General features: G+C 45.7%; 39 protein-coding genes across 39 annotated transcripts; 21 read left to right on the plus strand and 18 right to left on the minus strand.

Moving 5' to 3' along the window:
• Window positions 1–898: 898 nt before the first annotated feature.
• On the plus strand, window positions 899–1,949 carry thiA (thiamine thiazole synthase; the record flags this gene model as incomplete). Its single annotated transcript, XM_057061287.1, has 2 exons — window positions 899–1,241; window positions 1,300–1,949. 2 exons carry the CDS (start codon window positions 899–901, stop codon window positions 1,947–1,949), a joined length of 993 nt encoding a protein of 330 aa, XP_056925249.1.
• Window positions 1,950–2,258: 309 nt separating this feature from the next.
• Window positions 2,259–3,728, minus strand: N7503_001741 (inositol phosphosphingolipid phospholipase; the record flags this gene model as incomplete). Its single annotated transcript, XM_057061288.1, has 1 exon — window positions 2,259–3,728. The coding sequence occupies one exon, from the start codon at window positions 3,726–3,728 to the stop codon at window positions 2,259–2,261; it is 1,470 nt and encodes a 489-aa protein (XP_056925250.1).
• Window positions 3,729–3,913: 185 nt separating this feature from the next.
• Window positions 3,914–5,536, plus strand: N7503_001742 (WD40 repeat domain-containing protein; the record flags this gene model as incomplete). The annotated part of the gene is made up of 3 exons (XM_057061289.1): window positions 3,914–4,427; window positions 4,483–4,646; window positions 4,700–5,536. The coding sequence occupies 3 exons, from the start codon at window positions 3,914–3,916 to the stop codon at window positions 5,534–5,536; spliced, it is 1,515 nt and encodes a 504-aa protein (XP_056925251.1).
• A 1,886-nt stretch (window positions 5,537–7,422) lies between these two features.
• On the plus strand, window positions 7,423–8,688 carry N7503_001743 (uncharacterized protein; the record flags this gene model as incomplete). The annotated part of the gene is made up of 1 exon (XM_057061290.1): window positions 7,423–8,688. One exon carries the CDS (start codon window positions 7,423–7,425, stop codon window positions 8,686–8,688), a length of 1,266 nt encoding a protein of 421 aa, XP_056925252.1.
• A 942-nt stretch (window positions 8,689–9,630) lies between these two features.
• On the minus strand, window positions 9,631–11,157 carry N7503_001744 (uncharacterized protein; the record flags this gene model as incomplete). The annotated part of the gene is made up of 5 exons (XM_057061291.1): window positions 9,631–9,861; window positions 9,938–9,974; window positions 10,090–10,630; window positions 10,711–10,796; window positions 10,850–11,157. 5 exons carry the CDS (start codon window positions 11,155–11,157, stop codon window positions 9,631–9,633), a joined length of 1,203 nt encoding a protein of 400 aa, XP_056925253.1.
• Window positions 11,158–12,173: 1,016 nt separating this feature from the next.
• Window positions 12,174–12,970, plus strand: N7503_001745 (uncharacterized protein; the record flags this gene model as incomplete). Its single annotated transcript, XM_057061292.1, has 2 exons — window positions 12,174–12,393; window positions 12,471–12,970. The coding sequence occupies 2 exons, from the start codon at window positions 12,174–12,176 to the stop codon at window positions 12,968–12,970; spliced, it is 720 nt and encodes a 239-aa protein (XP_056925254.1).
• Window positions 12,971–14,486: 1,516 nt separating this feature from the next.
• N7503_001746 (uncharacterized protein) lies at window positions 14,487–15,541 on the minus strand (the record flags this gene model as incomplete). The annotated part of the gene is made up of 2 exons (XM_057061293.1): window positions 14,487–15,259; window positions 15,310–15,541. The coding sequence occupies 2 exons, from the start codon at window positions 15,539–15,541 to the stop codon at window positions 14,487–14,489; spliced, it is 1,005 nt and encodes a 334-aa protein (XP_056925255.1).
• Window positions 15,542–17,880: 2,339 nt separating this feature from the next.
• Window positions 17,881–18,837, minus strand: N7503_001747 (uncharacterized protein; the record flags this gene model as incomplete). Its single annotated transcript, XM_057061294.1, has 2 exons — window positions 17,881–18,271; window positions 18,335–18,837. The coding sequence occupies 2 exons, from the start codon at window positions 18,835–18,837 to the stop codon at window positions 17,881–17,883; spliced, it is 894 nt and encodes a 297-aa protein (XP_056925256.1).
• A 1,499-nt stretch (window positions 18,838–20,336) lies between these two features.
• Window positions 20,337–21,149, plus strand: N7503_001748 (short chain dehydrogenase; the record flags this gene model as incomplete). The annotated part of the gene is made up of 1 exon (XM_057061295.1): window positions 20,337–21,149. One exon carries the CDS (start codon window positions 20,337–20,339, stop codon window positions 21,147–21,149), a length of 813 nt encoding a protein of 270 aa, XP_056925257.1.
• A 950-nt stretch (window positions 21,150–22,099) lies between these two features.
• On the plus strand, window positions 22,100–24,205 carry N7503_001749 (uncharacterized protein; the record flags this gene model as incomplete). Its single annotated transcript, XM_057061296.1, has 1 exon — window positions 22,100–24,205. One exon carries the CDS (start codon window positions 22,100–22,102, stop codon window positions 24,203–24,205), a length of 2,106 nt encoding a protein of 701 aa, XP_056925258.1.
• Window positions 24,206–24,963: 758 nt separating this feature from the next.
• N7503_001750 (RTA1 domain-containing protein) lies at window positions 24,964–25,980 on the plus strand (the record flags this gene model as incomplete). Its single annotated transcript, XM_057061297.1, has 4 exons — window positions 24,964–25,322; window positions 25,371–25,611; window positions 25,659–25,892; window positions 25,954–25,980. The coding sequence occupies 4 exons, from the start codon at window positions 24,964–24,966 to the stop codon at window positions 25,978–25,980; spliced, it is 861 nt and encodes a 286-aa protein (XP_056925259.1).
• Window positions 25,981–26,349: 369 nt separating this feature from the next.
• Window positions 26,350–28,180, plus strand: N7503_001751 (Zn(II)2Cys6 transcription factor domain-containing protein; the record flags this gene model as incomplete). Its single annotated transcript, XM_057061298.1, has 4 exons — window positions 26,350–26,423; window positions 26,470–27,004; window positions 27,098–27,277; window positions 27,347–28,180. 4 exons carry the CDS (start codon window positions 26,350–26,352, stop codon window positions 28,178–28,180), a joined length of 1,623 nt encoding a protein of 540 aa, XP_056925260.1.
• A 146-nt stretch (window positions 28,181–28,326) lies between these two features.
• N7503_001752 (uncharacterized protein) lies at window positions 28,327–30,468 on the minus strand (the record flags this gene model as incomplete). Its single annotated transcript, XM_057061299.1, has 3 exons — window positions 28,327–28,673; window positions 28,803–30,054; window positions 30,367–30,468. 3 exons carry the CDS (start codon window positions 30,466–30,468, stop codon window positions 28,327–28,329), a joined length of 1,701 nt encoding a protein of 566 aa, XP_056925261.1.
• Window positions 30,469–30,857: 389 nt separating this feature from the next.
• N7503_001753 (uncharacterized protein) lies at window positions 30,858–32,033 on the plus strand (the record flags this gene model as incomplete). The annotated part of the gene is made up of 1 exon (XM_057061300.1): window positions 30,858–32,033. The coding sequence occupies one exon, from the start codon at window positions 30,858–30,860 to the stop codon at window positions 32,031–32,033; it is 1,176 nt and encodes a 391-aa protein (XP_056925262.1).
• Window positions 32,034–33,643: 1,610 nt separating this feature from the next.
• N7503_001754 (acyl--CoA ligase) lies at window positions 33,644–35,684 on the minus strand (the record flags this gene model as incomplete). Its single annotated transcript, XM_057061301.1, has 6 exons — window positions 33,644–33,973; window positions 34,036–34,358; window positions 34,418–34,580; window positions 34,631–34,903; window positions 34,973–35,353; window positions 35,418–35,684. The coding sequence occupies 6 exons, from the start codon at window positions 35,682–35,684 to the stop codon at window positions 33,644–33,646; spliced, it is 1,737 nt and encodes a 578-aa protein (XP_056925263.1).
• A 2,358-nt stretch (window positions 35,685–38,042) lies between these two features.
• On the plus strand, window positions 38,043–39,292 carry N7503_001755 (uncharacterized protein; the record flags this gene model as incomplete). Its single annotated transcript, XM_057061302.1, has 2 exons — window positions 38,043–38,374; window positions 38,494–39,292. 2 exons carry the CDS (start codon window positions 38,043–38,045, stop codon window positions 39,290–39,292), a joined length of 1,131 nt encoding a protein of 376 aa, XP_056925264.1.
• A 74-nt stretch (window positions 39,293–39,366) lies between these two features.
• N7503_001756 (alpha/beta fold hydrolase) lies at window positions 39,367–40,904 on the minus strand (the record flags this gene model as incomplete). The annotated part of the gene is made up of 3 exons (XM_057061303.1): window positions 39,367–40,152; window positions 40,207–40,652; window positions 40,703–40,904. The coding sequence occupies 3 exons, from the start codon at window positions 40,902–40,904 to the stop codon at window positions 39,367–39,369; spliced, it is 1,434 nt and encodes a 477-aa protein (XP_056925265.1).
• A 252-nt stretch (window positions 40,905–41,156) lies between these two features.
• Window positions 41,157–42,746, minus strand: N7503_001757 (cytochrome P450 52A12; the record flags this gene model as incomplete). The annotated part of the gene is made up of 1 exon (XM_057061304.1): window positions 41,157–42,746. The coding sequence occupies one exon, from the start codon at window positions 42,744–42,746 to the stop codon at window positions 41,157–41,159; it is 1,590 nt and encodes a 529-aa protein (XP_056925266.1).
• Window positions 42,747–44,077: 1,331 nt separating this feature from the next.
• N7503_001758 (toxin biosynthesis protein) lies at window positions 44,078–45,573 on the minus strand (the record flags this gene model as incomplete). The annotated part of the gene is made up of 4 exons (XM_057061305.1): window positions 44,078–44,948; window positions 45,007–45,115; window positions 45,182–45,320; window positions 45,382–45,573. The coding sequence occupies 4 exons, from the start codon at window positions 45,571–45,573 to the stop codon at window positions 44,078–44,080; spliced, it is 1,311 nt and encodes a 436-aa protein (XP_056925267.1).
• Window positions 45,574–46,815: 1,242 nt separating this feature from the next.
• On the minus strand, window positions 46,816–49,598 carry N7503_001759 (uncharacterized protein; the record flags this gene model as incomplete). Its single annotated transcript, XM_057061306.1, has 2 exons — window positions 46,816–47,358; window positions 47,415–49,598. Coding segments are annotated over 2 exons (2,727 nt in total), but the record flags the coding sequence as incomplete, so codon positions are not given.
• Window positions 49,599–52,838: 3,240 nt separating this feature from the next.
• On the plus strand, window positions 52,839–53,488 carry N7503_001760 (uncharacterized protein; the record flags this gene model as incomplete). Its single annotated transcript, XM_057061307.1, has 2 exons — window positions 52,839–53,381; window positions 53,435–53,488. The coding sequence occupies 2 exons, from the start codon at window positions 52,839–52,841 to the stop codon at window positions 53,486–53,488; spliced, it is 597 nt and encodes a 198-aa protein (XP_056925269.1).
• A 313-nt stretch (window positions 53,489–53,801) lies between these two features.
• Window positions 53,802–54,671, minus strand: N7503_001761 (sulfotransferase family protein; the record flags this gene model as incomplete). The annotated part of the gene is made up of 1 exon (XM_057061308.1): window positions 53,802–54,671. One exon carries the CDS (start codon window positions 54,669–54,671, stop codon window positions 53,802–53,804), a length of 870 nt encoding a protein of 289 aa, XP_056925270.1.
• A 1,531-nt stretch (window positions 54,672–56,202) lies between these two features.
• Window positions 56,203–60,135, minus strand: N7503_001762 (CheY-like superfamily; the record flags this gene model as incomplete). The annotated part of the gene is made up of 2 exons (XM_057061309.1): window positions 56,203–56,508; window positions 56,563–60,135. The coding sequence occupies 2 exons, from the start codon at window positions 60,133–60,135 to the stop codon at window positions 56,203–56,205; spliced, it is 3,879 nt and encodes a 1,292-aa protein (XP_056925271.1).
• Window positions 60,136–61,582: 1,447 nt separating this feature from the next.
• Window positions 61,583–62,543, minus strand: N7503_001763 (uncharacterized protein; the record flags this gene model as incomplete). Its single annotated transcript, XM_057061310.1, has 3 exons — window positions 61,583–62,147; window positions 62,209–62,463; window positions 62,512–62,543. The coding sequence occupies 3 exons, from the start codon at window positions 62,541–62,543 to the stop codon at window positions 61,583–61,585; spliced, it is 852 nt and encodes a 283-aa protein (XP_056925272.1).
• Window positions 62,544–67,065: 4,522 nt separating this feature from the next.
• Window positions 67,066–67,896, plus strand: N7503_001764 (glycoside hydrolase family 128 protein; the record flags this gene model as incomplete). Its single annotated transcript, XM_057061311.1, has 1 exon — window positions 67,066–67,896. The coding sequence occupies one exon, from the start codon at window positions 67,066–67,068 to the stop codon at window positions 67,894–67,896; it is 831 nt and encodes a 276-aa protein (XP_056925273.1).
• Window positions 67,897–69,093: 1,197 nt separating this feature from the next.
• On the plus strand, window positions 69,094–69,513 carry N7503_001765 (uncharacterized protein; the record flags this gene model as incomplete). Its single annotated transcript, XM_057061312.1, has 2 exons — window positions 69,094–69,283; window positions 69,356–69,513. 2 exons carry the CDS (start codon window positions 69,094–69,096, stop codon window positions 69,511–69,513), a joined length of 348 nt encoding a protein of 115 aa, XP_056925274.1.
• Window positions 69,514–70,144: 631 nt separating this feature from the next.
• N7503_001766 (uncharacterized protein) lies at window positions 70,145–72,209 on the minus strand (the record flags this gene model as incomplete). The annotated part of the gene is made up of 5 exons (XM_057061313.1): window positions 70,145–70,715; window positions 70,774–71,094; window positions 71,156–71,280; window positions 71,334–72,136; window positions 72,185–72,209. The coding sequence occupies 5 exons, from the start codon at window positions 72,207–72,209 to the stop codon at window positions 70,145–70,147; spliced, it is 1,845 nt and encodes a 614-aa protein (XP_056925275.1).
• Window positions 72,210–73,366: 1,157 nt separating this feature from the next.
• On the minus strand, window positions 73,367–74,389 carry N7503_001767 (transcription factor domain-containing protein; the record flags this gene model as incomplete). Its single annotated transcript, XM_057061314.1, has 1 exon — window positions 73,367–74,389. One exon carries the CDS (start codon window positions 74,387–74,389, stop codon window positions 73,367–73,369), a length of 1,023 nt encoding a protein of 340 aa, XP_056925276.1.
• Window positions 74,390–75,463: 1,074 nt separating this feature from the next.
• N7503_001768 (MCT family MFS transporter) lies at window positions 75,464–76,954 on the plus strand (the record flags this gene model as incomplete). The annotated part of the gene is made up of 4 exons (XM_057061315.1): window positions 75,464–76,223; window positions 76,288–76,393; window positions 76,454–76,729; window positions 76,786–76,954. Coding segments are annotated over 4 exons (1,305 nt in total), but the record flags the coding sequence as incomplete, so codon positions are not given.
• Window positions 76,955–77,160: 206 nt separating this feature from the next.
• N7503_001769 (aminotransferase-like domain-containing protein) lies at window positions 77,161–78,589 on the minus strand (the record flags this gene model as incomplete). Its single annotated transcript, XM_057061316.1, has 2 exons — window positions 77,161–77,626; window positions 77,715–78,589. 2 exons carry the CDS (start codon window positions 78,587–78,589, stop codon window positions 77,161–77,163), a joined length of 1,341 nt encoding a protein of 446 aa, XP_056925278.1.
• A 259-nt stretch (window positions 78,590–78,848) lies between these two features.
• Window positions 78,849–80,163, plus strand: N7503_001770 (putative aminotransferase; the record flags this gene model as incomplete). The annotated part of the gene is made up of 3 exons (XM_057061317.1): window positions 78,849–78,881; window positions 78,933–79,396; window positions 79,449–80,163. 3 exons carry the CDS (start codon window positions 78,849–78,851, stop codon window positions 80,161–80,163), a joined length of 1,212 nt encoding a protein of 403 aa, XP_056925279.1.
• Window positions 80,164–87,044: 6,881 nt separating this feature from the next.
• N7503_001771 (uncharacterized protein) lies at window positions 87,045–88,070 on the plus strand (the record flags this gene model as incomplete). The annotated part of the gene is made up of 2 exons (XM_057061318.1): window positions 87,045–87,481; window positions 87,566–88,070. 2 exons carry the CDS (start codon window positions 87,045–87,047, stop codon window positions 88,068–88,070), a joined length of 942 nt encoding a protein of 313 aa, XP_056925280.1.
• A 2,063-nt stretch (window positions 88,071–90,133) lies between these two features.
• Window positions 90,134–91,159, plus strand: N7503_001772 (class I SAM-dependent methyltransferase; the record flags this gene model as incomplete). Its single annotated transcript, XM_057061319.1, has 4 exons — window positions 90,134–90,203; window positions 90,266–90,373; window positions 90,445–90,876; window positions 90,987–91,159. 4 exons carry the CDS (start codon window positions 90,134–90,136, stop codon window positions 91,157–91,159), a joined length of 783 nt encoding a protein of 260 aa, XP_056925281.1.
• A 1,908-nt stretch (window positions 91,160–93,067) lies between these two features.
• Window positions 93,068–94,018, plus strand: N7503_001773 (DUF3716 domain-containing protein; the record flags this gene model as incomplete). The annotated part of the gene is made up of 3 exons (XM_057061320.1): window positions 93,068–93,072; window positions 93,125–93,160; window positions 93,211–94,018. 3 exons carry the CDS (start codon window positions 93,068–93,070, stop codon window positions 94,016–94,018), a joined length of 849 nt encoding a protein of 282 aa, XP_056925282.1.
• Window positions 94,019–95,315: 1,297 nt separating this feature from the next.
• Window positions 95,316–96,851, minus strand: N7503_001774 (uncharacterized protein; the record flags this gene model as incomplete). The annotated part of the gene is made up of 1 exon (XM_057061321.1): window positions 95,316–96,851. One exon carries the CDS (start codon window positions 96,849–96,851, stop codon window positions 95,316–95,318), a length of 1,536 nt encoding a protein of 511 aa, XP_056925283.1.
• Window positions 96,852–98,784: 1,933 nt separating this feature from the next.
• N7503_001775 (uncharacterized protein) lies at window positions 98,785–103,264 on the minus strand (the record flags this gene model as incomplete). Its single annotated transcript, XM_057061322.1, has 4 exons — window positions 98,785–99,695; window positions 99,783–100,099; window positions 100,155–100,263; window positions 100,321–103,264. The coding sequence occupies 4 exons, from the start codon at window positions 103,262–103,264 to the stop codon at window positions 98,785–98,787; spliced, it is 4,281 nt and encodes a 1,426-aa protein (XP_056925284.1).
• A 769-nt stretch (window positions 103,265–104,033) lies between these two features.
• N7503_001776 (uncharacterized protein) lies at window positions 104,034–105,442 on the plus strand (the record flags this gene model as incomplete). The annotated part of the gene is made up of 3 exons (XM_057061323.1): window positions 104,034–104,361; window positions 104,432–105,049; window positions 105,114–105,442. 3 exons carry the CDS (start codon window positions 104,034–104,036, stop codon window positions 105,440–105,442), a joined length of 1,275 nt encoding a protein of 424 aa, XP_056925285.1.
• A 2,516-nt stretch (window positions 105,443–107,958) lies between these two features.
• Window positions 107,959–108,663, plus strand: N7503_001777 (LysM peptidoglycan-binding domain-containing protein; the record flags this gene model as incomplete). The annotated part of the gene is made up of 1 exon (XM_057061324.1): window positions 107,959–108,663. The coding sequence occupies one exon, from the start codon at window positions 107,959–107,961 to the stop codon at window positions 108,661–108,663; it is 705 nt and encodes a 234-aa protein (XP_056925286.1).
• Window positions 108,664–120,986: 12,323 nt separating this feature from the next.
• N7503_001778 (uncharacterized protein) lies at window positions 120,987–121,518 on the plus strand (the record flags this gene model as incomplete). The annotated part of the gene is made up of 2 exons (XM_057061325.1): window positions 120,987–121,332; window positions 121,415–121,518. 2 exons carry the CDS (start codon window positions 120,987–120,989, stop codon window positions 121,516–121,518), a joined length of 450 nt encoding a protein of 149 aa, XP_056925287.1.
• Between the last annotated feature and the right edge of the window lie 705 nt (window positions 121,519–122,223).

The raw sequence follows: 122,223 nt of genomic DNA on the forward strand, positions 1-122,223 counted from the left end.
CGAGGCATTCGGACCAGAGTCTCCCGATCTCCACTTAATTGCGTCTAGAAGGAAGTTTGATTATCGTGAAAGGTTATTTAGTATTTCCAAATTTTCAGTGCAACTCAAAGCTCAAAGTGAAAATAGCAACTGTCTCTCAGTTCCTTCATTTCGACTGATTTATTGCCTTGTAAAGTAAGCTTTAATGACTATTGTTCTTGATCGACAAAAGCTATGATAGTGTATGAACATTATAATAAAGCTCTGAAGCCCAGATCAAAAACGTCATAATGCGATCAAGATCAGCATACCCCTCCCGAAGTCGCAGCTCACCGGCCACTAAAATCGCCAAAGAACGGATAGAATCGGAGAATATGACAACATCGTTGTTTCAAGCAGTTGGTGGGATGGCGGGGTGAATCACATATAAAGTTCGCTGCCCCTCACCTTTTCTTGCTCGTTCTTCTTCTTTTTTCATCAACTGAATCGATTCCGCCAATTCAAAGCAATTGAACAAGACCAACTCAGTAACTATGAGACCTAAATCATGGTCCGCCCGAGCTAACCCTTAGTGCAGATCTTTTCCAGTACATACTGCCCCACAATCTCGTGGGAAGCCATGGCTCCGCTTTGGCTGTGCATATTGTCCCTTAGGGATCAAGGTATCTCAGGTAACTTCTGGGCGTTGTGCCGGTGTTCGTTCCTATGTCGTTGGCATTTCTTCTCAACTCGCCCAAGATAAACTATCTACGAGCAGATGAGAAGCAATGGCAATGGCGTGGGTTCGTTCTGAGAATATACGGTCAAAACTTGATCTGGATAATACCAGCGAAAGGATCATGCCTTCCCCTTCTTTCCCCTTTTTGTATAGAAAACTAACAAAGGCCCCAAGTCATCCCGACTTGATCCCTAACCCACAATGTCTCCCCCCGCTGCTATCTTTGAGCCTACTGTCGCCCCTGTTGGCATCAAGGGCAAGGTTGTCGTCCCTGAGACGACTACTACCACCCTGACCGGCGAGGGACAGACACAGCTTCTAGACCAGTTCGGCGGCAAGTGGGATGAGTTCAAGTTCGCCCCTATCCGCGAGAGTCAGGTCTCTCGTGCCATGACTCGTCGCTACTTCCAGGATCTGGACAACTACGCCGAGAGCGATGTTGTCATCGTTGGCGCGGGTTCCTGTGGTTTGAGCTCCGCTTATGTGCTCGCCAAGGCCCGTCCGGACCTGAAGATTGCTATCGTTGAGGCCTCCGTGTCTCCTGGTGAGCCAGCCTCTCGACGATGAGATCAGCATTGAATACTTTACTAACCCAGTACTAGGTGGTGGTGCCTGGCTCGGTGGCCAGCTCTTCTCCGCCATGGTCCTCCGTCGTCCTGCCGATGCTTTCCTCACTGAGCTCGGTGTCCCCTTCGAGGAGGAGCCCAACAACCCGAACTTCGTGGTCGTCAAGCACGCCGCCCTGTTTACCTCGACCCTTCTGTCCCGCGTTCTGGCTTTCCCGAACGTGAAGCTCTTCAACGCCACCTGTGTTGAGGACCTGATTACCCGCCCCGATGGCACTGACAAGATCCGTCTGGCCGGTGTGGTCGTCAACTGGACCCTGGTCACCCTTCACCACGATGACCACTCCTGCATGGACCCTAACACCATCAACGCTCCTATCATCATCAGTACCACTGGTCACGACGGCCCATTCGGTGCCTTCTGTGCTAAGCGTCTTGTCTCCATGAACTCCATCGACAAGCTCGGTGGTATGCGTGGTCTCGACATGAACCTTGCTGAGGATGCCATTGTTAAGAACACCCGTGAGGTCACCAAGGGTCTTATTATCGGTGGTATGGAGCTGTCGGAAATCGATGGTTTCAACCGCATGGGCCCGACTTTCGGTGCCATGGCCATGTCTGGTGTTAAGGCTGCCGAGGAGGCGCTGCGTGTCTTCGACGACCGTAAGCGCGAGTGTGCTGAGTAAATTCGGCATCTCCGGTATATGTTCCTGGTGGAGGTTTAGCTATGCTACTGGGTAGCTTTGCTTGCAGTCGTTTTGATAATGCGCTCCACACTCGTTTTATGTGATAATGCAATGATACTTGTTTCCAACGATCAAATTTTTATCGATTTTTATCGAGTGTGAGAATCTCTTTTAGAATGTAGATCGTATGTAGTAGGTATTATGTATTATATTTAGTCAATAAGATCAGCATACCATATGTTACAAAGTGTGTTGTCGTAAATCAATAGATATTATGTGCACCAGTGTTCCACCTCAAGAAGCAAAATATCATATTTTGTTCCGTCCCTCGGCAGCCAACACCAAATCCTTTGCCGTCTGGACCTCCCACTCGAATTCTTTCAGAGCACGAAGCTCGCTTGAGACAAAAAGTCCACCAATTAGGCCATCCAGAATACCAGCTCCAAAGTTCAATGTGCTGACCAGGATTAGGATGAAGCCGATATAGGTGCGATTACCCACCCACCATACGCCGACCATGCAACCAATAGAGACCACAATCGAAAGAATGAAATGCGCGAGACGCCAGCGGCGCTGTGACCGTTCTCGCTGCACATAAGTGTGGATCATATCGATGATGTGGTCATAGGTATCTGGGGAGAGGGCGGCATTGGGGGAGACTTGTTTGGAGGTTGTTGTGTGGAGAGAAGGAGTGCTCGGCGAGTGAGGTAGGTCTACTTGGGCTTGAGTTTGAGCTTTTGATTTGATAGAAGCAACATCGGAAGATCGAGTAATGACCGCCTCGACGGCAAAATGGTCACTTAGAGAGCAGCGGAGGGTGGGGTGGCGTTCAGTCATGCTGACCTTCGCCGATTCAACGGACCAGCGAGGGGCAGGGAACTCGGGGGCATATCCTCCATCGCCAACAAAGATGTAGTCTAGACGCTTTGCGCGTGGGTCGGCTTCATCCTTGTCAATGGTGATCTCTTCGCCCTTGTCAAGTCGCTTCTGTAGAGCTTTGGACCAGCGCCAGGTATTGAAAGCCCCGTCACATGTAGCACCATTCTCAAGCAGATTGAACTCCGCAGATGGAATTGGTCGTTTTCGAGCTTGCTCAACAGGATTGATTGCTGCGCCGAGGGACGAGTCGGGGTGCAGTTCGCGCCAAACGTCACGGACGGGGCTCTGGGCGCTAATCAACCGGTGGGCGAAGGAAGAAGGCAGCATGTTAAAGTCGCCCAGTCCGATTACCAGGTGCCCTCGCTCTGCAGCACCACGCATGAGCTTGGAGGTCTCCCATGCTTGCGCCGTGCGATGACACAGGTACGAGTCATTGGGTTCTCGCTCATAGGGGGCGTGCAGATGCGTGCAGAATACCTCAGCGACGTCGGCTGCACCTGGTCCAAAGCGCACCCTGGCACAAGCCACACCTTTACCCACAAACCAATCGCCACGAAAGAAGGCTGTTGGCCGTCCGTTGAGCGGGTATGCGTACATGCTGCTCTCCTCAATTGGCCACTTGGACAGAATCGCCAAGCCCGCTCCGAATATGCCTCCGAAATAGAACTTTCCATATGGTAGGATGTGCCGGGTTTGGTCTCGGATGCTCTCGTAGTCTTGTTGTGTCCAGCATTCCTGCAGTCCGACTATCTCGGGGGGCGGACTGGCTTGAGCCAGCTGTCGACCGATCTCTGAAAGACGTTCATGGCGGTAGGTGGCAAGGTACTTGAGACCCCAGCAATTTAGGGTCAGTAACCGAATGCGGGTAGGTGGCTCACTCGGAATAATTGAGGAAGCCATTTTTTTAATTGACAACACTGGCCTTTTGGTGCTGATGAAGATAGCTTAAAGTGGAGTGTCGATCGGTGATGTAAATCAAAGACTCACCTCACCGCCTTCGAAACGCGCCTTTCAATTTCCGCGGCTTGTCGCATCCCAACCGCGTTTGTGACGTTTGCCAATGTCCTAAATTGGGCTCAATTTACATGGACCATTCGCACTCCTCCAGATCTCGTCGGCGGGAGACCCGTGTGTCTCCCGTCGAATCATCATCAGATGAATTGGCAGCAGCTTCAGATCATGAACAAGCTGATCGCCGACGAACAAGCTGGGGCGTGCATAAGAATTTCACCCCGCAGCGTCCAAATCACGACCGTCACCCGAGGGAATCGGACAGTCCAGATGAATTGGCTGTCGATGCTGACGAATACTGGCGCACTTCACGCAACCGTCGCAGCCCCTCACCCATCAACCGCCCCGCCGATTTGAGCAGCGGTGGTGAACACCTTTCAGAAGATCGATTGAGCACCGCAGACGATAATAACACTCCCATTCGCGACAACATGGCAGACCGCGACTCCACCCCTATTCCTCCTGTTCCGGCTCTGCCTCCTAAACCTGATCATCTTAATTACCGCGAAAAGTTCGTCCTTCAAGGTCATCTGCGAGGAGTGTCTGCTGTTCAATTCTCCCCAGACTGTTCCATGATCGCAAGTGCTGGTAGGTTATGACGATGTTCGATTCCGAGGAAGTCATTGACCTGTGTTTATTGTAGGTGCCGACGCAGCCATCAAAGTTTGGGATACACTAACTGGAAGACTCATTTACACCTTTGAGGGTCACCTGGCGGGCATTTCCACCCTTGCCTGGAGCCCTGATGGTCAATGGATCGCATCTGGGTCCGATGATAAGACAATTCGGTTTTGGAACGTGAATACCGTATGAGACACACCCAACTTATCGCAATCTTCAACGCTGACTTGTTACTACAGGGCAGGGCTCACACCAAGACCTTCGTCGGCCATCACAACTACGTTTATCAAATCGCATTCGCACCCAAGGGCAACATTCTCGTGAGCGGTTCATATGATGAAGCTGTCTTCATGTGGGATGTGCGCCGAGCACGCGTCATGAGATCTCTCCCTGCCCACTCTGATCCCGTCGCCGGCATTGATGTCGTCCACGACGGTACACTTATTGTCTCCTGCGCACTTGACGGTCTTGTTCGTATCTGGGATACACACAGTGGCCAGTGTCTCCGAACCCTGGTGTTTGAGGACCAGCCACCTGCCACGTGCGTCAAATTCTCGCCAAATGGCAAGTACGTTCTTGCGTGGACTCTAGATGGCTGCGTGCGTCTGTGGAACTACGTTGAGAGCCGCGTCGTGAAGACATTCCAGGGTCATGTCAACGAGAAGCACAGTCTGTCTGGTTGTTTTGGTCTGTACGGTCCCCCGGATCTCCGGTACACCCCGCCGTTGTGCTTTGTCGTGAGCGGCAGCGAAGACGGTGCCATTCTGTGCTGGGATCTAGTCAGCAAGAAAGTTCTCCAGCGCATTGAGGGACACACCGATGCTGTCCTTTGCGTTCACTCTGGCGAATTGAAGGGCAAGCGTCTTCTCGTCAGCTGTGGACTGGACAAGACAGTCCGGGTGTGGGAGGAACTGCCTGGAGATGAAAAAACCAACGGAGTCGCTGATAGTGCCTCTGTGAACACGGATCTGCCAAACGGAGTTATTGCCAGTGATGAGGATGGCGATAACGAGATGACTGATCTTCCGGACCCCTCCACTGCGACCACCCCTGCAGAGGACGTGATGATGACATGATCGAAATTCTTGTTCTCGTATTTGACTTTCCATTGCATTGTGGCTTGCATGAGCGGTTGGATTTTGTTTTAGGATTGAGGAAATACCCGGTGTCTGGAGTAGGGAAAATATGGCATGCATACGTGCATACGCCTCGCAGAATCTTTGATAAGTTAACGCTATGCATAAAATGGAGTACTTGGCCATTACTGATTGAAACAAATATACTTTAAATATTTACCTCTCTGGAACACCTGCAGTAATTGTATGAAAATACCTGAGAATTCGCACACTCGTCTAGATTATCCCTGGATGCACCTTTTATGAAAACTTAGGTTGAGAAGCCGAAAACATCAACACACGCCCCACCACCCTTGTCTTGACCTGCTTATAATCTTTACACAGCGCGTCATGAATCTCCCTTTCACCGTCACCCCAATTACTAAAGATTCCCCGCCAGTTATAAATACACATCAAAACCCAGCCAAAGAAATTATGCGATACATCTTTCCCAAGAACTGTCGTCCCATAGATCGTACCATTCTCAGCAAGAAACGGCTTAAGATTCGTAAAAAGCACCATCTTCCGCTCCAATGGGCCGGGCAGACAATGAATCAGAAAAAAAGTCGAAATAGAATCATACACAGCCTTCAACGGAAGCGGCTGCAGGACATCTGCCTGAACAGTCTGTGTATCGGGTCTACCAAGGCGTCTTTTGGTATAGTGAAGAGAATTGGGATTCAAATCCATCAGAGTCATTCGGGTTTTCTCCGGAATACTGGCGTGTGCAGGATAGTAGCCCGTCCCGATGCCGATATCTAGATGTCGGTGACCCATGAACTTTCTGAAGAAGGGTAGTTGGATGTTTGTTGTACCGCAGCACCAGGCGAATGAGTTGCAGATAGCTAGGACCCAGAGGTCGTAGAATGATAAGATGAGAGGGCTATACACGGCTGCGCCGGCGGCGCTGGTGGGTGCTGAGTTGGTATGCATCTTCGTGTTGTAGTGAAGTTTAGATGGCAAAAAAAGCGATGTAAGACCGATATACTTCATCGTTATATATGTGCCTTTAGAATGGCCCCCTTGTTAGTATGATGGGGGCCAAGTCCTTTTTTACCAGATACAGTAATCGCATGATTCAACTATTTGAGGCCATAGCAACAGAACATATGGGAGGGCGATTACACAGTACAAGTTGAAACGGCGGAGAATTACTTTATAGACTACGCTGTATCCTCGGGTAGCCTAAGCACAGTAAAGTATAGGAGGACCTTGATCTCGTATATAGCAAAGCCGCAGTAGGCCTAGCCCCCACTAAGATCTATGGAAGGGCAAAGTCCGAGCTCCGGGGCTCTTAATTCAAGCAAAGATTCAAGTCCAAAGATATCTCTCAACGCGGAACTACTTACCTCAACTCTAAATACCTCTGTAGAAATTTCGTCACAATTACTCCGTTTGGTTGGCTGGACCCGCTATTCCCAAGGCACTCCCGTCGGGTAGCCATCCAAAAGATAACAAGTGTTGTGGGTCACACGATTCTCTTCGGGACCTTGATGGTTGATGCAAAAACGTAATAAAAACCAGCATGCTACTAAGCTTGGGCACATGTCGCCAAAAAGCGACTGCCGACATGTCTAAAATAAGCATAAGATAGCCTCCACATCAATCTAGAATGCTCGACATCGAGCACATGATTGATCTATTGGGGGCAAGCTTGTCTGCGGCCCCACTGAAAACTCAATTTGCGCACCTTGGCTTCCTAATTGGGTTTAATGCTGGAGCTGCATACAATCCCATGATATCTCGCAATTTTTTCGCATTGTGGGTTGATTGTTCTGGCGATGAGCATTAAGTCTCTGCTTGTTCTCGATTTTCTGATCGTCAACAATCAATTCAATCAGTCCACCATGGCGTCCTTGGGTTTGCAGCTGGTCTGTCCTTCTGAGCATGACATTTACTTTAATCTCAATGGAGATGGTTATTCAGAGCCCCTCGTTGGCGCCGTGGTGCTTCAGCGCCATGCTATCAATTCCGATTTTACTCAACTGCAAGTACATCTCATGCAGACTGTGCTAGGAGAGAGCAATCTTCCTGCTATCAACCCTGAGAAGAACTTCCTGAAGCGAATCCGCACTCCGCTTGGAAAGGTCCCACGACCAGAGACTTCAGCTACCAAGTCATCCTCCATTATTGAACAAGTGACTCTTCCTGCATTGTCGATTGTTCAACTTGAAGCCTCATCCAGTGGACGGGATGCCATCCCGGTTCCATTTTCCGTGCCCATTCCTGTTAATACGCCCGGAACGACACGTACATCTGTGGGGAAAATCTCATACACCCTTATCGTCACTATGACCACATCACAAAGTGAAACAATTATTATCGACAAAACAATTAATATTACACGCCAACTTATTCCAGATCGGCATTGCATTCAGCATGTACGGTCATTCAGCAAGTCACCCGCCATCACCAACATTGCTTTGTCCCAGACCATAGCAACGGACGCAAAGTCCGGAATTTCCGTCTCCGCCAAATTGAATCTACGGAGAGGATTGAAAGCACGCGAGTCCGAATTTAGATGTGCTGCCATTCGAGGAATCCACTGGCGTGTGGAGGAAGTGACCAGATTGATCGATCAATCCCAGAACAACTTTCAAGATGCCCCGGAGGAGTTCCTCTGCATACGTGAATCCATCCGTGAAATCTGTAGCGGGAAACAAAAGGGTTATTGGGCTACACGCGACAATCCATTGTCGAAGCAGCCGAAATCAGAAGATCAAGATTCAGCCGTTGACATTACGATTGATATCTCCATCCCTAAGAATGCAAAGCTCGCTCCTATGATTGACGGGTCTTGCTATGCTTCCGCTACGACTGATTCCATCCCAATGCCACTTGAGCTCCAGGGCCGGTGTCCTGCGAGCCATGAGAGCCTGGCGATCTTGATCGAGCACCGACTCAAGCTTGAATTCGTTACTGGAGAAGACACTTTCGATGTCCGTTCTAAGAATTTGGTTGATCGTAAGCCTTTGAGGCCTACACTGTCTGCACACTTTCCTCTTCTTGTTGGGGAGACATTTAAGTGTGATTTTGAGGCTATCGCGTTTAGCAACCCACCGAGGTATGAGGAAATTCCGTTGTCGCCTCCGGAATATACGCAATTTGTGTGAGAGGGTTCCTCTCTAATGACTTATGATACCATGATAATTAATAATACTACTTATCTTCACGAATTTACGCTTTTGGTATTTAATTTGTCACATGCCGGATACCACATAAAATAATTTTATTCAATTTATGACATTAACAGGTGTGTCATGAGTTGTGTCATACACGCCATGTATGACAGGGCTGTTCATAGTATCGGCGAGGTTCCACTCGCATTGCTCATATGCCAAGAGATCTTGATTACGGTGAGGAAGGGAGGGAGGTATTAAAAAAATAATTATAGACTTTATTTACCCTGCTGAAAAGCAAATATGGATGGCAAAAAAGTATCAAGACAAACAAGGTAATGAAATGGGGCGAGCCGGGATTGAACCGGCGACCTCACGATGACAATGTCAGACTGTAGTGAACTTCAGTCGTGCGCTCTCCCAACTGAGCTATCACCCCAGATTATATAATAGAGCCTCACACTTTGCAATATGTACGGCAAATAGAGTCCGCGGTTGGATTCGACTATAATCTTTGGCTGCTCATCTTTAACTGGTGCAGAGAGTACATGTAAATAGTAACTAACTAACAATTTCTTTGGGCCGGTCTGTGTACGCGAAGCCCACAGGTCTCAGCTTGGGAACATTCAATGTTGTCTTGTTAATTCCAATCGTCCATTCCAAGGTTGTTCACGCACCGAGTACGATGGATCGAGTATGTATATATATACGGTAGCAGGGAACGACTTCTGTTCAATTCCAGGCTTTCTTCAAAGGTTATCTACATCCCACGTACCAGCTCAATATTTCCTACTAGCCCTGGAGATGGACATCCATAATTGTAGATGTACATCCAGAGATAGGTCAATGCCAGGGCCCCGAGATCAATTAATAGGTATTCTTATACATCTTGTACGCTATGCTAACTGATACTAAAAATATTGCAACCTCGCAGAATCACTCTGGGGTAATAAACTCCCAACTCGACAATCCACTACCGGCCTCACAAATTGGTAGTACCCAATCGCCCGTCGGCATGTTATCCGAAAATCCACTTTTTAGTGTTGTAGGGGGTGTCTGGGTCAATTCGGCTTCGGTAGAAGTAGCCTTGCGTGCTGTTGGCTCTGTGCCCTCGATGGTGATCGCGGTACCCTTCATTGCGAACCTGAACTTAGTCAAGAACATGGACTAGAATATATGTCATGTCAGGTAATCAACCAAAGCAGAGAACATCACCGATCGCCTAGATAATGGGGCTCCTTACGTGGTTAGCTTTATCCACCTCGGTCGGCTGAAATTTCCTGTATAGAAAGCGTATCAGCCACAACGACCACACCAATCGTGCCATAGCTGACGACGACAACACTGATAAAAGGCTAAAAAGTCAAAAGGAGGCCTTGGGAAATTTGATCTCACATTTGCCCATCATGTAGGATGCCTCGATAAGCCATCGTCAAAAGTGGTGGATTCCTAGTCCCTTTTGACAGTCCGATCCAGTAGTCTATTAACATCCAAGTCTCCTGTTTATTCTGCACAATGATGCTCATGGCGCGCACGAGGTAGGCTGTCTTTGTCCTTTGATACTCGTCGCCCATCATGCATTTTAAGAAGGTCTTCACAGCCATTGTGCTTCGCTTTCGGAGATCCCCGACAGTATCATCGGTCGGGGCCAGCAAGAAGACGCGAATCGGGCGCTCCAAAAGACGAATGGGGAGATCTGAAAGTGGTATGTGGCTGACAGGGGTGTCATGAATTGCCGGCTCGGGCTGGATCGCTGCCTCGCGGCCGGGATCCGTGCCCGCAATGTTTAGGCGCAGTTTGGCTTCGATCGCCATTTCTAATCGCTGAAGCGACTGGCCCCCTTGGCCACCTTTGCGCCTGGCATCGCGCTCGAGCTGGCTCGTCGCGAGCAATTCGTTTGATTTGCGGGTCACAGCGTTGATCGGTTGCTGAATAACTGTGAGATTGCTCAGTTAAGACTAAGCTCGGCAGCGAGAAAATAGTAGACAGCGAAAGAAGGAAAATAGCAGGACTTACATATCTGTGCTTTCCAGGGGATTCTGTCTGTCTCTGAACGTATTCTTTCAACAATAAAAGATGAAGCTTTCGCCTTCTCGAAGGATCTGGAGAGATATTAATTTCACAAGCAAAGCCTCGGTGCACACAGGAGACTCACAAGCCCCCATTCTTTTGAGAGACAATGTAAATCGCGAGAGGAATAGATTCAGAAGCAGAGCCAGCTGGAATTTTGCCAGTACAGGCATCAACAATCACCCGGCTCCCGAAGATATCCCCAGTGACTGGCAAATGAACATGGGTGCATTCACAATTCAACTTTTGTGGCTTCGTCTGGTCAAAGAAAGCTTTTACAACTGTGTGGATGCTGGCTCGAAGCTTGCTCTCAGAGCCTTTTTGTATGTCAGGCTGGAATTGTAGAATGATCCGAACGGGAGGTTCCATCTTGCAGTCCTCGAGGGCTGACATTTCGATAAATGCCTTGTCCAGGGGCACACAATACAAGGAAGAGCAGCGATAGAAGCAAAAAGGTGGACCTTGGTGTAATCGTTGCAGATGGAAGAGGGGCCAGGCGCGTATCCCAGCTGTTTATTTGTTAGTATTTAGTCACTCAGTCGTGAAAGACTGTCAGCCGGGCCGATCCGCTTGCATACAGCGATGCTTGATATTTTCTTTAATTTGAGACTTACACCACGCAATTCCAAGTGAACATGTACACTTCAGCTTGTGCGTAATGAAATGCTAAAGCAGGGGAACACGCGACTCCTTCCGGCCTTTGTGTACCTACTAGATTCCCGTGCACTTGCATATACTCAAGACTTGACCCCACAATGATTCCTAAGGTGCTTACCATTATTGAGCACAAGACAGCCAATGAAAAGTTGACTCGAAATTTGCGAATGAGAAATGACGAATTCACATGATTATGGAGACGCTATCTCGATGGCGGTGGCATGCTGCTGCCAAACCCAGAAATAAAATATTTTTAATTGGAAGATTGGCTGAAACCTGGATTTATTGTCAGCCCAAGCTGGCAAACAATGAATTCCCTAGCATACACTGAATATTTTATCTCTGGAATCATTTTGGTCACTTGCGCCTTCATTCATTAGTGCGGGAAGCGGGAATCCTTCGGGCCGGCGCGCAACCCGTACTATCATGCTTTATCGATAAGATCAGGTATTGGGCATATTGTCTGTGGTACATTTGAATGTCTTTGTAGATAGGTAATTCCATCTAATATTTCACGTTCATGATCATCTCGCAGTCTTTCTCCAGGGCTGCCTCCCGCTCGGCAAAGTAGACTGCCTATCGCAATCACGCTGGCGCTTAGAAGTAGGGGCCAAAAGTATGCCATTGGCCCAGACCTCAGCAAATGATCCGCTGAGTGGAGGCATTCTAAAATAGCGTGAATAGATGAAACTCCTTGAGTTCCCCGCGGAATTTATTCAACTCCCCGCCCCGATCCTTTCTGTCAATTCAAAATGGCAACATGTTATGATTTACACCTGGGCGCAATCAACATCAACTACTCTGACTTACCATGTGAAGACGTGAGCCAAGTCGGCCACAACGTGACATGTTGTGTACGAGGCTCTGTTTGTATGAGCAATGGCATCTGCCAGAATGCCGACAAGAATGGGTATTACAGCGCAGACTGTACTGATCCAACACTGCAGGATCCTAAATGTCAAAATCGCTGTGGTCGGTATCTGTCCTCTGAAAATAAATTCGGTTGAGTCCATGGAAGCCTGGAGCTAACTTTTGTTTCGTTTGAACAGGAGGTCTCGCTGGCTCACAAATTACGTATAACAAAACGAGCGGTCTTTGGGCCTGCTGCTCTTACAATGGTGGAAAATCCAACTGTTCTGAACCGACTGATCAGCTTTTCCCTGCACCTGGCCCATCCAGTCTTAAAAGCCTTCAATATCTCCCCACAGCCGGATCCGCTACATATTCTACCTTGGCGACATCAACATCTACCTCAAGCAGCACTGCGCTATCTTCTTGTTCATCCTCATCCTCGAACATCGGCTCCGGAGCCGCCGCTGGAATCGGCGTGGGTGCTGGCGTGGGAGTGATTGTTATCGCTACCGCAGTTGCATTTTTGATTTCCAAACGGAGGCGGAATACACAGACAGATGATATACAGCGAGATGTTGTGTTTCCAGCTAGTAGCAAGTCAGACCCAAGGAACAAGCTGCGCGAGTTAGATGATAAACCGTTGGTGCGTGAGCTACATGGCGAAGGCTCCCTGCCTGAATTACCCTCCAACCATTAAGGGACTAAGATTGGTGCATTAAACATTACTGCTGGGGCAATTTGATATAACACTTGTGGGTCATCTTCAATTAATTTATGGAGGGTCTATGCTGTTGAGCGTTCGTGCAATCTATGTAGACTAACTTTTAAAGCTAAAATGAGATACCCGCCATGATGATTTAAAAAGGCTTTGTAACTCTGAATCCCAGCAAAAATTTGAAAATTCGATGGAATGACGAGACTGTTTGTCAGTTCAGCAACTCCACATGAATGTCGTATGGTCTCTTTGTCTCATGAGTTTCAGAACCAACATGAAGGCCTCGGATTTTGGATATAGTTTCCGGTCGCAGAAGCTTTCACCCCAGCCTTCTTGTACGTCAGCCAAGCACTGAGCGCATATTACCTAATGATACATATTGACTCCACACCTGCTATGAACCTTCCTTCAAGGGGAGTTTCAAAAGTCACGCTGAAGATGAGTTGGATGACTTTCCAGTCTGCTACGATACTTCCTTATTATAAATTTTGGCTACAATTGGGAGAAGAGCTTGATAATACTTGCACTGTTGAAGAGAACGAAGACTATAATTAAGATTCCCTCAAGCTGGACTTAAGGCTGAAGCCTCTGATGCACAGGAGGAGGAACAAAGCGGCTATGATTTGCAGAAAGAAATAATTATTCGTAAAGAATTAATTTAGACCACCACATGCGTTTAGTCATTCACGCACCCACATCATTGATACAACAGCTTTTGTTTCAGATGGTCTCAACACAGGGACAGTGACTGTTGTGTGTGTGACGAGTGTGGACGGGCAATTCGATAGTCTGGCCAAGAGCTGAAGCATACGTCGGATTTCGTAGACGTCTCCAATTCTATGCTCAACGAACTTCCTTGTTGGGTAAAAGCGCAATTTGACCAATCCTATGAATGGGGTGAGCCCTTGGGACCTCCATATTATGTCCAGGGCATTCAGAGGGGTTAAAGGAATATTTCACGGACGAACCAAAGAATAAAATTAGAGCAAAAGTCAATAGCATGAAACAAACAATAGATTTGGAAGTAGTGAGCCGGATCTCAGACGAGATGACGTTATCTACAAAATCAAGCCCTGCTTGGCCCCGAGACCGAGACCGAGACCGAGGATGCGCGAAGCAGAAAATAGTTTTGGTCCACTATTCCGAAGTGCTTTCAGATTAAATGGATTTTTGAAGAGTAGACTGGTCTCCTTTCATATTGACATGTCAAGAAAGCCCGTTCACAGCGTGTTTCAGCGGGCCATCAATTAGGACAATGATATGTAATTGAAACAAAAACCGAGATACGCAGATAAAAATATAAGGAAGTGAACGTAAGGAACATATGACATGAATCATTGGGAAGGTTGCGCACAAGAGAATTGATTTCGACCACCTACAGGCGCCATGTCCCGATGAATGCGACTTTTCTTAGCACACAGTGATAAACAGACCCAAACTGGAAAGGTATTAGCATGTGGTAAACGATATAAAAACCCCACTATTCAGACGATGTAACTTACGGAGAAGGGTTGAAATCTTGGAAGAATGTCAGATCAGTACTGCCAGCATTCGATATCTCAAAAGCAATAGCTTTGCCGGCGGGGCACGAGAAACTCTCGATGGCATATGAGTGGCCAGGTGAGACGGTGAATTCACCCAAGTCATTGGAGACAGAAGGAGCGTTATTGAAAGTAGTGGACTTAGTAGCAGTCTCGGAGAGTTGAGCGATGTCAATTTTGCCGTCACCACTGAAGGTAAAGTCTGAGGTCTCGAGGTCGGCCTTGTTGGGGAACAGGAAGACCAGGCTACAGGTCTTACCAGAGTCAGATTGTGGGATATCGAAGTTGAAGATACTTGAAATGCTCGAGGTCACTTCGCCGTTGAATGAGGTACCGGAGGCTTTGTTGGGAGACTGAGAGTCAATCGGGACGATCAAGTGAGGGAACTCAAAGTTGCCTGATGACAGGGTGGTGCTGCAAGTTGTACTAGCTGACGAGGTCCCTGAGGTAGTTGACGTCCCTGACGCCGTGGAGGTCGCTGAGGTCGCTGAGGCCGTCGAGGTCCCTGAACCAGAGTTCGAGCCGGAACACGAGTCGGCCTTCAACTCGATGACCGAACAGTGACTGAGAGCAGAACTTTCCATGGTATAGATATTCATGCCGCCATTCTGGCCAGTCTCACAGGAGAAAAACTGAGTGTTTCCGTTAAACTCCAACAGGCCAGATGAACTGATAGAAAATCCTGAGGTGGGAGTGGCACCAGTATCACACTGAAGCTGAGTCGTAGGCGCTAAAGGCTTGTTTAATATATTTCTTTCATCAATCACATGCATCACTTACGAGTTAAGATACAGCCACGGCCACTGCCATCGGTAATGGAACCATCGGAACTGATACAGAACTCGGCAGGAGACAGGCTGCTATCACCGATACGGTTTTGTCCGTCGCTCAACTGGCCGACATCACCGGAGGCACCACCAGAGGCAGTGAGATGGAAGCAGCAGGTCTGACTGCGGCCAAGAAGGGCATGAGCATTGGCAACAAATGTTGCCAAGGTGATGAATCCTTTCATTTTCACAAGAATAGAGGGTACTTAAAGGCAATTCGAGCTGTCGAGAATTATTGTAAATTCAAAAAAGAAGCTTGAAATAAAATCAAAACAGGCAGTGGGAACCTGGTAGACTTTTATGCTCGGAGGGGTTGGTGACATATTTCTCTTTCGCAGGGCAGAAATTTAGGACAATTCAGGGATCTAGCAGACGTCATGACTTCAAGCTCGAATCATTCTATACCCCTCAATTTCATCAATGCGGCTATACGCGACGATCTAAACTGTAATAGTGCAATGGGCAGTGAGGGTTGAGTGGCGACCTTGTTTACCACGGCTCAGAGTGGAAGTGTGGTTAACTAGGACAAGAGGTGTGACCCCGGATTGACAGGATTATTTGACAAACAACCATGGTTTTCGGGTGGCTTGTTTATTTGTGATCTTGATTCTTGTCGACTCCGGGGGCTACAGTGAGTCGAGACCCCAGGATTGCCAGTTCAACGGAAGGGCCTGTGTCTGTCAAAGCTCAGTGGATGAGATCATCAATCTCTCCCATAGACAGGATCATAAATTTATGACCGCGTTTTGAATGAGCCTTTCAGTGTGTAATGTGGGAGCATTTTCATTATTTTCAAGGACTGGGAACATGCCACTTTCTGTACTTGTCATCGAAATTCACAAAAGTAGGAAATTTGGACCAGATACTGTGATGCCGGAAGTCAATGAGTAAATCATCATTGGTTGGCTAGAACATAGCCATTGAAAGCTGTTCTATTTTTGTTCGCTCGGTACGAACCACCAAACTGCCAGTAGAGTAGAACCGAGGTTTCCTTTGCTATGGAACTTTCGCATATACAGGCCCAGTTTACAGTACCGACAACGATGTATCTTGAGCGAATAAACATTCATTATACTAATTCGATTATTTGTTCCGTTTCACCTTTTAGCCTAGGTTTTGCCACAAATGGGATTTTTTTTGTTAGCTGTAATCTTGGCCAGAGGCAGGTACCACGGAAACATGGAAGGCGGAGTAGGTGTGAACGAGAGAGAGAGCGAGATCTCTGGACAGAAATCTGGGGCGGAGACCTGACCAACAAGGCAAGTAATCCCCCAACAATGTTGTTTTGCCACAGCGTCTGCATAACATGGGGCTTTCTGTCTTGGCTTACTGCAGAGGATGACAATTCCGGTTTTTCTTCTATTTACAACTGGCTATGAATCGACAGGAAAATTTGGGGTATCCACAACTTGGTGCCCATGAACTTCAGGGCCGTGCGAGCGCAACTTGGTGGATCGAGTCCAGGGTGTGAACCACGGACGTGCTGCGCTGGCTGGAATTTGTGAATTTTATAATAAATTGAACCAGGCCTACAAGATACTACCTTTGGCTAGTTTTTCATTTGACCTCCGTTTCGCTAACAAGTCCGTACCACTCAGTAATGCTCAGTAAAGTCTTTTCGTTATTGAGAAGTACTTACACGATGCTAAACGAATACGAGAGTAAACCGGGGTTTACCGTGGATATAAGTAGCCCGCCACATTCGTCGCAAAACAGAGTGTGTATACTCACCAATCAAAGCCAGCCTCGCAACAGTGTAATGATTAGGTATAAGCTCATCATTATATTCTGACTTGGACTAGCGGCTGTGCTTCTGCATCTTTGTTATTAGCACCTTGGGCATAGTGCTTTCATACGTCGACACCACAGTGGTTTGCGCTCTCTTGGTCTCAATTGAGGTTAAAGGGTAGAGGAGCTACACGTTGGGCGAGTTTTAACATGGAGGCTACAGGATGCGTATCAATAGGATGCGTATCAATAGGATCGCTTCTTGTGTCTCGTGCTTACAGGCCCCTGCCGGCCAACCTCAATACCCATGATTTCCCCTCTAAAGCCACTCAGTGGAACCGCAGTGGTTTTGGGGAACAGTATTCAACACACTTTCCCCTGCGCCTACCGTGAAAGGTTCTTAGAGTTCAATGAGAAGTTAAATGTACTTGTTGTGGCATTTTGCTACCCATGCAGACAATAAAATATCCACGCGCCCGAAAATATATTACAGACACAGAGAAACCTGTCATTCATAAGTTGTTTTAACCCTTTCTCTCGTATTCTGTCCAGATTTGACGTTCCCTACGACTTGGTAAGGTCGCTCCCTTCTTGGCCTTAGACATGTAGTATTTACATACTCGGCCTAGGGTATCTATCATCTTCCAGGGACAGAATTCTCACCTTGTTCTCAATTCTATCACTCAAGTGCCCAAGCTTCTCATCCACAGCACTTGGCAAATACATAACAATAAACAGACAGGCAAGTAAAAACCACTAGTGGTAATTTCAATTATCTGCGAACTAATACCATAACTCATGATTCCTCGTAATAGTGTATCCCCCACCGATCACTCGAACACCAAATGTCATTATCATGACGGAATTTCGTTGTTAGTGTATGTAGATCCATTATTTGCAATGCGACAATCGGGTAAAACTCTTGCAGAACGGTCTCCACGGCCACATTAAGATGCCCCTTGAATTCAGCGCCGGCCACATCCTCACCACCTAGGCCTGGCAAATGTGGAAGACGCGGGGCACTCGCTCCCTGGGATACCGAAACAACAAAAGGAATCCTTTGGCGCTCACAGCGCGGCACAGATGAAGGAATTGATGAGGATAGAACAGACTCCATAGAGGCTGGTGTTACCATCAGACAAGCGGAAGTGGCGAGTCCCTGTGGTAAGGCCATTTCATTGAAGCGCCTTCGGATGATATATCAGTCCAGTGTAGATGAATATCGAGAATAAGAATCCAAAGAGACATACCTGGCCACATCCGCTACATCTGCCCCCTCTAATTCGGGCTGTTCCACCCACTGAAACTCCAATAGATCAATCGCTCGGTCCACCCTAGGCAACGAGCCCCGATGCAGGGCCAAACCCTCCTCGATCACCGCATCCCACCGTCTTCGAAATTCCGCCCACTGCGTCTCATACTCACCCCCATAGGGAGTCGTACGAAACACCACAAATCCCCATTTCCCCCAGTCCTTAGTCTCTGCGCTTCGAAAGACAGAATTTAGGGTCTGGACAAAAGGTGCGAGGAGCTCCCGCTCTTGCTGCTTGGTTTCCTCTGACTTAGCGGCCTCAACTCGGGCCCGGTAGCGGCGACTCATTTCCTGCAATATTTCGCGGAAACCATCTTCACCGTGAGTGGCTTTCAGACCGTCGAAGAGAGTGGTGCGTTGAGTTTCTGAGAGAGCCATAAGGTCTTCTCCGCTGGCGTTGAGGAGCCGGCCATGCGTCCAGCCTTCTGGGTAGAAAGACATGATTGTACTGAGGTTAGACTTTTGTTAGGGCGAGGTGGGATATATTCATGCTGGCCAGGTGGGAAGACTACTGCGGTTGTTTAGCACGATAACGTGATTCACTACCGAGCCGCCCACTCCAAAACACCATAGTAAATATGATATTTGACGACTCAATATTCTAACATCCGTTGATTAGCTTGATTAAAATTTCAGGCATGACTATAGACTGCAAGGGGCTTTTGGTCGAATTTTCATCACAGAAAGTCAGAAAATAGTACTGTTGAATGTTGAGCAAACCGTGCCCTTGTAGCCATAGGTGCAGATGTTTCATAACCAATCAACATAACCTCCAGATCACGTGCATTTGCTAATCCTTGATCGACACCAGAAGCGTCATACCTTCTCCACAACCATAAATAATATCTCATTGGGCAACAAAGCTAACATTTGAGAAGATTCGGCACACTCTCTGATCACCATTGTAGAAGAGAAATATTTCCTCTTAATTTCATCTCACCTGGAATTGTCCCCCATGGAAGACATTCCTGATGTTGTTCGCAAAATCGGTCGATAGCAGGACTTCAATGTATACTACCACGTGTGCTAGAGTCGCCGCGCTCTAAAGACCTAATCACGGTGTCGGCGATAGAAATTTAGGTATTGAAGTGTCACAAGCACAGGTGGAATATAATTTCTAGTAACAGAGCCTGCAATTTTCATTGCTATTACCAGGTATCCGAGCTCAAGTCCAACCTAGTAACGAAGAAGTGGTTGGTTTAGCGATGATTAACGTGCGCACTTGACGAAAGTCAAACTTCTATGAGCAAAATCAATATAAGGCTAGCGATAAACTTCTCTGGAGTTTGGATGAGCCCACAAATCAGCCAATGCTTTTGATGCTGTTTAGATATCGTTGCCACTAACGCTGCACAAATCAGATTCCCGTCGTGCCAATCGGGAAGCGATCCTCTTAATTAAGAGTATTACACAGGCCTCTGGCTGTTGGAGACGGCAATCTGCAAGGGAATCGTTTTCCCACGTTTTGTAGATGGCGGGTTGCCGCGGACAGGAACGGATACTCGGAAAGTCCAGCGACCGAAGCCGAAGCGCATGCTCCACTCGTGATAGAGTGAGGCACCCATACCGAAGTTCATTTTTGCGATCGCCAATAGGTCTGGTGAGGCATTTTCTGGGCGTATTGATGTGTCACGGCTATCCAATGCCCACTGGGCCTCCCCAAAAGTGCGAAACCGTGCTGTCGGGGTTAAGCATTTGTTATTGCCGTTTCCGCCGGATTCGTGGATCCATTATCCATTTATCCATTTATCAACTCATATCTGGTAGCGTTCGTCGTGCTTCCATTCTTTATTTCATTACTCAATTACTAAGAGTCGCTGACAAATTCAAAGCACCTGTTTGTCAATTATTCACTACTTTAACATCACATAGACACACCTTATTTTGACTCCTCCAAGATCAGCCAAACTAAGCAAGCCGTTACGCCCGGAACATACGAAATGGCGTCACCAATCCGCAAATATGTCAACAAGTTAAGCGGCCAAAACGTCCTCATTCTTGGAGGCACCTCCGGAATTGGTTTCTGCGTGGCAGAGGCGGCGCTTGAAAATGGCGCCAACGTCATCATCTCTAGCTCAAATCCCGCCAAACTAGAGCGAGCGACTGCGAGACTTCGGGAAGCCTACACTGATCTCATGTCCACACAACGTGTTTCTGGATATTTTTGTGACCTAGCCAATACGAATAACTTGGAAGAGAACGTACGCCGTCTCCTAGATGAAGCGACCGCGGCCGAGGAAGGAAATCTCAAATTGAATCACGTCGTTTTCACTGCGGGGGATGCACTTGCAATTGTCCCCTTGGAAAATACCTCTACCGAAGCCATCCAAGCATCCGGCGTTGTGCGGTTCGTCGCACCACAAATCCTGGCCAAACTGCTACCAAAATACATGGAACCTTCCCCCGCCAACTCGTTCACTTTGACTGGAGGGTCTGTTGCACACCGCCCTACTTCCGGGTGGTCTGTCGTGTCCGGCTACGCATCGGGAGCTGAAGGACTTGCGCGTGGACTGGCACTGGAATTGAAGCCCTTGCGAGTTAACATGGTGATGCCAGGTCTGGTACACACCGAGTTGTTTTCTGGATTCCCAGATGAAGCCATTCAAGCGCTTTTGAAACACTCACGGGAAAAGAACTTGACGGGGACTGTTGGTCGCCCAGAGGATCTTGCAGAGAGCTATATTTATCTCATGAAGGATCAGTATATCACTGGCTCTATTGTGGCATCGAATGGAGGTGCATTGCTGGTGTAAATATCCTCGATGTCAATGCCCAGGCCCATACGACACGATTCCGCAAGTAGCATATTTACTCAAAGTACCAATCCGACCCTCTACAGAAGGAATGCCGATACATATTTGGGGCATCGAATTGGACCGATACTTATATTTTTCATTGTTTACGTCAAGGCGGAAGCAATCAACTGTCCGAGCCGAGTAGCCTTAATTGTAAGTAACGCAAGTCTAGAGTTAGAATGGCGCAACGGAAGTTCGGCGTTTTAAATTGCCGAAATGAGGGGTCGTGCCTGTTAAATTCGGCTGCACACAGATGTGCGTAAGGAATAATTCGTATGACTCTGATCCACTCTTTTAATATAGTTCGCATTTGGGCGATCATAATGACGTCATAATTTATGCTGGTACTATTCACAATCAGAGCTCTATCATACGATAGGTAATGAGATAGATGATGATTAGTCTGTGGAGTCAATTATCAAAATTCAGTAGTCGCTGCCAGGTGATGCATGGTATATTCATTGACTTCGTCTTCGATGGAGTTAATCTTCTGCATTCGGCTCCACCGGAGAGGTCGGCAAAATCAAGAAACACGTTAGAAAGTGCATATTACGCAGACCACCGAAACGATCATCATGCCTCGGATTTATTGTTCAACTTGCGAATCTAACGGTTTTAGGATTGCCGGACTTTGCATAAGTCATTTGTGTTAGGTCAGGTGATCATAGCTACGATATTCCTCCCCTAGGGCAGCTTGTTTTCTTTCTTCCTCATACCACAATTTCATACCACATATCTTCTGTACACTTCAATTGTGCGTCCGTAAGCTTTGCATTGTTTTCCAAAATACCGTTGGCCAGGATACATAAGAGACCAAGTGCACAACCCATTGATATTGACAGTACAAAGTGAGTCCTAGGCCATGACTATCCTGTCCTTCCAATCTTAACTAATAAGTAGATCAAAATATGGCGAACAAATTGAATGTCAGTGTGATATCTGCGATTCACGGAATCATCACCGGTGATAAGGCCCTTGTGCTGGTGTCAGGCGTTAAGAGCAATCGGCCAACACTCAAACTCAATGATAGCGACGAAAGCAATAATTTGCAACCTGTACCTGAAGACACGTCAAAGTGGAAAGGTGTGCTGACAAGGTTCACTGTTGGATTTAATAAGCTCCTTGCAACGGACAGTGGTGTTCAAGCCACTGTCGTTATCCGAGGCTTTCCTATCCAAGGTCCAGTTTTCAGTGGGCCTCATATCCAGCCATGGATGAGCACCACCGAGCAGAATGACCTAGGACCTGCCGTTGACGATCACTGCAACGCTCCTACAATTACCAAGTACTACTACATGGATGCGCAAGCCTCTCGATTCTTGCCGTACGACCAAAGCTGCCCCCCGAATCCGGATCAGTTGGCCTACGCTACGACGGACGCAGGGGTTACGGTTCCTTATATTGTCCGGCATGAAAAAGGGACTGCAAATAGAGGAGTATGGGAACTCACCACATTGTATGACCCACAGAAGCCATGGACTGCTATTCATCCACAGAAGGCATGGAACCGGAAGCTTTACATTGTCGCATTTGGAGGTTGGAACCAACATTACAGCCAGTCGGTCCTTCAGACGGAATTGACTCCGGGGATGAAGTACACGGTATTCCTAGACATGGCACTCCGACGAGGATTTATGGTCGCTCGCTCGACACAAATGCAATCAGCAACAAACTCCGATTCTGTCCGAGCTGCTGAATCTATTCTAATGCTTAAACAGCATGTCATGGTGCATTACGGAGAGATCATATATACCCTTGCCTCGGGGCCATCGGGAGCTTCCATCATGCAACAGATGATTGCCAATCAGTACCCCGGTTTGTTCCAAGGAATCATGCCTCTATCCAGCGTCCATTCTAGTTGGTATATTCCTGGGATCTGTATCGAATCCATGCTTCTGGAGCACTACTGGAGCGAATCATCGCCCGATTTATGGTCAGATTCTAAGGCGCGCCTTGCGGTCGATGGGCATGTGGACCATGATATCAGGAACTTTTGGAATACTGTCTTTGGTTCTGAGAAGACTGGTGGTGTGGATCCGACTCAAGGGACAGGACTGGAGTCGGATGAAACATATAACCCTCGAAGTAATCCAGCCGGCGCACGAGGCACTCTTCAAGACTATCAGGTGAACTACCTTGGCAGACGCTCGCGTTCAGAATGGACCCCCATGGAAGCAGAAATCAACAGAGGATTCGCTAGCCTTCCTTGGGACAATGAAGGAATACAGTATGGCCTGAATGCGCTTCTCAACCACCAGATCAGCGTGGAGCAGTTCTTGGATCTGAACCAGAAAGTGGGTGGAGTTGATATTGATGGCAAATATATCTCTTCTCGAACTGTGGCTAGCCCAGAAGCAATCGAACGTCTCCATCGATGTGGACTGATCAACGACTTTAGGCACTTAGCTGAAGTCGCGATCTTGGATCTACGTTGTCAGGAGAGAGAAGATCCTATCAGAAGCCACACTCAGTTTCATACCTGGGTTTCGAGATTGGGCCTCACTCGGGCTCAAGGCCATGCTGAAAACCAGGCTGTATGGATTTGTCCGGGTTTCAAAACCGTTCAAGGCCCTCCTGAAGCTGCCTTTTTGTTCATGGACAGTTGGCTGTTCGCTGCTCACAAAGACACCGCGGGTCTTCCTTTGGCGGAAAAAATCAGAAAAAATCGGCCCTCTGACCTCAAAGATGGACTTTGGAGTCCAGATGGAAATCCAATCAGTGATGTGGAATATATGAACCGCACTTATCCATATTACGGAGACCCCAGAACTGTGGCTGCTTGCAACAACCTGGGGGCTATGCTCGTGGCAAAGCCACAGCTTAAGCCGATTAATCTAGAGGATTATCCAGGGGTAAATTTCTCTGACAAGCAGTTTCAGCAATTGAAGCGTATCTTTCCTAACGGGGTGGCTGATTGGGAAAAACCCGGTGTTGGAGAAACCCAAAGCATACCATGGCTTTCTTACGAATCAGGTCCTGGGGGACTTCCAATGATGTCTGTTGACAAGCCCTAGTGTCATTCCTTACCAGGGCCACGGGGATATACATACTACCTCCTCGTTACAAGTCTCTATAAGCCTCCCAATGACTTTCACCCGCTTTGTTTTCTTCACACATGTATTGACAGGTAAGATGCATGACTCAAACAATTTTGGACATGGTGGTAGACTATCCTAAATGAATGGCAGTGAGACGGGGTGCTTATCACCAGGATTATGACTTAAAGGCGTTCAGCCATAATCCGGCAGATGGTAGCGTCGCGGCATGAATTAAATTATTGCGCTCCTTGATAATAATCATCTTCGTCCAAACCATCAGATTTCATCGAATCCAGCCCATTCAAAGATTATCCTATCGCGTATACGTTTTTTTTTTCGCATATACTCACTGACTCTGATGATATCCTGTCATAGTCAGCGACATAAAGAAGGCGTAGTTGACTAAACTTGGAAAGCAAAGGATCGTGGTGGGGACTGGGCTTCTCAATATGATTGGTGCGTCCTTACGAACGAACCAATGGCAGCCATTGCTAAAGTCTATGAAGACCCACTCTCGTATGGACTCGGATGATCACAAAGATTTTAAAATGTCAACAGAAAATGAGACTTAAGTCAATGATCCCCCTACAACGTCCAAACAATCGCATCGTTTTATTTTTAATAGACAGACTCTCTACCTTCACCATGAAGAAATGTCAAGGTACAGTGGTCAACGGTTCTGGTGAAAAATACAGAATAGCTCACAATGAATAGCCCTGACGACTCCCGACACAATGTGGAACTTTTGTCCCTCGATTGCCGCTGCATACCTGTTTATCGTTCTATTTGGAATAACGACAATCTCTCACATCGTGCAGGCGGTCCTGCACCGTAAATTCTACTGCTGGGTGATCGTCATGTCCGGCACCATTCAGACGCTGACCTATATCTTTCGCGTGCTGAGCATCCTCAACCCTGCCAGCTATGCAGACTATGCTGCGTGGTTTGTGTTGATTCTTATCGCACCGTTGTGGACCAACGCATTTGTCTATATGGTTATGGGTCGAATGGTGTGGAACTTCACTGATGACGCGCGCATCCTGCGTATGCGGCCGTGGCAGTTTGGATTCATCTTCGTCATGCTTGATATAATGTAGGATCCCCATGCTTTATCTGGAGTTACCTGTTAACATCGAAACAGTGCCTTCATTGTCCAGGTTTACGGAGCAGCACAGGCTGCCGGCAACAATGTCTCGTATAGCGCGGAAATGTCAGGCCTGCACATCTACATGGCCGGTGTGGGTGTGCAGCAGTTCTTCGTTTTGGTATTCGTCGTCTACGCAATTTCCTTCCATATCAAAATCCTTCGGCAGCGTCGCTCGGATGCGCGAAAGGCCTCGATCCTCCTCTATGTGCTTTACTCATGTCTCGCCTTGATCACAGTAAGTAAAAACTCTGAGTATTATGGAATCTTACACTAACAGAAAAGATGCGAATTATTTTCCGCTTATGTGAATACTCTCAGGGTCTCGATAGCAAAATTCCCCTTCATGAGGCTTACCAATATTGCCTCGACTCGCTACCCATGCTGCTGGCGCTTGTGATGCTTAACATTGTAAACCCGGGTCGCATTATGCCAGGTACAGAAAGTGAAGTTCCAAGTCGCAAGGAGCGCAAGAAGATGAGTATAGATACCAAAGCCAGACCATTGGGAGATGAGATGGTATGTCTTGTAGAGGACTCGAGGTCATAACTGTTCCAAGTTTGCTAATTACTATGAACAGGTGTTACAAAGTCATGTTATCGTGTAGTTCAACGCAATATTTAAATCGAGATTATAAACAGTACTGAGAGTGGAATAGATTAAATGCAAACTACATCTCTAGGGTCACGTGGCAGGCATCTAAATACATCTCTTGCAGCACTAATACCTGGGCGTTGAAACAAATTTGCCAAGGAAAATCCCCAAGTATATACTATCATGGAAAAGCACTGTTGATTTTATATCAAACCCTTGATTTGGTATTCGAATTCAACTTTACGACTCGTTAGCTTCAAAACATTTAGGCATCAGGATATCCATGGATCGCTGACAAAGTCCAGCCCCCACGCGATCAAAGTGCTCCACCACGCTGCTTTGTGTCATTCACCACCTCCCAGGATCAGCACTCGTGTCAGCCATGCCCCGTGTTACTCCGGAGAACCGACAACGGGCGTACCGGCCTAAAACAAGCACCGGCTGTATAACCTGCAGGTCCGTCCTCCACATGCTGACAAGACCTCTTGCTGATCTAAATTAGAAGTGAGGAGACCGGCTTACATGGAGATCTTCAATGTTACTCACCAAGTCGCATAGAACGACGCGTTAAGTGCGGCGAGGAACGGCCCGCTTGTATACGATGCACGGCAACTGGTCGCATTTGCGATGGCTACGGGGTACCAGCCACTCCAGTCTCTTCTGGAGAGTCGACCTCGCAATCAAATGTATTCAAAAGAGCACTTATAGCTCGGCCGCTTAACACCCCGTCGTATGACATATTTACCAGTGAGGAGAGGCGGTCATTTGAGTTCTTCCTGCTGAACACAGCCCCGCAGCTGGCTGGCGACTTTGAGTGCGCCTTCTGGGAGCGTCTGCTGCTTCAGACTGTGCATCACGAATCGGCCATTCGCCATGTCACAGTTGCTCTGGGCTCGCTACATGAGCACTTCCAACGCGATGCAGGCGCTCCTTTTAGTTCTCGCGTACTAGCCACCGACAACACCTTCGCCCTACGCCAGTATCTCCGCGCTATACGCTGCCTAATGCCTTCACCCGGCGCATCTCAATCTATCGACGTATGTTTGATATCATGTGTTTTATTCGCTTGCTTTGAGGTGCGTGCGTGTGTCAGATTGTTTTTGGAGCTATGTGTTCTAGCTGGAACTTAGTCTTTACGCGGTCACTACGGTTCAGCCATCACGCATATCACCAGCGGACTGAAGATTCTTGGTGAACTTCGGAATAAGAATTGGAGTCGCTCTGCGGCTTTTAATTTAGGTCGCACCCCGTATGTCTCTGTGGACATACTGTGCGGGCTTTTCACACGTCTCCAGGCCCAGGCTAGTGTTGTATGCACTTCCCTTCTAAGCGAACCCTCACTCACCACTGGAACAATTTCTAAATCCACCTTTTTACAGACCGTCAATGGAATTCCAGCAGCGGGTTTCGACCTCTGGCCTGATTTGGTCATCGACTTTTCCAAACCCGTCGTATTCCATTCACTGGCCGACGCACGCGAGATGCTCGAGATTTATACTTACTACTACCGACAGCACATCACACAGCTACGGAATCTAAGCACACAGGCGAGATCCAACCATGTCACCCCAGCATCCACAGTTCTTCGCGATACTTCGCTCTCCCTTCTAGCACAATGGACCGCCGGTCTGGACGAATTCTTGCACAAGCACGGTGCCTCCTTCACAGCCCGTGAACGGCGTGGCGCTGCTGTTCTCCAGCTGCGCAAACTCGAATGCTTTGTCATGCTAGACTCACTCCGCCCAGAGGATGAGCTGGACCCCAGCGAAAAGATTTGGTTGGACAGGTACTGTTCTTCGTTCGAGCAGATGGTGGCTCTAGGCGACTCGATCGTCGAGCTCTCCTCCTCCCTGCCTTCCTCGTCGCCGAAATCCTTTTCGCTCGATCTGGGCATTATCTCGGCCATGTTCAACGTCGCCTCACAGTGCCGCGACCCACACATCCGGCGGCGTGCTATACGCGTGCTCCGAACTGCTGCTGTTCAGGAAGGGGTATGGAACAGTCATTTTGTAGCCAAGATCGCAGAAAAATGGATCGAGATCGAAGAGGAAGGGCTAGGAGCTGTGACAAGCTGCGGCGATGTGCCCGCCTCAGCCCGACTATTACACTTCCTTCCCGTGTTTGATGTCGATCAGCCCAGTGCCTTGGTCTATTTCAGTCATTCTTCTACCTTGGATTCGATGACCGTACGCAGAGAAGTCATTCAATGGTAAAAGCCACTTTATTTCATTCTTCGCAAATCGTAACATTTATAACTGAGAGGAGACTCGAACGATCCTAGTGGATTAAATTCATTCAAAACACGAATCGAACAAATAATTATTGAGTTGAAATTGATAAAGGCCATTCAAATGACCAACTAAGCCAAAATTGCTACCAGCATGACCATGGCTGTACCGATCATCTTCAGCAAAGAGTACTGAAGGTTCCCGGATGCAGCGCCAGTGTAGACAGCGTACGCCGCACTGCTCGTGCTTGAAGCACCACCTGCATTCACTGCACCGCTCTGGCTACCCTGTTGTCCCACGTGTGCCGAGGCAGAAGGAGTAGGAATGCCGCCAATGCCGGAGCCATACACGGGCTTGACCATGGAGGAGGTAATAGTGGGTTGAGCAACGTTGGTCTGCGTCATCACAACAGTTCTGACGTATTGAGTGCAAGAATTGCTGTTGCCGCATGACTCGACAGTGTAGAGAGTGGTGTATACTGCAGCCGCGCCAGAGCCAGAGCCAGAGCCAGAGCCAGAGCCAGAGCCAGAGCCAGAGCCAGAGCCAGAGCCAGAGCCAGAGCCAGAGCCAGAACCAGAGCCAGAGCCAGATTCAGAGCCAGACTGACCCCCAGTTGCACCAGAAGATTGAGATGAAGCGCCGGCGGTAGCCTCAGGAACGGCCGTGATTGTTTCGGTAGCTTGAGAACCCACAACGCCAGCCTGGGTGACTGTGACGTCCTCGGAGGGAGACGTAGCCTGTGCGGACGCAGCAATTGCAGTAGTTCCGACAGCCACGGTCTCGGTGGTCAAGTAGGTTGTCTTGGAGCGCAGGGGACAGTTGGTCACGGAGGCTGGACAAGCAGTGACAGTCGCGATTCTGGTGGTCCAAATAGTGGAAATAGTCGACTCGGAGCCCCCATTTCCATTGTCCTGGGCACCAGCGCCTTCACCTGTGGATCCAGAAACAGACGGGGTCTGGGTAGCACCCGCAGCCTCGGTGATGGGGCAGATTGTGGTAGAAACCGCAACAGTCTCGGTGGTAATGGAGGTTGTCTTTGATCGCGCAGGGCAGTCAGTAACGGAAGATGGACAGGCGGTGATAGTAGCAGTGCGGGTGCTGAAGATGGTGGAAGTGGTATACCCAAGCTCCTCAGACTTGGTAGGAGCTTCGCCACCCGAAATTGAAGGAGATGTGGTCTGAGTAGCATCGGCGACTGGGCAGACGGTTGTGGTCACCGCAATGGTCTCGGTTGTCAGATATGTCGTCTTGGAGCGCGCAGGGCAGTTGGTCACAGAGGATGGACAGGCAGTGATGGTGGCAGTGCGGGTGCTGAAGACGGTGGAAGTGGTAAACTCAGGTCCCTCAGGCTTCACAGATGCTTGTCCACCTGCAGGGAAAGTTGTAGTCTGAGTAGCATCAGCCACTGGGCAAACTGTCGTCGAAACTACCACAGTCTCGGTGGTCACAAAAGTAGTCTTGGAAGATGGCGGGCAGTTCGGGGTCGCCGACGGACAGGCTGTGATGGTAGCGGTACGAGTGGAGACAATGGTGGAAGTAGTCGACTGAGCCGCGGGACCAGTAGAAGCAGAGCCAGTAGGGATAGGACCATTGGGAGCAGGGCCAGTGGGAGCAGGGCCAGTGGAAGCAGAGCCTTCAGGAACAGAACCTTCAGGGGCGGAGCCTGTAGGAGCAGAGCCTGTAGGTGAAACTGTAGTATCCGGGAGGGGGCTACCTGACTGGTCAGGTGCTCCTCCAGATGGCTGAGGCTTGCCAGAGGCAGCGGGTCCTGGCACAGAAGTCACGGCTGTTGTTTGGTAGAGAGGTGTTGAGGTAGGAGCCGACGACGATGAGATAGCAATGGGCGTGGAAGATGAGCACTGAGTGCGGTGTGGCCGCGAAAGCGGAGTATAAGTCCAATGTTGTTTATGGTGATGATGATGATGATGATGATGCACCGAGTGGGTAGGCACTGGTCTTGAATAAGGTGTAGAAATGCTAATCGCCGGCGAAGACGATGACACTACGATAGCAGATGATGCTGGTGTTGTCTTGGAAGAGGGAACTGATGATGAACGAGCGCTGCAGGGCTTGCGACTGGGCAATTCCCTGGAAATATAAGTCCAATGATTATGGTTGTGGTGGTGGTGAATTGCCTGAGGAGTGGGAGTCGTAGTTGGCTGGACAGTCACAACTGGTTCAGCAGTCGTGGTCGGAGTAATAGTATCCGCCAAAGCATAGCTTTGCATAGCCAATGCGGCGAGGACCCATCCTCGAATCAGCAAGTTGCCCATGTTAAAAGAGTGACTAGGGATGAAACAGCAGAAAAGACAAAAAAGAATGACTGATGAGAAACGTGAATCCAAGAGCGGGACTCCTGTATATAGATCGCTAAGGGTTCAACGTAAACGTGCACACGGACAACGCCGACAAAGTGGAACTTAAGATTATTTCAAATCGACAAGAAAGATCCCATTTCCCTGCTTATTTTTCCTGTTTTGATCGACTATTGACGCCCGATGGGGTGGCTCGGGGATTTCCTAGTGGATCCGTGGGTCAAGGCCAAAATAGCCGGCGAAGTAGTTTCCCCTAACAACAACCCAGAAGTATTTAGAGCTAGCATAGATATCCAGGATATCCTCAAATCCACACACATCTTTATTTACTCTGTGAACGAAAGAAAATGTCGATTCTTCGCTCTACCGTTGGGGCCTTGCTGGCCTCTGGCAACGTCCTCCAGTCTTCTAGCGTGCCTGTCAGCAGTCAAGCTCATGTCCACACGGCTGTCTGCAGTACAAGTCTTGGATTGACTTCAGTCGCTTCCGTACCTACAACCACTATTACTCAGCGCATCCATGACCCGTCGCCCGTCGTGGTCTTTAGCACAATTCATGACACCGTTACCGTGACTCCAACGGAGTCAACCCTGACGGCGACGGACTATGAAACCACCACTGTCACTTCTACCGCAAGCACTGTCACAGATGTGTTCTCAACAACTTCGACTGAGTATGATACTACAACTTTGACTGTCACCCCTGATGACATCACCTCAACTATTTTTGTGACCGCGCCGATCACAGTCACCACCACCTCAACCATTGCAGCCTCTGATGCTTTAACTCCTATCGTGGACACTCTGACCACCACTACCGCCATCGCTTTGAAGCGATCCTTCGAACCCTCCCTGGACAGTGACTGCTCCCCCATCCTGGATGATTACAGGTACGCCCAAGAGGTTGTCTGCCATGAGAAGATCATCCTCAAGACCACGACAATCTCAACTGTGACCGAGGCTCCCGCCACTGCCACCGCTGCTGCTGCTTCTACCACCGTGACAGAGACCAGTACCATCACCACTAGCTCCGTGGTCGTTCCCGATGATGTCTCCACCACACTCAGCTACAGCACTACTTCCACCATTACCGAAACTTCCACCGCAGATGCTGTGACGGATACTGTGACCTCTACTACGACCGTAACGGCTGCCGTTAGCACGACCTCCGCCTACGCTGCATGCGCTACCAACAATATCGCTGGCGCTCCTCTTTCCTCGGACTATGGCGGCTTGGCAGGAGAGTACATCTACTCGTTGTCCTGGGGTACCGTTCCCGGTTACAGCTTGTCCGTGACTGCCTCAACCTCCGCTGAAGCTTGCTGTATCAGCTGCCAGGAAAATTCGGCTTGTGCTTTCACTTTCTATTACGAATTTTCCACCACCGCATACTGCTACATGATCAAGACAACCACCTGCTCCTCGTCTTCTACCTATGGCTATGCTTCTGTGGGCTCCAGTGAATTGACATATTCTTTCCAGGCGTCCAATGGAAACTGTGGCCAGTTGAGAAAAGCTTCCTGATAGGGTGCATAGTTCAGTTTGTGTTGGTATGAATTGAATTTGAATTCGGCGGGGTATCCTCCCTCACGCCGATCTATGTATAGATTTCTTCAAGTTCTTCTTTTATCTAGATAGCGTCTATGTCAGCTTTAATCTATATATGATTATCCAGAATGTGAATCTCAGAACCGGGCAGTTTAATGGAATGCAACCTGCCCCATGGGTCCACTTCTTTTTTAGGTCTAGTGACATCTGCGCTCCTCGACAATTCAAGCTGTTTTAGGCTCAGGGGCTACCAAAGGTCGGAGAAATAACTGCTCCGCCGAGATGTGGCTGAACTTCGGGTCCGATTTAGCTCGATCTAGGCTTCGAACTGTAAATCGATCTGACATTCGCAAAGCCAGAGGGGAAATTATTCCCGAGCACCCACACACTACTCAACTTTCAGGTAAGCCACAAGCCCCTTTGTCTGTGCTCATTTAGGCTAGTCTATCGAGATGCCTATCTCGAAAGGAACCAATTTGAATCTAAACTTTGATCCCCTTTCCACAAACGTCAGCGCCGGCTGAAAAAAACACTTTGGTACCTGACCACCGTGCCTGACTAGTAAAGCTGTCAGCAGCCGCAGACCCACTTGGCATGCGGCACGTAGATCCGGCCAATCGGAGGCTTTTGTCGGTTCTAGAAGCTGGCGCTGGTATGCACCCGCAAAAATTGCCCATAAAGATAGCTCATCGGCTAAATCGCCAGAAATCGCCAGAAACATGGACGAAGATGAGCGAAGGCTAAAAGAGCCACACGCACTTTCATCGCCGCATACGCAGTACGATAGCTCCCCTGAGCTACCAGTGATTCGGATGTAATAGACCTAAGCTAAACATAGATTGAGGAAAAACACAACCAAAAAAAAATGGCGTGAGTCACTAGTAGCCAGTACCCTGTAGTGGTGAGGTGACCTCCTTTTGCTTCTTCCCTCTCTCTACTCTCTCTCTTTATTTCTGGATGTCAATGAGAAGACTAAACTATAAGTTTGAAGGGTTGCAGGACTGGCCCTGTAAAGTTCTGCTCGGCGCCAACTTAATCTGTCCATGAATAAATCGGTAAACACGGAGAAAAAGGGAAAAACAAAAACATACAACAGTCAGGATTCGCATGTGGTCACCCACCATACTACTAACTAACCGGCGTGTGGCTTAAGTACGGCTGAGCGGACGGGAAGCCCTGTTTTCCACACCCTATGGTCGTATGTACTAGAATAAACATAGAAATGGATCATGTAGTCAGGACATAGAGGCCGCTTGAATTACACAGACATGAAAAACTCATGAACCCTATGAAGCAACTGCTAGTACTACAGGAGTCCAAGCTCAAGTTTTCGATCGATAGCCTACTAGAATGTCTACTTGTATCTTCTGGATCTTCATCAAACTAACTCAATTCCCACTCTCGGTACACTTTTAAAGGTCGCTTCCATAAGTGAACAAAACATATGAAGTATATATTACCATCAGATTGGAACGCCGCCATATACAAAAGCCGTGTCGAACAGCTTATCGCGAGCGTGTATGATATACATCCCTCTCATGACTTTCTAAGCCCATTCCACACCACGTTATCAGCGTCACAAACGTCTAGATCTTGGCACCGGCCTTTCTGCGGAGTTCTTTCTCTTGATCCCGAATGAAGCGCCGAAGAATCTTACCACTCGGGCTCTTGGGGATATCATCCACAAACCTAATGCCACCTTTGAGCCACTTGTGACGAGCCTTATTGTCCTGCACAAATTTACTAATGACCCGGATGGCTGCTTCGTCGTCTGAACTGGCGAACGGAGACTTCACAATGATTGCCTTGGGAACTTCGCCTGCGGTGTCATCGGGAATCCCAACAACTGCGCAATCCGCCACGTCTGGATGAGCAAGGAGATGGGCTTCGAGCTCTGCAGGAGCCACTTGCAAACCCTGTCGGGGGTTAGTCAGTTACGCTCCCCGACTAGCAGCAGGGAGCTAGGGACATGACATACCTTGACCTTGATCAGCTCCTTGATCCGATCGACAATGAAAATATGCTCGGTACCACTGGGACTGATGCGGACGATCGCTTCATCTCCCGTGCGCATCCATCCATTTTGGAATGTTTCTTTGGTCGCTTTTTCGTTGCTCAGATAGCCCAAGGCTACGCTTGGACTCCGCACTAGAAGCTCGCCGGGTGTATCATAGGTAATGATTTCCTGGCCATCCGGGGACATGATGCGCGCCTCGACCCCGGGAAACAAAGACCCAGAAGAGCCGAGCCAGATGTCATGAGGATGGCTCGAAGAAACCACGCAGGCAGTTTCCGTCAACCCTACGGATAGAAATGTGAGTGGTGACTGATCATGTAGACTGTAGAAGGATTTGGCTCACCATAGGCCAGTCGGATAGAGACATCGGGATATATTTTCAGGAAGTCGTTCGCTAGCTCCAAAGCCAAAGGAGCCGCGCCAGAGAAAATAGACTTGACAGAACTCAGATCGTACTCAGAGCATAGTTTTTGATTTCGCATCATGTTGATAATGACCGGAGGAACCTGGTTTTAATCAATGAGGATTCTGTTCCTGTTTAGAGAGGCGAACTCACAAGGAAGAGGGAAGTGATCTTGAAACGGTGTATGGAGGCTAGATAAGAATTCATGTCGAACTTGGGAAGTACCACAGTCTGGTCACCACGATAAGTTCCGGAGTGACAGACAACCACCAGGCTGTAAATATGGCTCTGTGGGAGAAGGCACTGCCCAATTTCAGTGTACAAGCCGTTTGCTGGTTGGGGTTGGGCGTCACGATAGTCCTGCTCGAAAGTGGTGGTTTGCAGAATATTAGCTATGACATTGCGATGGGAGATCATCACTCCTTTCTGTGTAAAAAGGTCATCGTGAGTGGTGTGTCATTCTCTAGTCATCATTCATTCGAGATCGGAACTTACCGGCAAACCAGATGTTCCACTCGAATAGCACAAAAATGCGGTCCGGCGAGCTGCCTCTCCTAGACCCCATTGGACAGGCTCAGCTGGTGGCAGTGACTTTCCAGCTTGGGCAATCTGAGAAAGAGATTTAAGCTCTGACGGTGGTTTTGTACCCCCGAGGATTTGTTGCGGCACATCAATCAAGTAAATTCGATCCTTCGAGAAGCCAGCCTTGGCCGCTGCATCCAAGGCGATCGGCAACAAGGGAACACAAGTGAACAAGACCTTTGCCTTGCAGTCTAGCAGCTGGTGCTTCAACTCATTCGCTGAATATGATGAACTAGCTGGCGCCACAACACCCTCGAGCTGGTGAATAGCCCAGATTAACATCATGGTGTCAATCTATCACAAGAAAGATTCAGCTTCGAATTGAGCGTGAAAGCTTCACAAATAGAATGAGGCATACAGTGTTCAAGCTGAAAACAACAACTGTCTTATCCCATTCTGATCCAGAGCTTGGGACCCAGCCCAGCTCTTTACTCAGGCCACGAGTGATAAAGTCGACTCGGTCGACCATCTCTTGCGATGAGTATGTCTTGCCGGTCAGACCACAGGTGTAAGGGTCCCGGGACTGGTCATGCGGAACCCGTCCATATTTCTCGTTGAGCATGAACTCACTGATTGGGATGTTGTCGGGAATGGACCCTAAATGTTTTCGAGGTAGAAATACCATCCTGACAAGCGCTTCAGCCTTCGCAAGAGCTCACCGTTAATCTCGTTTGTCTTGATCTGAGAAGAATCAAAGTAGGGGTGATGGAAACTCTATGAAATCGCGTGGTTCCAAGATAGAGAAGAAGGGGAAGAGGGGAGAAGTCCACGGATGCTCCCGAGAGACGGCAATTCACAGATTATACTATGTAGCACGTAGCAGGCCTGGAGTGAAGGGTACCTTAATATTTTCTGGGACTCTGGGATATGTGGAGTTACAGCCTGTTCATTGCCGCGAGCTTATAGTTCCGGAGCGGGGTACGGTCTAGGGTTCCGGGGAGCATGAGCTTTCTGGTACGCGAAGATCCAAGTATATTTTCTTTTCATTAGGATCATGAACCAGTACAATAATGTAGTCAGCTCGGGTGAAACTTCGGCTTTCCTGAAAAGGTCAGCCGAAAATCGGCATTAGTGATTATGAAAGCATTGGCATTAACTCCTCCCACTTGAATCGACTGCTGATAGCCGAAATATCCACTTTTGGAGAATAAACAGTCAGGAGCATCCTTTTTTTCGCCGCAGATAATGATTGGCTTGCGCATATTTCCTAACTTCATTCCATGACGGTTCCCGGAGGAGCTTCTCTTGCGGAAATGCCTCTCGCACACTCGATAGAATGCATGAACCTAGAATGGACGAGCTAGCAAAGTCCTCCCTAGGCAATCAGTGAGTATACTCGGGCTGTCGCCTCCGGCAAGTACAATTATCTACCCAAGGTGAAAACGGCACCTCGGGCCGCAAAGACACCACTTGTCACACATCCCACCACTATACTTGGTACTAAAGATTTGGCAATCACAGCTGGGCACTGTCAGAAAAGGAAGAAAAGGAAAGACAAGAAGCACACGCAGTAGTAACTTTGGAGCAGAACCTTGTTTGTATAAGTCATACCCAATCGTGAGATATTGCCCTCCGCCAGTCATTTAATCCCATACTGTTCATTGGGGCCACTAAATCCTACTTCATGGAGTGCTTGATAGTGCGGTTCATGGATGGTCCAGAGTAGCAGATTGTGTCTTGTCGATTGTCTATCGAGCATGCCTATGCTTACCGGAGTCATAGGTCTATGACAATACTCCGCTTGCATGAGACCTCGGTCTTTCACGTTCATTATGAAGTCTTTACTGCACCCGGGCAAAGATGTCTTGAAGTCCCGATCTTTAGACGATTAGAAACAAAAAAGCAAAAACATACAACAGTCAGGATTCGCATGTGGTCACCCACCATACTACTAACTAACCGGCGTGTGGCTTAAGTACGGCTGAGCGGACGGGAAGCCCTGTTCTCCACACCCTATGGTCGTATGTATTAAATAAGCTAATGGCAAGGACTATATCCTTCAATTGCGCTGGTTATCCAAGTAGTTCAGCAAACGTGTGAGCACCGCATGCCGCGCCCAAGGGTGAGGAAGGTGAGTGCGCAATAGATAGGGCTAAACTGTGGTGAAAATCTGTACATGAGAATCGATTGACGCGTTCATCCAGCGGATAGCACAGGATCGCGAATGGGGCTTAGAACACACCAAATTGAACTCGTTACGAAAGTGGCACGCCATCTCGTCGATTGGGAGATAATCAATCTCCACACTCAGCTCTGTGTCTCGTAAATTTACTCCGTAGGCATTCTTGATTTGAGACAAGTCGATCTCTTTCTGAAAGAAGTACTCCCAAACTCCTTCCATCTCCACAATTCCAAAGCCACCAAATTTACTACATATGGCGGAGTTCAGCTCTATCTCCATTGAATACAACGACCATGTATTATATCATTTCACGAGTGGATACAGTGGGGTACGTTGACTGCCACCATATTTTGCCAGCCAGATCTCTTGAAACGTAACATGTATCATGGTCGGTAACTATCATATGCGAACTAGACGCGTACTTAATATGCTCAATGGAACGTGTTTCTTGTGTTTGGGTCATCTATGATAGTGCTTAAGAGCGGTCAACTAAACAAGGTGGGCGATAGGAAAAGGCGGTCGAGGGGTCAAACTTTATGCACGCCACTGTAGATCTCGAAAAGCTAGGTTATTATGTGTAGGTAGTGATCGGCATATGCTTTGTATTTGCGTAGGTCATGGACAAGCCTGGAATAATGGCAGCGTATTGTATTGTAACTTACAAGTTTGTACCGGGATTTCGGGATTCATCTTGCGATCGCTCCACTTCCAAGATTTTCAATTGTACCAGGAACATCACCCTTGGCAATGATCTACGATCCAGTTACCACAAAAAATTGGCCTCAGAACCTCATTCACTTTTTCAGGTCCTCTCACGTAAACCCCTCGCTGGACTCCAACGGATAGTCGACGACCATGAAAATGAAGTATATTTTTCTTTTGCTCAGTGCTCTTGTTTACTATGCGAATATCGAGTTCGTGCGCAACAGTGGCATCCGCGTTCTCATTCGAGATGCTATTATATCCAAGAGTCTTCCTGGCTCCAGCTATGCTTTGAAAACAGTATTCACTGGAATTGCGCGAGTTGATCGTGAACTCATGATCCTTACTTCGTTTTTCTATCCTGCGGTAGATGGGCAAAATGCGACGCTGCTGCTGCATACAGTAGGGTTTTCCGGATCATTCGGGTCAGCATGGGCTCTTGTGACTATGGAAGCTTGGAGAAGTGGAAATCGGTGGAAAATAATTACTGTGTAAGTTTATTGTCCCTGTACGGCCTTTTCTCCCCACGTTCTTCACAACCACTGTTCCATTAGACGAAGAAAGAAAAGGGATTGGTCGCTATTGATGATACAGAAACTAACGAATGTAGTCCTATGATATTTGGCGTCATGGCACAGCTCAAGACCTTCGCCCTGTGGGGTCCCCTGTATTGTGGTCTTCATCTAGCGACCTCCATCACCGCCACACAACCCACCGTACAGAACATTCGGATTCCACGCATCATCCGACTGGCTATTCCAATTGCCTATGCAATTGGCTATGTGATTCCTTCAATTCTAATGGTCCTACCCGCACCAAATGTGATCAGTACGGACCAGAAGCAGATTTTCATTGCTGTTTGGCAGGCATGGGCGATATCTGTTGGGACCATGACTACACTGGCCTTCTATCTTCTGGGCCCATGGATTCGAGATGATATTTCCACCGACCATCGCGGTGTCTACGCTTTTGCCTTCGTGTATGCCGCCGTAGCGCATCTTATCTCGTGGACTATTTCCTTAGCAACTGTTGTGGCACCGGCACTATTTCACGATCGGTACGTGCAGGCTTTGCACCCGTCGAAGGTTTTCCTTTTGCCTTCGCCTTGGAACTCCGCGGTTTTCCCAGTCGAGGATGTCAGTGTCGCAGCGCATCATTTCCTGAGGTGGGATTGTCTGATTGGGTCGGCTTGTATGCAGATCTGGGCGGTAACTCTATATGTGAGGGCATGTAAGATTGGTGGTGAACCAGTCAATTGGAGTGTTTTCGGGGCCAAGATTGTTTTGTTGACCATTTTGGCAGGGCCTATTGGGTCAGCAGTGGCATTGATGTGGGAGAGAGATAATCTCGTCTGCTACGGTAGAACGGGCGTTATGGGCCAGGAAAGTGGCCCCAAGAAGATCCAGTAGAAGCCGTAATAGGCACCATAAATTAAATTGAACAGGTTAAAGACCATGACCAGACCGCATTAGATGTAGTGCATCTATGTCCTTATAACAAGTCTCGCGTCCTTGTACCGCCCATTGAGTGCATCCTGAGACAAACGATCTTCCTGACGATGAGAATCTGTATGGTACCGTAGGACTTGAAGAATCACACGTATACTCTCTGTCTCGACAGGAACCCAATGCCCGGTCCTAGGTAGGCTGATCACTTCACTTCCCGGCGCCAAGTATCTATGGACGTTATCAAGGCAGATTTCCGGCATCAGAACGTGGTCCCTGATACCCCAGATTACAGTTGCTGGAACCTGTAGTCTTGACTGATTGGTTTCGGCACCAGGTGGGCTAGCTGTGTGTGGTTGGTTCCTGATTTCTCGCATCGACTCCAGGATCTCTTTTGATTTCAACCAAGTGCCGCGTAGAACGCCATTGCGATAAAGTCCTGTCATCTGCCAGAGAAGAGCTGCAGGTGACCTTGCGCGCTGTTTGACCGTGCTGCCATAACTTTCGGAATGGACCGTCGTCTTCGTCTCGGCATCACACTCAGTTGGACCCAGGGAAGCAGCCATTGCTTGAACAAAGTCAAAATCGAAGTTTCGGTTGTTTGCCATTCGAACAAGCCCTCGAAGAACGGCCATTTCGTTCCAAGCACCGATAAAATGGCCTACAATCTTCTCTGACAGATCAAAAGTGAAGATATATGCCAATTGCCATATCTGGCACACCAGCAATCCAGATACTTGAAACGATCTCCAGAGCCTAAGCTGGGATAGATGCCCGCGGAGCATTTCAACATGCCGAGTAAAGTTTTCAATGGCCAAATCGGTCTATGAATCAAATTAGTGACAGCCTATCGATAGCCTGGACCCATATATACTGACAAAAAGTCCGTTCATTAGCACAAAGTGATCAGCAACACTAGGGGCCTCCGTAGCAAGACGGATCGCCAGATTGCATCCCCAGTCGTGAGCAACAAGAAGGGTTTTCAGCCTTTTGGCGTGGAAAATTCCCTGGATGCTAATGCAAAATTCACAAAGGGTTTCGAGAACGCTTGTATCGTACGTGTCGAAGCTATCACTGCCCCCATAGCCTGGCAGATCCACGCAGATCATAATGCTGTTTTTGGGCATTGTTTTGTGTGAGACAATGTGCCTCCACATCACACAGCTGTCGGGAAATCCATGAAAAAAGATGATCAGGCTCTTGGGTTCGGCGACCGCATGCTGGTTATGAATATAATGCAGCTTTCGTCCATTTCGTAGCTTCATGAATGCATGGTCAAACCCAGGTATTGGCTGCTTGGAGAGGTCCCAGAAGCTTTGTCGTGCTATTACTACGGTTAGCAAAGGTCTCAACAACTCTGTTAGGGATCTCAACCTGTAGCTAGGTGGTCCTTTTGCTGTCTGTTCAGAGGCTTTCCACCATGAATGAGGCCGTTGATGATACAACGAATGAGTCCTAGCGTCGCCAGTGTGTAGAACACAGTCTGTCCGAGCAGGTGAGTAGCATAGTTGGCCATTCTAATCAATCGCTTAGCGGTCACGATAATACCAATTGTTTGGGGTGATGCTACCCGCATGAGTCAGGAATAGGACTGCAGATTTCTTTCTCCCACGTGATTCTAGCATGAAGAAAAGTGATGTCACTGGATAGAAAATAGCCTTCGATCGATCGGCGTTAGATTTCTAGTCTAATGAAATATAATGAATGGTATCGTGTTCGGTGAAAAGCAATGCTATCATACGCTAAAATCATATCTAAGCGTCGCAAAACTCAAAAATCTAACATTCCGCACCAAACGTCATAACATTAACAATATTCCCAGTAAAAATTACGAAACATTGTCAGAGCCATATCCCGAGTCTATAGATTTATCGAATTCCATCTTGCCCTTCATCGACACAACAGCACCATGCTTGCTCTGTAATGTGGCACCGCAATTTTCTTGCCATGGTCGTCCTCCAGAAGCATCGCAGATGTATGGAAAATGCTGAATCAACCGCACTGTGGCATATCGCACCGTTTCAAGTGCAATTTGTCGCCCAGGGCATGCGCGTTTCCCAATACTGAAAGGGAGGTAATTTTCAGACTGTTTGGACCAGCTCTCAGAGGATTTATCATCGTCGGAAGACAACCATCTCTCCGGCACAAATTCTTCAGCATCGTCTCCGAAGATATCCTTTCGTCGATAAAGGGGATAATGCGGAAGGGATATTTCCGAGCCAGCTGGAACGACTATGGGGGATAAGCCATCCGGGCCTCCGCCCCTAGGGAGGACGGTATCCTGAAGAGCGACGCGATTGTTGAAAGGTACCGTCGGGTAGAGTCGCAAAACCTCTTTCACGCAAGCATTCATGTATTCCAATTTACTATTGAGGTGAGAAGCTGTTGGTATAGTGCCATTCGGGAGCTGGGACGTGATTTCGGCGCGTAGGTTGTCAAGTACGCGTGGATGGCGAGATAGAAGAAGGAAAAGATGCGTTAATGTTTCGGCCGTAGTGCCTTCTGCCGCCATGAACATCTGTCTTATTTGGATATGGGCCGTATCGAAGCCATGGGCGCCAAACTGATCATAGAATAGCCCTGATACCGTCTTATCGTGAGCGATGTGCTGCGTCGCAGGATGGTTTTTCAATGTGAACGCAGCATTCGAATTATCAAATATGAAGTCGTAGACGAGCTTGATAGCTTTCTCTGTTGACGAGGACTGAAGCAACTTTGCCATAGGACCGAAAACCATCACTTCCTGAGTGTGCTCGAACGCCTTACAGATGGCGGCATTGATTCGCCGGGAGAGTGATTGCTGCTGAGCATCCAGCATTTTGACCGCATCTTGACCCCAGAAGATCGAGGTGGCGTTGTACAGAGTCAAGTCATGAAAAAGCGGTTGTAGGTCAACGGGTGAGCCATCACTGGGAATTTGAGACACCAGGCTTTGGATGTGAGGTTCGAGACTGACATGGGACGCTGAGAACCCAGGCTTACTCATACGTCGCAAGAACTTCCACTCGTTTCCCTCCGAAGTGAATATGCCGTGGTCGAGTGTTGTCCCCAAGACCGAGCTTCTCGTTCTCCCCAGCCCATATAATTGGGAATCGGTCACAAGGATGGTTTTGATATTTTCGATATCGATCGTAGACACGCTCGTTCGCCCCATGCTCGTACATGCCCATGTATGTCCACACGAATCAAATCGCTCCTTTAACATCTCCAGGTATGAGTTGCTGCGAAAATTGCAGTATTCCTCGAATGAAACGTCAGTTCCGAGGATTTTATCCTTTTGAGGCAGAGATGGAGGAGCTTGGCATCCATGTTGTTGAGCTAGCCTCCTGCGGTGGCGGATGGCGGCAATTGATCGTGAGACTTGCCATGTCCCAGCGCTAATACCGAGGACCAAAACAACAAGAAGGCTGAGATACATTGAGAAAGCCCGATGAAGTTCATCTGCTGCTGTCTGTTGAATATGAGAATCGATCGACGAGGGAAGAATTTCCGAGTGAATGTGATGATTGACCTTGACCCACTAGGGTACCGGCCTCATGGGTTGATATATGGTAATTTTCCGACCACAGTAAGCTTGGAGATCTGCATAGCTTGTGTATCTCACATGGAAGGTTCCAATTGCCTAGGCGTGTGATCTTACTGGTATCTACTATGTGGGCCCAATCTTAGATCCACATAGATACTCATCATGGTGAACAGGTTTCAATACCATGTAAGGTGGCGCAAGTCAAATTTGAGGCCCCTCCTTCCCCCTAGGAAATTGATGAGTGCGTATCAGGGTAACATGACACCACGATTCGTAACAGTAAATACCTACAATTTCAGCGAGAGATCGCTGTGGTTCGTCTTGGCAATCCTGATTAAATTGGGGATTCGTGTGCTCACAAATCATATTTGGTGAACGAGTCAAAAATTTAAAGTGGGATTTTAGCTGCACGCTTAGTCTATAGCTCCGGTGGTAACCCGGAGATTTTCTCTGAGCTAAATTGACAATCCTCATTTCTGGCGCACCCCTGAATATCCATTTCTTGGTTCGTTGTTTGTTTGTTTTTTGTTCCAAATTTCTTTTTCTTTTCACTGTACAATACAATTTTGATCACTGCAGAACTGACTGAGGATGATCATTCAGCTGACGGTCGATTAAGTTCGACTAGTATGACCTTCAGATTGTTTGCCCCCTAATAAGAGCCTTAGAAGAGCTCACGCTTCCTTGATCAGATCGATCTTGATCCACTATTTTCTCCCTTATCAAGGTTGAGAGGTCCAATGGCGTGATAAGTGGGTCAGCCACATTGTCGATCTTGTACCCAAAAGCCCTTCGTGGGGCTTGTAATCGTCCCACGAGCCTGGTCACAGTCTTAGCCTACGCCATTTTCATTTCTATTTAGTATTTTGACCTTATCGTACTCCGAACTCTGTGTGCGCGATTGTAGCGGAAAATTCATTAGAAGAAATTCAAACACAAAATCGCGTCATTGATACGGGGTATCCAGCCTTTCGATGACACGCTTTCACGACTGGAAAAAAATGGCCATTCCATGTTTGGAGATTCAGACTCTACGGAGGTGAACGAGGTGGATATATCTTGCTTGGGGGATCAAATCGTAGACAAACATCCAGGGGCCCCCAAAATAGGATGTATCATAGGACCCTCTGGACCGAAGTCTGAGTCTCCGATCGCCCCGAAGTCTCGCCATTAGACTCATCCAGCCACTGACTCGGCTTCTAAATCAGCTACTGAATAAGCCACTACAGCTTGGACAAGATTTTTTTGGCCCACGGACCCATAGGCGTCGCTTTGAGCGCGTCCTTCCACTCATCTGGAAAAACCGCCTTCTCCCTGGCAGAAAGCCCATCCCATCCAGCAGCAATTCGCCTCTCGTTGTCCCTCCACCTCTCCACTTCTTGTGCGATCCACAAAGCCATCGCGTCAGCAGTCTCGGTAATTTTTTGCAAGGGTACATCGTGCCCCGCGTTTTCTACCGTAATGTGCTTTACCCGATCATATTCCATACCACCACTTCCTCCCCACCGTGTACCTGTCCGCTTTGCCCCTCTAAGCAACGTTCCTGACTTCTCCATGGTGCCCTTGGACCCTCCAATATAGAGAACACTTGGTCTCAGATGTGGCAGCATTCTCCACGCTAAAATGGACTCATATCGATAGAATTGATACCCCTTGGGCAATTTACCCAGGATGTCCGGGAAGAACAGAGGATCATGGGGCGGGGGACGCTCATCGTCCTCACCTGTTTGAGGCAAACCAAGCTCTTGGTGCCGATCAAGATTGGGCCGCGTGTACATGAGAACTTCCTGGTGTTTAGTCGTCGACAAAGTCACTGCGGTACCCGAGGTTCCATTTTCTGTCTCCGGGTAGAGAAGAGTTGGAAGATCACGATAACCGTATTGAACCCAGCGACTAAAGACGCGCGGGTCCCAGTGAGGAAAGACCTTGCGAGCCTTCTCCGCAGCCACTTGACGTGATGGCCAGACATCCTTTTTACTTAGAGCCAACAAGACGAGAAGCGGGGAGTCGTTCTTGTCCATATTGGGGGCGAAAAATGGCTCGATGATGATGAGACCAGTAAAAAGGCGCGGATGCAACATGGACAGGAATATTCTGTAAATGTTAGTTACGAATCAACACTTGTGTACTATTCGCGTGGATCTAGTCTCACAATTGTGTAGTCCCAAGGCTATGCCCGACACCCATTATGGGCTGCGGCATCTCTTTGCGAAAGTGGTTGATCATGAGCAGCATGTCACGGCTATGATCCATCCAGCCGGCTGTTTCATGAGCATACGAAGTCAGTGGCTGGCTTCTCCCGCAAGACATTGCGTAGGTAGACTCACGATCATTTCCTAGGTATTTCTCGTTATAGATCCCACTGGCCCCTTTATTGGCAGCATCGGCGAACCAGATGGCGCGGACCCCAATTTTGTCGCGCTTGCATCTGGCTAGTATTTCCTCCCATAATGGTTCATATAGCTCCTTTGTAAATAGGTTTAGCCTATAGACACGATGAATCTTGTCAAAACTGGTGCTTCCATACCTTGGGTATTCCAGCCCCGTGGAATCCAACAAGTGTCACGTCCCCAGGTTGGGGATCGAGATTATCAACTGGGGTATATTTCTTGACAATCAGCTTTAGTGGAGCGTCTTGAGTCGTCGTAGCTCGAGGATATTCGCGTATATATTGGGTATCGACGGTGTGCTCCGTCACAATGAAAGGCGATGAAGACATATTACATGGAATAAAAGAGCTGTCTTTCTTTCAGATTAGCCTTGCTAGTATGATTCCCGATGAATAAAGATCGTATGCTTTTGAGAGAGATTGGGGGTTGTCTCGTAAAGTCACTAGACAGCCGAGTTTACACCGGGAAACAATCGCAAGAATAAAGGAGAATTGAAAGTTGAGGCGTTCGAAGTGGAGACATGAGATCATATATGTTCCATGAAGACTCGGGAGGGTGAAGGGCTTTTGTTCTCCAGTCCCACTCTGTTCGACGATAATGGTAATACGCGTACAATACACTGTCGTAATATACAAAGTAACTGTAGTCGTAAATCCGTAACCTGACATCGAATATGGAATGATCGACATCCCTTTCTCACTTAGCCAGCCATCGACTGAGTGCCCAGTGTCGAGTCTTGAAAGTGGGACAGTGGGGCCCAAATACCCTAATACTTGGTCTAGTCATCCAAGGTCCTAGGACTATTGACGAAGAGACAAGATCGACAATCTGATTGTTGCGAACCAAAATCACCTGAGCGGAGGCTTGATTGGTTGATAATCATGTAATCAGGATCTCGATGTATTTTCATTCGTTAGATCTGAGACATCAAGATCCACACATAGTCGATCAATGCCAGATCGCGCACTTTGTTTCCTTTCGTCAAAAAGGTTGATCGGGCTAGTCCTGATCGGGACACTTTACGCCATCCCGATGACATAAGTGGGCGAGTCACCTCTTCACTAGTCTTAAAAATGGGTTTCTCACCAAGTGGGTTCGAGTGCTTCAGAAATTGACCAACTAGTAGTTCGCTCTATAAACCAACCATACTCAATACTTTGACGTTCCCCTATCCCTTCTCACGCCCTTAGGTTCGTGTAGGACGAACTTGCTACTGTTCTTGCTACTGTTGTGCCTTAGTACTCACCATTTCAGGAGACGAGGAATTGGACGAAGAGAAAGGAATAGGTCTTCTTTAGAAAGATTGGCATTATTCTCGTCAACTTTGTATTGGAATGCTCTGATGCAAAGCCCCATTATGATACACCTAATTTCAAAATCAGTTACTGGCTAGTATCTCAGATTTGACACGGTGTGAACTTGATTTCAATTCTGCTATAAGTCCTACTCACTGGGTGACGAATTCAATCTGCCACTATACTAGCTGAACCCGCACGTCAGTTCAAAGTAGTGGCGACGTTATTTAATTTGAAAAACAATATATCAAATCTTGTCCTTACTGTACCCTACGACCACGAGTCGGGACCGAAATATCCCTTAACAGGTAGGTCGGTAATAAAAGCCTGCTGGCCAATACCGCCGTCAATTGTCGCGTCAAGCACGTTGTTACCCCACCAGCTGATCGATTCTGGATGATACTGTACGGCGAAGAAAATAATAATGCCGGAGAATGCGACACCGCCAGTGAGAGCCGCCGCGAGGACATAGTTGTACTTTTCCCACCATGGAGTCTGGTACCTCTTTATGTAGAACATAAAAGTAGCAGAAATGTAGAGACCACCCATGAAGTAAGTAAGGTTGACGGGGGCCCACCACAAGAATCCATTGAAGATGAGTGATGGATGGACGTGCTTGAGCCACGAGATTGGTGTGAAAACCAACGCATTGATCGGCTTGAAAATACCGTCAGGCAATTTAGACCTGCACGCGTCCCGGAAATACGATCCAAATCGTTTCGCGACCCACCACACAATCGCAAGGAGGAATCCCAGCAGAAAAGTATATTTCATAGTTGGGTAGAATTGGTTGAAGATTCTCGTCGGACCTATAGCACCCTGAAGTGATATTAGCTTCATGATCTGGCCTCTGAGGAATACAAGCAATATCTTACCCAGATGACCGATGATGAATAGTAAATTTCTGAGCCATCTTCACAGTTGAATTCAGAAGGCTGGTCCGAAGTACAAATGCCCGGAATATCGTTATCGGCGAATTGCACAACCCCATAGGCGACAAGGGCCGTGATGATGGCGCTCGTTACTTGACCACGGTACATGGCTCGAGGAGGCACTTTGGCATAGAAACCCATCTTCTGATCAGAAATGTAATTATCCGCTTGGCCGTTGATGTTGTATCCAAAGGCTTTCACGAACATCAGTGCCTCTGGATGTCCAGGCAGAGCATATCCAACGATAAGCTCTGTAACGACGTTCAGCCCTTCTGTTGTACCTGAGATTGCGTAGAGGTACGACATCGGGATCAGGAAGACCAAATTGAGACCAATTACAAAAAAGATAGTCCAGATAGGAGCCCCAAGCTGAGGCCAGCTAGTTAAAATGATGATGGCAAAGATGAAAGCGATCAAAGCGATAATCAAGAACCACCAGTCAGGGACTTCAGGATAATTGCGCATCAGCTTGGTGAATGGGTCATCAAAACCGTCATAAATCGAGCTGCCCTCATTCAAACTTTTGTGCAAATGTCGACTTGCCTTACGCACATTGCCCTTGACAAGAGATTTAGTTGCATTCTTGAGACCGATGACGAGGCTCCTAGTGGATGAGATAGCAGCCCCCGTCATGGACTTGTAAGCTCTGAGAAGTGGTCGCCAGGAGTCCAGGACTATGAAGACCATCGTAAGTGGGTAGAAAGCAAAGAATGCGCCATACACCAGGAGATTTCCCGCGCTGTAGAAAGCAGGAGAGTATGCCTGGTAGGCCTCTTCATTGAGAGCTCCGGTTTTGCTATTGATCACCCTTGTAACATTATAAGAGTTACCAGTGTTGTCGAAAATATCAGACGAGTTTGGAGGGAGATACGCTGTCCAGTTGGTGTTGGACCAGTACAATGCGATGATGATGAAACCACCCAAAAGTGTGCCCAGAAACTGCTGGGTGTATGCAAAGAACGGATAGGTGAGCGGGTATGAATACACGGCTATGACATTCCAGTCAAATGACGAGATAGGATTGAACCCGAGGCCGTTAATGGAGCCCGTTATCATGTTTAAGTTGAAGTTGTTTGGTGCGATCCAGGTCATCCATCCGAAGTAGCTCAGAGCTTGGAAAATATAGTCTGGGAACCAGAAGTAGACGAACATGCTGCAAAAGACCAAGAAGAAGAATTTATACCGTGAGATACTCCACCCGCTGATGAATTCCTTCTTCTCAGGGACCAGTAGCGCTCTGTTCAGGGCCAAAGTGGGCAGGATGTTGGGCCACAAAGCTTCGATTGGGTAAACCACAAAGCGACGAAGCAGTCCAGAAAACCCAAGTCCCATGAGCTGGGTTGACAGCAAGAGTAGAATTTCGTATCCCGGGGTAAGCCAAGTGTCCTTGTAGTAGACGGTCTGGGTCTGAATATTCCAGAAGCAATAGGCAGAAGTCAAACCAACGTCGATGATGATTGTGGAAAGCACCTGTTCCTTGTACGTCCAGGGACCAGGATTGAGAGAAACTCTTTTGCCACCCAACATGAATCCCCAGTCTGGGAGAACCTTTGCAAGGAATAGACCACATGGATATAGCAGGATTTGCGCCACAGAAGATCCTAGAGTGATGATAGGATAGCGCGAATTGAAAAGAGAATTGGTGAATTGAGCAATAACGGCCCACATGTAGCCAAGCAAGTGAGCACGGATGGTCTCGCAAGGAATGTTCGGATCATCCGTGGGCGTAGAAACGGCTCGCACCTCTGGGTATGGCGAGTAGAAGTGATTCAACGCAGTCTCAGTCTTCAGCTGCAGCTCCCATTCCTCGGGATCTTGCCCCTCAGAAGGTCCCTCAATCAGGCGGGAAAGCTTCTCTCGCAAGGCATTACCGAAATTGTAGTCATACTCATGGTCCTTGAGAAGATTTTCGATGATAGTCTTGCACTCATCAATGGTCAGAGTGTTGATCTTGTCCATCACGTACTCGATATCTTCAATCGGTGCCATTTCATCACCACTGGCCACAAGTTTCTCGGCTAGATCGTGCACTTTTTCATCGAAATTGTGCACAGTGACCGGCATGACGTTTTTCTCATAGACGATTTGCTCTGGTGAGCCATCGTCCATTTTGTCAACAGAGGACATGGTGTTGCCTTCTCAGCTGGGGCAAAGTATGGTCTGGCGGAGGATGAAGGTAATGGCTAATTTGCTCCCAATATTTGCAATGATGCAAAAATGATTTACTTCTGACTCAAGGGAAAGCAGAGGCCGCACGAAAAGAAATTAGGGTAAGGCAGGCTACGCAAATGCAGTATATATAGGCAATTTATAGACCATGTTGCAGGAGCTTCGGTGGGTTACTACGTATATCTGGATTATAATTACAGATTGTACCATTCTCTTAGAGTATGAAAGCATGATAAGGGGATTTATCAGTAGCCTATCAAGGGGCTTTTCTCTCCCAGAATCATCGCGCCACGAAAACTATCTGAGCGTTTACCATCCGAAGGCTAGCTTCCCTGATAACCAAGTGCGTGTCGCCTTAGCTGGCTTGAAGTCAAGCTAGTGTGCAGGCGCTATTGTTAAAGCCAAAAATTGATGAGCACCTTCTGAGAATTTTTAGCAAGTCTCATCTGATAACTTCCCAAGTTGAGTGGACTCCCGGGTAGTAATGTGGTGGCAGTCAAAGAGGTAGATGTAAGTTGGGCCGTATCAAATGATAACGATATTTTTCTAAGCCACGAGCCTAGTACAAGTCAAAGGCCAAAGCGGAGCTAAGGTGCACGTACGTGCATATTTACAAGATCCCACTTTACGGTCCTGATCATGCAATCAGTTGGATTGTTTATCCAAGCCTGAATATTCATATGACGTATTTCACTGCCGAAAAGGCCACCCAAAACAACAGAGGATTTGATAAATTACAACTTGATCTTTCAACACCCATGAATTCTCTAGAATCCTCCTGATAGATATATATTCTTTACACTATTCTAAGTGTACCCCTGTATTTTTATTATTTTTGTTAGGTTTATAGGTGGTTATGTCCAAGACATATATTTCAAGCATTAATGAGTGTATATATCGGTAACATTAGGACCTTTTTCTTTTTTTTTTCAAACCAAGCTTCATACTCCAGCTATATTCATTCTAAAGAAATATCGTTGAGAACTGATACGCTTGATATACGTGGTTGTTGGTTAAAAGTCTTATTTCCTAAGTAGTTTGGGGTAGCCCCTCTCGGTAATTAAATCCGCTACTCCCCCCGTCGATTCTCCGCCATGCCGGCACTTGCAGCCTCCTTGGGGTACGCGTCGTACGTTTATGGACCTGCAAAGAGCATAGTAAACGTCCAATCAGCCAGATTTAGCTTATCAAGCCTAAGGCTTCATACAGACCTCCAGTCGGATCTCCGCCAGTGCATTGCTGAGGGGAAGCCCGAAATGGACCATTGATTGTGGAAACTACTGGTCAATTTTAGGCTACGTATTTTCTAGGAGTTCAATCCAGTGGGCAATCGGATCACGGAATAGATAAGCTACTCGATCGAAATACTTGATATTGCAATTTCACCCGGCATTTATCCGACCTCGACTCGCTTCATACACTACCAAGGCTATGCAGGAAGGGCTCAGGACTTAGCCCTCGTCATCTTTTTAGTTTAAGATAAGCCCAAATCACGACTGATAAGGGTAGAAAGGGGGGAAGATAACACATGGTGTGCAGGGCGTTCGGGTCAAAAAGATAGCTCAAGGGTACGGACTGAAGAGGTTTGCTTGACGTATCAATAAACGAGGTGAGCAAAAACATACAACAGTTAGGATTCGCATGTGGTCACCCACCATACTACTAACTAACCGGCGTGTGGCTTAAGTACGGCTGAGCGGACGGGAAGCCCTGTTCTCCACACCCTATGGTCGTATGTACCTATTTAAAGTTAAACAAGCTTATATATCTCACCAAATTAATGGGGTCCTTAGGAGATAACAGCCATCTACATGCAGCAATAGGCAGACCTTTGATCGACACAGAAAACCCTGTGTTTCATGTTTCTTTATGTGGTCACGAAAGCTCATTCTAAACAAATCTTTAACAAGGAATCAAGTGCTTATTTGAAGATAGATAAGAAATGGTCTACTATTTCAATCGAAATATGGTTTCCGGCGGTAAGGCTACTATCTATATGCGGACATAGCGCTCCTAATATAAGAAGTGGCACGACAACACCACTAATCATAATGATTGCGATTATGGCGATAGCAAAATCGTGATTCGCCTTACTAAGGATATAAATTTAGACTAGACTATTAGATTAGCGCCTCCCCCTCTGACTTCGTTCTTCTCTCCAATAATCACCCATAATATAAGATCATCTCTACCGATCTCGCTCCCTTAGTTCTATTACTATGATCACCATCCGGGCCACGGGCTTTGATGATCTTGTTTGATAGATGAGAAGAGGCATTGGGTGGAAAAATAGTCTTCTTTTCTATATCCTGCTACCTATAGTGGTCATTAGTACCAATTATTTGGATTAAATCTTTATACATACATGGTTGCTCGCGTTTCTAGTACCTCTAGTAGCACACTTTAAATGTCTGTTTGGATGATTGAGGTTACATCCTTCAAGCTCACCTTGGCTGTGAGCCTCGGGACCTATGAGGGTAAAATCTACGGTAGAAGGTACTGAGTTTGGAATCATTCAAAAACGCAGATTAAATCTTTTTGATTTCTGTGACGGAAGTTTGAGGAAGTGACTCAACGACATGGCTCAACGACACAGCTAGAGATTCTGTATATGAGCAAGTGTAGGACCGACTCAACCTTCGTAATGGGGAAAGCTTGTATGACTTTTGGACTTGGGTTATCTCACACGCTGAGGACTTGTCCTGTCTTCTCTTCTTTCATTTAGAGTGTTTTAACGAACCTATATGCTCTGACCATACATACCTCAAGGTAGGTAATTGTGAGGTCCCAGTAACCCGAAGATGTGAATCTTCGCTCAACCAAGTTCAGGTACTTGTGAGTCAAAGGGGCCAGCGCATTGAATTATAACGAAAATAACATCATGGTACTTATGGAAGAGGTTAAGTGGGGATGGCAAGTTCTCAAGTGGGTCAAGTAAAGTGATCTTCAGGAAGAATCGACACACTGCCGCTGGCGTACGTAATTTCGGCCCCCGTGGCCCCATGATCAGCGTTAAGTTAGAAGCTCGCACTTTACGCAATACATATTCCGATCAATGCATTCACCTGCATCATCAGTGGCCCCAACCCCACAACTCTCTTGCCGCGATCCCTCTTTTCCACTTCGCCATTCATTTTTGACTGATACATCCAAGCGCAGACTTGAGTGGCCTCTGTGAGACACTTTCATTCAAACAACATGGATGCGAAACTTCATGGTCCGCCCTCGCCAGTCTCCTTGCTAGATGGTTACATAACTGAGCAAGAGACTGTCCTGTGGGTACGAACTTTTGACCGCCATCTTCAGAATACTACGATCGCCACAGATGATGGTGAGAAGGTCTTCTACGTTGAAGGTCCAGGGGCGTACCAGTCAATGAGCCTCCGACGACCTCTTAAGAATGCCTCAGGAAATCGTGTCTTCGACTTGCGACGCTATCCATCAGATCCCAGGATGCGATGGTTCGTACAAGACCCAGTTGGCAATAAACTCGCCGAGTTAGGCCATGAGAGGTTTTTCACCTCCAAACACACTGCTATTGATGCCAAAATCCTCAGCACTGGGACGGATGTTGAGATGCGACCACGCGATGCGACAGGTTCAACAAATTACGTCAATATAGGCAATGTCACTATTGCGGAAATCACACTTCACACAAATAATACCACGAAGCGCTTCGTCCGGGATCGAGATCTATCAGTGTTTCGAGTTCGAGTGGCTAAGGGGGCAGATATGAGCTTAGTGAGTTTAAAAAAAAATTAGATTATAGTAGCTCTGGCTAACAATGGAAAAAGATCGTTCTCATGACATTGGTCCGGGCAGAAATGGCGCACGTGTGGCGGAAATAAGCCCTACCCCGAGAAACTCTGGATGTCAGTCTTGACAGGTACGCCAAGTGCTTATGCGGCGCCTTAAAAGATAGGATAGACCTGAGGGCGGCTAAGATGTCAAAAGTCTCTCATTTCCAGCTGTTGTACACAGTTTGGGGCCTAGGAAGAATGAAATTTATTATGAAGGACGATACCCGCATCATTTAAGTCCAAACCCAACCAGCTTCCCTGATATCAGCCTCACGGTCGCGAAAGGAGCTGGTTACCACAACCGATCTAAGAATTAGGAGAGAAGCCGCACGAGATTATGGTAGAAACGCTCCTCTTAGCCCTACTCGCTCTTTGCGCTCATGGAGATAGCACCGAAAGTCGTTACCACGATCCCAATGATGCAGGCCCCAAGGATAAGCATATTTCGGATAGCTCTTTCGTTATGGGCTTTCATGGTATGGGAGATTCGTTCTGCCCAAGCTCTGGGCGGATTGCCATCAGGGAAATCTTGCTGCGGAATGCTTTTGCCCAAGAATTTGCAGAGTGGCTCCCAGCCATCCTCCACAGACCACTCAAGCAGCCTGTCTTCAGATAAGCCTAATCCCTTCACTAGAGCAACATGTTGCTTGTAGACCCATTTGCCGTTTGAATGGAAACTACCGCGAAAGAAGCGGGGCATCATCGTACGACACATCGTTTGTCGAACCCAGAACAGCTCAGCACTAAACCAACTTTTGAACCAGTCCCAGTCGATTGGGTTTTTGTCAAAATAGCCCATTGTTTGTTGCATGCTAGAAAACCAGCTGTCAAGGTCTCGACGAGTGTTGAGAATGACTTTGGCATTTGGATACGCCGCAATGAGTTCGGGCGCGAACTCTGCAGCCATAAGATCGCTAACGCCGACGCAGTCACTCAAAACAGTGTCAAAGTCCTCAGCGGACAGTTTGTATTTCTGACCAATGGTGGATTCTGTGTTGTATTTCTTCTGCAGAAGGCGATAAATACCCTCTAGAGACGAAGGAGGAAGAATGGTGTCAAATCCATGGTGGGTATGCTCGAATCCTAGTATGTGTAGTGCCTGGCGTAGTGATTCTGTTCCAGACCTAGATATCCCCACAGCCAGAACCTGCATATGCTCCTTGCGTTTGCCCAATGCTGGAGGAGGGAGACCGTAGAGGTAATGAATGACTGGGTCAGGGATGAGGATCATCTTCGCGGGCGAGAGGGGCTGATCAAATAGATAAATTGTACTATAGGTAGTTGTCTAAATAACTAGAATGCTGACCAGTGTAGACGGAAGCCTTATAAGACGAGAAGGTATCTAGAGTGGATGGATGATCTTGGTAGTAGGCCTCGCCAAGCCCCCCGCCTACCGCCAAGACCAAGCCACGGAAACCTAACCTAACTAGTTATGGGTTAGGTCTCAGTCAGCATACCCGCTAACGTAATGCACTGCCGAGTAGGTCATACGGCCGGGTCACCCCAACAGGCGTTTTTTCGATGTGACAAGGTAAAGTGGTCAGGTACCTCCTCTAGTTTATCTGTCCGACTGCATTAACCCTTTCAGAGCATAAAGTCTATACGAAGAATAAGTCACATACTCGCGGCTTCTATCTGTAAGAACGATTTGTATTTTCTTCAATTAACTTCCTGCTGCTCTGAAATGACTTGGATAGATTATTAATCGTGCACGCCGAACATCCGAACCCCGTAATTGTTGACTTTATGAGCATCTGCTCTGATCTGTGTTTAATTTACCTTGTTCCTCCCCCAACGATTCTACACAGAAATGTGGAGGGTCTTATATACGGGTAACACCCTGAGTTCAACTGGGCCTCCTTCTTTGGCAAGGAGATCATGCAATGCTTGTCAAGGTCAGAAAAGAAAATGCGACAGACTGCTCCCACAATGCACTAGGTGTCGAAGGTAAAGCAACAATCTAACATACAAAAAAAAGGAGAGTGCTCCCCAGTTATCAAGTATGAGGCCATTGTGTGGCGGTGCGGATTGCGCAGTTTACTCAGTTTTATGCTATGTTGAAGACGAGATGGGGTATACTAAGGTAAGCTAGAGGTGCAGCAGCGAAGTATTTATGGCTGCCGAGTCTCCCAGGCCATACAGACCGTCAAGGTACATAATAGACGATTTGCAATCAAGCCCACGTGCCTTCATTCAAAACCTTTGTTGATACAAGCCCGCTAAATGCACACAATTAACGTCATATTCGATAAGCTTTATCTCGGGGATTTTCCTGCCACCGTGACTTCCCAAAGGGGCCTTATATGCAGGCGTTCCGCACAAAGGTTAGCGGAGGCTAGCGGAAGCTAGCGGCCCCACACACACTTCATTTGGTGTGTGCGGTCTGATTGTAGACGACCATAGCGCGGTGAACCAGTAAAGCCTGCGCAAAGATGGCCGTGTTCCGCTAGCGTCCGCGCTAGGAGGCTATCTTTTCAATATAGACTAGTAGTCAACGTTCTAGACTTCGAATTTAACATTAACCGCCAGCCTATCTCTAGGGTCTACGTCTGCGAAACCATCCTCTCCCCCGCAAAAGAGTTGTGGTTCTTGAATAGCGATTGAGGGGATGAGAAGATGAAGTACACTATATTCGGGCTGCCATTGTAATCGGCAGCTGGAACAAAAATTGGGATAGGGTCCTTCTGCAGAAAACTTGGCCGTCATTGTAAGGTCAGGTCCCAAGTCATTACTTTGATCTTTAGTAAACGATCTAAATCGAGCTACTCTATGTCAAACCACCCGCCTTTTTCCCAATCCCTGGCCTCGGCAGGGCCTTCGCGAGCCTTTACGTCATATATGCCTGCCAGGATTGTGTTTAGTCTTGCAAAGTTGATCGGTTTCATGACCCAGCCATCGAATCCCGTGTCAATGTAAGCCTTCTCGTCCCTCTCAACAAGAGAAGCCGACACTGCAAAAATTGGAATCCTTTTGGGCGAAGTAGAGGTATCTGCGACCGAAGACTTTGAGCTGTTGGATTCGGCCTCACGAATCTCTTTTGTGGCAGTCATTCCGTCAACGATGGGCATCTGTGAGGCTCAGTCAGTCAAAACCATGGGGGTTCACATCCAGCTTGAACGAACCTGAATGTCCATCAAGATCACATCGGGAATTTCGCTGCCTGACAAGAATGCATTCACGCATGCTTGTCCATTACTAGTCAATTGAACTGTGTGGCCAATTTTACTTAATCGCTTTTGCAGAATCTTGCTATTGACCGGATTGTCCTCTGCAACGAGAACATTCAAACTCATGTTGCTGGAAGACGAAGCTGATGCATGTGCTTGGGAAGGGGTGGGGCTCTCCTGAGAGTGTTCCTTGACTTGTTGTTGCTCGGGACTTGGCTGAGAGATATGTGATTGCTGGAATTCGTCATGTCCAGGTCCTAAGGGTAGGCGTAGGGGTATATTTTGCTTTTGATCAATACCGTCCTCGCTATGAGGTAGGGCGTTCTGAGATGGCAAAGACTCGTGTTGATCAGGTTGATCCTTCCCAGGTACACAGTCGACACTAGTGGGATTGGTGTCGGCGCCCTGTTGTGTGGCTTCGTTTTGATTTTTATCATCATCAACCACCAAAATGAATTCCCCGTCCAGAATTGAAGGTGATTTTGGCATATCGAGATAATTGGTTCCTGTCAGGTTCTGCGAGGACTGCGAGGGCGGTTCTCCGGGGATTTGGAATTGGAGTATAATCTTGAGCCGACTGCCTTTACCCTCTTCAGACTTCACAATGAGCTGACCATGCATCGTGTGCACGATACGAGCGGTCAATGCAAGACCAATACCCAGAACGCTTTGCCTCTGACCACCTGCATTCTTTGTGCTATTCAGTTTATCTCCAACCCAATGCTCATCTGCATAAACCTCTTCAAGCTCCTGAAAGAGCTGTTCGAGTCTAGCTTTCGACATTCCTGCACCTGTGTCGACAACTGACAGTTCAAGCGACGCGTGATCGTCTTGAACACTAGAAAGCGAAGCCTCAACGCTCACGCCACCTTTAGTTGTATTTTCGACGGCATTCGAGATGAGATTAACAAAGATTTGGCGCAAGCGACGCTGATCTCCTAATACTGCCCCTGGGAGTCCGGTGCGCATATTAAACGTGTAGGAAATGCCCTTCCGCTTGGCTTCCCCAGCCAGCATATCAAAAGCATCTTGTAGCGTGGGTGCTAAGTCGAACGCCTCGTTCTTGATAAGCTGTTGTCCGCTTTCAGTAGCAAGGTCAAGAAGGTCATTGACAATGTAGACAAGAGATTTGGAAGCCGAGTAGGATCGGATCAAGCTTTCACGTGTTTCCTCGTCTAAAGTGCTTTCCATGGCAATCTCCAAATAGTTGATGACTGCGTTTAACGGGGTGCGAACCTCATGAGCCGAATTGGCTAACAGTAGACGAGTAAGCTGAGAGTTCTGCTTGAGAACTTCTTTCTGCCGCCAGACTCGAATGAACTTCCCGTATACAGATCCAAGGACACCGGCCATCGAAACGTCAAATGCAGACCAATGTTTTGACTCGCTCAGGGTTATCTCGCGCCATTCTTTGAAGCTTTGGCGTGGTGTTAAAGGTCCGATGCCACCGTCTGCAGGTTTGTGCGGATTTCCAGCCCAGGTGATCGTTGTTAGTTCACCGACGCGGAAGAAAACGATGAAGTCGGCCCCGTCAGGAGCCATCGGAATACACAATAAGCCCGATATTCGTTTAAAACCCGGACGGAAACTAAAATCTGGATAATCTTTTCCAATATCATGCGACGCAAGGACCGATGTCACCTTTCTTAGACGAATATATTGAAACAGAGCGAGAGCTTCTTGTGAATTCGACTCCCTACCAAAAAGCTTGGCTTCGTTTCCAATGGAAAGTACACCATAATCGGCTTGAAAGAGGCGTAACAAGTCATCCGAGGATCCGACGATGTACTTTGATGGATCTGCTTCTTTCGGAACGGAGTTCATCATCACACGCGCCTGGATATCGGAGGCATCGGTGATGCGTTCAATGTTTCGAGCCACAGTGTCGCCGACCAAACGGCACAGTTTCCGTATCGGAAAAGAAACGCGCATGCCATCATCGCCGTATGAATGGCAAGATATCAGACCCCAAAGGTTGTCATAAGCGTTAATGCTAATCGACATCGATGAGCGCACTTCCATGTTCGCGAGGTATTTGGCGTGGATTGGTGACATCGCTCGAAGATAGGCATGGCTCATATCAAGCGGGGTTTCTAGATCCTCCAAGGTTCGACAGACTAGTCGCGCAGTGATGTGGTCTCGATTGTATAATAACCGGACTTTGTTGACCTTGTAGAGCTCTCGAGCCTGAGCTGGGATGTCCGAAGCAGGAAAATGAAGGCCTCGATACAAGTCCACGGTCACATTAGGGTCCATCAATTCAGCAACTACCCGACCATTCGATTTGTGATCAAATTGGTAAACCAGGACTCGGTGGAATCCAACTAATTCCTTGACTAGTCCCGCAGTGACTTGGAGTAGTGTGTCTTGGTCCGTCACTTGTGCAAGCTGGGCCTGGATCTGAGATAGTGTGCCGAAGACTTGCATTGCAGCAGCTTCACCCTTCTTCCGTCGTGCATCACGTATGGAGCGCACCGAACTACTTGCACTGGTCGTGCTTTTGAAATATTGTTCTTCAGTGGGGGGCGGGTTGGTTTGTAAAGTATTCGTGGGAGTTTCCGGGAGTTTTTGATCCTCAATACCTAAGGGGTTGAGCTGGTCGTCCTCCAGTTCAAGCTCGCAAATGATGATATCCTTGTTTTCTTGGCTAACATGTGTCGCGCACCAAAACCGAGTGAAACCGCCGGATGTTCCTCGTATTGCCAGGAGAAAAACCTCAGGGCCATCGATAATTAAGTCATATGAATCGTCTCGAACGTAGTCAAGATGTTCCAAAAAAGTAGCCAGTTGCTCTTCTTTCAATATATCAGTGAAACTTTCCAAGTCAAACAGATCTTGTGGCGAAAACCCCATAATTTGTTTTGAGTTTTCACTCACGGCACGCACAACAAACTGATTAGGAGATTCCTCTCTCAGTGCGATCATCACTCCGAAGCTTTGTATTGCACCTGGTGTCCGGATCGGCTCATCCTCGCAACGTTTGAGAGACTGTTTGCTATCCCCAAGTATCACCGTGTGCCCATCTTCCGAAAATGCGTGTTCGAATCGGGAGGTCATGTAGGTATGATTCTCTTGAGGTGCAGTCTCTCTAGGTGCAGTTTCTAGAGAGCCCAATGCATATTCTGTGTGTTCGAGATCTCCTGTAGCGGGCGTGTTTGAAGAAACTTCATCGTTGACAGAGACACTGCTATGCGAGACCGGCGGGATAAGATTGTTCGAATAAGGAATCCTAGCCTGAGGCATTGTATCTATCGGAGATTTCGGCGGCTCTACTGAGTGGCTCGAGGAATCCTCCACATCCTCTTCCGCTGGCGATGGGGACGCATTGACTGGGTTCATGGAAACAAGTGATCGAATTGGATAAATTCGGTCGGAGCCGCTGAGGGCTGTGCTGGACACGCGGCCATCATTCTGGCTCGTAGATCCGTTCCGGTCGCTGTTGGAAAGCGTCTGATTCGAAGTATTTAAGCTCGTTTGTGAGGTTTGCGAGTTTTCAGGGCCGCATCCATAGAAGTTTTGCGAGCTCATGTTCGTAGACGAGTTGGGATGTCAAGAAAAAAAAATCAAGGACAGATCCGACGGCGGGGTTGTCTTCGGGACAAAACCTTTCAGAACGTCCACTGTATTTCATCGTCGTTGGATTAAATATGTGTTTTGCTATCAAGTTAGTCACATGAGGCTATTCGAGGTCAAGTTTTCGAGCACTCGGGTGCAACAGAGCAGTAAATAGTAATGATAATCTACCGCAGTGCACGTTGCTTTTCTTAAATGTGCCGAGCGAATGGGCTTTGCTCCACCCTATCGGACGCGATGACGTAACCCACATCAGAAAATTGCCAGGGAATTTCACCTCCAGACTTGGAACTAACGTATCTTACACTTTCTCTCCGATTCGCAACTTTGGCCATAGAAAATGTGCAGCTTATTTATATCACTTGTTAAGATACCAAACTCAAACGTCAGTAGTAAAGCATCCTTCCAGAAATATTACCATTACTCTATTTAACATACTTAATAATCTCCTACATTTTTAATAGAATCGAATCATATAGTAAATAAAAGCTATAGGTTACCTAAAAATGTCAAAGTTTGGCTTATAAGACGTAGTCTTTACGAGCTAATATAAGTACATAGACGTTCAACTAGTAGTGATCCTAAGCGATCATCGCGCGATCTAGGGTAATTTTAGCCAAAATCTTGAGCACTTATATTTCTTACCTAGTGTCGCGCAACCGAAAACCGGCAATCATCCGTTGCCCTACTAGGCTAGGCTAATCGATGTACTAAAGTGCTTCTTCAGCATATGGCTTAAGTATAGCTAAGCGGACGGGAAGCCCTATTCTCCAGAATTCCCACCCTCTGGTGCTATATGCTTGTAGTCATTTTATAGCGAAATATATCTGTAGGGAAGTAAAAGGCCAAATAAGAAGATAGTAGAGAAGATACGAATTGAATATTAAATAGTACTAAAATTGGTATGGATTTAGAGTCCAAGGCAATATGGTTCATATTAATTGCAAAACCGATTCTTCATTCAGGAAGGAAAGAATCTAAAAGATAGACATTCTCCTTCTCCCTTGATATACAGAGATTCAATGCTCAGAGAACTGCTCATTATGAGCTCACATCTCGCGAATCACTTTGTCATGGACTTGCTCTAGACGAGTTCAGAGCTCACTCTTGATCTAGACGCTGAATCAGAAGTGATTCAGCACCGTTTCGGGATATGTTATTATTCATACCTTAGAAAATTGGGAATCGCCTTTCTTTCTTTCATGTGATAAAAAGGCGAGAGCCGCTGTAGCGTCGCGTGGCCGGACTGGGAGCGAGTGAGAAAACATCCTCCGTCATGTTCTGGCCTCGAGGCTCGAATGTAGTAGATTTCACCTTAAAAAGAGATGACTTGACTTTATCTTTATGTTGCATTATAATCTTCCAGTGTTATACTTTCCAGTAGAGTAGTAAATAGAAGTACTTACTCGAGTGCGCCTAGTAGAGGTTCACTTTCCCTATCTGCTACAGCCATCTTCACCGACCCCCAATTCCTCACCAAACAGAGCAACGATATCTGCACTAGGGCAAACACCGCATTATTCACCGCTGCCCACCCCACCATCTGATACCAGCTCACGAACGTCAAGAACCCATACGCGATTACATCCCTAAATGACAGATCCAGGAACCTCACTCGCATCGTCCACGAAATCGCCATCACACTGAAAATGACGCCCTGGGCTAGGAGCCCTAGGAGACTGAGGGATTTCAAGTCCCCTATGGGCAGGGCACGAATAGCTCGCGCTTGGCAAGGGAGTGCAGCGAGAGCCAGGATCGTGACGATAGGATTCATGAACATCGCGTGGTAGCCGCTGAAGAGAGCCTCGCCCCCATTGCGCCATTCCGGGGGGCCAAAGAAATCATGATCGATAGCATCAATAAAAAGTGGTATAATAGAAATGAGGGCGAAGAGCATATAGACCGTCAGCAGCACAAATTTATACATGGTGCGATTATCGGATGGGAACCATAGACATAGGAGAAAGCTATTCTTGTTAGGATTTTACTGGGAAAACTTTGGTACAAGAGGGGTTAGAGAAAATTTACAGGAGGAAATGTAGGGCCCAAACTAGGGTGAGCTGGGCTAGGTTTAGCCAGTCACCGGTCGTTACAGGGGTTTCGACGAAGAGATCCGTCCCGCCTTTGTGATTCACTAGGATGAAGAAACCTATTGTGAATTGCTCGGTCGCACTGATGAGGTTCAGCAGCAGGTAGCTGAGCGAGATGCCCTGGCAGTTCCCGTGAACCCAGATGCGGTGCAGCTGGGGCAAGTAGGAAGCCCCGCTGAGCAAGATGAGAATTCTAAATAGGAGTGAGCCTCTTGCCTTGAATAGTATTCTAGTAACGCACATTCTCAGCCAGTCCGGGACGGATTTTGCCATCTTTTGCAAGATTGGATAAGGGTAAAATGGGATTTTCAAAAATGCGGGGAAATGAAGAAAGCTACTGTCAGTCGATTCATTGGTCGATTTATCGGGCCGGGCTTCTTATCCTTATACCCTCAAAGACAGGCGAATCGCTGTAATTGATATCCACCCTGGCTAAATAAGCCCCACTCAGTACTTAACCTAGCCAGAAGACGGACAGGACCTCAACAATAGTATAGATAACCATCTGGTTCTTGCGCCTGACGCCAGTTGGCGGTCTCCCCGCCGGGCTGTACGACTAGGGTCTTTTGACCACTTAGCGTTCCTGGTGTCATGTAGGCCCACGCCTTTGGGAATCACTATGTAATGCCACCTAGACAGCCAGGAGCGGATGATGTGAACAACGACTCCTACTCAGGAAAACCTTTTGTGGGCTACAATACATTTGTCTAGCTGAGTCTCGCGCTAGATGTCGCTACATACTATTCAACGCACTTAAGCCACACGTCGGTCACTTATTATTTTTATTGGTAAATATACGCCAATCCTGACTGTTGTATGTAAAGGCTGTACTAATTTTAGCGGCCATAATAGCAGAGTGCAACGCCGAACGTTAGGTTTCAAAAAACTATAGAACACCAATCATAGAGCCTGATTAGAGCCGTGTTACTAGCAGCCAAGATCAGGAATCATTGCCAAGTAACATAGACATTCCGCACTAAGCCACAAAACGTGCTAAAGAAGGTCTTGATAATCAACAAGTGCAGGATGGATGTAAAAAAACCGCTTTCTGTCGCATCAATGCAAGAACGTGGCAGAGTATCCTTTGCCAAGGGAGCCTTGACCCTATCTAGCTACGCAGCCTCCAAAGGAAGTCGAGTCGCTCTTTGTGAGTAGCCAGTCGAATTTTATTGTGATTAGGTAGCTAATCGAAGCAAAAAAAAGATATACATACAACAGTCAGGATTCGCATGTGGTCACCCACCATACTACTAACTAACCGGCGTGTGGCTTAAGTACGGCTGAGCGGACGGGAAGCCCTGTTCTCCACACCCTATGGTCGTATGTACCAGGATGAGTATGGAAATGAAATATATAGTCTTAAATATATGGAATGTGCTAGCATACTGTAAAGCGCGAGTGACGGTGCAGATCATCGCCGGCCGTATAATTAGCGCTTCGTAGTTATCAAACAACCAGTTGTGCTAAAATATGGGAAGCAAGAAGTGAGGCATGAGACTGCCTTCTAAAATCTCCTACCAATCAATTATCATAGAGCAGGTGATTAGGTAGGATATTTAAGATACATATAATGTGAGACCCGCAACCCAATTTCAGATCTTGGCCATGGATGCAAAGTTGAGAAATGCTGCACAAGTTCGCGACGACTTTACAAAGCCGCAGAGGAACACGCTAGAGCTTTACTACGTAGAAGGATACTTTTTCAAATTCCAGAAACTCTTTTTCGGCAATGTCTTCCGGTATTTCCTCGCCGCGGAAGATTGCTATGCAGAGCTTGAGTGTGATCTCATACCCACTTCCAGCATACCCGATCATGTTGTAACCATAGACCATATTCGCAAGGGAATCTAATATATGCGCTTCGAAGGAAGTCTGTTGGTCGGGCGTGAGCTGGGTTTGAAGGATGGCACATAGTTGGTTTCCGAGTATAATGATCTCAGCGAAGGTGGTCTCAGGGTCGAATCCGTTTGTGACAATTCTTTAGTCGTAAACATCATCCATCGCAACGTTTAAATGAGCCTGAACGCCGTGTACACTGGTAGTGACAAATCTGCGGTCTTCTCGAAGCTTCGACTTCACCTACTGGGATAGATTTTTGAAGGAGAAAATTCGTACTCTGACTACTTGGTTCGAGAAGGCATTTTGGTTTCCAATAAATTGAAGCAGGGTGATTTGGCTCGGATTGAGAGAAGTTAGAGGGTGGAAGTATATCTGCAGACCATCCACCATATTGACGTTCCGAAGCACGCTTAGTACCTTCAAGGTAACCCAAAGAGGACCACCAGCCAAGGGTAGGCGCGAATTCGAAAACCGGGAGCAGTGATAATAGCAAGTACATTACCAGGTACCTACTTGCTCATTAAGATGTACTTGCAGGTCATAAGTAGGGGCTGATTCACTTGGAGTTGAGTGTCAATTAAATTGAACCCGAGATAACTTAGGCTAAAGTCTTGCTTCACCAGTGTTGCGATATATTTTGACTTGCTAATATAATTCAAGTCATATGAGATGTCATTCAATACCCGAGAAACCTGGTATAATTATACTCAAATTATAATCACTGCTTTACACCATTGTGGGCAGGGAGGTGTCTACCCTGTGAAGTTCTAAAGACACTTTCTTATCAGTATGAAAGGTTTAGATATTGGAGATAAAGTACAGCACAGGCGCCTTCTGTCATGTTGTTTACGTAGGCTGCGCTGGCAGGCCCATCGTGTTCGTCATACTTCAAGACCGAGGCCAACGGACAGGCCCCGAGCAATGGGCAGCCCCATAATGCCTAATACATTACGAGTTACGTGAACTGATTCCCTAATAAATCCCAGAAGTGCGCGCCAAGAATAAGGTTGCCACTAATCTACAACATGCGACCGACCTAGTCCGAAAGAAGATTACCACGATCGTAGAGAAAATTTAGTTCCCCGCCAAGCAGCCTAACAATTTAAGGAACCATGAACTGTTCTCTTTTGAGGAGAGTGGTTACCCTATGAACGTTCATACCCAGGCCACCATGAACGCCATCGGTCATTTTCGCTACGGTTTCCAAGTCGCCGAGACCAATGAATCCATGCCCATGTACCTATAGGACCTGCAGGACCCAAATATCCACACCGATTACAATACAAACCTTTCTTACAAAAAATCTCAAAGTTGCGACCGGGTGGGAAGGAATATCCAGAAGAAAGTAGCAGCGGGAAAGCGAATTTCCATGCCTCTGCGGCCCTTTGTGATCGCCGTATGGAGTACAGTCGGAGTACAACGGAGATGATCAGGTACACTGAGTAGTGACCCCCACCACCGTAGGGTTAAAGAGCCCTAAGCCCAGGCCCAGCGAATGGGAATAGATGGGGCACCGTTTGCCGGCGTCGCAGTGCGGTGAGGCTTATTCCACCTGCGGGGAGGGACGCGAAAGCAAAGACCAGGGGAAATGCTGGTGTTTCAGGTGATGGGGCTTATAGGCTTCGTCAGAAGCAAGGAGAGTTGACGCTAAAGGGGTTCTAGAAGCAAGGTTCTGGGCATGAAACATGGCGATCGGGGGCTATCGGGCAGGATCGAGCGGGGTTGGCCGGCATTGTTCCGACGCGTTCATTTCGGCAGTTTTGCGATGTGTCAGATTTTGAGCAATGAAGGAGAACATAGGATATTGGCATTGTGTGTCTAAGTCTCTAACGTACAAAAATTGAGTCTCACCACAGACAGGGGTATAATTTCCAGTTTCTTTTGTTTTTTTCTGTGTAGTTTCATTTCCATAAGCCCATGTGGCACGGGTGTCCTATCAGGGCGGTTGCCCTGACGTCGATCCATGGATGGCGTAGTCAGCGCCACCGGATCTCCAATCCTGTCGAGTGCCTACGCAACCTTGTCCACGGTACATCAAATCACGTCTCCACTTTTCTTTGCTTCCCACAAATGGAGCTAATCAAACATGTGAGCTGTCCTTTGGCAGAATTCTCCAATTCCGAGCTCTCCATTGCCCTCATTGAGCTCATCTTGACGTGTTTAATATATCACCGGCGCTAGCATACTTCGCCATAGACGCAGAGAAAGGACCACCCCGAAATTCAATACAGTCAACGCAGCCCGCGACTGATTGTCTGGGCATGTCAACAGGAGCCCCGTGTCACCGGTCCAGCCCTTTGTGGAGCAGTAATAGATCTTCCTTGTGGAGCGGATACATAACCCGATTAAGGAGGAGAAGACAATTGAAAAGAATTAAACGACACTAGGCTCCACTTTAGGTGAATGTGAATTGTAAGAGCAATGCTCAAGGTAATCCACAGGCCAATCACATCTTCTCTAGTGACTGTCAGTCGGGTCTCCGTTCCCCATGTCCAGTCATACACTTTCCCTGGTTTCTCTGTGCGATGTGGTCTCTGGTAACCTATAGAGAAGGATCACAAGAAAAATGATCTAAAACAGACCCAGAAAAGGTCCTTTCAATCCAATCATGAAGCTTTTCTTTTGTCCCGCCACTCCACTCCAGCAAAAAGTAAATAAGCAGAGACGGGCCTGGTCCCAGTGAAGTACCGTGCGTGGTTTGACGCACATTTGACGCGCCGGTGATTTAACCTCTCGCATCCCCCTTCGTTTCGTCCTCTTCCCTTCCTTTTGCAGTGCATCTCATTCATTCCTTCGGGTCTTTTTCCAGTCCCTTTTTGCCATCTAGTTACCTGTGCCGTGCACGGTCTAGAGCGCCCTTCCTTTCTCTATCCACTCCTTTCAATTCGAGAACAGGTTTCTCCATTTATTCGGTCTCATCCACTCCTTCGGTGACCAAAACAAATCAGCACTCAAAATGGTTTCCTTCACCAGCATTCTCACTGCAGGCCTGTTGGCCACCACTGCCCTCGCTGTGCCCCACAACATGCACATGCACCGGGATCTGCACAAGATGCAGAAGCGCACCTCCACCAAGCGTGGAGCTGCTTACAACGACGTTTCTACCGTCACCACTCTCGCCGAGACCGGCACTATCAGCTGGGCCTACAACTGGGTTTTCACCACTGACACCGGTCTCCCCTCTGGCGTCGAATACGTCCCCATGCTTTGGGGCACCAGCTTCTTCAGTGGCTGGCTCTCGGCCATCGAGACCATCCTGTCCAGCGGAAGTGACTACATCATGGGTTTCAACGAGCCGGACATGGCCTCCCAGGCTGACATGACCCCCTCCGAGGCTGCTGGTTACTACATGCAGTACATCACCCCGTTCTCCGGATCCGCCAAGCTGATCTCCCCCGCCGTGACCTCTTCGTCTACCGATGGTCAGGGTCTGAGCTGGTTCGAGGAGTTCATGACCGACTGCTCCTCTTGCAACATTACCGGCCTGGCTGTTCACTGGTACGGTGACTCGATTGACGACCTCAAGACTTTCGTCGAGGACGCCGTCAGCACTGCCACCAACTACGGCTTGGAGGAGGTGTGGGTCACTGAGTTTGCCCTGAACGCTGATGTTTCTGGTGTTGTCGATCAGTCCACCACTGCGGAATTCGTAACCGAGGCTGTTGCTTGGCTGGATGCGCAGTCTGGCGTTACTCGCTACTCGTACTTCATGTGTGCTGACAACTACCTGCTCACCGATGGTGCGCTGAACTCCGTGGGCTCTGCTTACACCTCGAGTTCCGTTTAAGGGCGTTATATGCTGTATGATGGGGTGGGGATGAGGGGATGAGGGGATGTTGAACGAACACAGAATGGGAGTTATCGGCGTCATTATCGGACGGGACTACGGTCTCGACTTCTTTCGGCGCAAAGGATGGGTCTCATCTGGGTTCTTTGTTCTTTTTTTGTTTTTTTTTTCTCTCAACCTTGTTGTCCTGATTTTCATGTGAATATCATAGAGAAAAGAAGCAAATATGAGATGAAAAGAAATATCAGTGAAAAAGACCTCTAATCTTAGTACCAAGGCAGTGAACCTTCTAAAGAGAAGCCCGAGATATATATTGAGGAGTGGAGATCGTATTCGTCCCACAACAGTATGAACTTTTGAAGTATTCAGAAACTTTACTCCCCGAACCAAGCTACTAGGTTACCTTGAATTAGACATGGACCAATTTTTTTTATTTTTATTTTTTTAACATAATATCGCACTCCAAACCTGAGTTACGTGCAAGCAAAAGGCTTGATTGTCCAGGCCGTTTTAAACCAGACTTTGACTACATGTACTATTTCCATACTCTCCCAAATACATACGACCATAGGGTGTGGAGAACAGGGCTTCCCGTCCGCTCAGCCGTACTTAAGCCACACGCCGGTTAGTTAGTAGTATGGTGGGTGACCACATGCGAATCCTAACTGTTGTATGTTTTTGTTTTTGTTCTTTGCTTGGCCTGGAATAGTGCCATTGCAGCCTTACTCTTCAGTTCATTCGGGCCCCTTTACCTAAGCGCTCGGAAGCCCTCTATTCTTCACTTGAATGCCCTGAACAACCCTCAATCATGAACGTATGCATCTCGCTAATATTGCGGTTTCTCTTGCTCTCTTCTTAGCGCCTTTTACCACCTGATTGGCTACCGCTGAAGAAACAGATACGTTGTGGCTATCGCCACTCTGATCTAGTCTTCTTGATGTCTTTATTACGGCGCAATCAGTATACTGACAGCGAATATAATACGCGAAGGAACGTAAGGAACATATAAATCACTACTTCTACGGTTTGAATGGTGAATGGATCAACTAGATCGTCGATTGCCCTGCTGATAGTAATCAATATATGGGAAAGGGTGTGACCCGTAGCGGACCCATCATATCAATCTTAGGTAAATAAAGTGAACTAGCACCTGCTGTTTGGAATAACACACTCTCCAATACCAATCGAATTTTCATAATGAAGGCTTCTATTCTTCTTCTTGCCGCCTCCGCTGGCGTTGTCCTGGCCCAGCCTGCTTCCCTCGCCGAGCGTGGCTACTCTACAGGTGTCTGCCCTACCTATGGCAACCCTTTCGAGCCTACTGCTGCGTGCTGTTACTATACGAATCGGCCTGACACAGGCTATTCTGCTGTTGTCTGCTTAAAGGGTAAGATACCCCCAGCCGCCATGAATATACTCAATAGGGACCAATTCTTGCTGACTTACATCGAATAAATAGCTACCAGTACAAATACTACCGCCGACTTTACAGAGAACTGCCGCCAAACCAATCCTACTGCCCGACCCCGGTGCTGCCCCAAGGCTGCGGTTGCCAAGGATGCGAGCGACATGGACCATAAAGATTTGCTCTGCCAAGACCCTAAGGTTGTTAACTAGAGCTTTTGATTCATAGCTCCCGCGAAAATGGCTGTATGTACAATAAATGCAATGGAATATTTAGTAATTTAATACAAAGTCTTTTCCTACACCCTCTTTTTTATGTAGTAATCCATGAAAAAGGCCAACTTGTACAGGAACTCTATGGGGACCTCCCTTCGCTTTTGCTTCTCGTACGCCTAGAAATATTGGAGAGTTGGAAAAATTGTGTAAACATCTAGGGGTACCACTCCTATTCGCGTAGCGAGACGAAGAGGACCTCTGAGTCAAAGGTGTCCCACGGGGATCGGCTAGTTCGACGAATATGTAATAAATACCTTAATATCACTTTATTTGACCAATTTGGGAACTTGCCATCCCATGTAACGAATCATGATGTCAACCTATCCTAGTTCAACGCGCTGGCGATGTGGTTGACTATTTGATTCCAATGACGGAAGACCTGCATCTCTGTGTTACTAGGACCTTAAAATTACTACCCTTGGGCCGCGGGGGGGGGGGGGGTATTAATAGCCAGGGCATATAGATCCCCCAGAAGCCCTTGGGAACACTGAATCGATATAGGGTTCATGTGAATCTTTATTTTCATCTTCATAGATTAGGAATACAAAACATCGACGGCATAGTCGCCTTAGGTATCAGGATGCATCTCACTCCACTCAGCATAGCTAAGACTCTGATTCAAAGCCAGAGAGGGGTCCAACACAAAGTCATCTGAGATACCTTCAGTGATGCTGCCATCCCAGCAGTGCTCCTGGAAGCATTTCTCACAAGCTTGAGGCCTCTTAATATCCATACGTTGTAAGCTCCGATCGATTGCTGCACACCCGAGACAATCCACCCAGGATTTGCTGAGAGTTCCATTCCCCTGAGTCAGCAGGTTGAAGCTGTTCTCCAAGATACCGTCAAACTCCGTGTATGACATATTGCCAGTTGCCCAGGAGTAGTTGCTGTACCAGCTATAGGGTGAATTAGCAAAATAAGCGACAATTGGAGAGGTAGCATCGCGAGTTGTTGTGAGGTTCGTGTCGCAGCCGAATAAAACAGGCTTCAATGTGTAGTTCCGTGCTAGCATCTCTGAGACCGGTGGCACTTCTGGGAAGGGCAGACCATTTTCCTTAGCACGGTTGTAAGTATCCCAGATGTTGGTGCCGTTGTTCCAGCTGTATGGGGCAGAGTCGGCGTCGTCATCCCAGGCCATGCTAGGTGATGGTAAGTTATAAAGAATTCATAGAGGGGAGGACGGTTGTAATGGCTTACATGAAGTCAACCTTTCGCTCAGGTTGAATAAAAGGCCAGAATGGTACTGATTGCCCCACTTCGGAGCCGTCGGCAAAGGTGATGTTCTCCTCACTGTTGAAAGGATTGGGGATTGAAGGGTTGCTGATTTGTGCTAGCGTGTAACCATAAGCCTCCTTGAAATAGTTGTTCAGATAGGACAGCGACGAAATTCCGGTCAAAAAGCTATCGGAATCTCGTTTTTCAAGATCATGACGTTTTGAAAATTGCCCAAGGGTCCCGTTCGTAGTCGCTCCTAACCACCAGCTGTTCCATGCACTCGCTGCGGAGCCCATCACGAAACTTGAAACCTTAATTAGCTTTGGGTAAATCCGGTAAATCACTCGTAGTTCATGTCACGAACCTAGCTTGATCGAGATTTCTCACGCATTTCTCAGCGGTGTTGTTTTCATTGGGAACCGTGCCAATATATTCCATGGGCACAAATCCAAAGTCCCAGGACCCAAACTCGAAGGGATTCCATTCAAACTGTTTAAAGTCAACCACTTCGAAAAGAATACCACGATACTGACGTCACTTACCCATGGGGAAGTTGGGGAAGGAGAGTAAAGGCCATCTAGGACCTCTGAACTCTTGTTAATGCTGCTGCAGATAAGCATTGGCATTGGCCCAGAGAAATTCTTAAAGCCCGGCTGTTCAGCAATAGACGACCACGTGCGATTGACTCCAGGGACAAATTGATAAGCAAAGCCGCGACCGAGAAAGTCGGCAGTAGACACATTGAACCCAACTTCAACCTTTTCGGCTATCGTTTCGAGATATGCAGTGACGGGGGCAGCGTACTCCGTGAAGTTGGCCGCGTCGAACCGATTAATATCTACATGCCACTCCTTGACATGTTCGTAAATTGGGGCATAATCACTGAATGCCGTGGAGGCAGTAGGCCAAGATCCACCGGAAAGTCCCGCCATATAAGTCAAGCTTTGAAAAAGACCGCCAACCTTGGCCTCTTTGGAACCTGGAGTCCGCTCATCAATGGCTTGGAGGCCACCAATGCCGGTGTATGCTGAGCGCCAGCCACCACCGCTGGTGGCCCAGGCAATCACTGGCACATTGTAGTCAGGATCCTCATGAATTCTTTGCGCATACTCTATCAAATTGAAATCTGACAGATTCAATCGACCTAAATAGGCACTGAGTGAATCGGCAACGATTGCTTTACGACCGTGAACCCATTCAGACTCGGCTTGAGATATTTGGCGAGGCTGACGAACAAGCTGTATGTCTGGGGGGCAGTCAACGTAGTACGGTGCGTAACTCTTTGCATGATTGCTGCTGCTAAGCGGAGCATCACTAGCTGTCGCTGCGACAACAGTGAGGGAAGCTGGTATTGATTAGCACTTATCATGTAAGACCAGAGCTTCAGTCTCACCTGCAAGGGCGATAGGAAATATCATTGTGTGATTTTCAGTTGTTGGAAATCATTCAACTGTCAAAGATTTGACGGGTATTTATACACAGCAAGCCTTGATGCATATAACCTGGCCTGCTGCCTGGGAAATGCAGACGAATACTACATTCCTTAATTGGGGTCTATTCGCGCATTCTACGTCAATACTATTACTCCAGGATCCACCCGAGGCTGAGCAAAATGATGCGCTCGTAATCTGAGATCATCGTATGACTCTATGGTAAGCTTCGAAGTGATTTTCGGTCGCTTGGCGCATTAGAGTTGGGTCCTCGGATCACTCGCCTTATTCGGGAAATCATCGTCGGTCAAGGTCAGCGAACCTTGAAGGCAATACGGAACAGGTACAGCAATGTCACAACGCAAATTCAAAATATTCATTCGATATCATTTGATAGCCTTTTCTCTCAATTTGGAAATGGGTTTGCCTACTTTCGGGGTTCTTTGTTGTCAAATCCGTACTAAGAGAGCAAGAATATTTGTCAAATTCTTTTCAATGATTCTTAGCCTTCAGCCCAGCGTGCTGCGAGGGGCCAAACCCAAATTAAGATCGAAATAACCAAGGACCGGTTCGAAAGTCTTGTTCTGAAGAGCATGCCCAAAAAGGTTAGCAGTTCGCACAAGCGGTGGGCGTTCCCAGTGGCAGTAATGGCCGACCGATCCGGTGGCCAAATCAGGCTTAGTGTGCCTATTTGGAGTGTTTGCTTGTTTCATCGCCAACGAATCTATAGGACTCTTCCATGCCCGTGTTCATCTCCAAGTCCATAGCTCTGTGCTCATTACTAAGGAGGTAAACCTTACTGAGATTTTGGCAACCATGCTAACTTAAAGCGATTCCTGAGCAGGAGCTTCATCAAAGATGTGAGAAAAGCCTTTTGTTCTGCGCTGTACACATTGTGAATTCGAGGTATTATTATGCTATAGGAACAGAACATTTGCCCATAGATGATCTTTGATATGAAGATTGTCGAGAACTAAGTCTTGGGTAACTACAGGTAGGCAGTCTCTACCATTCGTCAGAGCCATGTTCAATCGATGCTTTATAACCGGTGCTTGGATTAAATTTTAGGCAGGCACTGCGATACCTCTTAGTCTGTTAGCAAATTCTTTATCATCTCTCAGAAGACCGCCAAGCAAAATTGATAATCAAAATAACACCACCTCTTTCCCTAGGTGCGAAAAATACACATCCCACGGCAAGGAGGTTTCAGAAGCCCAGAAATTAAGCAAGTATTCCCGAGCTCGTGTATAATTGCCCATTCCAAAGCATTGCATATTGTTCATCCGATTTTGGATGTATTGGCGTTCGCTAATGATCTCAGTTTCGCAACCGGCGGTGAATATTGGCCACAAGATTAAAATGTTTGCCGGGGAGAAGGACCCTATCCGTCGAATGGAGTCGATGATACTCATGACATCCTCCCTGACCTTGACGTGGTTCCGCGAAAGGTTCTGAACTCGGCGGTGGAGGTATAGCAAAGCGGAGTGGACAAAAGCAAGGTGGGTATAGTGAAGCTCTATAGCCAGATCTCCCATGCTGTCTAGCTTTGCTTCCGAGACAGTCGCACCAATGAGACGAGAGATCTTGGCCTCAAGTATCTCTAATTCTGAAGTCATTGACAATTGCTCCTGGCACTTCGCTAGCTGTGGCAACTGTGCAAGAAATGGCGCCAACTCTAAGGAATAGCCACAAATATCATCGATCTCATCAACGGATTGATTTGAGACTTGGGTCAAAAACTCACTTTGGACCGTGCGAAGTCCCGAAAACCCCGCCAGAACATCCATAGTTATGCACCACTTCACCAAACATTGGGCGTAAGGATCGATGCGGGAATTTTCCTTCTGGTGCTCCATAAATGCAGTAAGTAATCGAATGACACCATCAAGATGGACATTCCATATTTCCATATTTCCGTTGCAGACATCATTCGTGCACAGTGTCATTGCCGTAGTAACAGTTTCCGGTCGCAGCATCTCATTGTCATCTGCGAGAGCGGAACGTAAATTGGAGATGGCTAGATTGGTATATTTCAGACCGGCTACCATTGACCTTTGGTGCGTTTCTTTGGGGATGAGACGGCTGTGGTGACTGCAGGCTGCTGCCAGCAGTGCATAAAGAAGATGGGGTTTTTCTAGAGCGCCAGTGATCATTCTTTCGAGGAACATTGGTGGAGCCGCTGGGAACAATCTGGTAGCAGTCTCGGTTCGGAAAAGGTGCATAAAAAATCGAGATTCTGTGGTTGACAAGTATGGCGACAAATACATGAGCGGCTGCTGGATCACATTCCCGGCAGTTGTTATTGCATCCTGCAAAGGGACAATAGATCCATCCACGGATATGTGAGCATTGTCTTGGGAATATTGGGCAATGTTATGATTTCCGGGGCTGTTCTTGTCTGGTCTCTGGCTGATTATACCCAGTTTGTATATGCACCCTTTCGGATATCGTGTGCAACGTGAACATATGGGCTTACCCAAGTCGCACTTGAGATCAGGTTAGTAACATTCCTTGTCCATTAGGGATAGAAGGAAATTACTTTGACTTTTTTTCTGCGACATTCTGTACAGCCATCTCGTCTCCTTTGTAACCTATCGCCGCTAGACATTGATTGGTACCATTGGAAGAATGTGCGTTAAGACGGTGATCACGCGACCATAAGCATACAGGAAATGAACAGTCATCAAGCGTTAATCGTTAATCTTCAGCCATCGGGGTTAATTCCGCGAAGAGGGTCTTTATCGAGCCGGTGATCGTGGATTTTTAAAAAACCAATAAGCTCAACTTTCAGGTTACATAATATTTGCCGCATATTGAACTAAGTAATTAACGCTTGAAAAACGACCATCGGCTATATGACTAAGCTGAAGATTCATTCTCGATTACATCTCACGTCAGACTCATTCACCAGCCCAATGATGATGTCTGATCAGTCTTGGACCTATCCACAGACCCTTGGCATGCGGACTTCAGTCTATGTGAGTCATGGTGGCAGCTGTTCCGTACCCTCTCTTCTATGAATTGCCGTCTTTGATTCGTCAGATCGGTTATCTATCCCAAAAGGGCCTAGAGCCATGGGAATAGACATAATCTCTAATCTATGGACGTGCAGACGAAAAATTATAAAGAAACCTGTTTCTTCCACCGTAGTTTTCCTCTTGTGTTCGTATATTGGATGTCACCGAGACCGCCTTCTCAGGGGACACGGTAAGATGATAACTACGGCGACATCAACCACAGAGGCGAGATCAAACGACATATCGCTGGCGCTCATACCCGGCCCGATATCTGTGGGTCCAGACCATGACAACGATGGGACTCGTAACAGTGAGAGCATTGCATATGAATATCCTGAGGGTGGACTCGCAGCATGGATCGTGGTGGCTGGGTCCTGTATGATGCTGATGTGTACATTTGGTATGATGAGCACGGTAGGAGTTCTCCAGTCCCACTGGGAGACGCACCAGCTCCAGGGATACTCATCGAGTACAATTGGATGGATATCATCGGTCTTTGTGTTCCTCAATCTGTCACTCAGTGTTCAAGTTGGTCCACTGTTTGATCGTTATGGTCCAAGGTGGATGATGCTTATCGGTTCCGTGCTTTACGCTCTGTCCATCTTCATGTTAGGATCTTGTGAAAAGTACTATCAGTTCCTATTGTGTCTAGGGATGTTGGGTGGAGTGAGTAGCGCGTTAGTCTCCACACCGTGCATGGTTGTTCTTTCGCATTGGTTTCATCGACGCCGAGGGACTGCCACTGGCATCGCAATGGCTGGCTCGAGTCTTGGTGGAGTAGCCTTCCCTATGATTTTGAGACCGGCTCTGAAGCAGCTTGGCTGGGCATGGGCACTTAGACTTTTGGGATTCATTTTCGTGGTCTTCCTCGCTATTGGCAATATCTGCATCCGGAGCAGATTGCCGATCAAAACAGGAAAAGGAAATATTAATCTGCGATGCTTTACAGACTCCCGACTGATATGGGCCACTGTTGGAGCATTTTGTATGTTTTGAATGCCCCATCTCTAATTTTCACCCAATGAGTCAATTAAACTTACGCCATAAAGTCAGTGAAATCGTTCTCTTCGCCTCGCTGAGCATGATACCCTCTTATGCAATAGCCCAGGGCTTTGATTCGCAGACAGGTTTCTATTTACTGGCTGTATTCAATGCGTAGGTAATCCCATTTCCATCGAATATTTATATTCTTCATAAGACTGATAAGAAGCTCAGTGGTTCGGGATTCGGGCGGTGGCTTTCAGGAACTGCGTCTGATCACCTTGGACGTTTCAACACGATCTCAGTCATGATGGCAGTGACCACAATGCTCATTTTCATTTTGTGGTATCCATTTGGCCATCATATTGGCGTACTATACCCCTTTGTCGGTCTACTGGGATTTGGGACCGGAAGCATTCTCAGCCTGACCCCTGTATGCATCGGCCAAATCTGTACAACAGAAGAATTCGGGCAGTGGTATGGAACATGTTACTTATTCGCAAGTTTTGGGTGGGTTTAGTTTCCAAACTGATATCATGACCTTGCATGCTAACTCTCTGGACAAGGACTCTGATTGGAATACCCATAGGTGGACAGTTGCTCCAGGTGGCCGGTCCAACTCGCTTGGTAGCATGTATTGGTGGGTTACTTGGGATTTCCTTCATGAGCTTTGTTGTTGCCCGCTGGGCATGTCTAGGCTATGACTGGAAGTGGCAAGTAAAAGTATAAGTGAGCTATACTCCAGCGGCGTCTACTTCTCTTCGGATGTAACAAACAAAGGTAGAAGAATGCAATGATTGAACATACTTCAGAAAAAAATAGACAAAAAAAACAAGAACTGAGGCCAGGTTCTCATTTCTTCATGTCACCAGCAAAAGACGTGAATTATTGTCCATCTTGATGTTTCAAGCCTAGATCGCTTGACTGAACATATTGCGAAGCTAATCTCGTCCCTCGTATCCCAGCAGCTTCTTCAAAACAAGACTCAGTCGAACAACTCCACTTATTAAGCTCTCCTCTTCAACGCAGGAAAAGCACAGCCTTATCATATCCTCGAATTTATTACAACTAATATTCCCCTCTGGAAGGCTAAATGAGGGCCCAAATCCGAAAATGACGTTTTCCTCTCTTTCTGCGCAGTCGGCCACCTTCATTGCCGTCAGCGGTGAAGGAAGTTTGAGCCAAAAGAAGATTCCACCTGCTGTGGGACTAGGTTTTGAAACAGTGTTGAAAGAAACGCCTAGGGAAAGAAGGTGTTCCTCTATAGCCGAAAGCATTGTGAAGTAACGGCGTCTGTATGCTAAAAGCGTTGAGGCCATGTGATTCTTCAAGGAGTCGCCAATCATTAGCTCGTTGATGAAAGTCGACATGAGATGTGATGGCGCTCCACCGGAGCGAGTTGATCCACTGTGGCTTTATTAGCATGGAAGAGTGGGGTTATTTGTCCCTGTGCGGTGGAGAAAACAAAATCAGATAAGGGAAATTCGCGTCTCACCTCTGAGAAAGGCCATGGATGAATTTTTCAGTACCCTCTGTCCATCCAACACGACAGCCTGGGCCGACAATCTTGCTAAAGCTGCCGTTGCTGACAGCATTTCCGAAGTCATCCTGTGGTCCTCCGTTCAAGGTTTTCTCAAGGTCGACGATTCGTGGCAAGATAGCCGTGATTGGTTCAGATCGCACTTGGGTTCCCGGATCCGAACTCCAATGTAAAAAGTCATACACATCATCACTGATAATTAGAGCATCGTACTTCCGAGCCAAAAGAAGTAGAGATTCTCGTCGGGAGCGAGACATGATGCTTCCGGACGGATTGGCGAATGTTGGAACACAGTAGATAACATGAGAATATAGCTTTCGATATGCACATGAGGCTTTAATTGGCTGCACACATCCTTGGATGGGTACAGAAGCCTTGAATTCTTTCAGTTCTGCTGCTAGTGCCTGTTCTAGACAGGCAATATCAACACCCTCCGCGTCCTCGGGAATACCATGCAACTTGCCGTCAAATCCAGCGTCTTTGAAGATTCGAAAAGCGAGAAAGTAGGCTGGTTCAATGATCCAGATTTTTCGTGTCTTGATTGGATCGGTGAAAACCTGCAAGATACTGGCCAAATTTTGACTGGCGCCGCCGGTAATGCAGATCCGATCTGCACTTATCGGTTGAACAGACTCGTAAAATCCAGTCAACCACTTGGCAATATTCACTCGGAAGGGAAAGTGACCTTCATCAGGGCCATAGATCATTCCCGGCTGCCATACTGATGGGTTCGAAAGTACCGAGTTTGCTGCCTCTTTCAAACGGTCGGCTGGCAAAAGACTTGTGGCGGGGACCCCGCTGGCAAAATTTATCAAAGATTTCGAAGGCATCACTGGTCTAAACAGGGGGAATAGGATCTTTGGGCAGGTGGATACCCTTAAATAGCCGTACGCCGACTGGAAGTATGATGAAGGGCTTAGCGGGGTCGACCCGATTAGGAGATGTATGCGATTCGACCAATCAGCGTCTTGGGCCTCGTCTTATCAACTAAATCACAATTTTAGAACCACCCCGTTTCCTAGTCTTTTTTCCCGAAAAATCTTTTCACCGATCTCTGCCTTTGCAACCCCTTGGCAATTTATCTCCAACATGGTCAAAATCGACGAATTCGCCGTTGAGCGGGTAAGGCTTTCCTACTAAAATCGCTTTCTTCCATGCTAACAGATGTGGTAGTGGATGGATGACTATGAAAACGATGCTAAGTTCAATTTGGCAGAGACATGCTGCGCGTCAATCTCCCTGACCGATCTGCTTGCTCTCTCGGGGAACTCAGATCAGAAGGATAAGGTCTTAGATTATTCGAAGAAGCAGGTCTATGGAGCAATCCGGGGATCGACAGCTCTACGCACCAATATTGCGCGGCTGTACTATAGCGACTCGTCGACTCAACTACCCACAGATCAAGTTCTGATCACGAACGGGGCAATTCAGGCGAACTTCTTGGCTCTCTATACGAGTGTTGGCCCAGGGGACCACGTTATCTGTCATTATCCAACATATCAGCAGCTATACTCAGTTCCAAAGTCGTTTGGAGCCGAGGTCAGCCTATGGAGGTCCAGAGAAAATGAAGGGTGGCGACTGGACCTTGATGAGTTAAGATCTTTGATTCGTCCAAACACGAAGTACATCGTTATCAAGTAAGGGAAACTCCAATTATCATTAGATTGAATAGACACTGACGGCCATTAGCAATCCCCAAAATCCTACTGGAGCGGTCTTGACTCGCGCAAACCTGCAAGGCATTGTGGATATCGCACGAGAACATGGAATCATCCTCCACAGTGATGAGGTATATCGGCCTCTATTTCATTCTTTGGACGCAGACAGCCAAGATCCACCATCTGTACTCTCATTTGGATACGAGAAGGCCATTGTCACTGGTTCTATGTCCAAGGCTTTCAGTCTGGCTGGTATCAGACTTGGTTGGATCACGTCGTTGAGCCCTAAATTAATTGAAGCCTGTGCGTCTACCAGGGATTACACCGTGATCTCGGTAAGTCAGGTTGATGACCAAATTGCCACGTTTGCTCTCGATAGCCCGACTGTGCATAATCTTCTGGCACGCAATATCGATTTGGCTCGGCGAAATCTCGCCGCTCTGGACGGCTTTGTCAAGGAGTTCAAGTGGGCCTGCCAATGGACTCGCCCTCAAGCGGGCACGACCGCTTTTATCAAATTTTCTGACAAAGGTGGAAGGCCCGTTGATGAGGTGGAATTTTGCAAGCGTCTGCAGCAGAATACCGGAGTGATGTTCGTGCCTGGAAGCCAGTGCTTTGGAGGCGGAGTTGATTTCAAGGGCTTCGTTCGGGTGGGTTATGTCAATGAGCACCAAGCCATCATCGACGGTCTCAACGCCCTTCGAGTTTTCATGGATGATGGCTATTCCGAGTTGCCCTTGGCATAGAACCAGTATCATACGCCCCTTTCCGAGTGTTTGCAAATAGAGCATTGCTTGAAAACATTGACAATAACCAAAAACCAACACACATACAACAATTCGCGTGAGCCCAGCGGCATCTCTAGTCATGTACTGAATCATATACTTTGATGACTATTATTTGTTGATAGTGTAATCGTTCTTTGGCAGCTAAATGTCCTATTTTCAATTGTTCTATATTATTCTTTCTGAGCTCGGCAAAACATAGCTCAGTTAAATGTACGATGTCATACTCTGTATGCGAGAGAAAGTGGAAGCAATATAATATGGTACGTGTTGTAATATTGGGTAGCGACGAGGAGAAGAAGAAGATCTACGAGAGGTGAAGCCTAAGTGGTGGGATGGAAGGCACTAGTCCCAAAGGGGACATTAACACCCTCCATGCCTGACATACCAGTCACAGGCACCTCTCCTCGAAAGTTACGTACATGTAAAGAAGCTCGGAAAATAAGTGCGAAAAACCGAGTACACAAAAGGGCGGTCCAGGCCGTCATGAAGTTACTAGAATAGGCAAGAACGAGCCATAAAAATGAGGCAAAAGGGGTATTAAAGGGGTATCATGGTAGCGCTGTAGAACGCTGCAAAAACAGTGAAAAATCTAGGAAATAGTTAGATGGGTGTAGAAGTGTAGAAATAGAGATTAAATCAAGCTAACTAAGTAAGTTGACTAAGCTATGAAGCTCGTTAAACCTGCTAGCTTGATAAAGCGACGGAATGAGGTAGTTAGCAGCGGCTTAGTAAGGCCGTCTATAGGCATATTCTCCGTTGGTATGTATGTGAAGCGGTAGTTACTAGCTTTAACCTGAGCTCGCTGAAAGTGGAACTTGATATCTACGTGCTTAGAGCGTGCATGATTCTCTGGATTGGAGGTAAGCGCTATAGCACCTTGATTATTAGCGAAGATATTGACTGGCTTGCTGAATAAGCGAAGATTAGATATGCTAGAGAGCTCTGTGAGCTCTGTGAGAAGTAAAATAAGCCATATAAGCTCTTATATAGTATGACTTTGACCTATATATTCCGCCTTTGTGGATGATAAAGTAACGGACGTCTACTTCTTTAACTGCTAGTTGATAGTAGCGCTAGCGAGCTTAAAGAGATATCCTAAGGTAGAAAGGCGGGTCTTAGTATATGGACCTGCCTAGTTAGAGTCTATAAAACTATGTAGAAAAGCGGCGTGTTCTGATAGTAGCGAGGTAGGTGAGTAGGATATAACTAGGTCCTTAGACCTAGAGAGATATCTCTATATTTTCTATATCGCTATATTATACTATGGACCTGGATTCTAAGTGTATCTCGCGAGCTTAGTTACTATATAAGCTATATTAATATATGTGTTAATGAGTAGCTAGATAAGGTAACCTATACGCTCTTGGAAAGCTCTGATCTTAAGTAGTGTAGCTTGTAATTTATGCTTGGTTAATATAACCTTATTATTATATGGCTTAGTATATAACTTAATTATATTATATCTAAAGTAGTGGAGGTAAGCTTTAATATATATACGCTAACTTAGGTGGATTCTCCTATTAGAACCACGTAGAATCTATACGCCTAGGAATTCTATGGCTGGACCTTTGTCTATGATATTAAAGTGACGTAGTAGTATGGTTTTAAAGGCCTTGATAGTAGCTTCTAATAGAGATAATACTAGTATATTGTCCATGTATATGAGTAGAAAGACGTTATTCTTGATGAATAAGTAGTGGTCTAATATGGCCTATATAAAGCCTTTAGCGAGTAGAACGTCTTATATAAGGTTGAACCACTCTCTTGGTGATTGCTTAAGGCTATATAGAGTCTTCTATAGTAGACCACATATATCTAGGTGATTAATATTAAAGGGCTTAGGAAGCTCTATATAGAGGGCCTCCTTAAGCTTAGCGTGTAGAAAAGCAGCTATGATATCCACGTGGTGGAGATACCACTAGCGGTGAGCTATAATAGCGACGAAGACCTTAAATGTTATGGACTTAGTAATAGAGGCATAGATATCTCTAAATTTAGTGATTCTCTACCTAAAACCTTTAACCATAAGGCGTGCCTTATATGTGCTATCTAACTTGATCTTAAACACCTATTTTATAGGTAAAAGCTTTATATATACCTTTTTATGCACCATACGCTATATGCCGTTGCGGATATGGTTCTAAAACTCTCTATGTGCGGTAGCCCTCTATTTTTCCTGCTCTAGATAGCTTATAGCTTCTTTCTAGATAGAAGGTTCAAAACCGCGTCCTAATATAGTGGTTATAGTGGTAAAAAGTATAGGAAGATGCTCTATAGTAGTAAGTATATATACTAGATCTATATTAAGAGGCGCTAATAGCATATATGTATATATAGTAGTTAGGTAAGCTTAGAATTCTGAGTTAAGCGGACGATTTAGAGGTCTCCGAGCTCTACCTAAGTGATGTGGTGGCACGATCTTATTGAGTAGTATATTCTCGTTAACTATATCCTCTATTGATCTAATATCCTAAGCGTTATCATAAGCGACCGCCTTACCACTACTTTATGCCTCTATAGTAGTATCCCCTATATTACCCTAGAACTCCCGGTTACTGTCTATAAGCTATTTTAGTAGCGTAAAGAAGGGGTTGATTAGTGGAACCAGTTCTAGCGTGATAGCCGGGCCCCTCAGGGGCAGGAATAGAGGAGGTATAGGGCGTGAGTTCTCGACGAACTTAAGTGGTACGTATCGCTCGGGGGTAGGTATATCAATAATGGTGTCCTATAAGCTATCTTAGTGAGAAGTATAAGGTATTATATCGCTTAACTATAGGATATTATAGAGAGTATTCTCATTAAAAATCATATATCGTGAGCGGACGAGAGATCTAGTCTCCACGTTATATAGCGAGTAATTTCCACGCTTGTTATAACTAAGCAGACGTGCTTCGTGTATATAAGAGTATAGCTTAGTGGGGTGGAGAGACTTATTAAGCAGATACTAATACTAGTAGCCAAGCGCTTGAAGCGTGGAAATATTAGGTTTTCGGCTAAATAAAGCTTTATATAGTATACGCTCGATCTTACTATACTAGAGACGGTTATAGGTGTAGTTTATACCCTAAATAACCTTACCCTAAAGATGCTTAGGTAACTAGTGCTCTATCATAACCGCTATAAGCGGCTCCACGAGCCACTAGTTCTTAATCTCTATTATGCCATTAAGCTATAGGGTATATAGAGGTATGGGATCCTATATAATACCCCGCTTAGCTAGATATTTTACTAGTAGCGTGTGTTCTAGAGCGTTATCTCTACACACGCGACGCACTATTATATTAAGCTATATATAGAGAAAGGCTTTAACTTACTTATAGCACTTAAGAACCTTATCTCATAACGTTAGTAGATATAGCTAGGTAAAGCGAGAAGCGTCATCTATAATAGTCAGGAAGTAGCGTTAATAACATATACTTCTAATAGATATAGGGCCCTAGACGTCTATATATAGCAGCTCGCTAGGGATAGATTTAACACGCTTATTCTTCCCAAATAGAAGCGTATATCCCTTACCTTTAATATAGGGCACATAGTGGTCTAGTATAGTAGTTCTAGGCTTTAGAGTGATGCCATTAGCGTATTTAACTATGTTTTTAACTTAACGTTCACCTACGTGCACTATTCTATAGTGAGCGAGCTCGAGAGGGATAGGTATCGCTCTATCTATTAGTTTTATAGTGCTATGATATACGCCTATAGACAGGGAGAGAGATAGGGGGTCCTCTATGGTCATATATAATAAGATAGCATTCAAGGAACCAACATTTAACCAGAAATAGGCGCTATTAAGTTATACATATCCTATAGGTTCTAGCGAACCCTTAAGCGCTAGAATAGCGTGTGGGATATTAAATTACATAGTAATTCCCTAACTCAGCAAGCTAGAGATAGAGATTAGAGACGCTATAAGAGCGGGGGCATAGTATACCTTATATAAGATGATAGAACCCATAACAGACCTATCTTTAGTAGCTAGATCTAGCATAATATCTCCGTATCCTTCCGCCTAGAACACGTCACCCATAGCTATCTATATAGGCATACGCTAGTGCGTGTAATTAATATACAAAGATCGGTATAGCGTCATATATACTATGGTGCCCGAGTCTAGTATCCACCTAAGCGGATTTTCAGCTACGTTAGTAGCAGCTAACTACTCTTAAGGTATGACTATAGCGTTCGTCTACTAATATCTAGTAGTTAAATTAGAGGTTACTAGCGTAGTAGGGGTCTCCTCGGCGGTGGAGGTTATAACAATAGTAGTAGTAGCAGCTCGCTGCTTTATAGCAGTTACTTTCTTAACGTCTTTTAGTAGCTTATACTATAAAGAGTAGTAATCACTAAATTTACTATAGTAGGGGCACTAGACCACTTAACAGTCTACCTCTAGAATATTATCCTTTTTAGCGTTAGAAGTTATATGATCTAACCCTCCACAACCACGGCCTTTATCTCTACGTACTTAGTGACTACCTCTAGCGCCTCGTAGAGTTCCATAACCGCGTGAAGCTATATCGGACGTGGTAGAAGTAGTGGATATAGTAGTAGCGGCGGTATAGTTAAGTTTAAAGAGATTAGAGCTATAGAAGGCTCGGAGACGCGAGTATACGTCATCTATAGTGGTTAAATCAATCTCTATATATATTAGCGACTCGATAAAGTAAGTACCGTTAGGATTAGCTAAAACTACCACTAAGAATAGTTAAAAAACGATCTCTAGTGACACGCGCTTAGAGGACGACTTATAAAGACTCTAAGCCGCTTAGAATTTACTTAGAAACGTTATACCAGACTCTCCCTTACTAAAGCTAACTTTTAACTACTTATTAAATAAGTAACACTTTACACAGAAATCACTTATAGCGTACTACTTTTATAGAGAGTCGAAGACCTTACGGAAACCCTTAACGCCACGGACATACTATTTAGCGGAGTTTAAGAGCGACTTTATAAGATAGGTAGAACTAATACGCAAGAGTATATAGTAATCGAGGATATGCTCTAAAATCTCTACCTTATATTATGTAATCTCTTCTAGCGTGACCTTATTATATAGGGTACCGTACGCTAGGTAGACTACTATATAGAGTTATTTATTAGTCATGTTTTTGCTTAGAGGGCATAAGCGGCCATCTAGCACGTATAGGAGACGCTTATTAACGGCGTTAAGCCCATTTTTAAGGCCTATATACCACTAATCCTAGTCCGCTTCCTTTAAAAGCTTAATCTTACACCAAGTATTAAAGAGAGACGAGTCTAAGCGTGAGTTACGCTTATTAGATGCGAAAGAAGATATCTTAACTAGAAGAGCGGTCTATATATATAGAGACGGTGGCGGAGACGGGGATGGCGGAGGGGATGCTAACTATAGGGATGGAGTCTATATTAGAGTAGGCTTGTATGCTAATAGGTTAACGCCCTTAGCGAGGTAATATTGTTTAGCTATATCGTTAGCTACGTGGTATAGGGACGCACTAGGCAGCTATTTATATAGCTACTACGCTTATAGGGTCAGCTTAGCGGAGAGTCAACCTAGTCAATCTACGAGCTCGTCGTCTAACGACTCAGGATCCTTATATAAACCATTAAAGTCCTTCTTATAAGGGGACCAACGCGGCGCGCTTATTAAGCGTGTATATAAGCCGGGGTTACCGAGCTTACGCGAGGGGAGGAAGAGTAGGCGAGCTCAACTAGGTATAGATCTACTTGATCCACACGTGTGAAAACTATCGATATCGAAGGCAGCAAGCGCTTATACTACGTTAACTAGAGGGATCGACGAGTTATAGATTTATCGGTAGAATCCAACGGAAAAGACGAATAACGTGCACAGAAAGAGGAAATATCAGGTTGACCCGACACATAGATGCACGTGAAATTCGACTTAGAGGGGTAACTAGGTGCAACGTAGTTACGGGTGGGGTGCTATGGGGAAGCAGCTGCAGAGCGTGTAAACAAGACTCGTGCAGCAAGCTTCAGCGACAGCGAGGTCAGAATAGAAGCAACAAGTTACTCGGTGGGAGTGCTCGTAAGCTCCGGGCTCATAACCTATGCGAGAGAAAGTGGAAGCAATACAATATGGTACGTGTTGTAATATTGGGTAGCGACGAGGAGAAGAAGAAGATCTACGAGAGGTGAAGCCTAAGTGGTGGGATAGAAGGCACTAGTCCCAAAGGGGACATCAACACTCTGCTTCACGACCCTGTGCTTCTAAGGAGAGATATCTAGGAGCATAATGCTCCAATAGCATCATGACTTTACTAGGCTCTATCAGAAGACAGAGCAGGGTAAACTTAGTGACCCACTTTGTTTGCCTCTTAGTGATATAGTAATTTCGTTGCCTTGAAGCTGCGGTTGCCATAACGCCGTGTATTCTAGCCCTCTGTGGGGTATTTCAACCTGCCCCATAATATTCGATTTTTCTTTAATCAATCAACCTTCTAGTCTGAGATTAGTTCCGCATGACCCTTTCCTCTACCCTATCCGCCGATAGAGGTTACTTTTCCATATTGCCATAGCTTGGTCTGATAATATGGGACGAGACGGTAATTCATAGGGCGCCACTATACCACGTCTATACATGAAATCTAATTTTGCCACAAAATTGTCTCAGACAAGGTCACTCGGCCGGATACCCGGCCTCTTTCATCGCAGAAGAAAATGAGAAATCCAAGCAACAAAAGAGAATTCTAATCATGGTCCGTCCAACTGGTCCAAAAGTGGGCACTCCTATGTAGAGAAATAACGCATATATAAAGCACAGCCCCCGTTGCTAAACCTACCTTTCATATTTAGTACTGAGCTATTGAGTCTCCGTATTTCCTTAAACTATAGCGATGTGTGGTGCAGGAGCAATTGCGCCACCCGGCCTAACGGGCTGCACTGGCTGGGAGACTGTATCTGCGCGGGCCCAGGAGGAACGCAGCAGTCGAGCTACATTTGGTTCTACAACGCCTACACATCTTACGCGAACGTTTTACATTCCCCGACACGATGAGACCACATCGAATATTTCCATCTTCGATATCAGCTCTCAATATACAGAAACTGTTGGGCGCCAAAAGATAGGGTCAGCGTCATATATTGTGTCTTTGGCCACGATGCCAAAACCGCAAGAAAACGGCACTGGGCTTATGGCCGCGTATGATGGTACATGTATGTACAAAGTGAGCTTTAGGAACACGGTGGGCGGCAGTGATGTGGCAATCTTGAAATCGATATCCGTGGCCTCGCAGTCAAGTTCAGCTACCCAGCCACCAACAGAGGCATTCATGTATGTTCATCACTTCCTATCACTCCAGGTTGATACAGCCGGCTAATTACGTCACATTAATACTCTTGAGTCTACTGAAGATAGTGCTGCTATAATTATCATGAGCAACCACGACGGAAATGCAGCTACAGCGGGAAAAGAGACCACAGTGTCTATATCATACCCAATATCGCCAACAAGATTCCAGAGAACGCTTTATGTGCATCCTTATTTTGCGTTCCAAAGTCCCGAAGATATAAGTATATCTTTTGAATGGCAAATGCACCCACTCTCACATGGACGGTTACGGTATACTCTTGCTCGTATCTCGCGGGCGCGACCGGTCGATGAGTCAGCAAAACCTGTCACCCCCTCGGACGATGATATTCTTGCTATCTACCACGATATCGGGAAAGGAATCTCTCTTCCACTATCACAAAACGAGGGCGTTCTTCTCATATCATCTGTTGTGGGCCCAGAACTTGAGAATATCGTCGTGCTAAGTGCCTTGGGAATGCTTTGGCAGCTACGTCGGTTGATCAAGATCGGGAAAGGTGGTGGAATATTGAGCAAGATTTCGAAGAACAGACCATTCGACTTACTAAAGTGATTTTCTTAAGGGACATGAATGGGCGAGCTTAGCATCGGGAAGATGATCAGAGGGACAGGGTCCTACTACCAGCCTTATGTCTACTACCCACGTTATAATGGACTGGTTTTGTGGCAGTTATCGAAATCCACAGGAGACAATGTTAAGACATGGGAGTGGTAAGTTGGCGCTAGGACAGGGGCTATACCAAGTAACTCACTTTCTTTTGTGTTTTGTACAGTAATTCAGGTTAGGATTGCGGTTATTTTAACACCGTGTATCTTTGCCATCTATGGGGTATTTCAACCTGCCCCATAATATTCGTTTTTTCTCTAATCAATCAACTTTTAGTCCGAGATTGGTTCCGAAGTCAAAGAGTAAAGGGCCATAATGGAGCAAAAGCTACCATTCCTAACAATCAAATTCTGCATTTCCTTCGATAGTCAAAGCCAGGCTTGCAACGAGATCGTCCTGGAAATTCTTCTTTGGTGGCATATTTTAAGCGGTTGAAACTTCATGGTAGACCGATTAAATGGCCCTGGGCTGTTTATATACTCTTTGGACTTTGAGTGTACTAAGATACAGAATAAGAATTCTCTGGATGTGTATATGTGTATATTGCAGGACATGGTGTGTCACGTCATGGAACATTAAGAGGGTGTCAGCATGTGGTGCTGCCCGACTAGAGGAGACAGAAAGGAAGGAAAGACGGAACATTGTGTTGGGGATTGGTTCGGAGGAAAAGGAAGACCTAGAGAGACAGGTGCTGGGATATCTACGGAGTCTGGTTACTTGAACTTTGATAAATGGTTACTTAAGCCTTAGATACCAGCTAAACTACTAAATTATAAAAGGCCCTGTTGGACTGAGATATCAGATGAATTATAGTGCAAATATCCCCAAAAATCTTGTTACTTTCCTGCCAAGTCTTCTTTCACTTTTCTCCTAGGTTTTTTGCTCCTTATCCAGGACTTATCAATATAGCAGGATATGGAGCCTTAAAATTTTGAAACAGAGGATGAGTAGGTTTCCCATGCCGAGTCAAATTCTGGTTTTACCTATTTATAAACCTGCTCATGCCCAGGTGTACCTACACACGTATATTCTCACACATGGAGCTCCTCGATACAGACAATTTTAGCGCTACTTCTGTCTGAAGAATATGAAACCAAAAAATATAAAAAAAAGTCCTACGCGGAGGGAAAGCGAGAGATAGAAGTCTAGAAGAGAAGTGAATAATAAGTGTATACTTGCCTATATGATTTCTTGCAAAGCGGCGACCAAAAGGACTAGGGAACCATTATAATGGGGAGATCATGACTCGAAGCATTTTATGTTTAGGCGTTCTATTGGCGTGATGAGGATTTCCATTCAGGCAGATTCATAGGCACCAAAGTTTGCGAATCGCCTACTAGTTTCGTAAATGAACGTTAACAATGATTGGTCTCTTGACATTTTTAGATTCAAGATTGGCGTTTCCTTTCCAAAGGGTGAATTTGGTGTCATAGCGGAAGATACCGCCATGTAAGCCCCCTAGTCAGTCTAGTCAGGTGACATTTCTTTATCTGAACAAGCCTCCTAATTAGAATATTAGATCCTCATCTATCTTGCACACATATTATTCTTCGTAACAGAGTACTCAATACCAGTCAGGGGCGTTTGGCGTTGGGGTAATTCATTAAGCTTAGCCTATAATAGGCGAGATGGCGCCATAAACCGCTTTTAGCAGATCATCGAAGATCATCGAATCTGTAGGCGTCGGTTTCATATCTAGTACTGATTCAGCTCTTAGTTGAAGTAGTTTGGCAACGTGATTTCTGTCAGATAGGGCTTAGGGCTCATGTAACGTATGGTGCGGGGGTCGGCCGAAAGTATACGCAATGGAGCGCGGCGATTAGAGAGGAGGCTCGAGCGTTTTTACTATAACACTCCGTTGACTCGCACTTGCCCACCAAAGTTCAGCTTATCATTTCTCCTCAAGACATATTTCGTTCCCGTTCCATTTAACGACCTGCTCCCTTCACTTTTCGGTCCTTTTTCTGCAACCGTTCCACGTCGTTTGTAATAGTCCTACGCCAGCAACCATGCCCCCCAAGCCTGGCCGCTTTGATTCCTTTTTCCGTCCATGGGGTCTGATATGGTTATCTATTTGCCGTGTGTCTTGGTAATCCCCGCCCCAAAATCTCACAAATTTACTAATCATACCTCCCTCACAGTACACTGGGAAGCTTTGAAACAAGCGATTCGTCGAGACGGCCTCGCAGCACTTGGCCGCCCGCGACAGATTCGGGATGCCGCTTCGGCAAAGTTGCTCAATCTAACCTGTAAGCTACATTACTCGCTTGATATTCCTTGAGTTATCTTGTGTGGATAATAGACTGACCATCACCCGCAGCTGGCAATTTCATCGCCTACGAAGACACAACCATTGTTCCCTTGCTCGTACGAGCCGCTAGCGGCATTGTTCTTGAATTGGGCCCTGGGCCAGGCAATCAGATTCATCGTTTTGATACCTCTATTATCAAACATATCTATGGTGTCGAACCTAACCCCCACTTTGAAGACGCCATAAATGCCAAGTTAGAGAAGCATAATCTACGAGAGAAGTATAGTTTTATGGCTTGTGGCGTTGAGGATAGCGATGTTCTGAGAGAAGAAGGAATCATGGAGGGGAGTTTGGATTCCGTTTTGTGCATCCAGGTGCTGTGTGCAGTAAAGGATCCAAAGAACGTGATGAAGGAAGTGTGGAAACTGCTCAAACCTGGGGGCAAGTTCATATTCTGGGAGCACGGATCGAGTAGAAACCGTTTAACGAATGTAGCGCAAGGTATGTCTGTCTCCACCAACCATTCCCCTTTCTGAGCGATCTCTAGGCCTTCGCTTTTAGTCCGAGAAGCCGGCCAGATGTGCAGACTGGCTAACATGAAGAAACCTTAGTTTGTTGGAATCCTACCTGGAGCAAATTTGTCGGATGCAATTTGACTCGGAATGTCTTGGGAGATATTCTGGACAGTGGAGAGTGGGAAAATCCACATGAGATCGAAGAGCCTGATGAACCTTTCAGTTTGTTGCCTAGGATTCAGGGTGTTCTGGTTAAGAAGAAGGCTTAATTTAACACCTTGGTCGGATATCAGATCGCACAACAGCCACCCACGCCTGAACCATGGCCGCACATACACACTACATCAGACATGTTCTGTCATGTTTTTTTGCTCTACATAATATATCTCAATGACATGATCACATACGACCATAGGGTGTGGAGAACAGGGCTTCCCGTCCGCTCAGCCGTACTTAAGCCACACGCCGGTTAGTTAGTAGTATGGTGGGTGACCACATGCGAATCCTGACTGTTGTATGTTTTTTGTTTTTGATTTTTACTCTATCTTTTCGTTCACGGAATGTTATGGATGGAAATTTGGTGATTAGGCGGGAAAAAGTCACAACGGGATGGGAATCGTTACTTGGGAGGCCATCACCGATCGGGCCATCAACTATCTTTCTTGATCACTATCGTCTAGCCAGTACTCAATACTTTATATATCTGACGGTCACATCCCGAACCTCGATCGCAATCTGCGATTTTGACTCTTCTATCCTTGCCGGAACCGTCGAGAACTGCAATTTACTCACTTGCCCCCCTCATTCATGGTGTACATATCTTGGCTTTGCGGCGATTAAACGCATTAAGATGGCTTTCAACGAAAATGATTTTAAAAGCCCATATAAGATCAGCAGATACATAATGAATTTTGGATCTCAAGTATAGAGCCCGGCGGCAAAGCGAAGCCCCAGTAGTTGGAGGGTTGGACGCCCCTGCCATTTTCTTGGTGGAGCTAATTCGTGACAAAGAGTGAATATCGAGTAAGAAAGCTACGATTCCAGCACGAGACACTTCTGACTCGCATGGTCTTGGTGGCTTTTCGATGGGAGCCGGCAGTCAAACCCCCAAATAGGCTTAAGCCTAACTTGCAAAGGAGCTCACTAGTTGAACCCCACATCATTTCCATATCTGATATGGCGCCGTAATTGTAATTCAGAAAAAATGCTATCATAAACATCGAAGGACATCGCATCACCTTCGCTTATTCCACCTCAACATACGAGATTAAGCTACATTAGAGTCATGTATTAAGTGAGCTTCGTGGGTATCACTCTTTGATCATCTTCACATTCCAGCGTAGTCTACAGAGCAACGTGAGCAAATTGGTACTTGGATGTGTACTCAATAATTTGACTTTCTGGAATACATATACTACGCTATCCCTAATGTGGCTAGCGGTGGTGTTCTTCTAGCAAGCTCCCTTTTTAATGAACGGCCTCTAATTCTTCACCCTGATCGGCCGAAAGACGAAGAACATCGAAGCCTTAGAAGATCAAGCTAAAGGAGGGCCTTTTCGCGTAATGTATACCGATTGCCAAAGTGGCGACGGCCTTTTCCCTGGCTGCATCTAGCGAGCAACACCGTATCGACTGCCGCGTCGATGATTTTTCAAGCGCTGAAGCCACCTGAAGAGTGATGAACCTAATCAATCCATCACCGCGGAGATGATTTCTCGTCCCAATGCGACACTTGATGAAGCCATTGCTTGCAAGGAGGAGCTGGCAGGCCTACTGGGGCGGGTAAATGGGGTGATTGCAGCACTTCCAGCCACATATATCCTTGGCGGTTGGAGTAAAGGCCGAAATGGGTTGTCAATTATCTTTGGCAATAGAATCGATCCTTGAAATCGACGTGAAGTGAATGAAACCAATTGCTCTATGTCTTGATAGCCACGTACACGTGTCGCTTCTATAAGTGAGAAACAAGTGAATTTTTTCCCTTTCCTCTAGACTCGTTCTTCTTCCCCCCCCCCCCCCCACGACGTTTTCCCTTTCCTCGCAACCACCGTTCTCCAACAAGCCTGTCTTTCTTCCGTTCTCTCGACAATATCTCTTCAACCATTTCCCCACTCTTATCTCCCCCCGATCATCTCAGAACCATCGATTTGGTCGCACTACCTCTCAATCAGTCAGACATGGCGTAAGTCAAACTTTTCTCTTACATACTCAACATCAGATACTGACGTGAGCAGGAACTCAAATCGATCTGGCACCGGTGTGCCCCAGCTGTAATAGCACTCACTATATCATGAATGAGCTTGAGTACTGATTTAAATAGTAACCGCCGTTGGGAGGCTTCTGCTGAGATTGGCACGTCAGAGACTCTCCCTCCGCTGGCTCACGATACGGTCTTGACCCCGGCCGGACCTTGGGCAACAGTGATCAAACGCTACCAGTTCTCAGTCGCCGTCCAAGGGGAACGATTCAAGACTCCGCTACTTGAGCAGTTGGCTCAAAGACCTTCTCGATACGAACCGATCTTGAGATCTCACTACGCCGGGAATTGGACACCGATCGGCTTCATGCAAGAGATCAATGTCAGCAAGGCACGGGTGGAGGCCGTGAGCATTCAAGTTGTTGGTTTTTTGCAAGAGGTACCATGTGCTTGTTGCAAATCCAACTGGGGGGTCTTCGCCCATTGCATCCGCGATACCACTGGGAAATGTGGTAATTGCCACTGGCGCCAGAGAGCCTGCTCTCTTGATGCGGAGACACAGACGCAGACCACACCCAAGAAAATCAAGCGGAAAACGCTCACTCAGGAGCAACTTCAGAATGCCAAGCTTGAGATGCTGACCCTCATCGATTTACAAGGAGAACTGAATGAGCGGGCTCGACAGCTCGAGGCATCTATGAAGACAATCACGGAACGAGTCATAAGTGTGCAGGACCAGAAGCTCAGAACCAACATTGCCATTCGTGCACAGAATTCTGATGAGATCGCCGAAAGATTTGTTGCTCAAGACGTCGATCTCGCGAATTGGGAACAAGCGCTAAGGGATTTAATGCAAGAACATTCAGTGGAAAGTGCCTTGAATTCAGAAGCCCGGGAACGGTGGGCAGCCTTGGTTCGCAATTTCATCTGAATGTTCAATGATCTGTTCTGTTCAAAGTCTTTCAAAAACACCTTCCACATGAAGCACCCTCCTATTCAAGTAAATGTGAGTGCTTAGTGGTTGCGCTTTAATGGATTCGATTACAGCTTCAGTGAGCTTTTCAGTGTGTAATGCTTATAATGATGTCCCCGAGGCCTGGGAGTGGTATCTCTGCGCTCGTGCATGATCCAGGAATTATCCCGTTCTTAAGACTCCTAGTCCTGGGCCATCAGGCAGCCTAGATACAAATCACACGTTCCAATCAGCCATGCATCTCTTTTTATACTTGGGTGCATGGCAAGTGCTCCATAGCAGAGCACGTTCGATGTAGTACGTTGGTCAGACCCCTAATTTATACAGAGTGCGATTAAAGTATTGTTAAATGAGCATGAGAATGAAAGCATACAAGGCTACAATAGTGAATAATTTTTATTTCTGCCGGTCAAAGATGCATGAATAAGAGTCCGTGCAAATAAAGCAGGTAATATGTCAAGGTATGTGCCCCAGATACGGCCCAGATCACCCTTGCCACCTAGGCATCGACATGATCTACTAGATGCTTGGTTTAAGCCGAGGAGCGAGTATTATTCCGGTACCATCCACTGCGACCAGAATGTATGTTCCTCTTGGAATTGGGGTGCCTCAATCATTCTTCCCGACCTTGGATTTAAAGCAGGAGATGGTTTCACTCCTGCTTTTTTTTTTATGTCAGAGTCAGAGCCGCTTTCGCCACCAATGCTCTCCTTATCGGTGATGCCTTCTAGATCCTGATGTGTTCTTCATATAAGCTATCACAAGTACTGCCGGTTGACAGCTGACTGCTCCTGAGTTACACTGAAGCCGTATCGGAGTGGTGATTTAAGCTTCATATCCCGGGCAAATCCCGCTACTAGTAGTACATAATCTTGGACTGACCTTTTCGAGTCGAAGCTGTGAGATGTGAGATCTTCACTTGATATGAGGCATGCGGAGAGGCAGAAATCGTAATATATGACGTCCTTTGATGTGAGTGAGGATGGTTGTGGTATTTTGCGAGACTGGATATAGAAAGTAGATGCTCAATGTGTAGCTGACTGGTTCCAAGGTTTATATGTGTTTTCCAAATGTTCCAAGGTTTCTGGCTATACGCTATAGGGCACATATGCATATTGTCACTATGTTCCGGCTGGCAGGCTCATAGCTATATAGTAGTATAGTACGCTTCATCTGAGTACCAAGAACATTGAGAAGGGGAGAGAAGCAGAATGGCCCATACCGCTCCCTATATCAGCTTAATTCATAGCAAGCCCTAGCTGATATATGGTATGTTCACGGCCCAGGTTCCCATGTATGCGTCAGAGGGCTGGTAAGCCAGAGTTCTGAACATCTCCACTAGGAGATACAGCCTTGCCACAACATATGCAAGTGTAGATAAGCAATGCACCAAGTTTGTCAGAAGAACAAGCAAGAAAAGGGTCTTTACAGTGCGAGAGTGACCTTTGTTTATGGCCTTAATTTCGAAAAAGAGTAAGGCCATGCTCAGATAGTTCAAGAAGACGAAGCAAGGTGGGAAGCCACTGCAATAGATGGATGCCGCTCTCCAGAGAACCCGTTCAATCTGAGTGGGAAAAGTGAGGTTCCACGCGGCGAGATGAACGGTCCCAAATACGATGCCGACAATAACGAGACCCCAGTGGCTGGAGAGGCTGTTTGGTACAATCCAACCTAGGTTCCTCTCTCGCTCTTGCTGATCTGGGTGGCTGAGAGGATCATCTTCCTTTACCTCTTTTTTCAGCAGCGCATGTACTTCCTCGCCGTCGTCGTGAACCTGCAAGATGGTGACGGGAATTTGCACTCCTTTCGTCTTATCCCAGCTGAATACGTACATAAATACAGCACATATGGCAAATGCGACAGTCGCGAGCTCCAGCTGGGTCACTGATAGGTCCTCCGCAGCACGGCCAATGACCTGTATGCACAGCCAGAGAATTTGGGCCACGGTGATGGCTCGCATCAACCCATCCGCTTTAGATCGATCTTGGATTTCCTGCTGCGTGATACGAGGAAGATGGGTTAGGACTCCTTTCTGACGGAGGGTCAAGATGTCATATGGTTGTAAGAAGTAGGGATTTGGTTTTTCTGTTGTCTGGCCATGGGTTCCGCGGCCTTTTTCGGTGTCAATATCCTGGTTAGCCTGACCCCGAACCTTCTCCTTTCCAGTTTGGGCGGGAAAGGGTGGCGGGTCTTGGACAGACGGAAGTCCACCTTCGTCATGCTGGGGTGGAGATGGTGACGGATTCTGACTGATCCCACCAACATCACCCTCGCTGGCGGTTGCCTCAGTCTGGACTGATCGATCACAGGATTGCGGCCTTCGATTCTCGATATGCGTCCTCATCACAAACGCACCCATCCGGGCAAAGTGGTAGTGACTCGCTGTCCATTGGACTTTATCCTCCTCGGCATACTTCTGACAGTCCCTCACATATTTTCTTGCTTCCAAATAGTCACCGAGGTATTTCATGAGAAGCCATTCCGGTGCAACGATAGTAGTAAAGAACCACCCGACCAAGCCCGCATACTTCGTCATAGTCCATTTCCACCAGCCCCTACGTCCTGTGCTGTAATGCTCACGCTGCCAAGGAGCATTGGGATTCTGCACTGTCCAGGTACAGGCGATGATAGTAAAAACACACGACCAGGCAATATTTAGAGTGCCGCGGATATCCGGTGAAGAGACATAATTGACTTGAGCTGAGTTCGAGGGGAGGGTACAATTTGTCTTGAAGGAGGTGAATGCCTCGGTCAAGATTGGCAGACAGAGGAGGATAGCCAGTGTCAGCATTATGACCTATGGGACATGCAAAGGTAAAGGTGTCATGACTAATGACCACAGGAGAGGCAAGACGGACGTCTATTTAAGGGCCCCGCTGCAATGCCGATCAAAGAGAGTATGAAGTGCAGCGACTTTACTTACGTATGCCCGGTTTCAGCTGAAAAGCAATAGTTCATGCTTTAGGTCGGATCTGGAAGATCTCTAGTTAGTATGTCTGGAAACCGCTAACTTCTTAAAGTTAGCCTTGCATATGTATGGAGCGTATTTGACATGTACACTGTACTTTTGTACTTACATCCACTGGGATTGTTTGCCTGTGGTATGAAATTTGCGCTAAAAAAGGAAACGAAAGGAACGTAGCAGAGGCCATCTTCTGTTGTTTCTTCCCGGGAAGGACCCAACAAAGGCTAAAAACAGTTGAAATTGACTAAGTCTGTAATGAGCGAAGAGATAGGATCAAAAAGCACCCGCCGGTGAACTATGAATTTCAGATATAAACTTTAACCTTCGAAGCATTGTAATTTCTGAGAAGTTTGTGATTAGGTATAGGGCCTAAACCCGGAGATGGTCGAATTGAAATTTGTATTTCCTACATCAATGTGGGTCATTTTCGATTTGCCTCGATGACTTCGGAGCTCGGAGTGGTCAAGGTCTTTCTGACTCCGTAAATATGTATCGTGGCGTTCTGCTGGCCCACTGTGGACATGCCAGCCCATTTATGGTCCATTGACACGTCAGTCCTTCATCAAGTCAAGTGTAGTTTCAGCCTAACTTTTGTGATAAGAAGTATGATCAGCCCTGCAGCTGGCACGTCGTTCCCGAGTTCCATGAATCGCAATCTCGATCGCAACGAACATGGAGCCGTTCCCAGCGGCCGCCCGATCAAACATGCAGCCCTTTGCAACTGTTCCACGTATAAAATAAAAGCCATCACATCTGCTGTAAATACTGTAGTATTTGGAATTCACCCTAGTCAAGTAGCGATGTGCAGATGCCAAGAGACAAAAGTTCCAGAGCCTGCAGCCATACCCAATGATAAGGCTCTATAGTCTATTTAGGCGGTATGTGCGGTCAACGTGCAGAGCCGAAGGATTCTCACCCGGTCTCACCCAGTGTTCTCACCCTATTTATTGCGCACTCACCTTTCTCACCCTCGGTCGCGTGACGCTAAAGCGGCTGTCACCCCTACCGAACTACTAGCTGCATGTAAGCCACACGCCGGTTAGTTCGTAGTATGGTGAGTGGCCACATGCGAATCCTGACTCTTGTATGTTTTTGTTGTGAAGTTTTTTTTTGATTCGTCGCGGAAGATCCCTTGCCGCCCAACCACTCGGCCAATTCAGGCCATTCACCTGAATGCCCTTGACACCACTATTTTGTAACTGAATATCCTATAAGCCCCTGAAGTGCTGATGTGTCCTTCGATTCCCCACCAACGACATCAATGACAACATCGAACGTACCTTGATGCTTCTCTAGTATGCTACACACGACCACTTCATCTGCCTTCAGACCTAGCTGGGGCTCACAATTGTGGGAACTCGAGCTGCTTGCGGCGACTACCGTTACGCCCGCACCGAAGCCATCTGCACGGGATATAGGCTGAGGGCTCCGCCTGCTCCGGTGATCAGCACGCGGTGGTCTTTCATCTATGCTGACCGCGCGCCGAGCTGGTCCCCAGTGGGCCGGGGAAGGTAAGCATGCTCGAATCGGGCCTCAAACGCTGTCAAAGCACGGAGTGGCATGGCTGCAGCCTCGGCGAAGGTCAAGGCAGTCAGCTTCAGCGCGACTCATTTTCTTTGACAAGCGTGTGTTCATTCTTTTCACCTTGAGAATCAATAATTATGGAGAAATAGTTGGTTTCAAATCAACAGTAAAGAATGATCAATTTTAGATACTTCATATACTAACACAACAAGTTGAACAAGATATTCAAGCCGCTTTACGGAGCCAAAGTCGCATAAATCGTTGTATAAGTAGAGGTTGTATAGACACACAAGGTCTCACACTCTGCCTGTGCCCTCTCAAAGACTTGCTCTTCACACTTCTTCTCAGTCGAGGGTAGCTTGGGACAAGATGCCATACCAAAATCTTCGATTTCTTCAACGCATTTGTAATAACTGCCACCCTCGCACAAGTCACTCAGCGCAGAGGTAGTGACTACCTCAGTGACGGTGATAGTGGGTTGAACTTCAATAGTCGACGAGCCAGCACACTCAGTTAGCTTGTAACCTGCGATATTTAGGAAGGACTCGGACTCGCAAGCAACGACAACGCCATACAGATCAGTGAATGTGTACGGGTAGGGGTTGCTATTGGCGGTTGTCGCGGCAGCCTTGGTTGTCGATGTTGGGAGGGCTGTGTAGCCACAGAGATCGGATCCCGAGAGTGTAGGGAGGAGACCCTCGTAGCCAGGGCATTCGCAGTAGGTATCAGTGCTGCCAGAATCGGGATCTTGATAGATGTAGCAACCCAGAGTGCTGCTGCTGCCGCTGCCGCTGCTGGTAGTTGTGGCTGTTGCCGTAACGGCAGTACCGGTGGCCTTGGTGGTAGCTGTGGCTTCGTTGGAGGCTGGTGCAGTGCCGAAAAAGCTTGCCATAAAGGCGGATTGAGAGCTAGCCAATGCCTCCAGAGCAGTGAGTGCGTCGGTGGTTGTTGGGAACGCGTCTTCTGCGATTTCGGTTGCTAGGGCTGGCGCATCGCCATAGGTACCCGTTTCAGTGCTGGTGGAAGTTGTGGTGCCATCGTCGTTGTCACTACTGCTGCTGCCGCTGCCACTGCCGCCTCCCCCGCTTGAGGTGCCGTCGTAATCAGGGGGGCACAGAGGACAACCTCGAATGCAGAAAAGACCGCCTATTGATAGTTTTTGCAATCAGTTCTCATTTATTCTCAATCAAGGAAAGAACAATAAAGTAGTAGTGGAGGGCTGATGAGACTTACAACTGGTTCCACATTTCTTCAACAGACTCGGGACACATGTCGGTCCTGAAGTATCACCAGAGCTCGTAGATGAAGACCGATGAGTCGTTTTTGTGTTGAGGATTGGATCAGTTGTAGAACCGGTGGTTGTCGGGTAAGGATGAGGAGTGATGGTTGTGGTTGTAGGCGCAAGAATGGTCCCATTTACCACGGACGTGGTCCCACCAAAGGTACCTATCCAGGATGCAGTGGCATAAGTGATATTGCCGGAGGAAAATGTGTATCCAGGAACAGTGCTAGTAGTCCCCCCAATGACAGTTGTTGTGCCCCCGACAGTACTGTGTAGCGTTAGTGTCTGTCACGGTAGACATGGTTGTATTTTATTGCACTTACGGGGTCAAAACAAGAGGGAAAGGTGTGGGAAGCACTGAGCTCGTCTGGTAGAGAACAGTCTGACCAGCTGAAGGAACTTGATCCCATACTGGAATGGCATCGGTTGTAACTGCAGATGAGGATTAGCGCCGGGCTCCAGGCTGCAGTATGGAAATTTAGGCCTTACGAGGGGCGATAGACAGGATGGTTGGCACCGAGATGTGAGAGTACGAATGGTACTCTACGGTTGAACTATCCGCAAATGTCAATGTGGAGGTAGCAGTTGAGCGGTAGGTGATGTGTGTTGCCCATGCAGGAAAAGAGATAGTCGTCGCGCTGCTTAGTGGCATAGGAGGCCAGATAAGCGTGCAGCCTGCTTCTGCTGTCACCACCGGACTGTCTTCGCTCCACACACTCGGATCAATGGAGATTTCGCAAGCTGTAGTACTCGACGAGTTTGATCCAGTGGTGTCATTATCGGTTTGTAGGTCAATTGCCCAATCGGCCGATCCTAGGAAATTGATGCTGGCATATAGCTCTTTTCGGGTGGCTTTGATGTCATCGTCCATCCATGCAGCCCACTGAGTCTCATCCCAAACCATGATGTTTGAGTTGGAAACATCATCGATGAACATGTAAACGTCTTCATCTGCAATCACCGAAGCGAGCTCAGCATTTGAGATATAGCCAGCAGTTTCTGTGCATGCGCCTGGAGTGGCGCCAGAGTCGGGACCGACAAACGTGCAATCAGCGGTATAGCATCCTGCCTCTGTCATTTCGAAGGAGCGAGCGTAACTGGCGACACCGACTGTAATCATATTGGATGGAACACCAGCCTTGGTGATCATCGACAGTGAGTTAAGCGTCTCCGTAAGGTTGACATGCGATCGTAAACAACTGCCATCAGGACATCCGGCATCACTATATGTGCTATTCCAATCCCATTGGCCATGCATATCATAGGTCATGAGCACGATGTAGTCTACTACTGCACTGATAGCCTCGATAGGGAAAGCCTTAAGATACCAGAATGACGATGGAGCAGTTGTGCTAATCGTCTTATCTGGGGCCTGCTCTGCCATCGCAGCGTTCAGCTCCAACAGGAAGAGGAAGAAATCAGTAGCAGATTCTGTGGTATCTGCAGGGATCCCCGCGATATCCGGCTCTCCTGGGTACTCCCAGTCCCAATCGACACCATCCAAGTCGTACTCATCTAGGAAGGCAATGGTATTTGACACCAAAGTTTCACGATTAGCATCACTGGCGACGGCCTCACGGAAGATATCATAAGTGCTAGCATCCGTTGAAAAGTCCCATCCACCAACAGTAATGATACGCTTAACATCACTCAAGGCAACGAACTCACTCATCTGCTCTTCAATCGTCGAAATGTTAAACGAGTAATCGCTATTCAACGTAGCAAATGACATATGGATATGAGTGTATGAACTAAGGTCCATATCTGTGATCCAGGTACGCATGCAGGGGCGGGATAGATCAAAGCCCTCAAAGTAGCCGATATTGAAAGTTTCAGCTGGTGCATCACTTTGAATGATATCCGTTCCACAGTTGGAAATACAACCGTTAGTACCATTGGCCGCCGTTCCAGGGGCTCCAGTGGTAGAGTTGGTTGCGGTGCAGAAATCTGAAGTAGTTCCACACTGTCCCCAGATATCGCAACAGGCGTTCAGTGGGCAAGGGTTCAATGTAGAGAGGTCGGTACCATGAGGTGCTGTAGCAGTACCATTAACTTGGGGACCGCAAACTGCATTTGATATAACGGCAGGCATAGGGGGCCATCCGGAGCTTAGACATATGTTTTCTCCAGCAAGAAGGTCATCGCAACCCATCCAGCCCCAAGTGTCGTTGTTGTAGGTCTCAATCTCGGTAGAAGTGAGATCATACGCAGCGGCAAGAGAATCGCAGGTATCGCCGGTTTGAACGAGGTAGCTATAACAGTTGTCGTCGGAATCAGGCTGAGGAGAGTAGTCTGGCAAGGTACCAGAGGAACAACAGACATACTGACCAGCTGCGAGATTGCTGCAGAGGGTTGAGCTGGGGTTATATGTCGTGAAATCTGCAGCGCTTATCCCGCACTCGGCTGCGAGAGTGGTGCAGGTATCTCCAGACACAACCTGGATGGTGGTACAATTGGTATCTCGCTTCTGCAACTGGCTGTCACGCATCCGAAGTCTTTGCAGAGAGACTGCGGTCGAATTGTGACGACCTTGAGCCGCAACAGAGTAATTGATGTCGGTCCAAGCCTTCTTCTGTCCCAATGACGCTACACAGCCACTATCGCGCCAGCTCTGAACAGCCGTTTGTGTCTCATCAAGATCTCCTGTCGTGCTGATATATACACCCATTGTGTATCGTGAACTTTGGTTGCTGCAGAGCTGAGCCGCTAGGACTTCTGGCATGCCGTCATCTAAGACATACTGCATAAGCTCTTTAAGAATGGGAGCAAGTAGGCTTTGCCCGTGCAAGCCAGAGCCCATGTAGAGACCAACTGTCACGCCCTCTGAAAAGGCAAAGTTGATGGTCTCATTGCATGGTGCAGGGTTGACAAGCTCGTACGCGTACAGCTGCTCTAGTGCAGCAACCACATCATATGAGTTGCCATTGTTGCCAGTTGAATCCCATGTTAGCTGTAGCGGGGATGTGACGTTGGAGGTGATGTTGGATGGGGAGCAGGAGCCGGAAGTAGTCCACGTATTATATGTGTCCAATTCAGCCACACATGCGCGCACACTAATATGGCCAGTTGACTTGTCAATCGGAGTATAAAGGGCAAAATCAAGAAACATAGGCTCATCACACTGACTTAGTCGGTCTAGCTGTGTATAAACCGGCCAAGCACTGGAATTCAAGCCGAGGTCTGAACAACTGCCAGGACAATTCTGATGGAGAGTGTGCCATGTTGGGGAAAGAGTAAAATTCCCCGCAAGAGCTGCGGCTTTTAGACTCTCCAGATCTGGTGTACTCTGTGACTGAGCCGCTGAACGAGTACTGATGGGATATTTGCTTAGGAACGAGTCTATCGCCTCTTGAGCGCTGGTCGTATCAGCCATAGCTTCATTCACGAGGGAGCCCAGGACAACAAGGGCCCCAGCCACCGTGTTGAGCTGCATGGTAAAGAATCGAGAAAAAATAAATATTGAAAAATGAATGAGAGTCTTCTGCAGGGAGAAAGAAGTGAAAAATATGCAAAGCAGAAAAGAATGAAGAGGCACAAGGTGAATTGATTTTCACTCAAGGCCAAGGCCTTTCTAGTCGGCCAGGTGAAGACACAAGAGAGTGAAAGGAAAGTTGTTTTGAGGGGAAAGCAAGAGAATAATCTCGGTTTATCTATGAAGGAAAGCCAATGCGCCTGGTCTATCTCATGTTACCGGTCCATCAGATGTAGCGACAGAGCATTGCAGGGCTAATACCAACTGATACCAACTGATGCCGAACTATCAAGTTTTGTGGATCATCTACTTGACACCCCACGCCACTCATTCGGGACTGCTTCTTGCCCTGGATTAGTGCTGATTGAGGGATAATACTTCCTGCGCTAAGTCAGCCAAAAGGTCTCTAGTGCTTGGGGGCCACTCTCCATGCAATTTCCCCTGGTGGCCCCACTTTCAAGCAAATCGTTAGTGCTTAGGTAAGTCCACCTGTGCTAACCTATTGGAGGTTACAGACGGCTGTACCTTACATACATCCGAAGGGTCTAACTCATTAGCCATGCAGCCCGCTTGACTCTGCCAATGAGGCTAATCTCTACCGTGAGTTACTGTGGGAGGAAATCGGTCATATATCGGTCCCGTTCGTCAATTTGTCTCGTGCCTGGAAACTGCCATTCTTTTGTCAATTGTTCGTCTCTGCTTTGGGATCTAATTCACTCCATCAATAACCATGTTTCCACGCGGACTGCTCCCATTATTCCTTTTACTAAGCCTGGGTACTGTCCAGACTGCAGCTGTTTCAATAAGTTCCTTGTTCAATGTCCTGTCTGGCGGTGGAGCGTGCAGTGACGACTACGTTACTCTGATGAACAGCTATCTTAGCGATGTGCAGGAACTGTCAACAGCCTTTGCCAATGCCATTACACATGCAAGCGACCTTCCTGATACGGAAGAAGGTTGGGTTGCGCGAGGACTTTTTTGGAGTTGGTTTGGCATCCAAATCGATGTGGACGGAGTTGTAACATCAGAAACAGAGGCTCAGTGGGAGGTGGTCAAGGGTATGACAACTTTAAACAAAGTCCTGTATGGTTACACGAAGCTCGATCTAACACTTTTCAACCGTCTTAGACATCAGCTCAAAGATGACAACCTTTTTAGACGGATCTGGGATGACCGCCCCTCAAACACCTCCTGAGATTCTCTGCGATGGCAACGGCTTCGCTAAATACTCATGGGAAGCTTCCATTCTTAAATGGGATTCCGAGACCAGTTCATACTACACATACGAGATCGACGATGAGGAGCCTGAACTTTCGGAGATTTACGATTATAATCCTGATCTCGTACCTTATCTGCAAGAAGACAACCACAACTATTACCTTGTCAAAGCCGGCGCATCCGATGACAATATCTGCGAGAAAGACTCGGGCAACAAATTGTACGGCCAAGCTTTCTCTGGCCAACAGGAGACCACAAAGACCTACCTAGCTAGTCCAGTGCACATGCCTGCCATTTCACCCTTGATCCTCATGTGTCCGGCTACCTTGGCTCAGACGAGCTTAGCTGATATCATCACCGCTAGCGCTGATTATGACCTGGGAGTCACTCAGATTTCATCTCTCACTAGTCGTGCGCGTGGTCCGACTACTCTTTTCCACGAATTGATTCATCTGATCTCTTACTGGACTGAGACTGACAGTGGAGACTTTTCTTTCAACCAAGACGAGTATGTCACTGATTATACTTGTAAGTTTTCTGACATCCGTATTAACAACTTTTTGTATTCTTCCTGACACAAAACTCGGTTTAGATGACGTGGATCAATGCCTTTGGATGGCCTTCGGACAGGTCAATGTTGAGGTCCCGCAGGAAGATGGATCGACGGTTGAGAGAACGTTCACCTCATCCGACACGGTTCGCAATGCTGAATCATATACATTTTTTGCTTTGGCATTTTGGTATTATATTGAAACAGGTGAAACATTCTATACAGGTCTTCTGTCGACTTGGGATGCACCATTCAATGGAGGAGACGCTGCTGGATCTGATGTTGGGTCAGATACTGGTTCTGCCAAAAGATCAGCTAAGCCCCACCACTATGGCCAATGGCTGGGGCACTCCCACTCAAAGCGTTACTAGGGTAGGTCGAGTTGAGAATCCACCGACTTGGGCATGAGGAGGATTTCATGGGGCCACTGGCCTCAACATTAACGCTTCGGCTTTCCCTTTCTGTGTAAAAGGGCTAGGTGATTTTGAAGTAAATAGGCCTAGAATATGAAAAGAAGTATACTAAATTGAAATTTACAGTAACATAATAATGACTGGGCCTGGATACGAGTAGCTAGAGTTTACCGCATGGTCGTGTCTCATAATATCCAGCAATATTTTACTGTCTAAACTGAAGCAAAGCTGTAAGCGAAGTGTATCTAATGCGACTCGGCGTTTACGGGGGCAGGATCCGCTACAAGGGGGCGAAAGCCAGGACCTAACAAGGAACTGCTCCTGTGGCGCTCTGGACAAGACTAGCAAATTATCAATCGTAGGGTTAGCCAAATCATCAGCTATTCACGAGTAAATTCAAGTACCGCAAACCTGAAGGATCTGTTAGGCACCTGATTGTGGACCTCATCTAGTCTTCAATATCCGAGTTTCGCCTCCTAGCACAGACTGTACGACTGTTCCGTAATGAAAACTACGAGAATTTTCCTCACAAAATCAGGTTTGACTACACCAAACGTTCTTGGAAAATTAGATTTCGGGCTTCTCCCGTCTTCGGCTCAGCTATCCATTCTAAGCCTCCACCATCTATCTATTGAATGATTTTTAAAGTATCATCGAGTAATCTAAAAAACATCAAACAAGAAAAAAACTCAGCTTTTACGCGGAGCCAACTTATTAGCATGTAATGAGAATGCTAGACGTTGAAAGAAGTCACATTTACGAAGGTGTTCACCTTCCCGATCGGGAAACCTGTACGAGATATCTACACTAGCCGATGTCCGAAATAGCACCATCCACCATCGAATTATTCTTATCTTGATGCGGACTTCCGGACGGACGTTACCGATATAAATCTTCTGTACGGAAATCTACATATATTTGAACAATTATAGCCTTCGGCCGAAACACTTGAAGTACCCGTGGACTGCATGTCCTTTTGGCTTTCCAAGATACAGTGCTAAACCACGCATTAAGTCGCCAATGGACGAATTTCGGTCTGGTATTCTACTAAGACATGTCGGAAGATCGTATCTGCATACTACGGATATGAAGCAATCAATAACTTGCAATGTATCCCAGGAACATTTGTTCACGCACGATGAACATACATTGAGCCTCCTGCGGATAATGTATTTCCCACTATTGAGTAATACCACCGCACACTAAGACAACCACGAACGATTACTAGTCCCCTCGGGTCAGGCGGGTCAGGGTATCTGGCATCAGGGTAAGCGAACGCTAGTGTCAGTGCTTGGCGTCTCTTAGCTCTCGGGCCTAAACATCTAATCTATCACGTGCTCTGGAATAAGCAGGGCGTTGAATTTTATTTTACAATTCCCGACTGTACGGAAAAATTTGCCAGCATTGTTCCCACTTAGTCAAAGGGGCCAAAAAGCTGTGGGGCCGGGAAAAACGCAAGAGCACCTTTTCTGAGGAATACGACCACGATCATGAAAAGACAAGGTTATGGGCCGAGGAATATCAATGCTTAACGGCCCTCCGCATTTTCACGCCATCGATCTTTGACTCAACGATCAGCGTCCATGAGTTCCTTTTACAATGAGCGAGTACGGAGATCAGCGACTTGAAAAGAATCACAAACGGTGGCAATAGCCATATGAACTTAAATTCGAAGCATCTGACATGCCCATTTTCTTTTGCCGATACTACTTGCAGGAGACTGAGAATTGGCCCAACGCCCTAATTTGGATTAGGGGCAAGCGGCCGCCACAAAAAGTGTTTAAAATTGCCAATTGGAATTTTCGGGAATTGAAGAGTTCTACGGAATAGCTCAACTTCAAACTTGTTATTATGACTCCACCGACACTAGTAACTGATGTCAGCACTAATAGCCCCAAAAGCTGCCAGTATAACCGAACTCTGTATATAGGGGCGATAACCAAGGAGCCCAAAAAAATGCAAGTTTGCTTTGAGTCTGCTTCCATTGTCTTATCTGTCTTGCGTGATGACTTTGACGCGCCTTCTTGCAGCGGTTCTAGCCGCTGGTCAAATTGTTTCAGCTTATCTTGTTGCTCCCGCTGGAACACCGTTCCCTGGGGCATCATCCGAGTGTAGTGCTTGGGTGTACGGTACTGCTAGCCTTACCTGCACGGAACTTGAGTTAGAATATGATATCACACTTACGCAGTTTGCTACATGGGCAAGTCAAGCCTTGACATTTTTGAATGGTTCAGACTCTGACATAAACCTGTTGATAGAATCCTGATCTATTCGAGATATCAGCGACATGCGCAATCATATCAGGGTATTACTACTGTGTTCAGATCAATTTTGAAAACACCGTGACTACAACTTCATCTTCTTCCGTCTCCACCGCCGCTACGTTCGTCACAAGCACAGCTACCACTGTCACAGGGAGAACCTCGACGGTATGGGGAGATGGTCTCTCTACTCCATCGCCAATTCAAACGGGCATGACAAACATTTGTTATGAGTACCATCTTGTTGTGTCTGAGGATACCTGTGCATTGATTGCCTCGGAGGCCGGAATCTCTCTGAGCGACTTCGAATCCTGGAACCCGGCTGTTGGCACCAACTGCACTGATCTTGACATTGGAGATTACGTTTGCATTCGAGTTTTAGGATATGGGTATTCAAGCGCCACTCCCACGAGCTCGAGCTTGAGATTAGTGGTGACTACTACACCCACGAGCACCGGAACCGGAGTTTCTACTCCCTCTCCTATCCAGACAGGCATGGTGTCCACCTGCGACTTATTTCACTTGGTTGTGTCAGGAGATACCTGCGCTGTCATTGCTAAGAATGAAGATATCTCTTTGACCGATTTCTATTCATGGAACCCAGCGGTTGGCAGTTCTTGTGCCTATCTAGACCTAGGAGATTATGTCTGTGTTGGTGTTATTGGCAGTACTGCTACTACAACGACTACTGCCACTGCGACTACAACGACCAGTGGGATTACAACTCCTTCGCCTGTCCAAACAGGCATGGTTTCTGACTGCGACGCTTTTTACTATGTGGTTGATGGCGACGGTTGTTCCGGCATTGCGACAGCGGAGGGTGTCTCAGTTGCTGATCTTGAACTGTGGAACCCGGCAATTGGCGCTGACTGCACCGATCTCTGGCTTGACACTTATATTTGCGTCGGTATTTCATAGATTGTCTTATTTTCGCTCTCCAGGACTATCAGGCGAAGAGGTATTGATCGCCACCCAAGAGATATCCGTTCCAAATTTGAACTATTTGTGTTTTTGCAAAATATTCGTCCAAAAAAAAGCCTATAAAAGTAACGCTAATTGCGCTTTTCCATTTGAAATCCCCCGGGTTGAAAGACTAATTACGGTCCCAAAAATCTCGAATTCCGGTCTAGCTGGGCCAGTGGGTGGATGTTTGTGGTTAAACAAGTATAGCAATACAGGCTTTGGAATCACTTGAAAACTTTGTCTACCGTCACGTTTTGCATTCTGGGTACAAGCTCAAGCATGCATTTATTTTGATATCTAGAATCAGGAATATTTTATTATATAAAAATAAGGTTAATAATACTCACATGAATGAACTGCACCCTCTATGATGACTTACTGCTATGCATCAGAGCCTTCAGGCTTCTCACACCCAGCAAGTTTCAGTCCAGCCTTGTTCAAAAGAATTTCCCACTCATTTTTGGTACGTTCCGCCACCGAGAAAGCAGTCATCATAGTCACATCACCGACCATAGCCATCTATGGGATATTAGGAAGAAATTGCTGATAGGAAATGCTGATAGGAAATATATAAGCAATAGTGATAGGGTAGCTTTATATATATGTTAGGAGTAGAAAGTGTTGTTATTATTAGATAGATATCTAATACTAAGTTACATGCTCCTCTTATATATATATATCGGAGATCGGCTTTACGTATTACCGACATGTATTAACTTAGTCATCAGACTTCTTCTACACTCCCCTTTAAGTATGTTAGTAGCCGTTTTCGAAGATATACTCCCCTGGATATGACTCCCCCCAGCCTTGAAAAAGGCTAACCTTCCACGGGTTTTGACTAAGAGTTTCGCAAACCCATAGCATGATGGAACTTCACGAAGGTGTCCTTAGGAAGGGCTTTTATAAGGCCGTTAGCTACTTACTCGTGTGTAGGTATAAAACGTAGGTTAATCTCGCTAGTTACCTGGCGTTCTCGAATAAAATAGTGTTGGATAGCAATATGCTTTATTCGAGCGTGGAATTGGGGGTTTCGTGTAAGGGTAATGGCGCCTTGATTATCACTAAATATGATAGTCGCTTATGGTTCGGTAGATCTAGTTTGCCGGAGTTTAGTAAGTAAAGATCTTAGCTAGATAGCTTCTTTTGCCGCTTATGTTTCTCCTATATATTCAGCTTCATAAGTTAAGAGTAGGCTTTGGCAAATAGGGCCCCATTCTAAAATTCCAGAACCCACCCTAACCCCAAAAATCCATGCCCCCATTAGGGGCCCTATGGGGCCCTAATGGGGGCGTGTTTTTAAACGAGGTTAGCGTAGATGCCTGATTTGGCCTGATTTGGCCTGATTTTCGCCTGACTTTGCCTGATATCTACCTAGTTTTGTATATTTTTTGCCAAGACTTTTTTTTAATTATAGTCCGTTCTAGTCTATATATATATAGTAACCACTATTTCTAGAACCTTCTACCCTAACTATTATAATTATATATAATATAGCTTAATATAAGCTTATTATACTATATTACCCTAGATTACCCTATATTTAGGGTGGCTAGGTATAATATAGGGTAGTAATTTTTAAAGTGGTTGATTTTTTATGCTAATGGGGGAGATATATATATATAGAACGTATAGCTTCACTACCTTACTAACTATATATCTAGGTCTTCGCCCTAACCACCCTTTATATATATAATTTAAATAAAGAACAAGCTATATTATAAGGTAATAACCTTATATATAAGCTTAAAAGCTCTATTTTAATTAGTTTTAGTAAGAGTTCTATAGAAATATATATTAATTAAACTAGTGTTCCTAATTATATAGCGCGTGGGTAAGACCACTATAGTAGTAACTAATCAGCACTATAAAACTAGACCTATATATAATATCTAACTAATTGGGTTCTAGAAGGTAATATCTTTAAAAATCCTTTTATTCTAGCTCTCTCTTAGCTCTATATACCTAGTATATTAGAATTAGGGTTTCTAAACCCTCTTTAGAGCGATCTAATTACTCCTTCTAAGTTAATATTAATATTCTACCCTACCTAGAGTACCCTACCTACTCTAGATACCCTATCTAATAGAATTCTATAGTTTTCTATACCTAAAGTAGGAAATTATACTATATAGTCCTAATTAAACTATACTAGCTTCCTAAAATAGTAGAAAACCACCCTAAATAGGTTAAAGAATATTAAACTACCTCTAAACTAGGTAAAAAATGGAACTTCTAAGGTTTAGTCCTATATTAAGTAGGTTATAGAAGTTTAGACTAGACTACTAAAAGTACGCTATATAGTATATAATATACTACTTAACTACCCTAATTAGAGTAATAGTAGAAGTTCTATTAATAGGACCTTTATTATTTATCGCTATATTAAGAAATTCTATAAGTCTAGGGTTATTAACCCTAGCTAGAGTTTAATTAAGAGTAGCTTTATCTTTACTATAGTAAGCCCGCTACCCTACTACCCTACTACCCTACTACCTTATATTATATATATAATATATATATATTATATATATTATATATACTAACCCTAGCTAGGAAATTTAGTTAAAGTAGTATATTACCTATTAAGTATGGTTTAAGCTACTTATAAACTTCTTTACTATCTACTACCTACCTTTTAATATCTTAAATAGTTAATAATTTAAGGCCTTTATAGAAGGAATAGCCTAGCTTACTTTAGTCCTATCTATCCCTTCCCCTTAAATCTTATCTTATTACCTAAGAGATAAAAGCTTAAATTAATAAATAACCACTTTAAGCACGCTTCTAGAAGGTTCTAAGCTCTTAATTACCCTAGATTACTAGATATCTCTATACTTCTAATCTTATCTAGCTATTATAGGCTATTTTCTAGACCTAGACTAGTACTATAGGGAGGTCCTACTAGGGTTTAAACCCCTATATAGTATCTATTTAGGTAAGTAGTAGAATCTTAAAGTAGATTAGGGTAGGATTAGGGGTAGATTAGGGGGAACTAATTAAGATATGATTAATATAGAATATATATATATTAATATAGAGATCTATATCGATTGTATCCTAATTAAATCCCCCTAATCTACTTCTAATCCGCCCCTAATCTACTTTAAGATTCTACCTCCCTCTTTTTAGCTTCTTTATACTAAAATTTCTATATCTAGGCGCTAACCTTACTAGTATAGTGATTCTAATACTAGAGAAGTATAAAATATTAGACTAGATTATAGCTATTACTATAGATAACGCTTTAAATAATAAGACTTTAGTCTTATCTCTTTAAGACTTTTTATAAGAAGCTTATCTAGCGACCTTAATTACTTAAGTCCTTTATATAGTATATATAATCTAGCTATCCTTAAAGTAGCTATATAGGATAATTAGGGTTAACCCTAAAAATAATAATATAGAGCTAGTTTAGTCTAAAGATCTCTAAAAGTATAGGGAAATTAGCTAAATAACTAATATAGTTTATACGCTCTAGAAAGTCTAGAATCTAGCGGTCTATATTAATGTAAGCCTATAAAGATAGGATGATTTTTAGGTAGAATAGATAAAAGATAGGATAAAAGACCTACTTTATCCTATCTAGGATATTTAGACTTAATAGAACTTAACCTTTCTAATATTAGAAAGAGCTATTTAGATTAGACTAGCTCTAGATAGCTATTATAAGCTATTCTAGGGTAAAATATATATAAGATTAGATAAATAGCGTTAAATTACCTATCTTTTATATATTATAAAGCCTTTCTTTATCTTTACTACTATATTATATAAGATAAAGGATATCACTATATATAGTGTGTTTAATATCTATAATACTTTATTCTAGCATATTAAGTCTTCTATTACTAAGCTTTAGTAAAAGAAGGTATATTTAACCTATATAAGCTTATATATAGGTTATATAAGCTTATATAACCCTATATAACCCTATATAACCCTATACTAACTATATAACTCTAGCTTTTATAGAAATAAGATATGCTTTTAGCTCTATAAGTAGCTAAATCTAAACTTTAAGAGTATTACTCTTAGACTATAGACCCAGCCCTAGGTAATATATATATATATAGAATGATCCTTACCCTATAGTATAAGCTTTAATTCTTTTAATCTAAAGAGTAGGAAGATAAGATAATTAATTATACTAAGGTCTATAGATCAAGCTTATAGGATCTAATTAGATCTTATTAATAAGATAACCTAATCTTAAGTCCCTAAGCCTAGAGATATATAGCTATAGAGCTAGTGGTCTAGTCTATAATACCTCTAAAAGCTAGTATATTACCTATATAAGTAGATAAGCTAGGAGATTACCTTTAAGCTAGTACATTAAGTCTATATCTATATATCTATATATATAGACTCTATATCTATAGCCTAGCCTAACCACCCTTTACTAACCTAACTAGGGCTAATTAATAAGGAACCCTATATCTTCTAGTAGAATAATTAGACTAAATACCCTACCCTAGCTTAGATAGCTTAAGATCTCTTCTCTATTCTAGTAACTAGTGCTAGTATAGAGCGCCTATTTAATATAGCATATAATATATACCACTACTAGTGTGGTAGGCTAAGTACTTCTACTATAAAAGACCTTATAGTATATAATCGCACTATAAAGTTTAATATAGATATAGAAGAGCTAACTTAGCTAGTCTAAAATCTTAAGATCAAAGAGGAGGCGGGATTAAAGGACTTAGAGACTTAAGTATTACTTAAGGATATTAGTAATATCAAGGATCTAGATCTAGATAGCTTAGGTAAGGAAGAGTAGCTAGCCCTAATTTAGTAGTCTAAGAGACTAAGGGAGGTTTTATCTAAAGATTCTTTAGATAAAAGGTTAGATAATAGAGAATTGCCTTTAATTAGGGTTTCTAGAAGGGCTAGAGCTACTAGGTAAACACGGGATAAAGTAGAATAGGCGTATTATTAATTAATAAGATTAATTATGCGTGCTTTGATTAATTATACGTGCTTTTCTTAATTATATAGGTACTAGGGTGTTAGGGTGGCTTATAGGCCTTGCTTTTGTATATAAAAATCATAAAAAAAATTGAAAAAATAAGGTAGAACCATAGGGTTTATACCTTTAAAAGCTAACTTTATATTATCTATATATAATATATAAGGTATTTAAAGTAGTATTTTACCCCTCTAAAACTAATATTTCTATATATTTTATGAAAAATACACATAATTTAGACCCATAAAAATAGGGGCAAATAGGGCCCCATTAATGGGCCTGGCCCTATTTTAAAGGTAAATAGGGGCCCTATTTCAACCCCACCCTACCCCAACCCTAACCCTAACCCTAAGTGCTGAAGCCTAGTTAAGAGCGCAATAGTTGGTTATCGTTTCGAAGACTAGCTAATAGCTACGCTTCTAAGGTTAAAGAGGTAACCCGAAGTAGAGCGGCGTATATTATAGTCTCCTCCCTAGTTAGCGTCTATATAACTAGTAAGCTAATATAGGGGGCTAGTAAAGGCAAGGAAGAAATTAGAGGTTCCGCGAAGGTATTATAGTATACGTTTGGCCATAGAGAAGTATAGTAGACTAGGATTTATAAGAAATCTTAAGAGGATTAAGACTAAAAAAGCGATATCTAGCCTAGAACCTATGATAAGATATAGGAGGGAGCTAACGAGTGACTAGTACTATACTAGGTCGATAGAGGTGTATTTATAGTCTTTAGGTATCTTAATAAGGTAGGCCTTAGAGTCTATAGGAGTAGCTACGGGTTTATAGTCCATTATTCTAAAGTCAAATAATAGTTTATTGATATAGGCCCGTTAGTTAAGATATAGGGTCCTCGCTAACCGATTTTAAGTAATTTCTATACTAAGGTAGTAGCTATATAGTCTAAGGTCTTCTATATGAAATTTCCGGTTTAGTGCTTATTTCGTTTCGGTAATAGACGTTTTATTTAGGCCAATTAGTAGTAGATCATCTATATAGATAATAATAAATAGGTCATCTTTTATATATATACTAAAGTCTATAATAATAGATTTAAAACCCAGGAGGTTAAGGTAATCTATAAGAGTAGTATACCAAATTCGCGGAGCTTATTTTAGGCCATAGAGAGCCTTCTTAAGTTTATATATAAGTGGAGAGATCTTTTAATTAGTTTTAAAATCGTAGGGAACTTTAACCTAGACTTCTATATTAATTAGGCTATAGAGAAAGGTGGTTTTTATATCTATTTATTTAATTTCTAGGTCGTGAGCCGTAGTAATAGCGAATAGTGCTTTATAGCTTATAGGCTTTACTATAGAAGTAAAGGTCTCTCTATAGTTAACGCCCTCGATTTATTTAAAACTATAGATAACCTATTATGCTTTATAATAGAGAGTCTTACTACTTAGTCCTTTCTTTTCCTTAAATATCTATTTCCCCTATAGAATATAAGTATCTAGTAGAGGTATTACGAGGGACTAGGTACTATTCTCCATAAGGGAATTATACTCGTCCTTTATACTAGCGTGCTATTAGGGCTAAAAGAGGCTTTATTTTACTTCTTTTAGGGATTTTGGTTCTTAGGGAGAAATAGTAGTAGCGGATACTACGATAATATAGGAGGCTATAAGTATATATTAACGTGGGAGAAGTCCTTTTATTAACTAAGAGGAGACTTGAATTAGTGTATTAAAGGCTAGCGGAGGTAGCGTGTGGCCTCTTATAGTCTAAGGTATATATTATACCTAGGGAATTATAGTTATTAAGGCTTATTCGACTTCGTTATCTATTAAAGATATAGTATTATCGCTTTTAGAGGCTAAGCTAGTGGTATAGGATATATTATAAGGTATATATAGGCTACTTAAGGTATGTTCGTCTAAGAGGTTTATAGGCTTCCTTACGAATTTATATGGTTCTAAGGAGTCTAAGGAATCTAATAAAGAGCCTATGATTATAGATTCTTAGTTATTATCTAAAGAGGACTCAATATTGCTTAAGCTACTATCGCTAATAGATATAACTTCTCTTAGGGCGATGATTAGGTTAATGCTTATAACTAGAAGTTGGCTTAGTTAAGGTTCTTTAACTCGGGTTATCTTTATCTATGTAACTTTATCTTCTACTTCGTGCTATCTTTTATAGAGGTGTCGTTTAAGGATAACCATATTATAGATATGCACGAAATGACTATTTAGAAGAATTCCTTTATATAGTTTGTCTATATTATTGTTAAATCCTATAAGAATTCCCTATTTCGTTTTTAGTCCATTAAGCTTCTTCACGTCGTAGTCTAGTATATATACCTTTAACTAAAGGGCTCTAATATATAAGACATTAGGTTTATATCTATGCTAAGCTTTAAAAGGTGTGCTAGAGAGGCTTTTCTATAGTCTTCGATCCTATAGGTAGATCACTATATAGTAGAGTTTTAGCTAGTACTTCTTAGTATCCTTTCCTATATCACGGATTATTAACTAAACTTAATTTAGTATAGAGCTAATTAGAGATTCTATATAACTATTTTATTAATATTGATTCGTTCTAGTGATTTCGAAAGTTATACCTATATACTTTACGAAGGCTCGTATTTTATTACTTAGGTTTTCCCTAGCTTAGTCACATCACTAGCGCTTATAAGGTCTTTCGGGAGTTAAGTAAGTGCGGATAATAAATTTAATAAATTTTATAAAGTCTACCTTAGTTATAAAGGTCGAGCACTAGGCTTTTTTAGTAAGGTTATCTATAATAAATCCTACGTATTCGCTTCTATTAAAAGAGGGAACTAATATCCTACTAGAGACGTTAAAATATAGGAATTCTATTAGCTATTTACCTAGTATTAAGTGCCTAGTATATAGCCTTACTTTTATTCGGCCTTTAACGCATGATTTATAAAAATAGGCGTCTATGTTTTGGTTATCTATTCTAGTGACTATTTTCTATATAGCTTAGAGATTCGCTTCTCCTAAGTAACCTATTCGTTAATACTAGAGGAGAGACTAATCGCTATTAAGTATGAAGGCGGGGAAGGCGGAGATTAGTTATTATATATAAAGATTAAGCATATATACTCTAAGGTTCTTTATCGCGGTGATGATTATTAATATATCTTTAAATATAATCTTTCCTTTATTAGTATTTATAAATTTAACGTTGCCCCCCTTTATTAAGAGTTACGATATAGAAATAAGGGTTATATTAATATAGGGCGAGTAGATAGTATTAGATAATAAGAGCTTTATATACTTACCTTTATAGGTATATAGTAATTTAATTATTCCTATTCCTTTTAATTAAATAGGGGTCTAGCTAATCCTATTAATAGGCGGGCCTTTAATAGGGGTGAAGTCTATAAATAGATCTCGTCTTAAAGTCATATATTATCTATAGCTAGAGTCTAGAATGACTTATTAGCGAAGTAGAGATTTAGTAGTATTAAGGTTAAAGGGGCTTAAGATAGCTATCCTAGCTATAATATCTATATATAAGTCGCTTTTAGCTATTTTCCGTTTCTTATTACCGTCTCTTTTTGGCTTTAGAGATAGGTTTTTCACGTGATAAGTAGCGGAGTTATAGTAGGGCTTAGCGTAATAGTTATACTATTTGATTCTAACTACCGCTTCGTCTCCTTTAACCGAAACTACCTTTAGAATACTTTTAGGTAGTCCTAGTAAGGGGTTAGTTAGAGTATAGGCTAGTGGCATAGTTTATACGATAAACGCGTTTATAGGTACCGCTATTTATTAAGGATTAAGAATAGCTTAGTATTCTTCTATAGCGATCATAATATTATCGATATTAGTAAGAGAGATTATAGGAGTAACTTTAGACGGGATGATTATCTTATTTATAAAGTAGTTGAGTTAGAAAGAGGTAAATTTTAGGCCTACTATAGTAAGGAAGGCTAGAATAGTAATCTAATCTTTAAGTACGAGGCCTAGTCTTTAATACACGTCTTAAGTTTCTTAGATTTGTTTTTAGAGTTATTCGATTCTTCCTCTAACTTATAAAGAACTTAGACTTCGCTAGATAATATAGAGTGCGGCTAGTAGACTTAGTTTAAGAGTCCTCTCTACTAGATCGAGTATCTCTTAAACCTTCTTATAGGCTATAAGATATATCCTATAGGTAGGAGATATTTTATCCCGTACTTCGGTATATATAATCCTCTATATCTTTTCCTATATCTCCTTCTTTATCTTATCTATTAGTATACTTAGGTAACTAACTATTCTATTATCTTATATTTCTAATAGAAGATCTCTATATCCGCCTTTTATTAGGGTAATAATCATATCCTTATTCTATCTATACTAGTCGTTCTTATTAGTTAGGATAGGAATATCTTCTACCTTAATCTTCTTTACTTTAAATATCTTAGGTCTCGTGGTAGGGAATTACTTTAAGATCCTAGTTAAATAGATCATAAGGAAGGCTAGTAGGTAGGCTTAGAATAGAGATAGTAGATAAATTAATAGAGTCTTCGCTTAGAGCGCGAGTGTCTAGTATAAAAGAGGGATTAACTTATTCTAACTAGTCTTTAGAATTAAATTATTAAGGGTAAGATAAGATAGAGATTTCGCGATAGAATAAGGCGGTAAGATAAGGATATTTATCTTTATCTAGCCAACGGAAGATAGTAGCCTTTCTTAGTGGTCTAGAACGTAGATTATAGCGTTTTATTAAAGGAGAAATTAAGTTATCCCGGAAATGATAGGCTGATTTAAGGGATTTATTCCCCTGGTTTTTAGTTCTAGCCCCTAAATGATTTCCGTATCTTCGGGATTGCCTTAAGCTAGATCCCGTCTTCCCTATCTAGGAGTAGGGGCTATCTAAGGAAGTCCGGGGTTAAGAGGAGGCTAGGAATCGGAATTACTAAGCTAAGGAGACCGTGCCGTCTAATTATAAATATAGAGTTACTATTAATCTTAGGCGGGAATAGGTAGAATCTATAGATAGTTTTTATTATACTAGGAATAAATCCCTATCCGTTCCTAAAGAGGTTACTATTCCTATACTAGATCGGGAGCGAGCGGAGACTATAGAATAGAGCTATCGTTCTATAGGATGCGTGCTAACTAGATTAGATAGCGAATTCACCGGTTCTAGTCCTAACTAGGATGTTATTTGACCTATTCGATCTAGGGAAAACAGCCTGTCCGGCTCTAAAGATAGACTCGTTATGTTTACGCGCCACTTTAGTATATTATTGCGCTATTTAAGAATAATAGCAATGTGATCTATCTATCCTTAAGATATGAGATCCATGGTGATTAGTAGATGATCTATTATGCTTCCTGTTTAAGGAGTTTAAATCATGATAATGACTTATTATCTCTCCCTTTTGGTTTTTCGGGGTGAAATACATCCCCCTTTATTGGTGAACCTCAATTTTAAGAGAGACAGTCTTAGTGGTTTTTTTTTTTTTTTTTTTTTTCAAAAGCTGCGCTATTGAAGCAAACTTTTCTTAGCTAGTTAAGCTTGTTGAAGTGCTGCTAGTTAGTTTGCTAGGATTGTTCGTCACACCGCTATTTCTTAGTGTGATTTGGAATTAGTAGCTTAGTAGATAGGAATAGAAGATTGATTTGATTTATCAACTTATCTTCTATTATGGCTAAGCAATCCGGGCTCATAACCTACTGATAGGAAATGCTGATAGGAAATATATAAGCAATAGTGATAGGGTAGCTTTATATATATATTAGGAGTAGAAAGTATTGTTATTGTTAGATAGATATCTAATACTAAGTTACATGCTCCTCTAATATATATATATCGGAGATCGGCTTTACGTATTACCGACATGTATTAACTTAGTCATCAGACTTCTTCTGCAGAAATCCACCCAGCTCTTCTCGTTCCAACGGTAGGGCGATGCTATGACTGTATCGAAGGCATTTCGATGAGAAGGCTTCGAGGCCATGTAATCGAGACATACAGGTTTGGACCCCAGTACAAAGTTGAATGGGCAGTCCTCATGATAATATGGGGGTTTCCATGAGGATTATACATGAAAGGGATGATTATTCTCAGGTGTACTTGATTTACCGCGTATTTGTTATTCGTGGGGAGAATCTTGGTATGAGTGTCTATCTCAACCCAGAACAGCTAAGGCAGGATGATGGACTGGTTTTACCGGCGAGACTTGGTCGGTCGTTCCTCGCTAATGGGACTAGCCTCTCGGAGAATACATTTTCATCCCCTTTTCACCCCTTTTCAGTATGGGCTTACGAGCGTGCACATTGATCTAGAATATGCGTAAGGAAGAAGAGCAACAGGGTCATCCCAGTGACCGAGACCATGCTATCATATGACTCTGACGGAATCCTGAGTAAAATTGGTCCGTCCGTGCAGTGCTTGCACAATGCCGTGCTCCGGAGCCTTGCGGCGTCCACGTGAAAAGGTGCGCTTGGCGCATGATTAATTAGCTAATCAAAACACTGGCGAAACTATTATCCTCGGCACTCAAAGTCCGGCCGAATTGTCGCCGAGCGATCTTCTGATACCTGGCACCTGAAATAAGGCATCAAACTGCCAATGTTGTGGCGCAGTGATTTCTGACATGCATTGGACGTGGTCACTGTCTCAGTGGCTATTCATTCGCCCAAGGATTCGGCTTCAAAATGCTGGAAATGATAAAGCTGTCTAATGTGCCTGGGAGTGTGGCTTTACGACCTGATTAAGTACGGATTTCATTTGCGTACAAAAGGGATCCCTAGATTTCTCATGGAAGCAGTGATACGAAAGTCCTTTGAGGCTCTGCACGGGATATGGTGGGTTCCTGAATAGGGCTAATAAAATTTGCGATCAACGGACCAACGCGAGCCCACCATCAGTCGGGGCTCTCTTTTCCTTTCCAGGGACCATGGCCAAGTCGCTTGGAAGGTTTAGTAGCCTCTTTACCCTTCACAGTTTCGTCTCTCAACGTGATCGGGCGCCCTCGTATTGGACAACAGGACTCTTGGCAAGCATGGACATCTTGGCAGACCCTGCATGAGCTCGTATAAGTCGATCACAGCCTCCGATAGGTGATTGTCACACTTGGCGCTTCCCCTTATAGATGGATTGTGAGTGCACCGGCACCACTGCTTCGTGTAGATTTTGGCCCCGCATATGTCTTGCTCCAGCCAAGAATGAAAAAAATGACTGAGGCTATTGTAGGCGAAAAGCGCCGCGTTAATAAATACCAACTTGTATCCCTAGGAGAGACTTTCTCTTCTTTCATGCGAATTTTTCAGCTCTTTTTCCTGTTCAATTCCCAAAGCTTCTACCTATATTGCCATCCGTACATATCCCCTCTTCACAAATTAATTATGCGTTTCCTCCCTGTTGCCCTGCTAGGCCTGGCCTCCGTCGCTATCGCAGACTTGAGCAGCTGGAGTGACGTTGTGGGCGACGTACCTCAGTGCATTCAGACGTGTCTGAATGAGTTCTATTCCGACTCTGGTCTCGAATCCGCCTGCGGAAGCGCCGACACAGCCAGCGTGAAATGTCTCTGCGGTGTCAAAGATTCTGCTTCTGACATTCAAGATGAGGGTAATCAGCTGAGCTCATGTATTCAAACTGGCTGCACGTCCGCTGAGCTGAATGACAACCGCACCGAGCTTCAGGACTTTGAAACCCGATACTCAGAACTGATGAATCAATGCACTAACGAGGGTAAGCTTGAGCCACATCAAACCTTTGCCTCCCTTTATCCAATCCCTCTTTAGAGTCGGGGTCTCATTTTTTATTTACACAGATTCTACCACTTCTTCCAGCACGAACGGAGCCAGCTCCGTAGTCCCCGGTTTCCAGACAATGATTGCCTCTGGGGTCGTTCTTCTGATTGGTACACTTCTTTGAGATCTTGGAAGAATTCATGATTTGCCCGCCTTCTGGCTTTGAGTAATAAGGCGTCACGGCTTTCCTATCTCTGCTCGCTTTTTTTCTTTCTTTCTTAATTTGTTATATACCTCGAGGACTTTGCTTGTCTTTTGTTTATATATGCGGATATACAATGCAACCATTTCAGATAATTCGGTTTTCTCTGCTTCTTGCTTCCTGTTTTCTGTCAGGTGCTATGTGGAAAGACACCATGATTATGATATTGGAAATTGCAATATGGAGCTTTATCTTATACTTCGGCTATCGCAATATCCATTGCCCAGAAGTCTGGGATATATCAAAAGCTTGCCGATATATCCTTAGAATATTTTGCATCACAAAAGCCCTTTCTTGGAAGGCGTATTCTTTTAGGAGCCCACACGGTCTATGACCTCAGGCAAGTCTCATATGGTCACGACTTAGAGAAAGCGCGAGGCAGATATCATAGGGGGTAATTCAGTCTACCTGATAAAGAAGTCAGAATTTACATAGCTGGTAAGATACCCAGAAAGCAGACTAGCAAGAAAAAGTAGCCGCGAGATCATATCCAAAATATAGAGACCGGTGAAATCGACGCCTAAAATGATCAGTCTTCGGTGCCAGGAATGGCATTAGTACCTCGTCACGCTCGTTATCAACTCTACAGTGATGGCAGAGCCATCGTCAACATTGAGATAGCCGTAT

Source organism: Penicillium pulvis (genome assembly GCF_028828015.1).
Source record: "Penicillium pulvis strain IBT 33274 chromosome Unknown contig_12_segment0_segment0, whole genome shotgun sequence".
Classification (NCBI taxonomy): Eukaryota; Fungi; Ascomycota; class Eurotiomycetes; order Eurotiales; family Aspergillaceae; genus Penicillium; species Penicillium pulvis.